Raw genomic sequence first — 144,179 nt, 5'->3', positions numbered from 1 at the left:
CCTGAACCTGATTTGTTCTTGGAACCGTCCGTGTGTAAAATCGATAAATAAGGGTCGGCAATTGTGGAAGGATCGGCCGATCCTTGTTGTGGATTAAGAGGAGGTTCCTCAAACTGCTCTTCCATGGTCGGTATGTCATCGACAGGGAAATCGGCCATAAGTGATGCCATTGTGTGGCCTTTCTCAGATGATCGGGCTTTGTAGATAATTTCGTAGGCACTCAAATATGTTTCTCATTTTGCTAATCGGCTCGAATCAGCATTTCGAAGAACTTTTCTCAAGGGGTATTCAGTGTAGACATTGATGATAATGCCCTTGGAAATAAAACTTCAATCTTAATTGCACTATGGACAAGTGAGAGAGCTATTTTCTCAATCTATGAATTCCTTGCTTTTGGAGCTGTAAGGGTCTTACTTATGAAGAAAATTAGTTGTTCATTTTCATCATCAATGAATAAGACTACACTCACAGCTATTTCTAATGCTGTCAAATAGATGCCAATTGTTTGTCCGGTGGTCGGACTAGCAAGAATTGGCGGCTGTCCTAGGTATTCTTTCATTTTTGAAATGCTACATCACACTCATATGTCCATTGTGGGGATCCCTTAATGGCTTGAAAAAATGGGTGGAGCCGATTTGAATATTTTGAGATAAATCTACCCAAAGCGGCTATCCTACCCCGTAAGTTGTTGGATTTGCTTCTTGGTTTTTGGTGAGGACATTCCGGTAATTGCACAGATTTGATCAGGATTAGCTTCAATTCCTTTTTTGGTCATAAGATATCCAAGAAATTTACCCGATGCTAACCCAAATGCGTATTTTGATGGATTTAGACGCATTTGAATATGCACCTGCCAATCAAAATATTTTTGCAAGTGATGAAGGTGTGAAGACTCTTCATGCGACTTGATGACCATGTCATCAATATAAGCTTCCATAAACTTGCCTAAGAAGTCTGAAAATGATGTATTTATGAATTTCTGATATGTTGCCGGTGCATTTTTTAGACCAAAAGGCATTACCTTATAACAAAATAAGTCTTGGTCTGTTATGAAAGTTATAAGTTCTTGTTCATCTTCGGCTAATGCAATTTGATAAAATCCCATTGAGGCATCCATAAAAGAAATTTGTTTAAACCCCCTGTGGCATCAACCATTTTAGAAATACGAGAAGCAAAGGGATCACGAGGTTGAACATGACATTTTTATTAACATCGATTAAAATCAACCACAGATTCTAAGTGTCCCATTTTTCTTAGGGACTGCTACTACATTGGATATCCATTTTGGATATAGTACATGCCTAATAAAATTAACACTTAGAAGTTTGTTGATCTCTTCTTTCACTTTAAGCTTTCAATTGGGAGCCATTCGGCGAGGCTTCTGACGCATTGGCTTTTGTGTTTTGTCGATATCTTGCCTGTGACATGCAAGTGAAGGATCAAATCCAGGCATTTGTTCAACCGTCCACGCAAATACTGTGCAATTTTTCTTCAAAAGCTCAATGAGTTCATCATGTTCCTTCTTGGAAATTTCCACAGAAATAAAAGTGGTTTCTTCTTCCTTGTTCCCGATCTGTACTTCGATCTTTTGTGAGTTGGTGATCCCTCACAAGGTGGTCGACGTCAAGGTCGGCAGAGGAGTTTGTGGATTCGCTTACGATTACACTGGAAAGTGTTGGCTTTCGGCGTTGCACATTCTGCTTGCGCGAAACCTTTCGTAAGTGACTCGCACGGTTTCTCTTGGTGCAGGAGTTTGTATTTGGAGTCTTTGATAGAGATGCTTCAGTGTTCAAACGATCTCAAACACTTTTTGCCGTGGACCCTGAATCAACTTCGAGAAGTTGACGCAGCTATTTCTTCAGATTGTTATTCTTGCTCTCCAATTGTCGGAGGCGACGGTCGACCTGAGTTGATGGATCAGATACATGAATACCCACTCTCTCGGTCGCGGATGGCGAGAGGACCATCGGACTTGGAAAGTGAATTCCCAACAAAGGGGAGTGTTGAACTTGTGCGGTAAAGGGAAACTTTCACCGTTGTTTGTTTTTCGAAAGCCATTGGCGTAACTTTTGTTTGTGGTTGAGGGTAGAACCATGAGGGCGCCGCCAAATATATTTCAAGCAAAGATTTGCCAAAACACACCGGTTGGTCGGAAGTAATGTTTTTGGAGATGGTGAAGGAGATGGTTGTTGGGGAAAGATAAGACTGGACTTCAATGTGAAGTTGCCCTCGCATACTAAAATGTATTGCTTGGGATCAAGTCTCCGATGGAAGTTACGGAAAAATGGCGAAGGTTGGATTTTATAGGTAGGATTGGTGATAGTTACTTCCTCGTTCTCCAATATTCCAATCGTGGGATGAAGTTGGAGAACTGGCAAATTGTGAGATGAAGTTGGAGAACTAGCGGGAGAACTGTTCAATCGTGGGATGAAGTTGGTGAACTGGCGGGAGAACTGTCCAATCGTGGGATGAAGTTGGAGAACTGGTGGGAGAACTGCCTAATCGTGGGATGAAATTGGAGAATCGGCGGGGAGAAGCTGTCTAATCTTGGGATGAAGTTGGAGAAGCTGGAAGAATTGTCACACGATATGAAGTTGATGGAAGTGAATCTTGAATGTGGGCGGTTGTGGAAGTTGTTTGACTTCATAAAATATGTAATGCGTAATTGATATTGATTTTACGTGTAGGTATGTAGGCTTTGATCATAGGCTTTGAACATGTGCTCTGAGTGTGGACTTTATTGTAGATAAGCTCTGAGCGTGGGCTTTTTTGTAGATAAGCTCTGAGCATGGGCTCTGAGCGTGGGCTTTTTGGTAGATAAGCTCTGAGCATGGGATCTGAGCGTGGGCTTTTTTTGTAGATAAGCTCTGAGCGTGAGCTTTTTGGTAGATAAGCTCTGAGCATGGGCTCTAAGCGTGGGCTTTTTGGTAGATAAGCTCTGAGCATGGGCTCTGAGCGTGGGCTTTTTTATAGATAAACTCTGAGCATGGGCTTTGAGTGTGAGTTTGTATTGAATTGGGCTTTTATTGGGCCATATTTGTGGGGGCCGGAACAGGTTTAGTAATTGAAGTTTGATTGAAATTTTGTGAGAATACCCAATATGGCGAAGATAATATTGAAGCTACTTGAATAGCAAGACATTCCTAATCATAATAAAAGAATTATGATAAACACTACTTAAAATGCAAAATTATATTTGTTGAGACATTCTATTCCCCTACATATAATACAAATATGTTTCAGGGTTATTAGTTCAATGCATTTGCATCAAGTTTCTGATTTTCCATTAATTATTCTTTGAGGATAGTTCAATGTAGTTGCATCCAGTTTTCAATTTCCAATTAATTATTATTTGAGATTAGTTCAGTGCAATTGCATCAACTTTATGATTTCCCGTTAATTAATCTCTGATTTTAGTTTAATGAAGTTGCATCCAGTTTCTGATTTTCCGTTAATTATTCTTTGAGGTTAGTTCAAAGCGAAATTGCATCCAATTTTTGATTTTCACATTAATTGTTCTTTGAGGTTAGTTCAATGCATTTTGCATTGATAAAAGTGAAAATGATAGTTTACCTCCACGAAAAGAACGATGAACTCAAAACGTAAGTAAACTAAAACTATTTATGATGCTATATTTTATCAAAGTTTTCTACTCTCAATTCTATCGAAATAGAGTGGAGTAACAAATTAGTTCCACTCCTAGTGCTCTAGCATGGAGTGTTTTCTAATCTAATTAATCGGTCTTAAGTCAATGAGAGCTTTTAATAAGAGTGTTATGCTTTCTAAAACAATATGAAATTGATTATTTGAATTAAAACTACTTAATGCTATGGAAATATGATTGTTTTTGAATCTAGATAAAGGATTAGAGAATTGAATCCACCTCGAATCCAACTTAATAACCTAAGCGTAGATTCTTGTATCTTGATTCTTTCGTTCTTGCAAGAAATTGAAGTTCTAATCCCTAGTGTTCATGGCATTTCTACCAAATACTAACTAGCATGTGAGGTCGCCCACCCATTCTCATGGCGAATCCGCGACCTTCTAGAGTGGAATAGATTCTACAACGATTTTACACTCTACTACTAAGTTTTCATCAAGGCTTCATCAACCCCTCTTAATGGAGGTTTTAGCCTTTAGTGTCATCCAACCATCATTTTCCATTGAAATATAATTACTCATCATATTAAAATTCTAACTTAATTAATTTAACTAGCAATGTTTCAATCTACTTTAAACTCTTAAAATGATAATATACCCTGGAATTAAAAACTAGATCTATAATTTGAGATGACAAAAAAATCGAAATTGACAAAATAACTATTTTATTTATCTAATCAATCAAGAACAATGATTCAAAGACTTAATCTAAACAGGAATTGAAAATGGAACTAAAACTTAATTAATTTACTGAAACTAGATCTATATGGTTTTAGGTCTAACTAGCTACCATTAACAAAGAGCTAAGCTTTGGTTTTTATATGTTCAGATCCAAAAATCGTGCATGGGCTTGGATCCATGTTTTAGGCGGAAGAATCAGGCCCAAAACCCAATTCTTTCACTCCAAAAAGGCCTCTTCAGCTGCAGTTGGCTTCCACAGACTTTTCGTCCACTTTTGCTCCTCTGATTGGGTCAAGGCTTAGACCATTGGAAAGCTCTTTTCCGAGCGGTCGTTTTGATATAAAGGTAGGCCCAATTCAGGCCCGAGTCCAAAGATACGACTTTAAGTTCTGGCGACTTGTGTCTTTGTTTCGGCCAGCGTCGACTTTTCAGCTTTTGACCGGCTTTAGAAAGGCTTTGTCTTCTTGAATCTTGGCCTTTAATCACTTGAACTCCTTAGTAACCCACCTTAAGCTCCTTTATCTTGCTAAAGTGGCACATTTAGACATAATGGACTTTGAAACACGGAAATGCGTAAAACACGTGTCGGTGTTAACTCTTAATTATTACTCACATAATTGGTCTAAAAGTATGACTATTCACGGAGTTAAAACTACAGTTTTGGGCTCTTATCATGCATCAAGTTTCCATTTCCGTTAATTATTTTTTTATGTTAGTTCAATACAGTTACATCAAATTTATAATTTCCGTTAATTATTCATTTAGGTTAGTTCAAAGGTCTTGAGTTTCATCCATTTTTGATGTTTCATTAATTAGTCTTTGAGATTAGTTTATTGCATTTGCATCCAATTTCCAATTTCCGTTATATTAAATTATTGTAAAAAATATTAGCAACTATGCATAGCTATGAGATATGAAAATTATATTAATTAGTCATTCAAATTTCTTGCACCACTCTCTATAAAAATATAAAAAGGAAGCATCAAACCTTGATAAAACTCAAAAGTAGACTTCTTTTTGTTGTTAAGTTTAATAATAGAAGTTTGATTGAAGTTTTATAGAATGCCCAATGAGACGAAGATAATATTAAAGCTACTTGAATAGCATGATATTTTTAATCATAATAAAAAAAATTATGATAAACACTACTTAAAATGCAAAACTATATTTGTCGAGACATCTATTCCCCCTACATATAATACAAACATATTTTAGGGTTATTAATTCATTGCATTTGCATCAAGTTTCTGATTTTCTATTAATTATTTTTTGAGGTTAGTTCAATGTAGTGCATTGCATTTAGTTTCCAATTTCTCATTAATTATTCTTTGAGGTTAGTTCAATGTAGTTACATCAAGTTTCGATTTCCGTTAATTATTATTTGAGGTTAGTTCAAAGGTAAATTGCATCCACTTTATAATTTTCCGTTACTTATTCGTTAAGGTTAATTTAATACGCTTGCATCCAGTTTTTAGATGTTTAGTTAATTAGTCTTTGATATTAGTTAAATGCATTTGCATCGAGGTCCAATCTCCGTTAATTACTCTTTGAGATTAGTTCAATACATCTGCATCCAACATCCGATTTTCCGTTATTTATATTTTGAGATTAGTTGAATCGGTTGCATCCAATTTCCGATTCCGTTATTTATTTTTTTAGGTTAGTTCAACGCGATTTACTCATCCAGGTTCGATTTCTAATTAATTATTATTTGCGGTTAGTTCAATACATTTGCATCAAATTTTAAATTTCATGTTTAATTGTTCTTTGAGGTCAATTCAATGCATTTACATCCAGTTTTGATTTCGTTAATTATTCGTGAGATTAGTTTAATGTATTTGCATCCGATTTCCGATTTCGTTTATTATTTGATAAGATTGCATTTGCATCTAGTTCCCCGATTTCAGGTTAATTATTATTTGAGGTTAGTTCAATGAATTTGCATCTAGTTTCGATTTTCCGTTAATTATTTCTTAGAGGTTAGTTTAATGCATTTGCATCCAATTCATTATTTATGCTTTGAGGTTAGTTACGTGCAATTCACATCCGGTTTCGATTTCCGTTAACTATTGCATAGAGGAGGTTATTTCAATGCATATTTGCATTTAGTTTCTGATTTCCATACATTATTCTATGAGGTTAGTTCAATCGGTTAATATTCAGTTTTTTGATTTACATTAATTATTTTTTGAGTTTAGTTGATGCATTTTGCATCCAGGTTTACAGTGTCCCATTAATTATTATTTGAGGTTTGTTTGATGTATTTTGTAGGTCTGTTGGTTTGTTTGTAGTAAGCGGGTGTAACTCCGTGTAGAACAAATCAGTGTCGAAGAATCACATCAGTGGAGGACATTATATGTGGTACTTCTGCTGACGAGGTATCTCATCTTTGAGTCTTCTTCAATGAAAGTTCTTCACCACCCACTCTGAAGGATATAATGAGACTTGAATTAGTCCAAAAAGCTTAACTAATTTGTCATATTGTTCAAGGTATATTGGTATGTTATTTCTTATTTTTATTTTCAATTAAAATTCTTCGTGATCAGTGGCGGAGCCGAAAATTCCTCAGGGGTAGCCTAGTGTAAAATGCTAGGGAGGAACCCATTTGAAGTAGTGACCAAATAACCTCCACTACAAACTTCTACGGGCAATGCTTTTTACTTTGTCTCTCTTCGATTCAATTGTGGGTTATACTTTTATTCCAAAAATTCTTTTAATTTCTTTTAGAGCAGGAAGACCTTTGTTTTACTTTGTAAAAATATTGGGAAAACAAACCTTAGTCCACTATTTCTTGGCGAGAAATAAAATTGTGTCACCGGGCAAACCAAACCTTCTCCTCTTGTCTAAGTGGGCCTGAATAGGTTTTTTTTTTTTTTTTTAAAGTACTAGGTGCGTAAACAAATACTATTAATTTAGTTTTTGTGGCAAGGTAAGAGGTAGGGGTGTTCATGGGTCAGTTATTACGGTTTTGGTTTTGGGTCTATTTTTAGGCGGTTCCTATCGGGTTGAGTTCTTTGGTTTTTTTCCTATATTTTGAAAACCCGGACCCATAAATTAAATAAATTAGGTTCGATTCGGTTTTGATTCCTTATCGGATTATACATTTTATTGCTTCAAAATTATTTTTTAGTTATATAACCGATATAAAAAGTTGGTTTTAGGGGACTATAACACTTGTCATCGATATTTTTGTCCTCTCATAAGAAGTAATGGTCCTAAATTCAATAATAATATTTGAAAGTTATCTAAAAATTTTAAATACATTCTCATACATTATATGTATGTGTATATTTTAAATCAAACATATGTATATTATACTATACGTAATGCGTCATATATAGAATAAATATCACATGTACAACAATTGTTAGTTAGCATTACACGTGATTATTATCTAATATATATACATGTAATATATCAAGCACATACACGTTCATGTATTGGTTAATATAGACATTGCATAAGTTAATTCATAGTATCTGACTATCGCATTATAGGCGTAGACAAGTAAATATTATTATTAATATTTATAATACACATATTTAATATAATATTATAAAAGATCGTTTAATAACACACATTCACTATTATCTTAAATGTTATATATATATTTAGTATAATTTTACACCTAACAAATATAGACTATATATAATAATAATGTTTGGGTTTGTTTTATTTAGTGTAATATAATACTAAATTCTATATATCAAAATCAAACTAATTCGTTCGGTTTGGTTAGGGTACCATCGGTTTTCTTGTTAGGTTCCTAACGGGTTGGGGTTTTATGAATTGGTTCTTGAAGACCCACTTTAAATGGAGTATAACATTTTAGAATCCAGACCCGCTATAAATGGTTCGGTTCGGTTCGATTCGGATAATTGGGTACCCATGCACACCCCTAGTCAGAGGGGGGCGGGGGCAGGGGCTACGCCCTACCTGGCCTCCACATGGCTCATACAGTCATAGTCATGATACATCCCTACAGAGTTGAAAACATATGGTCTTTATCATAAACATAATGCAATTTGAAAAAGGGTTTGAAAAATTCAGCTTCTCAAAACTGAAATAGGAATAATGAGGCAGCTGAAAGTCAGCTTCCATCTGCTGTCGGGTTAACTCCTTGTTTTAGTTCTTCAGGTTATTATATAAATTACAGGTGAATCATTGTAAAGTCTTGGAATCTGTATTAGTTGATATTCATGTTCTCACCTATTGCGTCTTTCAACCTATTTCTTTTCAATCTGCGGTCCCAAGAGAAAGACAGCTAAAATATTAGTAAATGGCATACCTCTCAATCTAATATAAGAGTCTAAACTCTGAAGTCCTAGATTCTTTCCTGGCGAGTCATTTTGCCTTGATGAAATCACTTTAAGACCCCCAAAGTGTGCTGCTTGTATTTTGCTAATCACTCAGAAATGAACAAAATGTAATCAACGTAAAAAGGAAAGATCGTAATATGAAGGCATACCAACACTATCTCGAAACCAGCCAATGGTGAAAAGAGTGGCTCCAAGACCTAATATGCAAAAAATATTCCCTCCAGAATAAGAATGCCCGAGACCCAAGAAAAATAGGAGAAAGAAGTGAATGAGAAACCAAAGAGTAATGAAATCACGAAAGAAGGGTCATGACATGTTCAATTTGGTGCGATCCAACTCACAACAACATCTAAGTCCCAACAAAGATGCTATGCTTAATGCTACCAATGCGAAGTGCTCAAAGCTTGGTTATTTGACTTTTTTTTTTTTTTTTTTATTATCAAAACTAATATATATCAATATAATAATATCATGCATTGACATATATAATAATGATAGTTGTTATTGTTAATAGGTGAAGAGAAAAGAATAATGAGGGAGAATCAAATGAAGGAGTAGACAATGAGGGACCAAAACGATGCTAGGCCAAACTGTAAGAGAAATATTACCACATGGCTATGGGGTGTACACATCACCGAGGCGAGGTAGATGAGGGTAAGAGTTTCTAAATAGTTTTAAAATATGACATGTTATGTCTACTACGTAAATTGTTATAATGCATTTTAATTTATCTTTAATTTTTTTTTGTGGGTATATAGCTATCTAGGAAAGGACCAATGAAAGAGGTGGGAGAGATGGGGAGAGGAATAGGTGAAGCAAAAGATCTAAGGTAGTAGTAGCTACACCACTAAAGGTCGAGAGGGGGGAGAGGCAGAGGTAGAGGTAGAGGTGAAGCACCAGTAGAATCAAGAGTCGGGCACCCGGCCAAGTGTTAGAGAGGGGAGAGGTAGAGGGGCAAAGGTAGAGGTGGAAACATCACCGGTGAATCAGTTCAACCTCCGAGTCTGAGATGGGGAAGAGGAAGAGGGGGAGAAATCAATTGAACATTCAGCTGACTTGTCATCACGATAAAGGAAAGAGTGGGAGAAGACAAACACCCACTCAACCGATGACATCCACTCAACCAACAATTGTATCCACTCAAGCTAAAGCACTGTCGCATCGCATTGCCAAGCAACGTAAGCATCCATTGAAGCCACACAGTCCAAAGAACATTCAACCACTCAAAGGAAGGATAAGTAATGCACAAATCCATTTCAAAGATCAGAAGATACATGTGTCTCTTCATTTGGAACAACACATTTATACGACGTGGGATCATACAATGTAATAGTAAGATTTTGTATCCTTTCAACAAGAAGATATTTGTTTCATGACCTTTTTCTACTCCTTTGAACCCAAAGTACACCCAAATCCGACATATTTTTGCCGAGATCAACTCGAATTAAACAATGAAGATATGAATTTAACAATAATTCCACTAAACTAACGGTTTAATGAGTCAAATACTAAACAAACTACACTAAGCTAACCTTATTAAACAAAAGTTCCGCGGAATTATCAATTTCTAAGCTAACGTGTTTCGTGAGTAAAATTAAAAAAAATAATGAAAATCTAATCCAATTCAAAAAGTAAAATCAAATAGTGAAATAATATATACGATTGTAGGAACCGTTATTTTAGAATGCAAATTTCACCGTCGCTTAAAACCCACACCTAAGCGGAATTAATGGGGTTCACGATTTTTGGATAGAAAACATACCTTTGAATCGCTCAGGATAACTCGGAGAATCAAGCTTTATGAATCGAATCAACAATCAACCCCTTGATCTTCTCGTTGTATTCCTTTCAATAGATTGGGCGTTGTGTGAACAACGATCTACCAACCCCTTCTAACTCTCACAAAGCTAGATCCAATTTGGATCTATCTTTTCTTGCCTTCTTTTCAATCCGGATAAATAGTGAATTTTGGCGGGAGAGAAGAGATTATATTTATAGGCTGTGAACAGGGACCATGAGGAGAAATTAGGGTCAGGCCTCTGTGAGGATTGGGCTTTCCATGTTTGCCTGAGAACACACGCCCAAAGTTTGTCAACAAATGGCTTATTCTACTAAAGGTCATTGTTAGACATGACAATCCCAAATCCCAAATTACGTGTCGCTTATGGGTTCCATATTATATGCTCGTTGATCTCCCTATGTTTAAGATATCGAATGTCCGCTGATTAAGTTGATTATCGACAACTACATTAATCAACTTTATGTCCTTGAGTAGTACCACTCAACCTCATTGTCATGGGAATAAACCACCCCAGGGTTTACATAACAATCTTTTTGAGCTCTTCGGGGACATCATCAACCCGACTTCCTGCGGCGAGTCACGGATTCCTTCTATAATCAATAGCACACCTTACATACAATGTCATTACCCAATCCATCGAAGTTTGTTGATTCACAAATGAATCTCACTCATTGATGATTTAAATCAATGTACAATGCACGTAAGTGCCCGTTATTATATCCGATTAAGATGACAAACATCCATAATAACAGAAAGGCGTTTTGTTCTCTTATATAGTCGCGATAAAGAGAAATAACTTCACTTGGTCCTGTTCAATACACACAAAGTGTACTAGTGTAATCCTATAGTCAAGATAGACTAATACCAGATTATACTACAACTGTACCAATAGTTTGTTCAAATCCATCTAGGTTGTGAACGATTACTTATATTTTATAAGGTACTGATGATATGATCTTCTGTGTGTTCACACCATATCATCTACAACATAAAGTATTAGACACATGCATATAACTAATAACATATATAATATGCATAACATTTGCTCATATGATTCTCATTCAAAATATAAATAATTAGAGTTAATACAAAAGTAATGCTTTTAGTATATAACTATATCATACAGTTTTAATAAGCAAGACAATAAATATTGTATTTTTTTTTTGCCAGGCAGTATGGGTGTATTACAAATAAAATGATACCCAACTCCCAACAACAAACAGATTTCAACACCCTTCAATCCGGATAATAATTATCAATTAAATAACAATAGAGTAAGCATAAGAATTCTTACCAAGCATAAGAATTATATTCTTAAGAAGTGTCGCCTGTCAATAGTTTGGAAATGAGTCAACCATTTGTAACCTTTGATTCTTCCTTCCTCAAAGTCCTAGCACCACTTGCTTGTGTCAACTCTCGATCAAGCAAACTCGGCATTTCAAAAATAATTGAGCAAGAAAGAGAGGCTGAGGAATCTCTCAAAGAACTATAATCTAAATCTAGCAAAAATATAGAAGAATTGTTGGTCGTTAAATTGGAAGTGTTGGGGTACTCCTCATTCGGTGGTGGTGTTCACCAATTGTCGAGTGGAGGAAGTGGCTCTTAAAAAGATTTTGGGGTGAAATTGGTTAAGGAAGAAAGTGGGTTCATTTAAGAGAGCACGAGGTTTTGAACTCGCGGTGGTAATAATTAAGAGTTGGTTGGAATGGGTTGAAGAAACGAAGTGGAATTATAATTGACATGCCATTCGGTTCGGTTGAGGATTTTGAGTTGGTTTCTCCGCTTTTCCATCTTCTGTTCGATATATATGGTTTGAAATCATACCTAGTAAATTCGCAGACGGCAAAAATTCGATACGGAAGTTATTCGTCAAAAATTCAAAATTTTGAATAATAATGCGTTTAAAAATTCGGCCAAAAAAACGAAACAAAAGGCCAAACATAAAATTCGTCTTTTATACGTTAATGGAAAAAATCAGATATATTTTGTTGCATTACTAGTTTAGAATGTAATATTTTGTCAGAATTGTTCATTAACTACACATACATAACTCGATTTTTCATATATATTTACTTGCTAACACTTTAGTTATTTGATATTCAATTCTTTAGGTATGGAAGGTTCTAACTTAAGTGGATTTTCAAAACCTTCCATTTTGAAGTTGCATCATACTTTTTATAATACGTTTTTTTTTTAGATTTAAAAACTATGGACCTTATTATTCGGCAATTATAGGCATGGATCATAGAATTCGTGTATTAATCCCTAGGTTTGAAACGTTCGCCTTTGTTGGGATTATTCCACCCCAATTTCTAGGTGTGTCCCGCCTATTTCTCTCTTGAGCCTCCTCCCATATTAATAGAATTGACCTTTCACATAAGTTTGAGCTTATGGAGAAATTGACAATTCAACTATTATTTATATTATACGTAAAAATGTATAAAACGTGTATAAAACAGGTATTAAATGCGAATTTACTATCTATGTTTGAAATATGGAATACTTTCAAGACTCACTTGAGGATGTGTCAGAATGCTAGATAACCTTGGTGGGCAAACGAACCGCAATTTTGTCCGAGTCCTGATCTTAAAAGATTGATCTCTTGGCATTATGGTTCATGCTGCATCTAAACCGTTAGATAGCACGGTGATGTTCACGCACCAGCACGTGCCCTTTAAGTTAGAGAAAAATGTCATGCATGCCCCTTGCTTTCGTCATTTAACTTTTTTTTTCCCAAACAAGGAAAAAAAAGATAAACAAAACAAAAGAAAAAATATATATAGATGTTACGATTAACAGTGAACGTCTGAAGGTCTCTCTCTCTCTCTCTTCAATATGTGTTACTATTATCGTCTTAGAATTGAAACTCTTTTGTGTTGTCGTTGCTATTGAACAAAAATAGAGAAAAAAACCATATATATCAACCATCTTTCGAAGAGACGTTTTCAACAGAGGTGATTTCAAGCTTTAGTTGATAATTTGTTCCTTTTAGCTAGTGACTTCATTTATTTTCTAAACTTGTCATTATTTTATTTCACCACATCAAAAATAGTGACAAAGTCAAAAAAATTTCTTGTGATGTTGTTGAGGACTATTGTAATGGTTATAATGAGGAAGATATGCTCGAATTTGTTACTGAGAATCAGGAAGACCATGGTCTATTTGAAGGACATGAGCATCTTGAATGGGAAAATATCGTCGGAGCCAATGCTAATAATGTTAAAAGCATCGAAAATGGCGATGGAGGCGTTGAAATGGATGAGGACAACGAAGACATGTTAAATAGTATCGACCATGTGTTGGCATGGAATTCGATTCTCCGAAGAAGCCTATGATTTTTATAATTATTTTGCAAGGAGGATGATTCGGCCAGCGTTAGAAAATACGCTACGTAAATCTCAAAGATAACAATGAAATCATAGCTCGGTCATATTGTTGTTCCCTCCAAGGTTTTCGCAATGCTACTAGATCAAAACCAATTTAGCGAGCAAGAGAAAAAGATCTGATACAAGAATTGGGTGCAAAGTTGTCATGTCAATAAGAAGAAACGAAAAGAAAAACTGGGTTGTCACTTGAGTTATTGAGGAGCATAATCGCAACCTTGCAACTCCAAGCAAACGACACAAGCTTTGGTTTTCGAGAAAGGTACCAAAAGAACAAGAACAAATGTTGGGGAACATGCAATTAGCTTGGTAGGTTAAAGTCAATCTTGTGTTGTGTTATATGGGTGTTGAAGCTAAAGGAATTCGTAATATTGGCTACACTGAAAAAGATGCTAGAAACGTTCTCAATAAGGTTCGAAGACATGAGCTTCGACTTTGAGATGCAGAAGTTGTCATTGAATTTTTTGAGCGTCAACAAATGGACAACCCATCATTTTTCTACTCAATCCAAATGCATCCGGAAGGTCAAACCAAGAATTTCTTTTGGGTTGATGCACAGTCAATGATGGATTATCACTATTTTGGAGATGTTGTTTGCTTTGATCCTACTTATGGGACAAACGGTATGGTATGCCTTTCATCCTAATTGTAGGTGTCGGCCCATCATTACCAAACAACAATCTTCGGTGGTGCATTGCTTTATAATGAATGTATGGAGTGTTTTGAATGGGTCATCGGGGCATGGATGAGGGCAATGAACGGTAAGCAACCAAAAGTGATTCTAATGGAAAATAGAGAAAAGAAAATAGTTTAGGGAAAAAGTGTCCGTATTCGCACACACACCACCTACTTATTTATAGAGGTATAGGCACATGTCGTGCACATGCAAACTTAATATATGGGAAATACATAATAGGCAATAGATCGCTTATAATCCCCACAAGCTGGCGTGGATATCAGACATGCCCAGCTTGGTCATTGAAGATGAAAACACATTGTGGCTAACTGCTTTGGTGAACACATCGGCAAGTTGTTCAGAAGTAGGAACAAACGGAGTGCAGATCAGACCTGATAACAATTTCTCACGGATAAATTGTCTATCGACTTCAACATGCTTGGTGTGGTCGTGCTGAACTGGATTGGTAGCAATACTAATAACTGATTTGTTGTCACAATATAGAGAAAGAGGTAAAGAGACAGAGACAGACAAATCAGAGAGCAGCTTCCTCAACCACATAAGCTCACAAACCCCATGAGCCATAGCACTAAATTCACCCTCAGCAGTGGAACGAGAAACCACTAACTGTTTCTTACTCTTCCAAGTGACAAGATTACCACCAACCATCGCACAATATCCAGAAGTGGAGCGACGATCCGGACATAGAACCAAAGATAATCGAGATCGGTCCATGCCTCAATGTGAAGATGACCATTGATTTGAAAAAGAAGAGCCCACGACCTAGACTTCCCTTTAAATACCCGGAAGGATACGAGTAATCCGCAACGGTGGTGAGGTGTATGAGGTGAGTGCATAAACCGACTAACAACACTTACCGCGATAGGCAATACGAGGATGAGTCATAGAGAGATAAATCGGCTTTCCCACAAGATGTTGATACCGGGCCGACATCGTAAGAGCTCCCCAAGAGAATCGCCTAGGTGGTGATTTTGCTCAATAGAGTCTCTCAAGAAGCTTGGCACCTAATTGACCGGTAGTGGTAAGTAGGTCAAGAACATATTTTGTTGAGAGATAAATATACCACTATCGAACGAGCAACTTCTATACCCAAGAAGTATCGAAAAGACCTAAGTCTTTTATGTTGAATTGCTGACTGAGATAATCCTTAAGATTCTGGATACTCGAAGCGTCGTCACTAGTAATAACAATATCATCTACATACACAATTAGAGCAACTGTGCCACCTTGAGTATGGTGAAGAAAGAGAGTATGATCTGCTCGACTCTGAACATAGCCAAAAGCCACCATGGCATTACCAAATCGATCAGACCAAGCATGAGGAGATTTCTTGAGCCCATATAACGACCGTTTAAGGCGACAAACCATACCATCAGAATGAGGGGAGCAGAAACTAGGAGGAGTTCTCATATATACCTCCTCTTTTAAATCTCCATTTAGGAATGCGTTCTTAACATCTAACTGAAACATAGGCCAAGATTTATTAGCAGCAACAGAGATAAGTACACGAATAGTATCAATTTTGGCTACAAGTGCAAAGGTTTTCTGATAATCAACCCCACGTGTTTGAGCATACCCCTTAGCAACCAACCGTGCCTTGTCTTTGTTGATAGAGCCATTAGGATTCCGTTTCACTGTAAAAATCCAGCGGCAATCAACTGCTTTCCTACCTGGAGGTAAAGATACCAACTCCCAAGTCTGATTTTTTTCAAGTGCCTGCAACTCCTCATTCATTGCATCCCTCCATTGAGGGTGAGACAAAGCATCTGAAACACTTGTTGGTACAGTAACAGAGTCTAAAGAGGTAAGAAATGCATGATATGAAGGAGATAAGGCATGATAAGAAACATAGTTGGAGATAGGATATGTACACTTACGACATTCCTTGCGTATAGCAATAGGACGATCATTCAAGTCCAGCATAGGATCAGGCATGGAAGTGACTTGGCAATCAGAAAGGGATGTGGTACACTTACGGCGTTCCTTACGTAGAGCAATAGGACGCTCAATTACGACAGGTGTAGGATCTGGTGTTGGAGTGACTTGGCATTCAGTAGGGGCTGTGGACTTCATTTTTTCTGGATCTAGTGATAAAGTGACTTGGCAGTATGGAGTGGACGTGGTCTTCAATCTGTTCTTGCTGCGAGCATAGACCTTTAGTGATGGGCCATCATTGGAGACGAAAGTGGGGAGCGATTCAAGATCCGGGGAATCCTCACATATAATTGTAGTGGAATAGACGCAACAGGAAAAAGAGGTGGATTAGACACCATGGAGTTAAACCACTCCCCCGGAGACTCAACCGCTCCTTGAAAATAGGCCTCATGCTAAAAAAAAGTGATATCCATAGAGACCAAAAAACGGCGGCTGGGTGGGTGATAACACCTTTATCCTTTTTGAGAGTGGGCATATCCCAAAAACACACATTTCAACGATCGTGGATCAAGTTTGGTACAATCCCGACTCATATTCTAAACAAAACATACACACCCGAAAACCTTGGGTGGAATTAGAAAAAGTGGAGAAGTAGGATATAAAGCAGAGTGTGGCGTTTTGAACTGTAAGAGGTGAGGTGTGTGATTGATCATTTGCACAGCTGTAAAAATAACATCCACCCAAAAAATCTTAGGGACATTCATCCCAATTGATATGGCTCTAGCTAAGTCAAGGATATGACGACTTTTCCTTTCAGATCGCCCATTCTGTTGAGGCGTCTTTACACACGAAAACTGATGCATAATACCCAACTCGTCACACAAGTTTTTAACACCACCATAAGTATATTCACCCCCTTGATCAGATCTGATTGTTTTAATTGTCTTGTCAAACTGCGTCTTAACCATCACTATAAACTTTTGAAAGATGGAATACATCTCATCTTTAGTTTTCATCAAGTACACCCAAGTCACATGAGTGCAATCATCAATAAATAAGACAAAGTAACGAAAGCCCAAAGTCGAGGGGACAGGGGAAGGACCCCAAACATCAGAATGCACAAGGTCAAAAGGAGAATTTGCAATTTTATTAATACTTGGTGGATATACAACCCTAGTATGCTTAGAAAGCCGACACACTTCACAACTCAACTCTGAGAAAGACACTTGCTGAAATAACGACGGAACAAAGGTACTTAAGATAACCGAAGCGAAACATGACCTGGCGGATATGCCATCGCGATCAACAACTTTTTATTCTCACTAGACACGAACTTTGAGAAGAACATGCATGGACAAGAGACTCGGTAAATCCAACAAGTATAAACCTCCTTCAAAGACGTCACGCCAATCACTTTTCGCGGTCACTAGATCCTGAAAAACACAATGAGATTGATAAAAAGTTACACGACAGTTTAATGTTCTCGTAATATTGCTCACTGAAATTAAATTTGTAGTTAATTTAGAAACGTGGAGCACATCAGTAAGTGGTAGGGAATGGCTAAGAGGAATTTGCCCCTTCCCTGCAATAGAGGACTGAGAACCATATGCAAGGCGCACTTTATCTAGGCCAGATAAGACTCCATAAGACCGAAAGAAAGATGTCATATCGATCATTCTGTCAGAAGCACCAGAATCTATAATCCATACTGGAGACCTTGAGATCGTCACACTATTTGCGGATGCAAATGTACCTGTCTGAGCAAATGTCGAAGTTGGAGTAGGAGTTACATTATCCATTTGAGAAAAAAACTTTCGAAACTTCTCAATGTCTTCATGTGTAAGAGCAACGAGAGAAGTGGTGTCATATTGAGAGATAGCATGGGCAGAAGACCGAGTTTGAGAAGAACGTTGCTGATCGACCAGAATGAGGTGGGAGAGCAGGTCGTCCATGAAGAGTCCAACACGTGGCCTTCGTGTGATTCCACTTGTTTCAATGTTCACACCGAAGCCGACCACCTTTTTGTGAGGTACCAGAAGAGTTCCTACGATCTAGAATAGGGAGCAAAGGTGGAGAAGATGCACTAGATGACCCATGTGATAGGCGTCTGATTGATTAGAGACCATGGTGACTTATCGCCAGTAGAAACAAGAGGGGTAGCCGAGATCTCCTACTCTCATTAGAAAGTACAAATGAGTGGGCTTCATTCAGATTCGAAACGGTTCCCGATTAAGGATATGAACCCGAGCATACTCAAACTCTAAATTTAGCCCCATTAAAACGAAACACTCTGCGCTTGTCAATCAACGCCGCGATAAAGTCGTGCATCTTCAATATCTTTCCAAGGAAGAAACGATTCATAATGATTCATTTCTTCCTAAATTGCACATAATTTGGCATAATATTTAGAAAGAGACGGATCACCTTGTTTGTGGTCGAGTGATTTACGTGCCAAGTTGAAAACTTCTAGCATTATTACAGTCGTGGCGTGAATAGGTGTTGTGGATTGAATCCCAAATTTCTTTGGCTGTCGATGAACATATATCCCCACCGCAATATTCTAATCGCATGGAATGAACAAGCCATGACATCACAAGTGAGTTCTCGGATAACCACTTGGGATAGGATTTTTCATAAGAAGTGGGCTCTTTTGGATCTCCTATCAAATACCCATATTTACCCTCGCCACCGATATACATCCCAGCGGCATCGCCTTCATATCGAGAAAATTCTTGCCATCAAGCCTTACTTGTGGTGATTTGGAGACTAGGATTATCGACCGAGATTGGATTGTACACACCAATTTCAGATGTGGGAGGGAGAGGAGTTGGTCGCTCATCGCCTTGACCATATTAAACAGGCAAATAAATCACAAATCACCTAAAAACGAATATTTGATGACAAGAGTGGATGATTGACCCCTATATTAGATCATCATAGGAATCTCTTGATAGAAAAAGAAAAGAAACGAAAGAAAGGAGTGCTGATTGCCTTTTACATGTGGCTAATCAGCCTCCTAGAAAGATTCCAGCAACCAAGGCTGACTGGTGGATTAGGATTAGGGTTAGGGTTAGGGTTAGGGTTATGATTAGGGGGTGGATTAGGGTTAGGGTTGCGGAGGCCCTAATACCAAATGGAAAATAGAGAAAAGAAAATAGTTTAGGGAAAAACGTGTATGTATTTCGTACACACCACCTACTTATTTATAGAGGTATAGGCACATGTCGTGCACATGTAAACTTAATATATGGGAAATACATAATAGGCAATAGACTGCTTATAATTCTAACATATCAAGAATCTGCAATTGGGGGAGCTATATATTGAGAAAGTGTTATCTGGTACGCGCCATCATTTTTGTCTGTGGCATATTACAAAAAATGCAATCGGGAACATACGTCATGTGATTAACTCAAATCCAGGTTTTTGGGATGATTTTGTTAAATGTTTGTATGGATATGAGACTGTCGAAACGTTTGAGCTCAGTTGGAATGGGATGATTGGAAGGTACTAGCTAGGAGAAAATAAGTGGTTAGGTTAGCAAACTTATTTGAAAAGCGAAAGAAATGGGCTTCAGTTTATACGTGTGATATATTTGCGCATCTATGTACATGACCCAAGCCAACGGAGTGAGAGTATTAATGCGTACTTTGATGGCTATTTGAAGAGATCTTTGCCTTTGATAACATTTAATTTATGAAATAGTTTGAAATTGCTGTAGTATGCATGCAGGCGAGATGCTGAAAATGATGAAGACTATGAAAGCAATTATACCAATCGTGCTTTGAAATTTTCTATGGTAATTGAGAAGGAAGTTACTGAAGTTTACACAAAAGAAATTTTTGCAAGGTTTCAGCAACAACTTCGAGAAGGTTTTTCTTATCGCCAAAGGAAGATTGAGGAAACCGGTACAAAGTCCACGTTTCATGTGTGGAGGGATGGACATAATCATATGTTTCGAACCGTGATATATATGATTCTTGTGATAATATTGTCACATGCAGTTGTTTGTTATTTGAATTTGTTGGATACTTGTGCAGGCATATTATGAAGATATTTGTAGTTGTAGATGTTTTGAACCCTCCAGAAAAATATGTGCTTAAAAGATGGACAAAAGATGCAAAGTCTGGATCAGTGACAACCAAATATGGAGAAGAAATGCTAGATGATTATCATGTGTCTGTTACAGTAAGGTTTAGCCAACTCTGTCGTAAAGCCGTTCATATAGCAACTAAAGGTGCTTCATCACTCAAAGCATTCAAGGTTGCAATGAAGGGTTTCTATAATCTTTTAAAGGAAGTTGAAGCGACATTAAAAAATGTGGAAATCAGCCTCATGAAGCAAATTGGAAGTGCACCAAGTGAAAAGTTGAGCCAAACGAAGTCTGGAATATGTATGCGCAAAGTGAAACCATTGAAAGATCCACCCATTGTGAAGCATAAGGGGCGACTAGGAAGGCAAAAATCATGGACCGACAATAATGGCAAGAAACAAACAAGAACCAATCCCGGTCAAGCAAAAGATGTTAAGAAACTTGCTAGGTTTGAGTTATAGATTATAGTCATTGTTTGCTTGTGTTTGTTAACTTGTAATTGTAGTTTGTAGTGATATGCATTGTTAGTTTGTGCAGCAAATCAACAATCTTCGTGTTTAGAAGCTAATGACTTGTCTCATGGTAGCATGAACATCAACCTTAATGATCCTAGAGAGGTGATAATCTTTCTGCCTGTTACAATTATTTATGCATGTTTGAATGTTTGCAAAAAAATTATTTGAATACTCGGCTCAATTTATTCTTAGATTACTCTTATTCTTATATTAATATTTTCATGAAATTCTATAGGTTTGGCATGTCTACAATTGATTCCACATACAAAATTGATACATATCATAACAAAACAATTTAAGTACACCACTACTTATCAACTGTAAAGAAATTCCATGAGAATATCGATATCAAATTTTAGCTTTAGTACTTACTACTCTCATAAACTCTAAGAGTTTTCCCAAACATATGCAAGACAAAGGAAGACAAGTACAAAGCAACAACACTTGTAAATACACCTAAAAACTACTTCTAAGACATTGATTTTATTATTCATTACCAGTAACTACATCAAGTTAATTCATTTGATCTTCACCAGTTCTTGGGAGCACATTACCCTGCTCCTGATCAATTGATTAAAATTGACTTTATCTTCCATTCTCTTATGAGTAACGTTAAGTTAAGTTGAATCGTATAGAAATGGAGTGGGCATAATAAACTCAGAACCACTCAGTCTACGTATTGTGTCAATACAAAATAGCAATATGGTGTGAGCAAGCAATTAGTTCTAAAATTTGAAGACAGGTTCACAACTAGCTCTTCCTATTAAATATACACAATTGTCTAAAGAACAAGCTCCATTCTTCAAACATGACCAGAACTTAACCACCTAATTAGATACAAAAGCACTATACTGAGAATACATAAGCTTAACTTTAAGAATAATCATAAAATTGAGAATACATAAGCTTCATGCATTCTTCAAACCCAATAAGTCACATACTCAATAACACCATGCCATGTCCTGTTCAGTTAAAAAATAGCGATCCATTTCATATGAACAATGAAATTACAGTCCAAGTAAGTTGTTAGTTACAAAAAATGAAAATGCTTACCATCTTAATTACAACCATCTTATACTTAATTTGAACGTGTATTTCCTGCTCTCCTATCTAATATAGTCTCAAGACACACCACCACACAAAAACTTAGAAGTGTTCAGAGACAATTACCTGACAAAACACCTCAAACGATGAACCAATTAGTCAAACACAATAAAGCAGCAACAACACAAAATTTGGAGAGAGATTTAGAGGAAAAAAGGGCGTGAAAAGCCCTTGATGGAGGGAGACAAAGGGAGAGACATTCATTGTTCATTATCTTCCTCGTGACCGCTTTTTTTGTAGTTCTTTCAATCTTCCCCACCCTTTTTTGTTTCGTTTTTTGGTTTTCTCTGTTAATTTTCTTTTTCTTTTGGTTTTGGTTTATTTCGTTTTTAATTTGGAAAAGAAGAAAAGAGTGACTTCAAGCAGGCCGAATGGCGTTTTCTCCAAGCTAAAAGCAAGTGTTGGGTTTGGTATCACTATGCTATCTAACGGTTTAGATGCGGCAGTGCATTACCATTAATGCTTCTGCCGATCGATCTTTTTAGAGCAAATATTTGAACCAAACCAAATACCAAACCAAACCAACACCAAATAACTTCGGGGAGAAACATCAAATATTCGATACCAAAAACCACGCGGCTTTCCCAAAAACCGCGCAAAGAGAGACCAAGCCCAAGTCTACGCGGTTTCGGTAAACCGTGACACATTAAAATTTGGTGTTCAAAATACTACGAGAGACAGGGCCCAAACTAACACCAAAGCCTCGTGGTGTTAAAAGTCGCTGAGAGAGATTTGATACAACACCAGAAAGCAAACACCAAATTTTCTCTGATTTGGTGTTTGCTTTGGTGTTTTCATCAACATGTACGTGTCTCTCCTGAAGATGAAAAAACACAAAATTATTGAAAATTTGGTGTTTGATGCTAAGATAATGTCTCTCCTAAAGATGCTCTTAGTATCGCGACTCTTTCCTGTAAGCAAATCGCAGAGACAAATTATACTGGTGAAATTCTTATTACACAGTTGGCAATTTTTTTTCCTTCGGTGGTAAGATTTTTTTTTTTTTTTTTCAAATTGGTTACCGGGTTAGGCAGACCCAACCTGTATTAACTTTGAAACTTTTGGTACTGATAGTTTGGCATCAATAGGGTGATTGATATACATAAAAACTACATAATTGATATTACATAGTTTTGACAAGTAGTCTGCTGGCTTGTTACATTCTCTGTATGTGTGTTGTATACTGAATTTCTCCAGTCGGCTGATGAGGAGGGTAATGGATGCGTGAGTTGCTCTCTTCGAACTGTGGCAAAATTCTTTTGTATCTTTGGCGGCAAAATTTATACGGAAAACAAAAACGAAACAAACATAAGCAAGAAAATAAGTTGAAATTTGAAAAAGAGAAGTTACTGGGGTGACATCAGCAATCAATTTAGCATTTACGCTGAAATTATACTAATGAAACAAAATATGAGCCAGACAAATTAGACAATGGTCGCAAGAGCTAAAGAACAACCTTTAATTAAACCCCCTAAGTGAATGATGTCAAAGCAAAATTGTTGATTGCGGAGGGGGAAAGAAAGACACGCACCAGTTTGGTAGAAAACTGGTTGAATAAAGCCAATGGTGTTATATCCGAGGTGGATGTGGTGTAGAAGACATTGTATTTAATCAGATGCCATGATGCCATCTCATGTTCTGTTGACCGAGATCACTTGTATATATAACTTACTCTGCACTTTTGTTTATATGCCTTGCCTCGTTGTTAAGAGCTGATTAAGTGAATTTTCTTTTTCTTTCTGTTGTTTTCCCCTTATTGATTAATGAGCCAAAACGTCACTTAGTGGCCATTCAATCCGTAATAATCTGTTTTTTAATGCTTGATCAGGCGCCAAGGATTATCTAGTGAATCCACGACTGACCTCTACAATGCTGCTACACAGGAGAGGGAAACTACTCTGAACCAGCTCCTTATAGAATTGGATGGGTTTGATACTGGTAAAGGTGTTATATTCTTAGGTGCGACCAGTCGTATGGATTGTTAGATCCTGCACTTCTCAACAGACATGGCCGATTTGATCGTAAGGTTTGTCTCTATGACTGATATAAGTGGTATTTGTTTAGATTGTCTACGTGAACTTCATTTGAGAGTAATTTGTCTTTGCTGAAGACTGGAGAAAACACTTGTTAGTCATATATTTAAGTTTCACATTGGTCATAGATTTAATTACGTTGTAGATAAGAATCCATCCTCCTGACGCTAAAGGAAGACTAGCCATCTTAAAAGTCCATGCTCGTAAAGTGAACATGTCACCGACAGTGGACCTGTCCAGTTACGCGCAGAACTTACCAGGTAATTGAAACAGTTTTATCTGGAATTGTCCCCAATTGGTTGCATGTTGCTTCTTATGTAATGTTCATTCTCAGATGAAAGGATTTGTCCTTGATCATTACTAATTGTTAAAGCATGATCTGAACTTGCGTAGTGTGTACAATGTAAAATGCCTAGCTCTAGACAAAGTTATTAGCAAAAATCTAGTTCCACTGAGATTCAATTTAGTTAAAAATAACATTGTCATAGAAGATATTGTGGAATTTCAGTGAAAATTGTATACACTAAATAATTTAGTTATTCTCTATTACAAATACATACATCAATTTATCAGAAGGAATCATTCATGTAACTCGATTTTTGACCTAAATTTCATTAATGATCTGCACATTTCAACGTGAAATTTTGACCCATCTTTGTGATCACAAAGCCCATAATTAAGAAAATAGAAATCCAACTCCAGCTATTTTTTTTTTTTCTGTACTGGTCCTGCATAGTGCCAGCTAAGTGGTTAGTTTTCCCATAAATCAATCAGAAAAGAAAGCTTTGATATCCATGATTTCTACCTTGTGTAGTTGCACGTCTAGCACCCACCTATGACCTATATTATATCCCAATGCTTCCTCTGATATTCATGATCTTAAACTTAAGCTTTGACGAAGAGGGACAATGCCACAAGCCATAGCTCTTTTAACAAGAATACATTAGCTTCAATCACTGTACGTCTGTACTTTAGCAAGCTGTGAAGGTGAATGGATTCTCTATAGGTTTATATCTGTACCGACTGTACGTTGTATTTACATCTCCTTTGATCAGTATAGGTTAGCATACAGTATTTATGCCCTTCAATTTGGTGCATTGTTAAATTCAAGTTTGATAGCTATATATCTCACGCTTTGGTTCAGCACTCTGTCCTTCATAGAAGGTCACAGTTAATGCAGTAATATCCATTTCAGTGGTGAAGTGCCTATTTGAAACAGAAACTAACATTTTGGCTAATCAGGGTGGACAGGAACAAAACTGGCGCAGCTACTCCAAGAGGCTGCATTGGTGGCAGTTCGGAGTCGGAGAGGGCATGGTTCTATCCTTCAGTCAGACGTAGATGATGTTGTTGACTGCTTAACTGTGGGAGCATAGCGTGTAGGGATTGAGTTGGGTCATCAAGGGCAGTGTCGTAGAGCAACTACTGAGGTTGGAACTGCAATGACATCTTATTTACTGAAGCGCTATGAGGACGCTAAGGTGGAATCCTGCGAACGCATCTCAATCATTCCTCGTGGCCAGGTTCTAACACATTGTTTAATTGAAATTCCATCATACTTTTATTTTTTGTTCATAATGGAGGCACTGTCTTACCTCCATCTGGACCTAACTTATTCATACAATGGTGAGTTATGTATAATAATGGTAATAGCTTATGCTAATATAATACAGTACATCCGGGTCCATTAGCCATTTATTTAAGATAATTAGTCAATAATTCACTACAAATAGTACAAAATGTTAAGCTAATTAATTCATCGACTTGTATGTCATGTATTTCGAAGTAGGTCCAACCATTCAGTTACTCTCTCTAACAAAAATGTTTGTTAACTGATGCATGCAGAGTCTCTCGCAAACTGTATTTCATCGTCTTGACGACGAGTCTTATATATTTGAGTGTCGACCTCAGTTGTTGCACCGGCTTCAGGTATAGTCACTTATTCTACTATTTCTGTGAGATTGGTATTCTCTTCCATGCGTTGATAATGATCATCAGTATGTGTATTATGTGTTACTTGGCGGTAGGGCTGCTGAAGAGGTTATTTATGGACGAGACACATCTAGAGCATATGTTAGCTACCATGCGGATGCGTCTTGGCTTGCTCGTAAAATTTTGACAATGTGGGGTTTCTTCTTTGGTACCTTGACCAAGAATGCGGTAACTTTTAGATATTTCATACTTACTGTTTCATTATTTTCTTCTATCAGATGGAATATGGAGAAATCAATGACCATACAAGGAGAACCACCTCCTTGGAGGTAAATGGTTAGCTTTGTGGGACCAAGGCTGGACTTTGAAGGATCACTTTATGATGACTATGATCTTATAGAACCCCCGATCAACTTTAATTTGGATGATGAGGTTGCTCAGAGAACTGAAGAGCTAATCCGTGGCATGTATGAAAGAACAGTTTCTTTGCAGTGGAGACATCACCAGCTCTTCTCAAAACAATTAAGGTGTGTACCCGTGGTCTTTTCATGTTCATATTCAAAGAAGGAACTCTAGGTTTGAGGATGATAAAACATCTTAAATATGTGGGTGAGTATGGCGTATATTTAAAGTAATCATATGCAAGGATGATAAAATTATGTATTATACAAGATTTTAGTCGTCATTTTAGCCTACATCTTCGTCAACAACTTCATCATTTCCGTCATCATAGTTATTGTCACCACCGCTTGGTACAATGTTCTGTAAGGAAAGTAGGAAACCATAGGCCGTACTGCGGTTGCACGAACGAAAATTCATCAATTCCTTGGAAACTCCTTTTTCCCCTCAAATAATTGAACTAAGAATAACAAAAACAAAATAATTGTTGGATGTTGTTGTGAAACTGGAATGTTTGTGCCAACTGTAGCCAACTCCAAAAAAATAAAAGGTATAGCAGGTATATTTAGTATGTGGTACACATTCAGAATTAAACAAATATTCCGATGAATAAAATTCTCAAGTTGAGGCCATTTGTACTAGTCGTAGTAACTAGACAAACTAGCTGAGCTAGGAAAGTAAAGAAAGATGTAGTCCTGGGTCAAATACTTTTGATTGCATGATATGGGTGTAGCCATATAAGTGTAAATTCCCTCCAGTTACTGAATTGGTTTGGTCTATATCTTTTAAAGTTCCAATTTATCTTTTGCGCCTAGACAGACCTGAAGCGTCGATTTCGTTGACATTGTTTTGCACTGGTGTCTGCCAACTTTGAGTTACTGAAAATAATCGCTTTGCAGGTCCTCCTGGGTAAGAAAGAGATCAGTGGAGAACAAATTGAGTACATTCTGGACCAATATCCTGCATAAACACCTGTAAGGCATCTTTTGGAGGAGGAGAGTCCAGGGAGCCTGCCATTTTTTGAAATGTAGCAGAAGTGTGATTTTGAGTTATCCTTGCTAACAGAGTCGAAAGGGGATTTACGGATTTACATTAGTGAGATGAATTTCCATGTAGATCTTGTAACCGCTTGACCACCCCAGAGCAAGGAACTTCTCCAATCTGTCCAAGCGGCTTTAGAAAGAAGTGAAGGGTAAACTAATTAAAACTGAAGCTATCAGTGAAAAGTGGTGCATATATGTGCTATTGATATTGCTTTGCAATTCTCGAGAGGCCTTCTTGATAATATAATTTGATAATCAGCGAAGGTCACGGCTGAGCGACTGAGACCTTCGCTGATTGGATATGAAATGCTTATTGCATATAATTGGGTGCTTCTACATCTCTGTTACAAGGACAAGGCACCCGTGGTGAGAAACTGTCGTTAGTGAGAGGTGAATGTCATTGTTTTGGGTGGTTTTGATTTTGATAAAATGTAAACAAATTTTTGTAATACACAGAATCATGAATACTGTACAGATTAGTCAGTTACCTATTCAGGCTTCAAAGCTTTGATTTTAATTAGCAAGTTATGTTCTCATTCATTTATTTTTTTAAATGATTACACAGTTTACAATTAAACCGATGTTAATTCCGGACCAGACATTGTACAATTTTGAACTGAATGATGAACAAAACCACAAGAATGTATTATTGTATATATTTACACCATTCATAAAGAATTCACCCTGATGACATTTGTAATGAAATTTGCATTTTTTATGTCGGCAAAAACAGAAAATCGGATGATCGAAAATTCAAATGAAGTTACGTACGTATGAAGCAAGTCAACAACATCTTACTATCTTACCGGTCGCAAAGGAAGAAGACTTGAAAGAAAAGTGGAGACCTGATAATACACTAAGATAAGATATTTGTGGTTTGTGGTGGTCTGCTTAGCTTGGTCGATCTTGGACTAGTACTCACCTTAACATCACTCCATCAATTATTATATTATAAGGTCAGTTCATTACAATTTTTTTCTTCCTTGTTTGTTGTTGTTATTATACACTTGATTATTACTCTTTTTTTAATCTCTCAAAAATATTATCCTACGTTCCATTTGTATGTTTATCTACTAATTCTCCACCTTTGTTACTTTTTTTTAAAATCGTCATTCATTGTTAAATGTTCACAACATAACCATGTTTTGCAAACTTATTTGAAATTTGAGCTAACCAATTCTACTGATAAAGTCCAATGATGACTATCTCTTAAAACTGATTTGTATTTTTAGCTAATAATTCTCCACTTTTACATGATTTTAAATGTGCAGATATCCGGTTCGTGCTTGAACGTTTTCCTTTGGTTCTTGTTATTAGAGGTTCAGAGAACAGCCAACTGCCCAAACAAGTGAGATTATACATATTCTCTATTTACTTAATGTTATGTATTTTACATATATCCTACTGGAGTAGCTCTATCATGTCTCATCACTTTAATTGACAACCAATGTGTTGTAATGACAGGTATGGAAGTTGCTGCATCAGTTGTTGGAAGCGTACTGACTTGTGCGCTTAATCAGTTGGGTGTCATATGTCTGAGTGACCAAATTCAGACATTGAGAGACAAAAAAGGAGAACTGATTGCCAGAGTTAATGAGGTGAATGAAATATTGCAAATTGCAGAGGTACAACAAGGAAAGACGCGCACAAGTGAAGCACAAGATTGGTTAAGTGATGCCAACAATGTTATAAATAAGGCGGATGATGTGGGCAAGGAAGCCAACGTGGGAAGGAGATGCCTAAGTGGAGTTTTACCGAATTGTTGTTCGCCTAATTGTCGTTCACGACTGAAGTTGCGTGAACAAATTTCGGAGTTCATTAAAGAGATGGTTGATCTATTAGATAAGGCTAGTCGATTCTCAGAAGAATCTTTAACGTTTTTGGGAATGGAGATGCCGACTACAGGACTGATTGGTAGTACTGCTGATGAGAACCTCAAGATGGTTTGGGAATGTATAGTAGGTGATAAGTTTGAGAAAATTGGTGTCTACGGCATGGGTGGCGTGGGAAAAACCACCATTATGAAGACAATCAGTAACCAACTCGTGCAAGAACGTATTCCTTTTGAAAATGTTTTGTGGGTCATCAGATCCAAAGCTGTTGATGCTCAAACACTTCAAAAGCAGATTGCGAAAGTACTCGGTTTGGATCTTTCTGCCGAACAAGATGAAGATAGTAGATCGTCATCATTGCTCAGAGCATTGCATAGAAAGGGAAAGTTTGTGCTTATCCTAGACGACATATGGAAGCCATTTAATCTACATGAGCTAGGAGTTCCCGAACCCACAAAAAGACAATGGGTGCAAGATAATATTGACTACCGTGTCAAGGGAAGTGTGCGCGAAGGAATGTTGTGCCGAAATATGTCAAAGTTGAGCAGCTTTTCGAGGACGAAGCATGGGAACTGTTCTTCGTAAATGTCCGTGAGGAGCTTGTTCCCGACGTGGAAGAGATTGCAAAAGAAGTTGTTGCGGAGTGTTGTGGTTTGCCCCTTGCAATCATCACAGTTGGGCGAGCTATGAGAAGCAAAGATGTTGGTGAGTGGCGAGTTGCATTATCAGATCTGAAGAAGTCTACAAGTTTGAACATGGACATAGAGGAACATGTCATTCAGCGTTTGAAGTTCAGTTACGATCGATTGAGGGAGGAGAATCACCAGAAGTGTTTCTTATATTGTGCACTATATCCTGAAGATTTTGAAATCAAGACTAGTGAGTTGATTGGGTATTGGGTTATGGAAGGGTTAGTCAAGGGGTCTAGCAAAGAAGAGGAAATGCTTCGTGGCCATGTTATACTGAATACACTAAAGCGTTGTTGCATGCTAGAAGAAGTTTCTTCAAAAGGTCGTGGTTATAAAGATGATAGGGACCTTGTTAAAATGCATGATTTGATTAGGGATATGGCTCTTTACATCACGAAAACAAAACCTAAATTCATGGTCAGAACTGGGCTTTCATCAACAGAAGTACCACATGAAGATGATTGGTCAGAAGATCTTGAGAGGGTTTCATTTATGCATAGTCGTATAGAAGATATTTCGATTATTCCCAAATGCCCTAAACTCTTGACATTCATCCTTTATAAAAGTTATTATAGTTTTTTCAATTGGTCGGAAGATATTTCACGTAGTTTCTTTATGCACATGAAAAGTCTCACGGTTCTCGATTTGTCCTGGACTCAGATTGAGTGGTTACCAGATTCAGTATCTGATTTGGTAAATCTTCATGGGTTACTTTTACTTTATTGTCAGAAATTAGTTAGAGTGCCTTCTCTATCCAAGCTTCGGTCACTGAGAGTGTTGAAGCTCACAAGGTCGGCCATAGAAGAACTGCCTCGAGGCATGGAAATGTTGGTCAACCTCAGAAGCCTTGATCTCAGTTACAATTATATATTGAAAGAAATGATCCCCACGGGATTGATATCAAAGTTTTCTTTACTTCAAGAGTTAACATTGCCGGATATGGAAAATCTCTCAAGCTCGACACAATTGGAAAATCTCTCAAGCTTGACACAATTGGAAAATCTTCATATCGTATTTCACGAGTTGTCAGACTTGGCCTATGGTGAATTTGGAAACTTTGAAAGGTTAAAAAAGTACTATATTCAGGTGGAAAAAATGGACAGAGTTTATGACTATATCAATCACTATATAATTCGAGGAGGCATGGAATCCACTGACCACGAGAGAAGTCTATGTTTGTCCAACTCAAAGGGTATTCCTTGCAATGCCCTCTCACTTCCGAAACGCATTCAATTTCTTTGGGTTAAAGAATTTAACCAAATCACAAGGTTATCAGAGTTGCCCTTAAATGATTCGCATCAGGACCTAAGAGAACTCTGGATTGATTCATGCAATTCAATCAAAATTTTATTGTCATCTAGGTTGCTTCAGCAGCTTCTTAACCTCCAAGTGATCCAAGTTGTGGATTGTACTCTATTGGAGGAGCTAATTGTAGAAGAAGAAGAAGAAGCAGGGCGCATCAACAGCAACCACAGTGGTACTGGAATTGATTATACTGTCGCACTCCCAAGGTTGAAGTCATTGATCTTCCACAATCTACCGAAACTGAAGAGCATTTGGAAGGGCGTGATGGTTTGTGACTCTCTTCAAACAGTTGTAGTATGCAATTGTCCTGAATTGAAAAGGCTCCCTCTATTCAACCGAGAACATCAATCAGCACCACCTTCTCTCAAAGAAATTTATGGAAAACGAGAGTGGTGGGATTCACTCGAGTGGGATTATCCATGTCCTGAACATCTCTTTCAAGAGTTCAATTATTAGGTTAGTTAAGGCTTTTATTCTTTTCAATTTTCCTTTTAAACTTTTTCATAATCTGATCTAATGAAATTTTCCCTACTATTATAAAATCAAGGTCTAGAAGAATTAATAGGTCATGCTGATGTTGTTGTTCAATTGATCCACAGATAAATTCAAACTTATATTGTTTTTTAGTGAAGAATCAGAAATTCAGGTATTGTTTTGGTTTCAATTGATTGAATTTTTGAATTTTATTGTTTTGTTTTTTCCAGTTGAACTGATTTCTACAATTTTTTATTGCGGGAATCGTCACCATTAATATTGGAACTTCTTTTGCTAATAGTAAAACTCAGCGATGGCAGTCTAATGTGTCACCAGTGTCAGCGAAACGACCAAGCATGCTGTTGTCTTTTGTTCCAATTGCACAAAATGTTACTGCCATCCTTGCATCAAGAACTGGTAATTTGAATTTAAAATGCTACTGGCATCTATTAACTATTAACTAGAAATCTATTTTCAATCTAGAGTAATTTGTGATTTTCATAACTGCGGAATGTGTTGTTTTGATGAATTGGTGAAAAATTGTGTTCACGCTACTCTTTACAGTTGTAACTCCCTAAATGTAATTTGTTAGGACTTAGAAGACCAAGAGTTTCGAAATGGGAATTTGCACAGTTCAAAAGTGCATATACTTTTTTTTTCTGAATTTTATATATGGCTAAATGACAATTTTGTGTAGTTTTATATAATGAGCTTATTTGAAAATTTTGGTTTCTCCATGGAGTTTAACAGGTACCCTGTAAAAATGAAGCAAATTGAGAATGCATGTCCTGTGTGGTGTTGAAATTGCAATTGCAAGGCTTGCTTGCGAGCGAATACAGTGGTGGTGTGGACTTTTGCTTTTTGCTTCTGTTACTTTTTACTTTGTGGTAATACTTTTAGAAGAATACCAACATAATATTTGTGTACAGTTCAGATGTAACCCAATCCAAATGTCAAACTTCAGCGGTTCCTCTACTTGCTACACGGAGTTTTGCCTCTCCTCCGATAAGTTGTTTTGGAGCAGGAATCTGAGATAGAAGTGGAAGCGGAATCACAGGGTAATATAATCAAATGTGGCTATTAGAATTGAAATTGGTGCTTTCTCTCATTGCTACTTTTGTTTCAAATAGCTGTCTTTAACTTTTAGGGTTGAGCGGAAGTGAACATCAGAAGGATGAAACTTGATGAAGATGAACGTCAGGATTGGACGATTGGTTTTGTCTAATACCCTCATGTTTGAATTGGCTTCTTCTTTCTTTCTTTTGTAGTTTTTTTTGTTATTTCAAAATATTGTTGTTACTTGCATCTGAAATTGATTTTTGTTTTTTATCTTTACTTTTTGTTTTTTTCGATTTGTCTGTGGTGGTGCCGGTTGTGTGTGTGGCAGTTGGGGGGGGGGGTTCTCATTTTACATGTCAAGTGGACCAGGGTCTTGTTAAAGCTATATGAGATCCATTTTTCTATGCGTGTCAAGTTCTAGAACTGGGGAAAGATTACTTGTATGGTGATATAACTCTGAGTCATTTTACATCTTAGTTGGAAAAGAGATTAGATCTATTTTTGTGGTTTGATCAGTAGCAAGTCCTGTATACATGTGTTTTTGTTGTTCGCTTACCAAAAAAGGAAAAGAGAAAACATAAAGTTTGCCATTTCTTATGATAAGTAGATTCATTTTATTAGACAGATGATCAATACAACAAACTGGGTGGGAAGGACATCTATATAACCTAGTACTCATTAGACCACCAATGCATCTTATGTTCCTCATTAGAATGGCGTGACTTATTCCCATCTCCTTGCCTTCTTCGACAGCAATAATTTCAATACATCCATTTTCAATTGTAATACATCCATTTTCAATTTCCATAGATGCTGGCCCAATCCTGATTGTCCATATGATCTCTGTCTCACATGCAGTCTGGAACTAAGGGAATGCCGCCAGCGTGGGGGTAGTGAAGCGTATTCTTCTCAGAGACAGTATGTTGAACGTGCTCGTAGTCAAGATACGGATGGCAAGGGTGCAACTACGGCATCAAGAAAAAGATCTGGCTGGTAGGGAGCTCAATCAGCAGAAGGTTCATTAACAGATGTGGTTGGTCGGTTTCCTGACTGGAGAACAAACATCGACTGTTCCATTTGTTGTACTCCAAAAAGTGGTGGTTGTGGTTCCAAGATTCTTGAATTGAGACGCATCCTCAAGGCTAATTGGGCAAGTAACTTGCATAATAGTGCTGAGAAACTGACTAGCAACTCTCAGTTCCCAAATGTTGATACCCCTATTGGCTGTTCTTCATGTCTTCCTTTTGTGGGAATGTCTTTAAAAATCCTGGAGTGAGGCGGGCAGCTTTCCGAAGTGATAGTAAAGACAACTACTTGTATTGCCCCAATGTTGTTGACCTGAGAAATGATGAAATCGAGCATTTTTAAATGCATTGGATGAGAGGTGAACCGATTATTGTTAGACATGTACTTGAAAAAACATCTGGTGTTACTTGGGAACCAATGGTCAAGTGGAGGGCTTTCAGAGAGACAGGTTCCAAAGGAAATCTCAAAGAGGAGACCCGTAGTGTTAAGGCTATTGACTGCTTGGATTGGTGTGAGGTATAGATCTCGTATTCCTTAACTTTTGTTACCCTGCAATCTTTTATCTATCAATGGTTGTGGCTACTTTTTTTGTCTAATTTGGTTAAGATTATTAAACTGTGAAACCTTGACCTAACTTCAACTAAGTAGGTACTGCTACTAGTAACTTCAGTCACTAACGTGTTGTATCTTATGAACACAGGTTCTGATAGGATAAATTATGAATGTGTAGTCTTATAGTAAAAGATATCTTATCCTATTTCCTTTTGATTATATGTATACAATATCTAAATCTGTACCAATCAAAAAAAGAAAAAGAAAAACAGTAGTTAAAAAATGTGTATTGCTTTTGTTTATAGCTTCCTCTCTAGTAATAAACTGGATGGGTTCATGCATGTTTTTTGGTTATTCTGTTTTTCCATATTGTTTTAACAAAGTCAACAGAAATTGCTACGTGGGTTACAGTAGAGATATTTTAACTGCAGATAATCTCATAGAAATTTTCTTATATTCTGTTTCCCTAACTTGCAAAGTTACACCTACAGAAAGGGCTTGTCAGTTGTGCGGTTACATTTTGTTTTCTCATTGTGTTGTAGGTTAAAATTAATATTCGTCAATTCTTCACAGGCTACCTAGAAGGTCGTATGCACAGTAATCAGTGGCCAGAAATGTTGAAGCTTAAGAAATGGCCCTCATCCAGTTCATTTGAAGATCGGTTGCATGGCCTGGTGTGGAGTTTATTGCTGCTCTCCCATTCAGTGATTACACCCCATCCGAAGTCTGGTTTTCTGTATCCTGCTACAAAATTTCCTGAAAATTTGTTGAAGCCAGACTTGGGGCCCAAAATGTATATAGCGTATGGATTTCCAGACGAGCTCGGCAGAGGTGATTCAGTTACAAAGCTGCATTGTGACATGTCTGATCCGGTATGTTTTTCTTACTCTAAATTTTTTTCTTGTGTTTAATGCTTTCGTGTTGTATATACTTTCTCTTGTTTTGTGTATCCTAGTGCTTGACATATTTTTCTCCTGGGCTATCTAAACACCTATTTGCTTACAATGGGTTGTCCTTTTTCATAATATGTTATTTGAGGGTATGAAATGCTTTTCTTCACTCTTCTATCTTTTGAAGACGTGTTAAGCTTTCTGCGTCTGTCCTATTTAAATATTGTCTTTGTGTTTCTTCTTTTGTTTTGGTTCAGTCCTAATTAGCCCTTCAGAACAGAAAGAAAATCATATGCATGATATGTTGTAGCTTATGGATCCAACTTAGGTTGCATAAATGCTTTCTGTTTTCCCTCCAGTTGGTGGTAAATGCTTACTCATTTACTTGTTTTAGGATTAAGTTGGGCTTTGAACAAAACTTTAAAAGAGAGTATTGCGCAACAAGTCCATTAACAACTGGTGGGAGTATTGTCATAAACACAGTATGATCCTTTTTGATTCATTGACACTTTAACAGGCATTGTAAATTACTTGTGATCACAATTCATATTTTTAGTTTCCTCTGCCAGTTTAAAGCTTTCATACTCTTTTAGTGTAGTTATATTTCAGATATTATCTCCTGCCATTTTTAGGTTATTTAGCAATTAGCATGCTAAATCGATAATTTTTGTATTGATGTCTAAATAGTAAAATATTTCTTATCATCCTATACCATTCAGTTGCCATAATGCCTTAATTCTTGTATGTTATCACTTGAAGAAATTGTGTGAAAAGAATTTCAAAATGGATTAGAAACTGAGGCATTGAATAGAGAATCAGGATGGTGCAGAAAGCTTTATCCCCCCCCTAGAGGTCAAGCCCACTACAAATTGCGCCGCTAGCCCCTTATTTTAAATTTAATTTTTGTTTTACTGACAATTCTATTTGATTAAATTGTAAGTACCTTCAGAGTGCACGACAAATAAGTTGTTGATAATTTTTTTAAGAAGTTGAGTACACTTTTGTCCATGCAAATAAGTAAATAACTATAAAAAGACCCAGAAAAAGCTCTCTGAAATTGTAACAGGAAGAACTGCTGATCTGCCCACCCTGGACCATAGAACATTGTTCTTTAAAATTTAGAGTGGGCTGAATGATAGGAGGCCGTGGACCGAGATGAGCAAGCTCTTGCCTGGTTGACAAGAATTATTATATTATGTGTTGTTTGATTTCGTCAAGCATCTGGAGTTTTTTTCGGGACGTTGCAAATTGTTTGTGTTTGTCAAGTGTATCGAGTACAAAGTTGGCAATATTGTTAAATCATAATGTCCTTGTTGCAGTGGGACAAAAGGAGAAGAAACGGGTTTACATCATCAGTTTTAGAAATTATTCCTTGTGAGGAGATGGAACATATTATGACGGTGTACAGAGAGAGTTGAGATTACTAGTGATTGAATAAAGTCCATACTGTAAACTTTTAAGACCTTCTATTCTTATAGTATCTTTCAAGTTGTACATAATGAGGTTGCCGAAGAAAAGAATAAGATTGCTGATAATGAATGCGTATGGCTGGAGCCATCCTCAGTATGTACAACCCCATTTTATAGTAAAGTATTTAAATTTCAGATTTCATTGCTTGTTTGCATTTGATTCTATATAAAGAAGAAAAGAAACTTTGGAAGACTTATTGGTGAAATACTTTGAAGATGAAATTAATAATTTGTTTATAATTAAGACAGCAAATGTTTATCTTGTTTATAACTAGGGATTGCCTGTGCCTTCGGCACGAATTCGGTTTGAAGTCGTCCCTCTTCTATAAAACCAAAAACACATTCTAATCTTGAATAGGTTATCTACCATGGTTAGAGAAGTTAAGCAAGGTACTTTACAATTAAGAGATGGCTGCTAGTGAGTAGAATTTAGAAGGTCTATTATCTCAAAATTTAAACTGAGAAAAAACTTGCAATTAACAGATGCACTAATGGTAATCAGTTGCGCTGTTTGTTTCTACGCATCCATGATGAACTGGGAGGTACTTATCTACCATGCCCAATAGATCGCATTCCAACCCAACCTTCAGTATTGAAAAGAAGAAATAACCTTTAATCCCAATCAAATTTTAACAATAGTCTCTCATAATAATAATGTAATACCAAAGAAAGAATGATTTACCATTGGGAATGGGAAATGATCTTTACTGTAAGAGAACCCATAGAAAAAATGTTGTCTAAACTGCCACAACCAAGCTGATCACGACAACAATGCATATGATAAAAGAGACATTTACAACTCTCAAAAACCAATTATCACAATAAATTATTATAGGTACAACGTCCTTCCTTTAATACGATAAAAGAATTACAAAGAATCTTCAAACTTTCAATTACAGCGCTAGCTATAAGAAAACCACTGGTTTCTCTTTAGTACCACCAGCTTGCATAACCAAATTATTATTATTCCATGAAGTCCATGAGCGACTATGCCTACATTTCATGATTTCAACAGCTTGAACAATAACTTACATGCCCTTTTCAAACCTGCAGTAAAAACATATAATGATGTTAGCTTAGACATGGTTTAACCATGCAAATACTGTTGCTTCTAATAAGGACTGCTTAGTTTGAGTAAATCTGGGAGATATACCATCCAAATATGTAAAGTAAAGAGAATCCAATGAAATGAGAGCAAGTAGAGCAAGGCATCTAAGCTCTACTGCTTGCTCTCCTTCATATCGAGGATTAACTTATCTCCCTTCGCTTGTTTTCTACCACCAGAAAATTCAACTATAGAAAGAACTTTGAGGGTTGGATATATATTTAAGTCTAATTAAGCAAAAGTAAGTCCAAACAATATTATTATTGCATCATTCAGGGGTACCACACATCATTTCGTTATTATTTATGTAACCAAAGAATCTACACATTCAATGACTAAAGTTTAAAATCACAACAAAGCATCCGAGTGAGTATCACCAAATGGTAGCCAATACATCAATCTTAGATAGTTATAAGATGTAAATGTATGAAAATGTATATTGAACAGTAAATTAGTATTTAGTGGGTGTTAGTAGTGGGTTATTGGACACTTACTAAAAAAGGTATACAAACATATACCTGGTTAAGAAGCGCGACTACGCAACGACCATTTAAACACAAGATTAAGCAACCTAGAAAATATGATAAAAGTTTCACGCGTCACCCTCCCTGGAAATGCCCCCAAATGGAGTACTAATGATTGCAAGAAATAAAATGACGACCATTACCCAAATCAGTTATCCTCGGATCTCGATTCCTCAAAATGAAAATTTTGCTATCAGCAAAGTTCAAAGTTAAATAAGCATAAAAAATGAGTGGTTAACATAAGATATTAAGATTATCATGTTAAGCATATAAAATCGAAAGAATAAGTTGAGCGCAAAATGAAAATACCGAAATCGTTAACTTCATAACAGTAGGTTCGGAATTCATATAGAAAATCAAGTAAAAAGGCTACACGACTACACCACTTAAAGCAACAAAGAAGTTGTAGTCAAGCCAAATTTTGAGTGGCTAGAGAGAAGCAATGTAATTCTCCTAATTTAATTAACATTATTCAAAAAATATCGGAATATACATTGAACACACTGAATGAGGCCTATTATTGACCAACTATCATTTTGCTACTTCACTTTTGTAGGACTTCGTCATGGTAAACCTAGTGTCACCTTAGTTCGAATTTGTTCTAGCCATGTAGGACTTTTGTAGGACTTCGTCTAATGCTATCCTAGCCTTGCATGCAAGCTTCAGTAACTTATAGATCGAGTATTCAAAAACATGTAAGAGTATTCGAATGTAACTATTTCAATTGGAGAAAATACAGAAGCGAAGGTCAGATTGTCTAACCATTTCCTATTGGTGGGTTTTTCAATTGTTGTTGTCTTAAATTGGAAAACAAAGATCAATATATATATGACTGTAACACATACCTAACTCGCCGAGATTAGCCAGAAGAGGTTCAATAAGTCTTTCTTTATTTTCTTCCTTCCTTTCTAAACACAAAGCAATAAATAAAAACAAAACACCATATTAAATGTTATTCAGCAACAATGCTAAAAACTCTATTCCACCAAATCATCTACTGTTACCCCATTCCCATTACTTAAAAAGATTACAAAAGAGTACCGCCAATTGACAAAATGACTCAATTAGAGTAATCATCGACTCTTCCAGTTTTTGCTATTCTTAATTGGATTTAAGCCAATAAACCAATTAAAGTAGAACGAAAATTAGAGAGTATGAGAGATGAGATAGGGAAATTACCTGAGAGCGGAGGGCTTTACAATTGAAAAATATAACAATGAAGAAAGAGGAAAAAATCAGAAAGAAAAGAGTAGATAAGATGTGAACCTAAAACATTAAGAAGAACCACATACCAGTCAAGCTTCCTTGTTGCATTGCAATAGCTCTAAAGGCACCTATATTAAAGGTTGCATCACCCTAAGATGCACCCAGAGGCTCTTAGCAAATAGATTATATTTTCTTTGAATTCCTGAAAAAAAAGATCAACATCAATTTTTTTTTTTTTTTTTTTTTGGTAACATCCAAACTGAAAACACATCAAAGATCAATTTACATATTGAAATTCCATTATTAAGTTTCCACTGTCTAATACGAATATAGAAATGACACCCTTCAATAAGTTAAATTGATGCACAGAACCCCAAATCGATAAGGTAACAACCTCAAAATCTAACACAAAAAGGAAATTACCAAGAGATGTGCAAAGTACACAAAAATAAAAACTATATAACCCAAACTTGTTTACCATTGAGTTTATGTTGCTACAGATATCCAACTTTCACTTATTAATGTGGAAATCCCCAAATAGAAGAAGCGCAAAACTGCAAATTAAATAGTTATTCCAATTCTGATGTGTAAGTGCAAGGAGCAGGGGAGTCTAATGTGTCACCTCTATTAACTAGAAAGCTATTTTCAATCCAGAGTAATTTGTAATTTTCGTTACTGAGTAATGTGTTGTTTTGATGAATTGATGAAAAATTATGTTCACGCTACTCTTTACAGTTGTGTACCTCCATAAATGTAATTTGTTAGGACTTAGAATACAAGAGTTTTGAAATGGGAATTTGCAGTTGAGTCCGAATTTGTGGACAAGTTTGTCCACAAACAGCAGTTTCTTATTGATTTTTAGTCATAACTTCCATCATAAGCATAAAAAAAATTATCTCTAAGATTTTCAAAATACCTTTAGCTAATACTAGTAATTCTTATTTAGCTATAGACTTTAACCCGGTGAAACCTAATCATATTAGTACCTCTCGCATTATGAAAAATGTGCTCTCTCGTATCAACAATTGGAATAACAAGTTTTTGTCTATGGCGGGGTGTAGTACTCTCATTAAAAGTGTAGTATCTGCTCTCCCTATTTATTCTATGCAAACCACTTTGTTTCCTAAGGCTTTTTGCCATTCTTTAGATATGATAAATGCTAATTTCTAGTGGGGGCATAATGAACATGGTAGTCATAAGCTACATCTGTTAAATTGGGCTGCCTGTTGTCGTAAGAAAAGCTTGGGTGGTGTCGGATTCAAGCATTCCTGGTTTCAAAATAAAGCTCTTATAGCTAAGTTATGTTGGAAGTTCTTGACAGAGCCTGAGTTGTTCTGGGCCAAGCTTATTAAGGCTAAATATTATCGTCGTGTTCATTTCTTGCATGCGAAAAAGATTAGTTCTGCTTCTAAGTGGTGGAAGAACATTATCAAGGTAAGAAATGATATCTCACCTTCATTGTTGGAGAATAACTGATGGTAATAATATTAGCATTTGGGATGATAACTGGATCCCTTCTCTTCATTTTAAGAAGCCTTTTGGACCTCAACCCAACCCTCTGACCTCTATTAGATATGTTTCTGAGGTGATTGATAATGTTTCTCATTCTTGGAATACTAGTTTGTTAGATACGATTTTCACTAAAGCTATTGTGGATGAGATTTTACAAACTAAGTTATTTCCTTTGGATTTAGAACAGAAAATTTTTTGGCCGTTAGAAAAAAATGTGGTATTCACTGTCAAATCTATTTCTGATTGGTTTCGAAAGTCAATCTCAAGAATTGTAGTCTTACCAGTCTATGGTATCTGTTAAAACTATGTGGAGTCATGTTTGGAACACTAAAACTCCTCATCGTATTAAGCTCTTCATGTGGAAGCTGCTTAATGGTATTTTGCCTACTAGGAAGTTGTTATTTGAAAAGCATGTATGTTCTGTTTCCATCTGCCCTCGTTGTCAGTCGGTGTGTGAGAGTTTAGAGCATGCTATTTTTAGCTACCCTAGTCTTGATAAGATTTGGTTCGCTTCCCCCCTTGCCATCGCGTTTTCCAAATTTGGCCTCCAAACTTTTTACGTCTCGATGTGGTTAGAAAAGTTATCTCCAATGGTAACTCAAAAGATAGCATTATTCATAATTTATCTATTCTAGTATCTATCGCATACATGATTTGGTTAGATAGAAATTCTATGGTTTTTGATCCTCATTATAAGGCCATTTCTCATACTCAGATGCTTGAGCAAGCACGTAGGAGTATTATTCCAAACACTCCTCCTATAGTTTTGAAGTATTTGATTCCAGAAGGGCATGTTTCTGAGCTTTTTATGATTGCTTGTGATGGCAGTTTTGACCCCATCTCTTTGCAAGCTGGTGTGGGCTATACAATGAATAGATGGAATTATGATATTTGCTATGCAGGAAGCAAGCCCGTCGCAGCAGGATCAGCCGAAGAGGCAGAGCTGCAAGCAGTAAAAACCGGATTGGAACAAGCCCGTCAGCTAAGTGTTAGCAAAGTGGTCGTCTGTTCCGATAATAAGAGCATCGTCCAAGAGCTGAATGGAGTATCAGCAGATGTTTCTTGGTCTTCTGTTGGAATTTTGCAAGAGATACATCATCTCAAAACTAGTTTCAGTTTCTGTAAAATTGTCTTTTGTCCTAGAGAGCTGATCAAACATGCCCATCTTATGGCAGCATCAGCGTCGTCTAATCTGTCGATAGTATGTAACAGCCAAGTTCCTACGGCAGTGAAACTTGGGTTCTATGATGTCCAGTCATGTCTGTACGAACTTTTTGCTCTTGGTTAATGGAAAGGAAAGTTTGTGCAAAAAAAAAAAGTATTGTATTTTTGGGCAGCACTCCACCAATAACCTGCTGTTTTGTGGACAGCAAACAGTTGCTTGTCCACAAACATATTTCCTTTGCGGTTTTGCACAGATCAAATATGTACGTACTATACCAGGTACCCTGAAAAAATAAAGAGCAAATTGAGAATGCATGTCCAAAAACCCCGTGTGCTGTGTGGAAATTGCAATTGCAAGGCCTGCTTGCGAGCGAATATAGTGGTGGTGTGGACTTTTGCTTTTTCCTTTTGTTACTTTTTACTCTCAATATTTGGTGGACTCACTTCCTAATGTTCCTATGAATGGTATTTCTAACAAGTGGAGAAATGTGAGGATCGCAGCTTGTGAATTGTGATACAAGAAGAGTTGGCTGGTGCAATCGAGGTGGAAAATATGGAGAAAGTAGTGGAAGAGAAAGACGTAGGAGATGAGTTAAGTGAAGATATTCCGAAACATCTCTGATGACTCGGTTCCAGCGAATCTCTAAACACTCTGTTGCAATTGCACTGGCATTTGACATACACTTTCTCTATAGATAAAATGCCTGTATAAGGGTTACAAACCTACAATACAAAGTGATCAAGGGTCTGACTGTTAGGTCTAGGTACAAGGATTGCACAATGTCAAAGCTGTCAACGTAGTTATGGACTTCTGGCACACATTTTGACACAACGCAATATCCATCCACAGCTTTTTATCGGTGTATATTTTCCTGAAAAAAAAATGGTAGCTTGTAATGTCCACTGTATTTTCTCTTTTGGATTTATAGCTCACTAAGCAGTTGAACAAAATGATCCATGGAAAAAATAAATAACAAAGTAATACAAGATATATGAGAATTGGCTGATAAACTTTCTAAAAGACATTGTGTATCCTCACTCCAAATCATCGTATATATCCAAAAAAAAAACCAACATGTATATAAATGTGTCCACCAACTGTCTTTATGAACCTAAAACATTAGTTAATTTCTCCAATGTCTGTCGACAAATGTGAAGAAAAAGCCAATAAGTATGGTGAACCTCAAGATGGTGAAAGCTCCGTTTGATGATTCATTTTATACAAACATATATAACCAAGCATAGTGGAAGAAGTGTTTCTTACAATATTTTGTGAATTTCAGTGAATTGCCAAATTGTATTAAATTTGAGCAAATTTTAACGATTGATTGTACCTGCGACTGTTCAAGCTAACTTGTGGCTCATCAAATTGGATCCGGATTCTTCCCAAATTCAGTGAATGCGGAGGAAGTACCTCGTTCAATACACTGGATTAAAAAGTGAAAACAATATCAAAAAGTGAAACAGGAGAAAGAGAAAATATTAAATCGCATATAAAAGATCTGGGACACAAAATAAGGTAGGATGAAACATGCAAACAATGCCCTGATTTTTATAGTACCCTCCGTGCAACAGAATTCCTCATCCTAAGGGGTTAAAAGAGAATGCACAGCAGAGATAAGGGACATGTAATGAAACAAATATTATTGATACAGGTTTAGCCTGGAATTGCTTTCAGTGCTGTGTTCAGCGAATGCGACTTTCTAGCTTATGAAAACATGCACTTCGACTAAGATGCAATGTGGCCAACAACTTGGGATATAACAATCAATTCCATTCCAATGAGAGATATCTTGAAGTTTCATAAATCATAACAACAAAAGTAAGAAAAACATACCTGAAGAAGATAGCTGTGCAGCCAATCAAGTGTTTGTGGGAATGTTGTTGCTGAAATATTCACAACTGTCAAACCCTGTCCAAAGGAGAAAACCAAAACGTATTACAAAAATTCATTCTTGATGGTTTGCAATTGGAAATAGTTAACGTAATTTGGCTATTATAGTATTATGGCATAACCTAATTTTCGTTTGAAACAGGAGCTAAGGTCCCAGATATATCATTTGCAAGATTAACAAGATGATGTTAGCAATCCTTCTCGTATTCTACAGACTAAAGATAATGAAAATTAACTATAACAAAAAATAGTTTTGAGAACTATTTGTTTCATTATTTCATAGCTTACACTTCTCATTAAATAAACTTTTGAATTATCAACTCAAGTTTTAACAGGTTCTATTGACAAAAATAACACAAACCCACTACCATCCAACAAAGTGAAGCAGGGAAGTAATGTTCATATCCTAACTAAACAAGTGATTTTTCTATTTTTTGACTAACCGTTTGATATCAGACACCAACACTCTGAAAAGAAATTGCTACTAATAAATAAATTATGGCTGGGTCATTACGAAAGGAGAAGCTGCAGGATTTTCGGATTGGTGTATATATCTTCTATTCAACATTAAGGAACTCTTTCAGTTGTTCCAGGGGTGCTGCCAAGCTTAGAGACTATTATTTTGTGGATTTGGTGGCTAGCTAGGATGCCCACTGTTATGTAACCTAAGGTTCTTGATGTAACTATTATTTGTAATTTGTCTCTGGGGACTAATGACTTGTATAGTTGTATCCACCTTAGTGCCTTACTAAGGGAGCTTTCATATTTCCAATTTTACATCAAACATAAACTCTGTTTTGACGATTCAAAAAGTGCCTCTGTTGACTGTAACGAAAATTTCTTAAGCAAGAGCTCTTCATGAGATTTGTTTAACTCCTTCACTGTAACTAAAGAACATGGTCTGTTCCTTGCAAGCTTAAATCCAATCTACTTGTTTCAGCTCGTTGAGAGTTGCCTTTCAAATTTGATGATGTTGACACATCAAAAGCTCTTCTGACTACTCTTATTATATATGTTTACAATGAACCAAGATCTTCTTCGTATTTTTAATTTTTCAAATCTGCTGTTTAACACTTTCCTCCCTTGTAAAGCAATTATTTCACACAAGAACTGATCCCAATACACGAGGAAACCAATGGCAACTATCATAAAATGTTGACGTAAAAGACATGCATAATGATCCGAATCAAAGTATTAAAATAATGAAACCATAAGGCTTTCTTTTCTTTAAGTAACAAGTACACCAATAAGTTTATATTCTATACTATTGTGAAAATTAGTAGTCTTTTTATCAGCAATAAGGAAATAAACATGCAGTTATTTATTTATTTATTTTGCGTGTGTGTGTGTTTTGGGGGGATCTGAATACAAGTACTTAGAATCAGTTAGTTGACTTAGTTCATCTCAGAATAAGATCACACATACTTATTATATCATAAAAGATTGCCTCTAATGGAAAAAGCGCCTAACTGAAAAAACTGATAACCTTCGGTCATTATGTTGATGTAAATAGTTTTTTTAATTTAAACAGATTGTCCTTACATTGATGTGAAACAACAAGGACCTTTTACTACACAATTCAGGCTTTAGAACATCTACCACTAGCTCTCATTTTTCGATTTTTTCTTACATAAAAAGTTATGCGCACACCTGTGATTCAAATGAGCATAGATAATCCTGAATAGTCTTCAAATTGCCAGTAAGCTTACTCTGATCCTGTAATTTAAAATAAATAAATTAAGTTTTAATATCAATGTTCACGTAAGTTACTGAATGGGAAATACATACAAGCACCGGTAAGTGATCAGCAATCAACATACACATGGAATTCAAATTATTAATTGTGTCCATTATTAGGATTTCAAATTATTAGGATTTTAAGTTCAAGAGGTATTTTAATGGAGGCATTTCAAAGAGGGTAACAACGGAACAAATCAAGAAAACACGTACAAAAGCAGTAAAGAACAATCCCAACATCCAAGTACAACAACTAGAAGGCCAGTTTGGTCTAGAGCAGTCCAAACCCAAAGAATATACACTGAAATATCATCCTAAAGCTCAGACACACTCCTGATAGTATATTAATTTTTGTTCTTGTCCAAAATATAACTTTCCGCTACCATCAAAAGTCACTACACATTCTCCCAAGGCCACCCCAAGCTATCACATCTCTTAGCTATCATTTTTTCATTCCCCATGCACTAGATATGCAAAATATGGATAACATGACTGATGAAGTCTTTGAACGTTTTAGCTCCACATTTTCCATTTCCAAAACTCCAACTATGAGATTCACTGACGATGAAAACCAAGAAGATGAAGCTCATTGGAAATATACACTGATTGGCCGTACTTTGGTCCCCACTGGAAAAACATCAACAGAACTCATCAACGCAGTAAGGAATCGATGGAGGTTGTTCAACACACTGATGATAGTCACCATCACTGAAGAAATTTTTCTCTTCAACTTCATCAGGAGAGAGGAATATGAAAGGATTTTACTAGAGGTCCCATGGGCTGTTTTTGGTCAGATTCTTCTTTTGAAACCTTTCCACCATGACTACCCACCTGAGCAAGCTCACTTTGGCTATTTTGATATCTGGTTTACACTCATCGATATGCCATACATTCGTAATCGGAAGGATCGCATCATTCACATACTGCATGACATTGTTCGTGTGATTACCATCCTCCCGAATCAACAGCTACCAACAACAACCGAAGGATTCCGCATACGAGCAAGGTTCGGACTCAACTCAATACTACCAACAGGGGTTAATGTAGCAGACAGTGCGGGAGTCGAACAGTTTGTTCGTTTTGATTATCTAAGGATGCCGGCTATGTTTTGCAACGTCTGCATGGTTATGGGACATGATTTGCTGGGATGTCCTATGCGCATTCAAGAGCAAAATGACAATGTCAACCGACAACAAGCAAACAACGAGGGCACACATGATGGCTCAGATATTGAAGGGGGGGACCTTCCACAGACAAGGGCAAATAGAGCAACAACCGGCAGGGGAGGACAGGTGGCGTTGGTCGGAATCAGGCAAGAATCACAAGTGCTTCCAGAAAATGGGAGGGCCACAGAAAATATTACACGTGGAGTTAGAGAGACTCATACCTCAACAACAGTTCTAGGGAGACGTGGAGGCTATTTCAACCGAGGGGCTGGTGCATATAGAGGACGTGGTCTCTCCCGCACCTCTTGGGCTATGCAACAAGGTCAGCAACAATTACAACATGGGCTCCACAGTGCACCCAACGCCCCACAAACTGGAGGTAGGACTCGGCCCAACTCAACAGCCCTTTTTAGGCCCACTGGACCTCCACTTCTAGAGGTTTTCAATTCACACGACTCTATTTTGCTCCCACCATCCGAAACTCCTTATCAACAGCAACAGCATCAGTTTTCGCTCCTCCAGGTTCATGCTGAGCAGGGAATACCAACCTTGAGTCAGAATTCACATCTGGAAGCTATCAGAAGAGGAAAAAGGGCAATAACCACACAACCAGACTATGGAGGACGCTCAAAGCGCCCATGTGGTATACAAATCAGAGAAGTCGAAGAAAATTCTACACAAGTTATAGAAGTTGCAGAGGAAGTGAATGAAACTCTCATTGCTTGTCCCTTAGGACCGATTATAAATGATAATGGGGGCAGCACTCGGATGAGGTATTCTGAAGATATCATGCTGAATACAAATGATGGAAACAACGTCACTGGCTCTCAAATTCCACTCTATGGGTATGACGTGGAGGTCGGACCTGAGTTCCTAGCACCTACAGTAGGGGGTTCCTCAGCCGCACATCCACCTGTCATGCAAGTTCGAACTCTAAATGATCTATTTGCCCAGGATAACTCGCAAGGACCATTAGCTGAAATTCAGGTTCGAGAAGGTGCCACAGACGACTTCATAACCAATGAAGTGGAGTATGCCCACACTATGCCGGAACAAGAAATTGTCAATCACTCACCTGCTACTTCATCAACTGACCATGTGGTTCCTAGTCTAAGCCATCAATTAATGGAGGGTCATGTCTACAGGGTGTCTCAAAGCAGAAATTATGGAGCCCATTTCGTAAGGAGGACTCGCCCTCAATCACAGACTGGACCAATGGCAACAGTTGGAGCAACCCACTCGGTACAAGCATCTCTTTCATATTCTGCACAACTCACAACATACTAGTGTTAATTATGAAAGTAGATCTGTATATGTTAGATATGTTTATATACATGGACAAAGGGTGGAGGTGGCTGACCCAAATCAGCCCCCAAGGTCATCATGAGTACAATCCTCGCGTGGAACTGTCGGGGTGCCGGAAACCCTCTACAGTTCGCCATCTACTGTCTCTGATTGGAAAAGAAAATCCCGACATCCTTTTTCTCTCTGAGACAAAACTTTCTGGCGCAAGTATGGCTAGTATTAATCTACAATTAGGATTTCCAAATATTTTTTCTGTTTCATCTTGTAATAAAGCAGGAGGTCTAGCCCTCCTGTGGAAAGACAACATAGACTTAAATATTTTTTACTCTTGTAAGCATATTATAAATGCTAGGATAAACACTGGACCTGGAAATAAATCATGGGTTGTGTCGTTCTTTTATGGGAGCCCCTACGCCCCATTAAAGAAAGCCAGTTGGAACAACATTCAGAATACCAGAAGGACGGGAGGAGACCCCTGGCTTATAATCGGAGACCTGAATATCATTTTTGATCAGAACGAGAAGCAAGGTGGTGAGCTCTTCGAGCTACAGCAGTCAGAATTTGCTGCGGATTTTATTCAACAAGAAGGTCTGATTGATCTCGGTTACTCAGGTAACTCGTTCACTTGGACTAATGGAAGGGAAGGTAGAGCAAACGTCAAGCAACGGCTTGATCGTGGGCTAGCCAATACCGACTGGTTTATTTTATTTCCGGAATTTAAGCTCTTCCACCTTCCCCGCATTGAATCTGACCACAGCCCCATTATGCTTCATCTGAACCCCAACACCAATAAGGCCCCTAAACCTTTTCGTTTTCAGGCTATGTGGATTAACCATGAATCCTATCTCCCCCTGATTAATCAGGCATGGGTTAACTCAGAGTCTAGAAACAAAATCTTTGAGGTTAAAGATAAGTTACATAACACTAAGACTGTTTTAAAAGAGTGGAACAAAAACGTGTTTGGCGACGTTAGAAAAAACATCGCTGATACTACCAAAGCCATTGATAATATCCAGGTTAAGAGCCCCAATGCCCAAAATGGTAGGGAGGAATCTTTTTTAAAGGAAAGATTGGATAATCTTTTAAAACATGAAGAGATGTTTTGGAAACAAAAGTCTAGGGACAAGTGGATCCCTGCCGGTACGGGGGATTTTAACACAAAGTTTTTTCATGCGACCACCATTTGCAGGAGAAAAAGAAACAGGATCGATTGGTTAAAACATGAGGGTCGTTGGTTATCCCACAGGAGGGATATAAGTAGGTGTCTTGTCAACCACTTCTCATCCCTCATGGCTGATGACATTCCTGACCAGGTGGGTATCCCTCCGGATCTCATCAACACTATTATCAGTGGTTCAGATAACACTGGCTTGACTGCTATCCCTTCTCAAGACGAGATAAAAAATGCCCTCTTCGCTATTGGTCCGCTTAAAGCCCCTGGCCCTGACGGGTTCCCGAGTCTTTTTTATCATAATGCCTAGGGTACGGTTAGCTCGTCAGTCGTTAGGATGATTTCTCTTTTCTTCGCTGAGGTTCATAGTCTCGAGCATATTAACCACACTAATATTGTGCTCATTCCTAAAGTCCCGAACCCCATCACCCCTCAAGATTTCCGCCCTATTAGCCTTTGCAATGTGTCGTACAAGATCATATCCAAGATTCTGGCCAATAGATTGAAACCTATGCTGGAAAAAATCATCTCGCCTATGCAGAGTGCCTTTGTTCAACAAAGACAAATCACCGACAACATTGTCATAGCTCATGAGATTCTCCACTCTATTCAGACCAAAAAACGTAAGCATGGCTTAATGGCTATCAAGCTTGACATGTCTAAAGCTTTTGATAGAGTGAACTGTGGTACGGTCATTTCTATGCTTGGCCTTGGCTTTAATGACCATTGGTGCACCATGATATACCAGTGTATCTCGTCTGTTAACTTTTCCATCCTCCTAAATGGTTCGCCTGAAGGATTCTTCAAATCCAAACGTGGTCTAAGGCAGGGAGATCCTTTATCACCCATGTTATTTATCATTTGTATGGAGATTTTATCTCGGCTTCTACAACATAAAGAAACAAATGGTAAAATACATGGGGAGAAGATCTCGAGGCAGGGCCCGGTCATCAGCCACCTGCTTTTTGCGGATGATGTTTTCTTGTTCTGTAGAGCCACAATTTCGGATGCCCTAGAGATTGTGGACACTCTAAAGCTTTTTTCTTCCATCACTGGACAGACTATCAACTATGATAAATCTGGAGTTCTGTTCAGTAAACATCTCCCTTACAAGTTCAAAAAGATCATTCGCAACATTCTGAAGATCAAAGGCATTGGGATTAAAGACTCGTACCTAGGAGCACCCCTTTTTCTTGGCCAACCTAAAACTCAGCTGTTCGATCATCTCATTAACCGTTTGACCTCGCGGGTTAACGGTTGGAAGAATAAACTCCTTAGCCAAGCAGGGCGATCGTCCTCATTAAATCACACGCCGGGCGATCCCCGTGATACCAGATGTCTTGTTTCAAACTGCCTAAAAAAATTACCAACAAGATGAATGCAATCCAACGCGATTTCTGGTGGGGGAAAAAAGATAATGGAAAGAAGATCCTTTATCTCAAATCTTGGGATTCTATCTGTTTACCTAAAAGAATGGGAGGGCTAGACATAAGAGATTTTAGTACTGCTAATGAGGCCTGCTCGGGTAAACTAGCTTGGAGACTGTTGAGTAACCCCCATGAGCTGTGGGGACAAGTTCTTAAAAATAAGTATTTTCCTCACTCTAAAGGCTCACAACTACCGTTCTTGAAAAAAGGCTCATCCTGGCTTTGGAAAAGTTGCCATGCTAGTATCTCTTCTATCATGAATAATGCCGTTTGGGATATCGGTGATGGGTCGAACATTAACATTTGGACGGAACCTTGGGTTCCTAAAGATGGAGGGGTAGTACACATTTTTGGCCCTAGGCCTAGGATGGCGCCTGAGAGTGTCTCTGAACTCTTTCTGCCAAACACAAAGTCCTGGAACATCCATCTGCTTGAAACTCTTTTCCCTGCCTTTATCGTCCAGTATATCATGAATGTTTATGTCAAAGACGATGCTACTAATGCATCTTTGTTTTAGGGGGGTACAAAAAATGGGTCTTTTAGTATTAAATCCTTCTACGAGCACCTTAGTCATGCCAAGCTGAGCAAACCCATTGTGGATATGCCAAGTTTTTTTCTCCAAATATGGAAATCAAATGGGAATCCGAGGACTGAGCTTTTCGCTTGGAAAAGCATCCATGATATTGTCCCCACTAGAGCTGCCTCAATCGCATCTTCCCGATCAAAGATCGTACGATGTGTTTTTGTAGAACTCCGGTCAAAACCTTACACCATCTGCTCATAGAATGCCCATTCACTAGGGCAGTCTGGTTTGCGACTAGATGGCGTTTCAGGCTTGATTCTTACAAACGGTTAGCTGTTAAAAAATTTGTTGGCCTCTGGTTTAAACCCCCCCTGGTTGGCCGGTGGAGGTAGAGGAGTGGAAATTAACATGCCTCAGATACCCTCTTGGACCATTTGGAAAGAAAGATGTGCCCACATTTTCACGGGAAAAACTATTTCTTTACCTATTGATATAGCCAAGACAGCAAACCACCTCACTTCTCAACACCTAGGTAAACATCATAAAAAGCCAACACAACCAGCACAACCGTCCACCCATTTACCTATAACCAAAACTTGGCTTGCTCCACCATCATCCTTTGTCAAGATTAATATGGATATAGCTTTTTATTCGGAAATTAAACCTGTTGGTATTGGTTATGTTATGCGAGATGACAATGGAATTTTCTTAGCAGCAGGTACCAGCAGAGCATGTGGAAGAAACGCCGAGGAGGGAGAGAGCCAAGGGCTCAAATGCGCCATCCAATGGGCGTATGTCTTAGGCTACAACAAGATTATCATTGAAACGGATTGCAAAACAGTAGCTGACTTTTGGAATCACCAGGCTACTAACATCGGGAGGATAGCCGCTAATATAATTATAGATGCACAGTACTACATCTCCTCTTTTGATTCCCTAAGTGTAACACATGTAGATAGATCGTGTAATAAGGTCGCCCATCTGTTAGCGACCAGTGCTCATCATCTCAGAGACTGTTTTTGGGAGATGGAAGCACCCACTTGGTTACTAGGACTATTGCAGGAGGAACTTATAACATGTAATATTCAGGTGCCTGACGCACTTTAGTGCATATTTATATATATATAAAGTGGTTTTACCAAAAAAAATTGTGTCCATTGCCCTGACATAAACAAGATCCAAAGACTTTTGTTATGTTGATGAGATTATTCCACCCCGCTACTAGGCATGTCCCACCTATGTTCTATCGCCGATATTTATAGAAATCCGCTGTCTCTAAAGCATGAGATTTTATAGTAACTGGAAACACAGTATTATAGGTTTGGTTATAAGAGGTCGCCATGTTCAAGTCTCTCCAGGAGACGTTGCACAAAGTGTGCCCACCTCTGCTAGTTCTAGCATATTTCTGATGAGGGAGAGTGGTACCCACTTCTAAATATGTCCTACCACTGTTCTGTCCTTGGGACTCCTCTTGATGTTTATAGAATTCCACCCTCTTTACAATCTCAAGCATTTGAGTAGTTGGCAATTTAACAATCTTGAGCATGATTTCCAATGTGAAAATCATCCTTGAGAATTTCAGCAAAAATTCTAAATCTTTTTTACAGTTTTACCTCATCAACTGTGGGATTCAACCGTTCAAGTATATACAGAACAGGGACAGGCCAAAAGAAACATTTTTTAAGTGATAATTCATTACAAACACCAAGAAAAGTACACGAAGGCTATATAGAAGATTGAAATCCATTCACACAGGACAAAGCAAACCATTAGTGACACCTCTCCTCCTGGACAAAGCAAACCATTAGTGACATCTCTCCTCCTGGTGCAAATACCATAATCATGAATAAATTAAGTAAATTCAAAGGATTCACGCGTTAAGATGGATTGTTGGTGCTCAGCAGTCGTAAACATGATGAGTGTACTATGCTGAACTAGAAATTTCACCAAGTCACACTGGCACTGATACTCGTGTCTGTGTCCGACACGTCACGACACAGCTAATTAAACAGAAAACCATTACAATTCCTTAGTTACACAACTAATTCTTGGGCTCAAGACCTTACAAAGCGTCTCCTTATAAATAAATAACTATGAAAGTGGCATATCATGGAGTTGTAACTATGTTAATAGATTATTATTTTAGTCTTTTAGGGTACAGAAGACACCCAAGTTTGAATGCAGAATGTGTCCATGTGTCCAACAGGAGTATCCGTGTGTTTGTGTGTCCGACATGGATTTCTTCACAAATATGAAATGTCCATGTTACTTAGATTTAATTTTCATTAGGATGTTTTAGCAGTGAATAAACAGTACAGGTTGCATGTTACTATTAAAGACAAAGTGTAGTACTTGGTTATTATGAATAACTGAGCCAGACATTTATGTATATACATCCTGGGAGAGATACAAATTAGGTTTCACACGAGACATGGAACTTTATTCCTGCCGAATTTGTACTCTGATTTCTAGTCGTACTTAACTATATGTTTCAGGAAATTTTATCAGTACCACACCAAGACATCAATCTAACACCACTATCAAAAGATTCCAAACTTACTCAAAACATTATTAGATCTTCTAACAGAACATTAAGTAGTTATTTATTATGGATACCTGAGCTGGACATTTATCTCTAAATGTCCTCGTGGAGATCCACTCCTCTAGTAATGCCTGCATTCATGACAGAGAAGAAAGTCAATGAGAGCCACACATATATAATTTACAGATTTTACTAAAGCAAGACAATACTCATTAACAAGATTGACCAAAACACACAGAGGGGGACTAATTTTTTTTTTAAAATTGCTCTTCCAGAGAATGCTAACGAGGAAGCAATTTGTAAAGAGATGGGTACTTACTGTACCTATTAAGAATAACCCTCCTCAGCTCCTGAGGAAAAGAGAGTAAAGGAGAAAAGAGAAAGAGGAGGTGGTGGCGAGTTCCGGTGGTAGTGGAGAGACAGGGACATGAATGGGTAAGCTAAATAAAGTAAAATAAAAATAATAGTTCGGGGTGGGGTGGGGGCCTGGGGTCCCTCGCATAGAGATGTAGGGCGGGGAGAGTATAAACACCAATTATGATAGGATTGAAGCAACTTCACCAGAAAACTTATTCTGGAAAACGACAACAGCAATATCAACCAAAAAGAAAACGACAACAACAACATCAAACCAAATCCCGAGACACTAATGGGGCCACAGAGAGATAGGCCACAAATATGCTTTGCATGAGTCTAAGGTAGGCCATCCTCACAAATGAACATCATAGCTGCAGCATATCTAGACATTGTTTTTAGATATTTAGAGCAATTATTCCCTTTGAAGGTGGGAATTGAACCTAAGACCTTGGGCCCAACCTCTCAAGTCTTAACCAGTAGGCCACTGGATATATGCAGCATATATAGACACATACAAACAAGATGAATAAAGAAAAATATATCATAAACTTGAACCCTACATGTCATAGAGCTTGAAGGAAAGAGAAAGTGACATCAAAAAAGTTTTGACTTTTGACAACGGGCAACATTTCCACCAAAAAGGTGCGGAACTTAACAGTTATACCTAGTCTGTGCCACTACTAGTCGGAAATCTACGTAAGCAACTTCTTGCACATAAAATTTCTGAAAATGTGTCTATGACAACTCTGACAATTTAAGTAGAAAGGTGCACAAGAAAAACCATTTCTTCCTTGCTCTGTCCTTCGGAATTTTATATCCACTAAAATGAGAAGGCTAGAGGCCAATCTATGATATGTCGTATATGAGAAAAGATAAAAGATACAGGCATACAGCTGAAGCAGATGACATAAGAACTATTGAACACACCTTGTGATCAAACTCAGCCATCTTCAGAACTATTGGTACAATAATTGGTTCACCAGAAGATGATTCTTTATTCACCGGAAGACTTGGATTTTCTTTAGGAATGTTAAGAGCATCGCCTGCACGTCCAGAATTATATATTTTAAAAGGAATTCTTCAATGGAAATTTTTTCAGTCATGCACTTTGAATTAAGCCACAAATAACTGATATGCAATGAAGAAACAAAAATGTAGTGGGCAAGATATGTATTCTGGATATCAAGATAAGATAATACCTTGACCATGAGGAACATCCCCAGCTTCATCCATAGATTCCCTACTGTCTGAAGCTCCACTCAGCTGGTCACTAGAGGTCTCTATTGGGCTTCTACTTTCAGGAATGCAGTTCGTAAGCCGAAGATCATCTCTGAGAGTACTTTCTAAACCGCATTCCTTTTCTGTTTCAACATTGTCGTCCGAGGCCACAGGAATAGTTAACTCTTCATTCCTTTGCAGTTGTGATGGTTGGTTCTCTATTCCCATCATCCATTAGATAGATACTTGGATCCAAATGTATTCCCTACCGTAATGTGCAAGGGGAAACAAGAAGTGGATTAGTCAATAAGATTAAATCTCTTCATGTACTCACACACACACAACACAGATGAAGAATGACCAACCCTCATACACATAGCACATGTAAAGATATCCAAGTTAAATCCTCACAGTACAGAAACATATAATTGATTATTAGGATATCAAGCATCAGTATTTCATGGGCGTCAAACAAGTGTGACATCAGAAGAAACATATGGTTTATCCTGTAGAAGGTTATCAACCATCTCATGTAGTTTTTCTACATCACAAAAGTGAATTAATAAGAGAAAGTTCATGACTCTGCAACTACATCACACATTTAGTCAATCATTGAGAAGAAACTGTCTGTGCTAACAGAATTTTGAACATCTACTGTACAAGCTTTAAGCAGAGAAGAAGTAATGACAGGCTTCAAGAACAGACAACTCTGAGAAGAAAAACTAAAACAACAGAATAAAAGATATAGAAAAAGGAAAAGAAAAAGAAAAAGAGATAGTCTGAGAAATAGATAAACAAGAAGAAAAGGAAGGATGCCTTTCCACCAGCAAAAAGAAATCCCCTTTTTGCTCAAATAAAAGCCTAGAACAGTTAACATGAAGGGAATCTTAAAACTTGGAATAAGTTGACATTTAATCTAAAATAAATGGAATACACTTCTCTGAAGGCAAGATGGATAGGGGAGCATCTGCCTAGAGCTATCAGTTGGGTTCTTTGGAATGAAAGAAACCGAAGAATGAAAATATACAAAGTTTAGTTGGAAGTCAAGTAAACGCTTTATGTGGTCTAGGGGCGTGGTGACTTTGAGATAAGGTTCCAAGATTATCCGGGATTCCATTGTGTTGTAAGGTGTTGTATTGTATTGGTGTTGTAGTCCTTGTAGATGTGGAAATCAGAACTTAATAACCTAGTGCCTCACTACATAGATGTATCTTTCTGTATTTTTGTTACTATTAGGCAATGAATGAAATATATCTATTTCCCCTCAAAAACAAAGTCCCATCACCAAATATGTGAGCTAAGTTGACTAACCTCACCTCAATTATGATTGGTTTTCCGTCTTTCATTGCTTTTTTCAAATCACCCGCCAAACCTGTGGAGATACAAACATATTATAAACATACTGCCGAGAAATTAAAAAAAATCCAGAGAGAAAGTAGACCAAACACAATGCTTAACAGCCACTTACTCAACAAGGTCACTTCAAACTTAGAGTAATTTTAGTAACTAGCATCCCACGTTGATCACAAAAGAAAGGATTCACTACTAACCACTAGTGAAACAATTACCTTTACGAACAATTCTGCATTCTCTACAAAATTCTGTTATAAGTTCTTCAGAGGAGTTGAAGTCCCGTGCCCATACTGGAGTAGATACCAACGGTGCTCTGCATATATTAATATAACGAAACAATAAGATCTTGACGGAATCAGAAGGAAAGGATATCCAATCAACAAAATGTTATCAATGAATAGGATGTAGAAGTCAAACAATCAGTCCTATATTATCAATGATATCCTCAGTCTAGAGAAAGAAACAAAAACAATTCCCTCCACATACTCAGTTGATGTGCGGAGCAACTCATAGACCATGTCTGTCTGCACCAAAAACCAAATAAATCATTTTATAAGCATCAGTATGATTTAAAACGTTAAATGTCTAATAGAACGACATTTAAGAATAATTGCCAAGATGAAACATAAAGTATTCACCTGTAGAACATTTGGCAAGTTCAGTCGCTGTGCGAGTTGAGTGGCAATGGTGGACTTTCCTGTACAAGCAGTGCCACAGACAAGAATTACCAGTGGTACTCTTTGGTGGTGAAATCTAAAAGAAGTTTGCAACAAAATATCAGAATTAGAATACTTTTCTAACTATTTTCTCCAATACAATTAGAGTCGAACTACAAAAAGCAAGTGAATACACCAATACCAATGAGATTTAGAATCGATGATTCTTTCTTTCTACCGGTTCATAAATATATACTTTTTAATAAGAGCATGAAGTACAAGATAGGACGAAACATACATGATACATCAACAGAGAACAAAAAACCAAGAAACCAAGAAGTGGTAACATAAACAACATAAATTCCCAAAATGTCAATGAACCCCCTATGATGCCCTCGATTGGGTTTAGTCCCACATCGAATGAGAAGCCGTCTTGGATCCTGGCTACATTGGATCGACAACCACTAACTAGTGTCGAGGCCTTTTGACTTAAAACCCCACACCCATGGAAGGGCATGATTTGGACATAGGCCTTTGGGTGGCAAAGTGGGGACAATATCGACATCTGATAGTGGTGGTAGCGTAGGTACACCACCCCCCCCACCAAAACACATACACAGCCCCCTTAAAGAAACACAACATCAGGAGGGGTCATCTCCATGTCCAGAGCACTCAAGTCACACACAGAACCACACTTATCCTTAATTTCATTGCACTTCAGGATAGGGTTTCCTTTTGAGCCTTAAATAACAAAGCATACAAAGTTTTAACATTGTCCCCTCTCCATAGTATGCGCCTTTTTTTTTTTATCGGAAAATTAGGATATATATATATTGATAAAAGAAAAACCATTACAAAAAGGATAAGATATCCAAACTACAAATAACAAAAAACAAAAAAACGAAAAGATCATTCCCTAGGTTCCACACCTCAAAACCTATTACAAAGAAAGAAAAACATCGGAATCAGAACATGAATGACTCCCATCTACACACAAAGTACTCAAAAGGAATGTCTTGGGTCTCCTCATGCGCCTTAGACCAGAAAAATAGAAAGCCATTAATGACCATAATGACCTCTTCCAAAGATGCCTCAACTCCCTCAAAGTATCTCTTGTTTCGCTCCAACCATGGTCCCCACAAGATGGCAAAAGGAACCATACTCCAAATTCTCCTCCCTTTACGTGAGTGAGCAAATACATTCCAAGAGCCTAGAAGCAACTTCACTGAACCCGGACACACCCATTGAACCGCTGACATATGAATAAAAGCACTCCATAGTATGCTCCTAGCAAAGTGTGATTTAGTAGTAAGGAGTTCAGTAGGGTCCTGAGCCTAGAAAAATGGTTGTTGCATGTGTTTAGTGTGTGTATCCGTCAACAGTACAGTTCCCATATCCATACTGTCTGAAGATGTCCTTTCACGTACACAGACACATGTACTGGTGTAATGTCAATTAGCATTTTGTATAAAAACATTTCAGGAATATCATGTGACTGCTACACAAAATTTCCACTCTAAAGAAGTATGATGAAGCGCCTGATCCATACAAGATAGCCCAAATCAAAGATGCAAGATCCCCGTAAGTGCCTGACAGTATCCTGAATAGTGCCAAAAACCGTCTTAATGCAAAGACAGCTATTATGCAATACATATGATTTCTTAGTCTTACATCCTTAAACTGTTTTGTTTTTGTTTGCTTGTACTCAGATGTATATTTCTTATCTAGCGAACAAGAATTCAAGACTTCGGTCTATAAATGAGGTCAGTCGAGCTTTATGTTCAATTTTGAGAGTAAGACTTTAGCACCATAAAACTATGGACTGAATATAGATAGGACTAGTCAAACGAAATCCAACTGATCATCCTTATCAAAGAACACATTATCTAATGCATAACATGTATTTATTGTCTTAACTTGCACTAGTCAAAATCAGTGCATTCTAAAAGAAGAACCCATCAATTCCTCTGAGCTACAGAATATGGATGCAACAAGAGTGGTGCCCGAAGAGTTGATGTGTCAAAGTGGACGCCGTGCAACCTGAAATCAAGTCCAATCAAGGCAACCTAAGCCAAGCCAGGTATAACTTAAGGCTCGGATTCCCCTAGACTTAGATTTGAATTGTTCAAGTTTACACTGAAGAAAAATTACATAACAAAGTAAAAAACACAACAAAGAGACAAGTCAACCCCGTCATCCTTCTTTTATTTTTTGATTGGTGTAATAATTGTTAAGAACAGTCCCTATAATGTAACAAGTCAAGGAAAAGTAAAATATACTAGACAGAAAACGCGACCCTCCAATGTCTGATACAACATACATATAACTTCAACATTGTATATAACAAAACTCAGGCTCGGGTAGCATCTACCCAACCTACAACATTTATTTAATGAATTCTATCAAGGAACCCTATTATATTCAATGCTGGTGAATAGGTACAAAGATGCAGGGTAGATAAATGGAAGTCAAATCCATGAGCAGACTGACCTGGTCATCATCCTGTAGCGATTAATATATTCTACCCCATATCCCCGCCGCTCCATAAGCTACAAAAAGAATGAATCAGCACACACAGAGCCATTTTTAGTTTTACATGGTGAAGAACTAAATTCACACACACTTTAAACAAAAGCATTCAACAGTATAAAAAAAGAGTATACCTTAAAAAGATTAGCTTCTAAATCAGATTGAGAACTGCAATGAAAAATCAACAAATAAACAACATTAGTCAGCAAACAACAAGTGATAATGACGACACGAGAATGTGAGTAAATGGTAAAACATACACATCAAGAAGACTGTTGTCAATAAGCAACTTCTTGAGTTCCAAAGCAATTTTAATTGCCACGTGGTTAGGAATCTGAGACAAAACAAAATAATCCATATAAAATGTATATCAAACAAAATATATTTATCGATTGATTAATAATTTACATTTACCTTGGTAACAGTTAACATTCTACTAAGTAGAAATCTAGATAAAACATAGTAATGATCCGCATTATCTCCAAGCCACACTTTCACCTAATCATCATTTATCATCATCACATTAAAAGAAACTGAATCAATTACACAAGAGAAAAAGAGAGAGAAAATAAAACCTTGACAAAATCGTATTTAGAAGAAGCGTTTCTAGAAGATCTTTTGATAGGTAAAGAGTCTGATGAATCTTTATTATTTTTATTGTTGTTGTTGTTGGTTTCCACATTTTTAGGGTTTGGAGAAATTAAAACTTCTTTTCCCTTCTTCATTTTCTCTCTCTCTCTCGAATGAAAATATGAAATGAAAACCAACTTCTGAAACGGTCTGCTCTATTTATTTCTTTGTCCTCGTTTTGAAGTGCGTGTGTGACAGTGACAGTAGCTTTTTTTTTTGTATCCTATGGTTCCGGAAGTAGTAATCACTTTCGCTGATCCTTATTGTGTATTAATGGGCCACCAGTCCAAATGTATTGTTAAGAGGCCCGTGGGCCCAAGAACTCAGTAGGTTTGTGGTGAATCAACCACAGTGGTAACTTGTTTGAGACCATCTCCAATGGGGAGTCCAAACCGTACAAAGTGGAAAATTTACATCCCAAGTGTCAAAAAACTCTATCTAATGGGAGTGTTAAACCGTAGGTAATAGACTATTAGTTGATAGAGGGAGTAGGAAATTCTCCATCTCGCTATCAGTTGATAAATTGCCCGGACGATACTTCAACACACGTCTGAACAAAAGAAACGTTCGAACGTCCCTATCTATTTCTAAAGTCACGATTTAAAAATGAACGTCACTTCAAGTGTCATTCGAGTTTAAAATCAAACTTTTTTACATTTCTCTGTTGGGAACAATAAAAGTGGATATTTATAGACTATACAATAATTTGCAATTGAAATTGTAAAATCCTAAGGCACCTAGGTGGAGCCTATGTGGAGGTGTATTTTTACACCCCCTATTGGAGATGCCTTGATACTTTGATTCCTTGCAGAACATGCCATATTTTTCTTTCAAAGGAAAGTGGGTTTTCTAGCAAAATTGTGATAATCTCACATAATTTAGGTTGTTAAACCATACTCAGTTGGTACGTGGTTGGTCGGGGAAAGATAAATAGCCTACAGCCCTACACTGATGGAAAATAAGTACAGAACCAAGTAAGCGATATTTCAGTCCACATGAGAAAATTGCAACTGCAACAAGATATGAGCACAAACCAATAACAAACAGTATAACCAGTTATTGGTATAACCAACTACTAATCGTCCTTCAATTATTACTGAAAAACATATGCTAAAAATTTCACACATTTGGATTCCTTACATACCCTTATTAGATAGCATAGAATGAGAGGAAGCTAAAATGAAGTATATTCGAACATTGGACAGGGATGAACACACAGAAAGGAAAATATGTATACCAGCTAAAAATGATTTTAACTTCTCTCATCCTCCAGACTAAGATATTTTGGCCCTAAGTTACCATCCTAATTTATCTCAACCAGCCTACAAAATTAGCTAGCTAATCCATCAATTCGATGTGCTTTAGTCTGATATTTTCATCTCGACTCCAAGAACATCCTTCACTGTCTCGTACGTCACGAATGCAATTGCAATGGATGGAACCACCTGCAGTGAGCAGCAACGGAAGACTTGGTGAGTTGTAAAAGAGGGATACCTTCACTTATCGAACGCACGGAAACTACTACCATCATATTAGCCCTAACATTTTTTTCCACTAAACTACTGAGGTTTTAAGAGTTCGTGCCAAGTTAGTTACTAAAGTTACCTTCACAGAATTCGGCACCAAGCCCTTGTACAATGCTTTAAACCCCTCGTGGCGAACTGTTTTCCTGAATGCGTCAACCATGCCAGTATATGCAGGTATTGCCTTGGTCGTCCCATCACCAGAAACAACGGATGAAGCATTATTCCATCCAACCATCTGCATTCTACGCCGAATTACATCAAGTGGATAAGCAACTGTTTGGCCAACAGTACCTGCTGCAGCCCCACAGGCAAGCCTCGTTGGCACACTCAACTCGGAATCTTCAACAAGTCCAAATGGTCTCGTCTTCAATAACCAGTCCTTCAGAGATTCATACACAGCGAAATTCAGTCCCACATATGGAACCTGCACACAAAAGAAAACATGTGAGATGTGGAAAGAGCTGAAAACACTGTTCAGGAGAGGCAGAAACAGATGAAATCTAATTGGATAAATATCACAGCTTTTAGACACCAAACAAATTCTAAAACAAATTCTAAAACAAATTACCTGTAAAGGAGAATAGAGACTAGAACCTACAGACTAGAGATACTGAGGGTAATACATAGAGACCATCGTACACTTAATACAATATGTCCCACCTCACTAGGTGATATTTGTTGGCAGCTTTGAAATTGTCCCACATGAAATTCTTGGGAAGGCCTCCAATATGTGTCACACTTAGTTTGAATTGTAAGAAGGATATTGGCAATTAAAGTTTTCCTATGAATCTGAAAAGGACAAAGACTTGGACCTATAGAGTATAGTAATTAGCATCTACAGGCAATGCATATTAGATACATTAATCAACCACCTCACCAACACCATAGTCCCTACTCTCATTGAGTTAAATCCTCTTAAGGCCTGATGACACAGTGAAATGATAGAAAATATCTTCAACATCAGCTGATAGAGCTCAATTAGGTATCATCATAAAATGAAGGTTGCCAACATGGAAGACATGGTTTCCAACACTGAAACCATTGAAACCAAGCAATAGATCTAGTAATCACCACTTGCAGGACTAACTAAAAGGTTAACGTGTTAAGCATAAGACGAGCAAACAGGTCCACTCACTAGCGGTGAAGAACCAAAGGAGACAAAGTAAGTGGTATCCACTAGAATATTTTCAAACTCACTATCTTTTATACAATTATAAAGATATAAAAAGGAAACACAGTACCAATTGGGGAAAAGAAAAAAGGAGAAATAGCAAAGGGTTCCTATAATAAACTAAGGGTGTGTTTGTTATGATGGAAACACTATGGAAAGGAAAGGAAAATAAGAGTGGTCCACCTTTTCCATAGTTTTTAAGGCGTTTGTTTACCCATGGAAAGGAAATGGGCTTTTCCATATGGAAACAAATGGAAAAGGTTTTGTGTCTTTAGCTAACCCCTGAAAATTTTGTGGAAAGGAAAAGAAAGGAAATAGATAAATAGGGACTTACTACTAATACACTCCACTCAACAATACAATTATTCATTTCCATAGCTTTTGCAAACAAACATGATTATTCCTTTCCCCAGTTTTTACTTTCCTTTCCCCAGTTTACCAAACACATACCATTTAAAATTATTTCCTTTCCATTCCATTCCATAGTGGACCACCCATTTTATTTCCTTTCCTTTCCATGAGTTAAAATTTAACAAACACACCCTAAGAGTGTATATTGAAGGATGAGCGTGCAATCACAAAACTTTTTTCAATATAAACATTCAACTTACAACTCCAATGACGGAAGGAAGCCATCCTTTGTACAGAGCGCGAGGACCTTCTTCTCGAAAGACTGTTGTAAGTGCATGAAATATTCCTCTGTACTGATAGGGGGATTTGTCTGTCTGCATAAGCAAGAGGTAGAAAAAATTAAAATAAATTAAATATACAGATACTAAAAAACTACACAAAATAACTCATAGGAAACCCAATAAACAATTCAACCAATACCTGAACAGTGAGCCTTCCCCGTACCATGTCCATGGGGTAAGTTGCAGACATGGCAATGATCCCAGCACATGCTCCAGCACCAAGACGCAAAAGAGGAGTTAGTTGTGCATCCTCTGCAGAAGGTCAAAGAAAATTAGTTAACCAGCACTTGTTGCTTCACTGCAAAGCCTAAATGGAATCTGAAAAAATACTCATGTACTGAGGATTCCGGAGTAAAACAAGGAATTTATCAAAAACAGATACAATGTGAAGTTTAAATTTCACTGTGCTCAATCAGAACCATTATTCTATCTTTATTAAGTAAAACATATAGTTAGAGTTCTATGGAACAATTCCCAAATTTTTAGGATGTTTGTGTTATGTAAACCCTACTATTTTCTTCTAAGTTACACTGATGTCTGACATAGTGAAATATCAAAAATTGAGATATTACATACAATATGTGTCCGTTACGGACATGTGGATATGTATCCGACACGGACTATTTTTGAAATATGGCATGTCCATGTTACATGAATTTTCTTGTATATAGATGAGTGAGAGAGAAGGCCAAAACTAATTTTAGGCCGTATTGTCTTTTCTCTCTTCTTCTTCTTTTAGTCACTAGATATAATGCCAGAAGCTCACTCTTCAGGTGTCGCTTCCAGCACAGGAGGTTTGTTCAGTGTAATCAATTTGCCATGGGGTTGTAGAGCTCGAAGAAGAAGAAAAAGAAGAGAGGCCTCTAACCTCCCCCCTGGGGAAACTGTTGTGTTGCCATGCGGACAGGGTAGCCGTGACAACCGGGTTCCATATAAGAACTTTTTACCCCCCCTGCCGAATTACTTAAGTTGAGATGATCGTCCTCAAACTCCCTGCTGTCCCTCTTAACCCCTTTTCCAGATCCTCCTCATACCTTTGCTTCTCGATTCCTTCCATTAACGCCTTAAGTTTTGCCTTGTTCTCTCTCACCTTGACCCCCAATGTCCCAAAAGTAAAGCTGCTGTTTTTCTTTTCTTTCATACCTTTCACTTGTTCCTGCTTCACTATCATCCACCCCTAACATCCCTATGTTCCACCTACTACCACCATTTCTTTGAATTACTCCCATCCTTGCCTAGACTGCTGCCATCACACACCTTTCTCTTCAACCTGTTATTTTCCTCTATCATCTTAGTTTTTCTTTGATAAACTCCAAGTGACTTGGCCTTTTCCTTCACATCCACACCCCTTGCTTCCTCCTAACAATCTCTCTAGTCTACAGCTCAGGGAACTCTATTCGATATACAGACTAGTTGAGACATACCATAGCATGTGATCGGGCTAGTGTATCTTTCTAGCTTCGGAAGTACTTTAGTTTTTAATTCCTTGTATCCATGAGTTACCACAAGATCCTTTCTAGTCAGATGTGTTCCATCTTTACCAATCAAACAAAAAATTGGGTCTAGGATGATGTGGCCTACAATACACGTGACAGACAAAAGACACATGCAACACTCACAGACAAATGAAACTACCAATCAGAGGAATATGCAGTAAAGTAAGAATGGTGATGGTCATACCATTTCCAGTTTGCTGTCGGTAAAGCCATAGAATACCTCTGCAAATTACAGCAAGAAATGATGAGAAAGACGGTATAGATTTCTAGATAAGTGAGCTCCATATCTGAAGCACAAACAGACAGAAAAACTAACTCTTGGAACTACATATTGACTATTAAAGAAAGGTAAATACCTTGATGCTTGCTCGTAACTGTAGAACTTGACTGCTGAGTTAGGGACTATACGTGCACAGTTCGTTCCGTTGCCTTTAAATAACCCTCTGAAACCCTCAGTTCTCCATATATACTTTAAGCCTTGAATTGTTCCATTATACTTTATGGTATGAGGATTTTGAACCTGAACCATGCAATAGCAAGAAATTCATTAGAACTTGTAAACAAAACTCTGAAAGTGTAAAACAGATGGTGAGAAACGCCAAATCTAAGAAATAAATGATAATTATAAAGCGAGTGAAATTTTAATTTCATTCTCAATCAGCTCAGACGCTCAATAATAAGAATTCTCATCGCAGAGTTTTTGGACATAGTGATCACAATAGTAGATTAGTAGTTAAAGAAACAGCCATACCCTTTGGACTTGAAAAATCTACCAGAGATTACACTCGTAAGGCTGTACATTCTTCCCTTTTTTTTTCCTCAATCATCTTTTTACTCGATTATTAGCCAAGGGAGATATATGGTTATGGAATGTATAATTTTCATTTAGGAAAAGAATGGATAAACCACGGATTTGACTTTGTTAGTTTGTTATATACTCTTTGTGATCCATGACTTTGGGGACAGAGTCAACAGCCATCCATCTCCAGTTTATAGTGACCATACAACAAGTGGTATAAATAATAATGATAATAATAATAATAACCTGAAGCAAGATCTTCAACCGTTCTAAAGGAGCAACAGCAGTGCGTGACCTGGGCAGAAAAGGCATAAGAAGATTTAGTATACAAGTAAGATCTGAAAGTAATAGTTACTGCTGCAGCACAATCAAACAAACAAAAATTTATAGAACATTGATAAGACCATGATAGAGGTATCATACTCAGTGAGAGAAGATGTTAATAATTTATACTAGTATACTGCATGGCAGTGGGGAGTGAGCGGAGCTGCGGGGGGAGAGAGAGTTGGGTGATGCGGGGGAGAGAGAGAGATGGGTGAAGGAGAAAGGGTATTGGGGGCGAAGAAAAAATGAGAGAGAAGGTGAGGACAGACAGACAGAAACCAACCAAGTTGGTTTTTGTCCGCATACCCCCCTTCTGCCAAGATCGTTCCCTCTGCTCACTCGATAATTTATAATATGCTCTAGGACCACCATATTACAGCTTTATTAAGTTCAGAAATATTTAATCGAAACATCTGGCTAGAAACATCAAACTCACAGAAGAGTTCAAATGCAGATGAAGTGAGATTAATGATGATATATCATCCTAAACACATGACACATTTTAAACAAATATCTCCCTTGTTCCCTATGAACTGGAAATCTAGCCCATAAAGATACTTTAGATGCTTAATGTACGAATAGTTCACAAGAGAGGAAACAGGTAGAGCAGCAAGGAATGAGTGTTGAAAACCATTTTCAAATTTAATTACATCAAGACGCAAAGAAGAGCAACTTCACAATTCACAACAAAGAAGCTGATCGTCATCCAGGATCATAATCAGCTCCAAGAAAGGCCACAGTCTTACTTTCAAATAATGAACTTATCTAAATTACAATACCATTTCATAATTGATTCCACACCTAGATAAAGTTAGTGTCAAGTTTGCAGCCAAAAGAAAGCTTTTCGGGATCCTTCCACAAATCACGGAGGATATAAGACTCAAAATAGTATCAATTAAAATGCAAAGACACAAACTTTAACATATTAAGATAACTGCGCGTTGGGGAAACTGCGAGAACTGAAAAAACAGGGGAAAGAAATTGTGACTGGCATACACTCTGACAGTCATACAGTTGTAAAAGGCACCAATGACTTTTTATTTTACATTTTATTTTAAAGGAAATCTACACAAAGAAACGAAATGAATTTACCATATTCAAAAGAATCAATGATGAAAATTTATAATTATCTGCTTAGCCCCCAAATAATTATTGGCAACAAAAGTCAGTCTTTTCCACTAAGAATATCTACATATTCAGTTTCTATTTCAACTCTTACCAAAACACTTCTCATTGGTATCCTTATTAATTATTAAACCGTCTCCACCGTATACAAAGGTATCATCTCAATCAAGCACTATATTTCTCTAATTTGTCTTGACCCACTAGCCCAAGTTGAAACACTATACCGTCTCTCTATTCCTCACTCAATCCCCACATTACATTTTAGACCAACTAAATAAGTATTACATACATATAAGTAAAAATATATTAACAACATTCATATGTCAAAAACCCTAGTTAGGGTTTATCAAGCAATGCCAATCATTTATTCATTGCAAGGCAGATAAATAAATATATAAATGAAATGAAGAAATGAAACTGACACTCCACCAGCAACACCACCAGCAACAAGAGATTTGCAGACAGTGAGAATAGCATGACCAGGTGCTTTGACCCCTTCACTCGTTTTCTCGGCCAGGTTCACTATCGTTGTTACTGCTGACTCACTTGTTGTCTTTACATCCTCAGACGCCATCTCTTTTTCTTCTCTCGGCGTATTTTAATCAATAAAATGTTTTTTTCGAAAGGCTGCTAAAATACGCCGAGAAATGGCGGCGGGGTTTATAATTTGCACTCGTGTGTGTTGTTGGTACGGAGGGTTCAGGGTTGAACCTTTGAACTCAACACTTGTTGTTTCGAGAAACGAGACGGAAACCTAAGATGGGTTGCCAATTATTGGTCAAAACTGAGACTTTTTTTTTTTTTTTTGTAGGACACGTGGGTCTTGATTATAGACAAGTTGGAATTGAAATTTTATCGTAAAGTTTATTCAAAGATAATGGGATAGATTATGTGATTGATTAGAAAGATTTTTATTATCGACAAAAAATAGAAAGATTTTTATTAGGGTCCTGTATTGGGCACTCGTCAAATTGGATTGGCAACCTCCAAAAAAAAATAAAAAAATAAATAAATAAATATATATATATATATATATATATATATATATATATATATACTTTGATAAACAAACTTGTAATATATATATATATATTTTATATATATTCAAGTTTGCTATCAAAGTCCAGGCCCAACAACCAATCCAACCGGTCTCGCCATAACGAATCTCTCGGGTCGTTTGAGTATACACTCAAATGGTCTCGCCATGTCGTTTGAGTATATACTCAAACGGTTTATCAATGTCGTTTGAGTGCACCATGTAGTTTGAGTGTACACTCAAGTGGTCTACACATGTCGTTTGAGACAAAACTCTTGGTTTTTTGCTAGACGATATGACGAAGTCGTTTGGACTTAAAAATTCGGTTTGTGTTGTCACGATGTTCATTTTAAAAACAGTGAGTGACTCTCAAGGACAAAAATGCCGAAAAAGTAACTCTCAAGGACACATTTTTATTTTTGTAACTCTCAAGGACCGGGTAGATGAAAGTTCAAGTATACTCTTGACGTGAAATAAAAAACGGATCGGATAGATGAAATGTCAAGTATACCCATGACACGAAATAATTAACGACCCTGCCCAGACAAAACGACCTGGTGTATTTAGTATGAACATTGAATGTTCATAGTCTTTGGGTATGAACATTGATTGGTTATGAGCATTCAATGTTTATAGTCCTTTGGGTATTAACATTCAATGTTTACAGTCCTTGGGTATGAACATTCGATGTTCATAATCCTTTGATATGAACATTCAATGTTCATAGTGAATATTCAATGTTCATAGTCCTTTGAGTATGAACATTCAATATTCATAGTCCTTGGGTATAAATATTGATTGGGTATGAACATTCAATGTTCATGTTCATACTTCATAGTCCTTGGGTATGAACATTAATTGGGTATGAACATTCAATGTTCATAATCTTTGGGTATGAACATTCGATGTTCATAGTCCTTAGTCTTTGGGTATGAACATTGAATGTTCATAGTCTTTGGGTATGAACATTGATTGAGTATGAACATTGAATGTTTATAGTCTTTTTGGTATAAACATTCAATGTTCATACATCAATATATATTGTATAAGGTACATTCACCTATTTGGATATGAACAATCATTGTTCATACACCAGCAGAAGGTATGAACATTCATTGTTCATAGTAAAATGACAGAAAGGGTAAAATTGGAAAATATTTATTTTAAATCCGGGTCATTTGTCCTTGAGGGTTATTTTCACGAAAGGGTATAACTGGCATTTAAAAAAAGTAAAATGGCCGGGCCAACTTATTTTGTCCTTGAGGGTTACAAAATTTGAAATCGTGGGTTCGTGAGTTATTAATTGGTATAATTTGTTCTTGTGAGTTACTCACCAAAAACCGTGTCTTATAGACTTCATTTTCTCCAAAATTGGGTGTTAGGCCCAATTTATTGTTTTAAAAATCAACTTCCATTTAATCAACCCAAACTCAAACTCAAACTCGAAAACGAATTTATCAAACTTGAGCAAAATCAAACTCAAGTTTAATTAACCCAAACTCCAAAAAAACATCAAGTTTGAAATCATCTAGTTTAATCAACCCAATCTTCCACCCCAATCAAGTTTAATCAACCCAATCTTCCACCCAATTAAATTTAATCAACCTAATCAAGTTTAATCAACCCAACCAAGTTTGAGTATATGGGACATGACTCGAATTGGGTGAAGTCGCCAGCTTCAATTCCTATTGTTGATTCACAGCTCAACACTCGAAGTATGAACACGACAGAAAACTTGGAGTTTTTTTTTTTTTTTTTTTGTTCAGTCAAAGAGCAGAGAGATGATATCGGCTAAAAAGGTTTGAAAAAAAAATAGTAACCGATATGCGTTGAGGTGGAGGAGTGTATTGGGCTATTGTTGTTGGACTTAGTTGTCGGGCTTAGGCCGGAGGATCCCCCGTGCAATTTGATGAGTGTCAAACCAGTGCGAAACTCATGACAAAAAACCGAATTTTTTAAGTGGAAGTTGCATTAAACTCGAAGGCAAACTCCAACTTGCATTGGAATATAATATTGCATTAAACTCGAATGCAAACTCAAACTCGAACTCATCAAATTGCATTCTAGTTTTTAAGTGGAAGTTGCATTAAACTCGTGACAAACAAACTCGAACTCAAACTCGGAACCGGATAAGGGACTAATTGACTAAAGGAGTTGGAGTGTTGGTTCGATGTGCTATGCATACATACTGTGAAACTGATATACGTACTGTTCAATATATCAAAAATCAAGGGATGAATCAATCAACGGACAGCGGTGAATGAATCCAATTGATTGGTATCATTGCCTTCCCAAAAAGTATTAGACGGGCTGTGTTTCGACTTGAGGCTAGGCCTTAAAATATAATATTGAGGCACTCAGGTTTAAGAATACAGTCAGTCAACACAGGCACTGTACTTGGAGAATAATCGAGCACATATATACCCAAATTCAAAGCAAGTTATACTGATATACCACTGATATTCGTTCACGCGTGAACGAATATCAGTGGTATATCAGTATAACTTGCTTTGAATTTGGGTATATATGTGCTCGATATCAGTGGTATATCAGGGTGAACGAATATCAGTGGTATATTGGCTTCTCAACTAACAGGGGATTCCACAAACTCTTTCAACAGTTGATGACTTGATATCACACTGCCATAACTGACCAGGATAATGCTTCTACTACATGCAACCAAGGTCCTAATAGCAGTCACTCAGTCAGTGTTGTTCATAACTAAAACCAAGATTCTGCTGATCAGACAAACAAATACATATTGGCAGGTCCATTGAGCTTCGAGTCTAAACTGAAACCAAGTTTGACAAACCTAACCATCTTCTCTGTTTTCCTCTATTTTTAACCTTCTTTCAGCCACACTATCAAGAATAGCTTGCAAACGTAATATTAGACGCCCAAATCCAACGGGAAGCCGGCAATCTCAGCTAAGCAAATTACCATGACATCAACTGATTCATCTAATAAGTGGAAATTAACACATTCAGTACAACTAAACGTAATCATACACTCATACATCACAACAATTAAGCAGTACAAGATTCTTAAATCCTAATATCAAGTGTTTAAACAAAATATGCTCTCAACAGGTGTACCTTTGTCACATACCAAAGACTCAATTCAAGTACCAGCGCATTCTATTTGGTGACAAAAGTAACTCACACTGGGAGCATGTTACAGTTAAGTTGGTAAAACAACTATCCAAACACAACTAACAGATAATACGCGCCCTAGAAATCAATCTTTTAAATCAGAATATCAACCCCAATTAATGATGTCAAACTAGCCAATAAGAACAATCTAACAGCTAAACCAGAATGGTCAGCAGTTGATCTTAAAGTAAGTAATCAATCTCCACTGGCACAGCCTCCACATCCGCAGTGGACACATTCAATAACTTTCTCCTCCCTTAGGTGCTTGGGAACTCTGCAGACGCACGTGGTGGCAAAGTTGTGATCTCGTGGCTGTATACATCGTAGGCAACAGAGACGCTCATAACCAGACTGCAAATTAATCATAAACAATACATTAAATTAATCGATGCAAGAGACATAGATTCCCAATCAGTTTTGTATTTTTTTTACTAAAATAAATAAATAAAAATGAAGAAGAACAACTTAAGAAACTGATCTACGCTAACCTTTTTCCACTTTGCAATCAGATTGTGATCACCATAGCCTTGTTCTAAGCAGAAGTCATACAACTCCTTTGATATTTCTTTCCTTCGGTAGTAAAGGTCATAAATATAGCGGCTCTTCTGATGAGCTATTCGAAAGATAGGCCACAATCCTTCACATTTCCTCTTACCATCATGTGGATCGTTTTCAGCTGTCAAAAAAACAAGTAACATTCATCTTACCAATGCAGTTCACAGTTGAAAAAATGAAAAAGAAAAAGAGAGTAATATCAACCTTCTCTCATCTTGGCCTCTAGCTCACGAAGGGTTGGCTCAATCAGCTCCCATCCAGTTGGATATTTGACACGGTTTGTCTTAATCTTTGGCATTTTACAAGCTGCAACCTCAACAAGGCAATAACATATAAGAATTACTGAAACTAACAAACATAGATAAAATCACATGAGGGTCATTCAATTGGTCCAATATGAAAGAGTTCACTTACACAGTTTGGATTTACAACCTTTACGGCTTTACAGATTTTCAGTTAGTTAATACTAGTATACTGCATGGCAGTGGGGAGTGAGCGGAGCTGCGGAGAGAGAGAGAGAGAGGAGTTATTGAGGGGTGAAGGAGAGAGAGTTGGGAGATGGAGAAAGGGTATTGGGGGGCGAAAAAAAAACGAGAGAGACGCACGAACACCAAACAATTGACATTCTCTTGTTAATCAAATCATTCAACATAAAGCTTCACAAAACCTTAATTCCAACATTAAAACATATTGAAACTTTGAAACCTCATCAATCTTTGAGTGCAAAGCTGATTCCCTCATCAACGACGATCAATTCTTCAACAAGGTCAAAAGATTGGATTTTCTGCAAGCACAAAACATACCCTTCTTGTTGCTTTGACTTCTGAACTAAAAGAACATTCCATCTACTCCAACTTAATATACTCAAGCTTCATCTACTCCAACTTAATATACTCAAACTTCACAAGATATACTATGGTGAGAAGACATGTCTGTAGAGTGCAACGCTCAAATATATACTGGTACTTGAAGGTAAAAATGGGTGTTTTAAATCAAGGAAAATTCTAATTGCTCTATTGACAAGTTCAAATAAAGTTTGGCATGTAAGAGGTATCGCCAAAATCAAGGTCCAACTACTATGAAGCTTTTAGCCCTGTCGCCACCATAAGAATTGTCTTTGTCTCTTGCTTTTCAACATACTTAACTGCCCTGTCTATGCTAGATAAATTGTCACAGAGAAGTATGTTGGTGTCATCTACTTATGCACAAAGGAGCAACTACCAGATGTGTCTACTCCAAGATTTATTCAGTCTCTGAGTGCATTAATTGGTCAATGTTACTCTAACTCAATATCACAACTGACAAACACAAGCTAAATAATGAATACTCACCAAGTAACCAACACTCCAACGAGACAAAAAAGTGCAACGACAAGAACTACCCAATAACGAATTATTCCGATCATTAGCTCGGATTAAAAAACAACGAAATTATATATTCGGACAAATCAAGCTTCATTTGTCCAATTCAAGTATTGAGAGAAAGAGGGGAGAGTGTTATGACGTAGAAATGTGCGACAGAAACCAACCGAATCACTTGATAAAAGAAAACAAGTATTGAAAAGATTCATCGACAACTTTCTAACTGTGGATAATATCTATACCTAAAACCCGTCAACACAATTAATAATAATCACAGTTGATCATAGGAAAACCGAAAGTAAATGGGTTTTGAAGATTAACATACCTTATTTTGCTCTCGGGATTGAGGATGCTCGTCGATTTGTTCTTCAACAATAGCCGTGATATTACAAAGTTTCGACAAACTGAAATGTCGGATTCACTTTTACACTGCTTTGTCGGCATACAATATTTCGGAAGTTTCTATATTTCAGGAATAATGGTCAATTAGTCGCCTGACGTTGACACCCTTGGAGCATCATTGCATTTTCTTTGTCAATATAATTTTGTAAAAACCGACTCAATGCTGCATTTTCCATCTGTTATCCGTTTTGATCAAGTACTGTGTACAATATTTACTCCAATGTTAGAAGGAGATTCTGGAGAAAAATGTCACAATGATATTGATGGTGTATGCCAAACGTACGCAGTTGAGTTTCAAAATCATGAGGGAACTCCTCAATTTTCAGAAGATGAAACACAATTACAAAATTACACAAAAAGAATATCACATAATAATGGTAAGATATTATGTACGACATACACCTGTCTTATTGGTAATAGCAAGAATCAAATTGAAGAATGGCAAGAGAAAAAACATGCACAATAACCAGAAATATTCTCATCTTGTCCTCTGGCTTCTCTTTGACATCTTGGATATCACCTGCTTGAGATCAATACAGTAACTGTACTGGTAATCTATCCACAAGCACAGCTGCCTAATGGCCTCCCTCTTTTCCTCTTCCCTACCAATAAGTTCCTCTTCTTTCTGTATAACATTCTTCTCCAAATCTTCTACTTTCTTTCCAAGTTCTGTTACATTTACCAGTACCCTCTCTTTCTCTCCTTGCTCCTTGCTTGCTTTTACTTCCAACTTCCTCACCATTTCTTGAAACACCAACTCTTGCTGTTGCTTTTTATTCAGTTCTTCCACTAGATTACGAACCTGCTTCTCCAGTTCTTGTTTCTCGCATTTCTCCCTGGAGACCCAATTTTTGAAAAACTCAAGTTCTTGTGGAAATTGTGATATACGGTTCTCAAAGGACCCCTGATATTGCTCAAACTTCTGGAATGCCAGTTCAAGTTCAGAAAACACTTTGTATGCTTTTTCCGTAGTATCCTTATTAGAACTGATCTGCTTGAACAATCCCACAACTCCATCTTCAAGCACTTTCCGCTCATGCTTTAACTTCTCTTCCATCTGAACATAACGCTCTTCCTTCTCAGCGAGTAATTGTTCCGTGACACGAAGCTTCTGGTTCGACAGGCGGAGCTTCACTTCAATCATGTCCACCTCTTCCTGGAACCTTTCAATTTCTTCTTGGTGCTCTTCTTGTGTTTGTTTCAACAGATCAACTGTCATGTCCTTCGATCGCGACAACTGTTCCTTCTCTTCAGTTGTTACCGTCCTTTCTTTCTCGGTAAGTTGAAGCTTCTCTTGAACTCCTTTGTGACTTTCCTCTAGTTCACTTAATTCAATCTTTAATTTATTGAAGTCTTCTTGTTTGGTTTCCATCTCTTTCTTCTGCTCTTCAGCCGCTTCTTGCAATTTAAGAATCATTTCATCTCTAGAGTTGAGTTCCCTCTGGAGCTCTTCTTCTGTTTCCTTCATCTTCTTTTCAACTGTTTGGAGATTTTCTCTTGATTCTCGTAACCAGCCCTCGAGTTGTTTATGATCCCCGCTTAAACTGTTGAATCTATCTTCCTGCTCCTTCAGCGTTCTCTCTCCTTCCACAATCTTGGCAGTCAACTTAAAGCCTAGCTCTTCCAACTGGGTCTGCTTTTCTGAAATTTCTTGCTTTTGACTCTCAATCTGCAATTCTAAATCATCTTTCAGAGCATGTAAAGAGTCCAACTCCAACTGCAGATCATTTACAGCTGCTGTTAACTCTTTGATTTGAGTGGATGCACTAGTCTCATTGTCCTCAAGTTTCTTGAAGAGGGCAGAGAGTTCATCTTCTTTTTCCATAGACACTCTCTCCAAATCAGAAACCTGACCTCGTAACTCTGTTATCGTTAGTTGCAATCCCAGACTTTCTTCCCTCGCTCGTTCAGCTTCGTGCCTTCCACTTTTGATCTGCTCCTCCAACTCACTTCTCTGGGTGCCTAGGGAGTTTATCTCTACCTGCAGATTCTTTACCTGGGACACCAAGTCCTCTTGCTCTTTCAATATTCCCTGCCGCTCTTCAATCTTCATTTCCAATTCTCGATTCATAGTTTCAATCTGCATCTGGTAATCTGAAGCCTCTTGCTTTGTTTTCTCTATCTCTATCTCTAATTGGTTTTTCTGAGTGTATGCAGAGCCGAGTTCCAGTTTTAGATCATCCACCTGTACTATTATTTCCTGCATCTGAGCTGCTGCTTGACTTTCACTGTCTTCAAGTTTCTTATGGAGAGAAGAGACTTCATCTCCTCTTTCTTGTAAGACTTTCTCTAGATTTAAAATCTGATCAAGTAACTCACTTCTCATAAGATGCAGACCCTCATTTTCTTCTCTCGATTTCTCGGTTTCAAAGCTTCTAGTCTTCACATGCTCTTCCAATTCACCTTTCTCTGAGAGCAGAGCATCCAGATCAAGTTGCAGTTTGTTCATCCATGCAGACATATCCTCTTTTTCTATCAGCATGTTCTGCTCATCTGAAATTTTGCAAGACAACTCACTGTTCAAGACCTCTATCTTCATTTGCAATGCAGAGGCCTCTTGACTTTTTTCATGGATCTGTCCTTCTAGTTCTCTTCCATGGGAGAGTACAGAATCCAGCTCCAATTGTACACTTTCAACCTGTGACACCAAGTCCTCTTGCTCTTTCAATATTCCCTGCCGCTCTTCAATCTTCATTTCCAATGCTCGATTCATAGTTTCAATCTGCATCTGGTAATCTGAAGCCTCTTGCTTTATTTTCTCTATCTCTATCTCTAATTGGTTTTTCTGAGTGTATGCAGAGCCGAGTTCCAGTTTTAGATCATCCACCTGTACTGTTATTTCCTGCATCTGAGCTGCTGCTTGACTTTCACTGTCTTCAAGTTTCTTATGGAGAGAAGAGACTTCATCTCCTCTTTCTTGTAAGACTTTCTCTAGATTTAAAATCTGATCAAGCAACTCACTTCTCATAAGATGCAGACCCTTGTTTTCTTCTCTCGATTTCTCGGTTTCAAAGCTTCTAGTCTTCACATGCTCTTCCAATTCACCTTTCTCTGAGAGCAGAGCATCCAGATCAAGTTGCAGTTTGTTTATCCGTGCAGACATATCCTCTTTTTCTTTCAGCATGTTCTGCTCATCTGAAATTTTGCAAGACAACTCACTGTTCAAGACCTCTATCTTCATTTGCAGTGCAGAGGCCTCTTGACTTTTTTCATGGATCTGTCCTTCTAGTTCTCTTCCATGGGAGAGTACAGAATCCAGCTCCAATTGTACACTTTCAACCTGTGCCATCAGGTCCTTAATTTGAGATGATGCTTGTTTCTCACTGTCGTCAAGTTTCTTCAGGACTTCAGAGAGCTCATCTCGACTTTCCTTCAACATCCTTTCTAGTTCAGTTACCCTAGCATGCAAGTCAGTTATCTCCAGCTGATTCACCAAATTTTCCTCTTTCAGCCGTTTGGCATCCTCAAGTCTACTTTCCACTTGCACTTCCAGTTCAATTTTCTGAGACCTTACTGATTCCAACTCCAATTGCAGATGATTGATTCTTTCAGTCAGGTCCTTAATGTGAGCAGATGCACTACTCTCACTATCCTCACTTTTCTTCACGAATGCAAAAAGTTGATTTTCTCTTTCCTCTGTTAAACTTTCCAATTCCGAAATCTTGTTCTGCAGTTCAGTTTGGAGTTGTTGCAACAAGAAGTTTTGCTCTCCCAGCTGTTGAGCTTCATTCGTTCTGTTCTCAAATTTCTCTTCAAATTCTGTTTTCTGTGTGATTAAAATATCCAGTTCCACTTGCAGGTCTGTTACCCGTTTCTCCAGAACCATGGTGCGAGCTGATGATTCACTTTCAATATCATTTTGTGTCTTTGTGAGAGAAGAAATTTCAGCTTCTCTTTCTTCCAGTATCCCCTTTAACTCCTTTATTTCATCTGTGGCTTCCTGTACTATTTTTTGGGCCCTTTCTATCTCATTAGCCATCACTGAATTTTTCGAAACCATTCCTCCATTCTCTTCCTCTTTAGTTTCCAGAGCCTGGTTCAGATTAGCTACTTGGTTATCAGCAGCAATCAGTTGTTGCGTCAATCCCGAAACTTCCTGTTTCATAGACTCAACTTCTTGCTTTAGAGCACCATTCTCGATCAACAAATGTAATTTCTCATCTTTCAACTGATCAACATTAGCTCTAAGTTCTTCCATGATTTGTTCTCCCTTCCCAATCCTCCCAAAAATTACTGAAATCTCCATCCTCAGAGCTTCCTTTTCTGTGTCTGTATCTTTCAGTCTCTGGCACAGTTCAGATTCCAAATTACTGGCAGCCTCCAATTCAAGCTTTAGATCTCTGTTCTCTATCTGTAGTTGCGACCTCTCACCTTCCAACTGCTCAGCTTTAATCTTGTGAACTTCAGCATTCTTCTCCACCTCATCAAGCTTGCTCAAAGATTCCAGGTATTTCAAGCTTAAATCTTCTTTCTCATTGCTTGTTGCCGTCAACTGCTGATTCGCATCCTCCAGTTCTAGCTTCAGGCTGGCTGTCAGCTTTGAAAGTTCATGCTCCCAATTTCTGGCCTTACTTTTGGACTGTTCAGTTTCTGAGTCTGAGCTGGAACTAGAAGAGGAGTGGCCATTATTCTCCTCTCTAGGATGAGCTTCTTTCTTCAGTTCTTCTGTAAGATGGTCATAAAGTGCATAGAGAGATTGGTACTGTTTCTGGAAATCCTCGACAAGATTAACAAGTTCCAATCCTTTGCTCGAGTTCTCTAATGGATCTCCATCTTCGTATTCATCTTCTTTGACCAGTTTCAACATCTTATTTATCTTTTTTTCAACATCTGCAACCAAATAAATAAAACAAGATTAGATGAATAAATGTTTTTCAATCAACTGCTCAATGATCATAACTGGGTGGGGCATGGATTACGATATACAGAACTATCTTTCAAAGTGCCAATGAAGATGCTGAAAATACAGTTGAGAATTGTAACTCCCGAGATAACTTAAGAAGAATCAACATTTTGCATGTCTGCGTTGAATGCAACTCCAGATCTAAAATACCTTATACTGCATAAGGTACAGTGCTTGGAATGGCTATGTACCTTAAACTTATGCTCTAACATACTTTCAAAAGATAACTTTCAAAGGTAACCATCTAAAATCAAAATAAACAAACAACAGGATCCTACATGTACATACAAGTTATTAAACTATTCAACCAAAAAAATAATTTCTAAAAATTGCTCAAGGAGATGAGACTTAACAATGCTTTATACTTAAGACCTTAGCTGATAAACACTGTACTTTATCTATAATTATCCCTTCACATCTAAAACTTTGTAAATGTTTTTTAATTCTCTTCCTTTTTTTTCTTCTTCTTTTTTCGCTATCTCTCTTTTTTCTTGAGAAACAAGTTATTAGTGGAAGTAGCAAAAGATGTAGCATAACAAATACTAAAGAAAAGTTAAGTAACAACTCACAATATATTATATTCTACATTATAACCTCATTGCTAGTTTTTCTGCTATGTTCCCTTCTGGTATGTACATGATATAGTCCTTTTGAAAAGTTGGGGAGTCCCTATTTTTACAATTACCCTATCAAATTGTGTTGTTGTGTCTCCGTCACAACAGTATTTAAGCTTCAAAAAATCGGTATGGAGAAAAAGGAAGGTTTCGATTTAACTCAGTTGCTTCTTCTTATGGAGTTATGGATCAAAAGTAAAGTGACTCACAGACAGTATATCTCCAAACAATTCAAATTCTGACTTGCTTTGGACATCCATCAGAACAAAAATTCACCTCCTCTTTGTACGGTTCCTTTCTCCATAATAATGTGACGAAAAGCATTCAACTTATGATTTAGATGTTCCTTTCAACTCTGATTTAAGTTGCCTTTCACTACAAAGCTACCTGGCTTATTACAACCATATAGGTCATATTGCTGACCCATCTTTGAAGTCAGGGATGAGTTTACTTTTAACATGCCCGACTTTTCATTAAAGAGCTCATATAAACTTAGAGCTGAAGCTCTGCTGTGGCAGCATATACTTCTGGTTGCAAATTAATATATCCATATCAAAATAATAACAATAAAGCACCTGATGTCTCTTTCTTGCAATACCTAGTTAACCTTTAACCCAGAATCCATCTAGGATATTTCCTTATCAGTGTGGTATTAAATTCCATATAAGAATTACCTTTCCTATTCTGTTCCAGCTCTTCAGAATTTTCCTGATTGACATGATGCCCCAAAAAGGATTTCATCAACTCCCGCCACCGATGTTTTGTCATCGTTTTCGCTTGCGCTTTCTCTTCACACGCCCCTTAACAAGATTGCCTCAGGACGAGGCCATCTCTATCTCAAGAAAATTGCATGAAGATCTGAAGAAACAGAAAAAGGAGTACATTACTATCTTAGAAACAAGGAGCAAGAGGTCTAAAATTCTGGAACGTATACGTTGTATCTTAAGGACAAAACCACACAGATATCCTTGCAAATAATTGCATAACTTTCCATATACAACACTCAAACTAAAGGCATACAGGAAAAGGAAAATAGAGATAAATAGAAGGATTTTCACCAACCAAAGGGAGACAAGACAATTAAGCATCACCACCACTTATCATGCCCGAGGAACAAAAGATGATAAGTACTAGCTAAATTATTCTGCATTTATTATAGAGCAATTCTTACAAGAATTCTCAGCTTATTCAATCAGTTAAGGCAAGCAGTTCAAGTAGGGCCTTTAGTCTTTACATATCAAGAAAAATGAAATGTGGCCCTTTAAAGAGTTGGATCTGAAGTTTGAATGGTTTTTACAGGTACACATAAATGACAGTTTGGACAGCTTAGGCATTTTAAATGTGAAGAATACCAGCATTTGACATAACCAATACCGAATCAAGACCTAGATTCTCTTGGGCCCACACCCCAAAAAAAAGATATGATGATCCTAATCCTACAACAATGAAAGATGAAAAGAAAATATTGAATTTTCAGGTGATATATAGCTATTGCATAAAGGGTCATGACTATCCAACCAATAAGATTTGTTGAACTGGCTCATATTTGTAAAGGTCCCAGTGTCCCACAACATATACCATCAACACCAACAGATGGGTTGGCTGGTCATAGATTGTTAACTTTTTCGATCCCACATATTTTAACTGGAACACACAATTTCCCATCAGAAGGCAATGTTAAGTACATTGATTTTACTCAAACACGATTAAGAATTCAGAAGTTTTTACCACGAAGTAATTCCAACTTTTACTGTACTATTGAAAGAACTTTACCATCCTTCCTCAGCGAATTATTCAAGGTCACCCAGAAAGCTAACATAATAAAAAGCACCCCTCCCCACTTTTTTCAACTCCATGTACTTTGATTTGTGGGACTACATTTTTCACGACGGTCCGAGGATCAGTAAATCCAATCACATCTGTAAAACTACATATATTATATATATACCAGTTGCATCAGTTTTTGATTCAGAATGATAGATGGGGTCAGCTTCTTGATAATATTTCCAAGTTCCAGCTATAGCAGTTAGGAAATCATTATTGATTCCTATTTTTTGCCAAAAGTATGACAACTCTAACTTATTTGTCATCATCTACTTGTCTAAAAAGTTTTAAACATTCATCATCATCCAGTTAACAAACTTTTTACTTTTATTAAACAAACAAATAAATAAAAGATTGAATTACCAGAAAATTTCGCCGTCCTTCTTCAATCAGCAATCAAAGTAGCAAGACCAGCCTGAAAATAATAAATAAATAGATCCAACTAAGCTAGCTTCAAAGAAGTGAATTCAACAGAGTCAACAATAATTGAAGATGATATCAAAACAGAAAGAGAATTAAACTGAACCTTGACTAAGTTGGAGTAAAGTCAATCTTGAATTCTTGAAAACAAAAAAAGATGGAAGAAGAAGGAAATAAAGTTCAGAGAGAATGGAATCTTTGGGTTTTAAGTGACCTTGGGTTAAGTGCTTTATTACTTGAATGCCACTATGATTGCTGTCTTTTTCTGTGAAAAAAGAGATTCTTTTTCATATTAACAAAATTTAATTGGGGTTTGTTATTTAACGCGGTTAATATGGCTGTTTCCCGCGCTGTCTTGTTTGTCGTTTGTTTTGTCTGAAAAAAAGAAAAATATACTTTTTGTAATAAGTCCAGAAAGCAACTATTTGGAATTTTGGTTTTCGAAATAATATACACCATGTCTCAAAGAATTTTGATTTGACGAATCTGCACTTGGTCCTGGACTAGGCTTATCTATGCTCCCAGAGCTTTGTTTTGTCAAAAACTAACTTTAGATGATTAGAACAACTACTTTTCTAGCACGTCTTGATTGATTTTTCAATTAGAAAATGGACGGCAATATATATGGCTCAAAAAGTCGTTGCCAGATCCAATCAAACATTCTACTTTTCAGGTAGTGCGAGTGATTGGACATGAATCACCTTTGATGGAAATCTCAATAGTGAGATCACCAAACTGGAAGCTCTTTTTTCGCTCCGGAATTGTATGCTGTTAATCAGAAATGCACTAGATTTTTCACATAAAAATTGTGGTGATACCTGCTGGATGTTAAAAGCGCAAAACTAAAATTCGTGTTAAAGGCAAAACTTGTCTAAAAGATAAAGCATCAACAATAACAAGTATAAGAATCATTATTATATAACAATATATCTTACTGTAAATATTTGTTTCGTGTTTTTTTTTTTTTTTTTTTTGATAATTGAATTTTATTGATTGAAGAAGAAAGTAGTGGTATGCCGTGGTGACAGAGAGGATCACCAGTAGCATAAACAGGACAGGAACAAAAAACTACAACACCTATGGGAGTAATCCAACCTCAAAGGACCACGCACCACCAATTACAGTGAACTATTTATGATCCCCTGCCAGTTGAGCACCACGTCCCTGAACCTGTAAGCCTTCCTTTCTAAAGTTGCCGAAGACCAATACCATAAGAACGCCTCCACACAAGCTCTTTCGGCAGTAGTGGTCTTATTCCTGAAAACTCTATTGTTTCTTGAATTCCACAAGACCAAAATCACTGCGTATGGCGTCATTCTCCATAAGTTAGCACCAAAGCCAGCTCCTCTCAGTTTGGGCCAGGCCACTAACCACTCGTCCAAAAGCTATTCGAGGAAATGCAGTGCATACCGGCTGCATAATAAGTGTCCACAATTCCAGCCCAAAGGAACAAATGAAGAAAAGGCTGTAAATATTTGTTTCTTTACTTAATTTACAGTGAAAAGTAACTAGTTGTAGGCAATAAACATTGGAAAAAGACGGGTCACATGCAAAACAATATTCCTAAAGACAACATAACAGAAACGTTGTCAGCTGAAACATGAAAAACATACATTCAAAATCACATTGTTTAAGTAGTACAACATCAGATTTTTACAATACATGGACCTGTGTACAGCCTTGACTTTGAAAAAGAAGGAAAAAGTAGAAACTCATTTCAAAGCACTTCACAGATACCATACAGGATGAAAATGAACATATATAACACAAGATGAGAAATCGCCTTGAAAAACAAATAAAATGAGTATCTGCTTTCATGCCGTAATTACCATGTGAACACCCCTCATTCCTCCGTATGCCTAAATTTTTGCTTTTTCCACTTGTAAGCAGCGTCAAGAATCTTGAGATTCTGTGGTGCAGTCTCCTCAGGGAAGATATAGTCGTAGTATTCCTCGTACCTGAAAATTATTATAAGAGGATTAGCGTTACCATCCACAACAAAATACAGAAGTTTACACTAATAACTGGAGCCAACGAAAAATAAATGCACAGTAAGGAGCATACCCAGTAGGTCCATCCTCAGAAATGATCTCTCTCCTCTTTTTGAGCTTCTTCGGTAACTTATTCTGCACTATGCTGACATCTCCAATGTCGCCAAAGCTACTCTCCATAGTCAGCCACTCCTCCAACAGCATAGCTCTTTCTTCCTTGAGCTCAGGCGCAGAAGTTCTCAAGTGGTTAACAGCATTTTCAAACACGCCTGGGAGTAAAATAGGAAATGTGAGACTCAATCTGTACACACTTTTCAAAGAACGGAAAAGCAATTCTAACATACTTCTAGCGCGTTGGAGGCACTGCTTCCTTTGTTCCAGAAGTAAAGCCTGGTCATTCTCTTCTGCCACGTCACTGCCTTCCAAACCAGCAGTCGCCTCAAACTTCGCAAAGCTGATCCACACCTTCAAGTGCTTTGTGCGATCAAGTAACCTCTGATAGAGTTGTCTGGTTCTTTCATATTCCCCTTCTGATATCTCAAAATCAATATATGCCTGTATAAATTAGATAAAATCATGATTAATAAAATTTACTGCCTTTGCTTTGCACTAACTAAACAGGAGAGAATATAGTAAAATCGTGATAAATACGTATACCACTTCTCTGTTTCTGGGATCCAGACTACTGATACCAGAGGGGTTTAATATCATGTATGATAATCATAGGAATTAGATATTCAGCTTATTCAAGATAGACATGCCATTTGTTTATATTGATTCAACATTATGCCACGGAGCCTAATCAGAGTATCAAGTTTTCCTGGATCCTCAGTTTCAACTTCTATTATATTGAAGCCAGGAACCAAACAAACAACATAAACATCAAAACTATTATTTCCTTCACGCAAACTATAAATTCTTCCAATTGAATCCCCAATTAAAGGTGAAGATATAACAAAATTGGATTTTCACTAGTCAGTGCCAAGAGAAAGGCTGATTAGATAAACATTTATTTATCCCCATTCTTCTGAAGCATGCGTGTTTGTGTGTGCATGCGGCCGCGCGTGTGTACTTGATTCAACAAAGATGTCAAATAGAAATATCTTTTTCACTTTATGAAGAATATCATTTTAAGGCTAATACTGGGCAACAAGAATAAAAGTTTGAGCCTTTGATAATTATGTTTTACCGTTCAACTGATAAGCCGGCACTACTGCAACCGTACTTCCAAATTAATGCTTCAAAATCATTATTTGTTGTGTTATTCAAGCAATATATAGGTATCAAATAAGCCGTACTTAATCGAACAAATGTAGTTTCTCTTCCTTTTTTTACTATCAATTCTCTACTCCACCCCAAATCCACCCTTGAAAACATATTCAGGCATCTTGACTTTTGTGCATTACATATGAAGTTATATTTTTCTAAAAAACACAGTTAATTATGTAGACTTTTTATAATTTACTGATGATCTTATTCACTTGCTGGTTATAACAAAGGTGTAAAAAAGAAATTATTGGTCTCACAAAATTCTGTCCCCTGAGGAGAAAGATTACTGTAATATTTTTTTTCAAAAAAAATACTATTGTAATTGACCTCGATTAAAGGGCACAAACAATGGAAAACAAAAAAAGGAGAAAACTCCCCCACTCCCCTCGCTCCCTCTCTCACACTACTACGACGTTGTAAAAGATTTTTTCCTGCGAATACAATGAGCAAACATACTTCTCAATCGCAGATGAAAAATATAACACCACTGAATGCTCTGGAGAGAGAATTGGGAAGAGAGGAATTCTCTAAATGAGTCAGGTGCAGTCTTAACATTTTTTTTATCAGTAAAGTTCACTATATATTTCTTAAAATAATACGGTAAAGATTACATGGTTTCAATGGAAAGTAGTAAGTAGCTACTTGCCCACTCAAGCCCCCCAATTTACAAAAGTGCTGTCATGTCTCACCCTATTTACACAGTCTTCAAATCTCACTCCCTTAAAACGATGGATCAAGACATGCCCAATCAAAGAGAACCTCCTTGACGTCCCCCACCAGATACCTCTAAACATCCTGAACACTCCTTCTCATAGGCACTTGAACAAAAAAACTGGTTCTGAATTTCAACAGAACAACAGTTATCATCTACGAACAAATCCCTTTCCCCCCTTTTGTTATCTTTCTTAGAGAGACATCACCTTTTCTAAACCAGATGGTGCTTACGTTCCGAAAGAACATTCTTAAAATAAACTTCAGTCTATGCGCCAATTTAGTAGGAATGGTTAAAGGGGAAATGAAGTCAAAAGAAGCACACTCAGGGGCATACTCGTTCAAAATACCCCTCCCACCCCATCACCCATTCTACCCTACACCGGACAAAAAACACATTTCCCTTCTAACTACCTCCCTAGCAAACTGTTCAATTACCGTACTCATTTAGTCATTTATTCCGTCCCAAGAGGGAACTAAGCAGGGAAAAGAAGCAAAAATTTCCTACCCAACCGTCAACCGATCCATATAGCCCCAAAAACCCTATATGTAGATGTGTGAGAGAGGAGGCCAAAACTAATTAGGGCCATATATAATTATTTTTCTCTCTTCTTCAGATTTTTGTCTTCTTTTCTTATTCAACAACTAAAATATATTTTGAGAGATTATACATTTTTAAAAAACACAAATACCATTTATGTAATTATGGACTACAATCATTGTTTCATTTTCATATTCCAACCTTACCTAAAACTTGATGAAAGCAGTTTCATAATTTATATGTTTGACAATACAACCATAGCAATATTATTTTTAGTTTCAGTAAAAACCTTTCAATGATATACAGATGCAAGTGAGTTATACAGATAATTTATATGTTTGACAATACAACCATAGCAATATTATCGTTACGCACCTTCCAAAGCAATTCTGGCATATCCAGTGCAGGTTGTGCTATTGCAAGTTCAAATATAGCTCTAGCCCTCTCAGTTTCGCTTAATGACCTCTCCAATTCAGCATACTTGCTCCAGGCATAGCAATTTTCAGGAGCCCATTCCAGGTATTTCTCATAGAGAGTTCTGCATCGACTAATTTTTCCGAGCTGCAGCTCTATCTCGATATATTTCTTAAATATCTGTTGTCAAGGCATGAGAGTCAGTAAAACCTTACTGAAGAGAAACATATACGACTCAAAGTTATATAAAGAAAACATTAATAATACCTTGTCTTTTGGGGATCTTCCAATAGCATTCCCCAAAAGCTTACGTGCACCATCAATATTCTTTTGCCGGATCTCAAATTGGGCAGCAAGTAACCAGATCTTCGCAAATGAGAACTTTGAATGGGGAATCAGCTTCAAACATTCTCTGGTACACAATAATACAGTTACTGAGTTAGACACGACATCCGTTTCTGATACTGTTATTGGCATCACAAATTGGATCCAATTGATAATATATCCTACGTTATCTACTGCAATGGATGGACATTCTCGATCTCCAAGGACATAAATGGATAAATACAGGACATAAGGTAATGAATCTTGCAACATTGTACGCACACGATGCATCAAGTGTAGAGATTTTTCCTACAAGAACTATCTTTACTTTAACCACATCATGGTTAAGAACACACAACAAAAAGACAGCACTGCAGCTATTAAACCAAAATTAATGAGTCTTATGTAGTACCTCTACAAAATTTCAGTTTTGACTTGAATCAAACAGATACTCAGTTATTACCAATCTTTTGTTCCTAACTTCCTATGATGCAGAACTGTGCGCATAGTCACATACTTGACATACACACATTTGTATCACTGCCAGCTAAGAAGAAAGTAAGCATGCAAAAATACATGCGTGTTTGATAAGAGACAGTACTCAGAGGAAACCGTCCTTTCATGCCAATGACTGCCAGTGTTTTAAATGGTTGATTGATCAAGGCTCACAAGGGCACAAGTCAAGAAAGAACTAGAGCACAACTCGAGGAGCTCATAACACAAAGTCAATTAACATACAAACCGAAATTCATAGAAGTGATCAAGCAATGCATAGAAGTTACTTATCATCTTTAAGCTCTCTAACAGATAATACCATTAAAGAAAACAAGTGACAATTAACCCTGGTATTAAAAGTACCAATTAGCAAGTTTATGAACGCATAAATACCTATAGACCTCCCTTGTACGCTCCATGTCTTCAGCATCAAGTTCTTCATACAAAGCATAGTTAATCCTATAACAACAATATAACATATAACATATTTTATCAGTAAAAGAACAACTTACAAGATAAGGTTATAACAAAAGAGAGCACTAAATTATCACAATGTAGACTGCTTTTCAACATTGATAAAACACATACCATAAGTAAATATATCTCTGCCAGTACCGCTTCTCCTCAGCAGGAGGAATGTTAGCAATCGCTCTTTCATACACTTCTCTAATCCTATCTTTCTTCCCACCACTTTCCTCCAATCTAATGTAATCAAACCACGTATCATAATTAAGTGGACTCTTCCTCACTTCTTCCTCATACTGAAACCTTCGTTTCCCGACTATAGCATCCTCAATCCCTTCCTTATCACCAAACTGTTTCTCAAACGCAACATACTTCCTATAAAGATCTTCCGCTCTCCCCTTGGGAATATGATCAAGTGCAAACTTATAAATACACCTAGCACGCTCCGTCTCTTTACACCGTTCTTCAAACTCCGCAAACGCAACAAACAACACTTCCGCTTCCTCATCATCGGCTAGTTTCTCAATAGCACGCTCATAACAATACCTACATCTACCCACTTCCCCATTCTTCATCTCACCCCATGTACCTAATCCACGACCCAACCTTGGGGTGACACTGTACAAAGCGTTGATAAATCCCCCTGGCCCGTTCAATCTCATTATACCTAAGTTCAAACTTTATATAACTCAACCAGCCTTGTTGGTCAGGCATCCAACCCATCCACCTCTCGAAAACCTGCCTAGCACCCGCAACATTCCCAAGTATCTCCTCCATATGTATATACTTATACCATAACTGATCAATCCTAGGTAACAAACTAACCGCTCGGTCCCACACATTCCTAGCATGATTTATAAACTTATTCTTCATCTCCACTTCCGCATACTTCAACCAGAGAGTGTGGTTTCGGTAATCTACTTCCAAAGCACGTTCCCATACAGACCTGGCACGTGCGAAGTCCTTTTGAGACTCTTCCCATTGTGCGTATTTTATCCAGACGCCAATATTCCATCTGACGCGTCGAATTAAATCCTCGTATTCTTTACGTTTGCGTAGACGATAGTCGGATAGTTCAGTGGGGTCGGTGATTTTCTGTTTAGGTGGTCTTATTTCAGCTTCTTGACGTTCTCTGGCTTCGCGGAGAATCTGTTCGGCTGTGATTTGGACAGGAGCAGGGGTTTTGTTTTTGACACGAGTGGGACGGGGGAGTTTTACTTCTGTGTCTTTTCTTGTTAAGTATCCTAGAGTAGGATCTGAGTCTCGAGACGACGCCATTGAGGAAGAAAACGAGCGAGAGCGATGGTGTTTTTTTTTTAATGGTGATATGGTATTTTTTTTAACCTAACTAATGTTTTGAAGAAGACATACGGTTTAGAAAGAGTTCTGTATTGGGCAGCCTCCGAATTAGATTGGGCAGCCTCCAGCCCAAGCCCAAAAACGAAATCCAAAAACGCGCATTACTGGCATTACTGGCAAAACCTTTCTAACCAGTATCATCTCTTTCGCGCACTCACCAAAAAACCCTTCGAGCATTTCTAACGAAAAAAAATTCAAAACTAAACCTTTTCTCACCGTTTTAATTCGAGTTTCTCATTGTTTCAAGGTAAATTAGTCTTTTTCTCACTGCATTTGGATCTAAACTCGAGTTTGGTAAACTAGTGCAATACTGTGGCACTCGCATTTTTCTTGTAAGTCAATGATTGTGTGTGTGTGTGTGTGTTTTTTTAATTTGATCAATCTTGTCTTTTATCACATCGTCGAACTAACCTCTTCAAATCATTGAGGTGTGGACTATACGGCTAAGAATCTTTCTTAATAATAATCATTTTGAATCGTTGATGTGCCCCACATTGAGTAGAAACTAAGTGGTTTTAGGTCATTTTGACGAACACTGAGATCATCTTGTCCTTGGATTCCGGGAATCAAAGAGACAGTTCAGATGAAGAAAGGACTAATTATGTTATTATAGTTTATGAACAAGAGCTGGTAGTTCTGTTTTGATGAATAAATTGGTATTTTCTTATGAGAATAAATGGAAATACAATATAGATCTTTTCATAGAATTTGATACGCTTTAGTTACACTGCTATTCTGATGCATGAGAGCATATATGAACCAAATTGATACATACCCAATATCTTAAACCTGTAGACCATATTGTTTAATCCCTGAATTTTGGGTGATCCATCATGTATCACAGTATGGTAGAATATAGGTTTGAGCGTCATTAGAATTTATAGCTACTGTCATAGAAATTAATTTGTATGAGTGATTTGAAGTATTGCCAGTGTATACCTCATATTGCAGCGAAATATGGAGGAATCGGCCTTGTATGATGGATACGACAGTGTAAGAACCTGATGATGAGTTGGTACTTAATAGATGTAGAAACAACATATTGCATTTAGCACTTATAAACTCAATGCGACTGTATCATATCTAACATAGGGTCTATGCCTATGGATAATGACAACTTAACTAGTAGGAGTAGCAGGCATAGCATACATGGAATGTAGGTTGGACAAGGGTATTAGGGAAGACTATGGAGGTTTTGGAAATGTAATAATAGTAGTGTTAAAAATCATAAGATTTGATTAAACTTATTATACTTGTTTTATTTTTCTTATTATATATTAGTAGATTTGATTAAAAATCAGTTACTAATACTTGTTTTATTTTTCTTTGTAGCAATGGGTCTTCGATCAAAGAATGTCAACAATGTAGCGAAAACTACATTCAAGGCCATGGGTGTAAAGAAGTTGTTTAGTGGCGGCGGTTCCTCTTCGGGTCGCGGTGACGCGCCTGAGCCTGAGAAGAAGAGAGATAGGGGGACGAAAACAACGGCTTCAATCCGTAGAGGCAATAGAAAAGTAGATGATGATCCTACTAATGTAGGTGATGTAGGAGAGAATAATAGAAAAAATAGTCCGGGCACCTCAACCTCAGTGTGTAGAGGGGACCACAATGAGGTTGTTCCGAGTAATGTAGATACTGAGAGTGATAGTGAAACTGAGAGTGAAGGTGATATTAATGTAAATAAAAATTTAGATGATGTAGATAAAGATTTAGATGTAGATGTAAATGTAGCAATGGATCGTGGAAATAGTATAGTTGATGATGATGGGGATGACTCATGTGAGGATGGAAATGATGGGGAAGAGTTTGGTGATTAAGAGGGTGATGAAGAGGATGACAATGATGAGGAAGAGGAAGATTTGGAAGAATTGATGGAAGTTGAAGCACCGGTCGAAGTCGAAGCACCTCCAGTGGTAGACTATGTGAGAAAATCCAAGGATGATTTGGAGTACACACGAGGTGTATATGGTGGTAATCCTACTGAGTCAGAGCTTCTGTATGACTATTTGGTGCATGTGGCTCATGATGTTTAGGAAAATAAGGTATTATCAGACTTAGTATCTTGATTTTCCTTTCCCTTTACAAAACATTTTGCTTCTCCTTATTGAGTCTTTGTTGTTTCAGGCAGAGCGCGGAGTATTGAAGTGTGTTCCGCATCTATCCAAGTTAAGCCAACGGGATCTCAATAATGAGTTCAAAAAATCTCACAGATTTGAAAATAAGCTTAAGAGGGCTAAGGTTTATGATATGGTATTTGGGTGTTACAAACATCAAGATCCGGCGTTGGCCTTTGCGTTTGTGGAGAGGTGACATCTAGAGACCAACACTTTCCATATGCCATTTGGGGAGATGACTGTGGCTTTGGATGATGTCTCCCAAATCCTAGGCGTCGCAATTAGAGGCAGAGTAGTGAGAAGGAACACGGAGTTGACCCGTGAACAATCGAAGAGTCTCCTACACCATACTCTGGGTGTCTTGCTGCCTGTGATTAAACATAGATGGACACGAGCCGGTTTATTTCAAAGGTAAGGCTGGAATTCCGGCGGAGCCACTTTGCTGGGAAGGTCCGCGATAAGGATAAAGATAGGAATGTAAAGGGGAATATGTTGACTTTGGTGGAGGTACAACGGGCTGCAAGAGCTTATTTACTGTTTTTCTTTGGATGTACCGTACCATCTTCACCGACAAGTCTGGGACTGGAGTGTCTGTTTATTATTTGAAGTTATTGCTGAAATTCAGTGAAATCGGCGAGTATGCGTGGGGTGCAACAATTTTGCCCTTTCTGTATAGAGGACTTGGGACTACCACGTGTGCGAATGTGAAAGGTGTTTCGGTCTTCTTGACTCTTCTACAAGTAAAACTTAAATATTTTGCAGATTATTTTTAATGTTAATTACATTATTCTATTAGTATGTTAACTGTGTGTGTATATATCTAGGCGTGAATCTATGAGTACTTCTCGTTATTCAGGCCAATCCCAAACTTAGAGTATAAGTTGGTTGGGTGGCATGTTCTTAGACATGCAATTAACGTTGTGCACTATAAGAACCCATGTCGTGCAATGCAGTATTAGCGAGCGATAATTGATAATATGACGGTGTTCAATGTAAGTATTTCAGTTTGTTTCAATTTTATTTTTAGTAATTGATTATTTGAGTATGTGATTAATGACACATTTTATTTTGTTTAAGGTTGATTGGCGTCCATACGATAATGTCAGAGCTATACGCCCAGTCGATGATATTGCCTTTTTTGAGGGAGTGATCTGTTTTTTTGACGTTGTGGAGATTTACGCCGTTGCAAGGGTTATGCGTCAGTTAGGTCATGTACAGTTTATACCCGCAGCTCCTCCAACACCAAATTACATGACCAGGACTGTAGTCGGACGCGGGTATGAAGTGAAATGGACATTGACAAATGTTGGGCCTGTATATTTGGAGTCGTGGCAGAATCATGTGATCCAACCTAACAGTCGAGGACCCATATGTACTTATCCATGGGAGTGTCATTCAAACTACATGGAGTGGTATGTGAGACATTCTCACATTCGATTGGTAAATCCCGAGCGGCTTAGCTTCCTATCCATTTCTCCCTGGAGACACTTCCATTTTATGCACCGATTGTGAGTATTGTGATTTTCTAATTGTGTTTTGGTTACGGTCTTTTAAAACGGTAATTAATAATTGTTTTGCATTTTATTTCGACAGAACAATGTCATCGATGAAACGAGTCAATTGCTAGAGAGAGGTCTGCAATTGGGTGGGAATAATATTCCAGGAGAAGCAAGGTCCTCATTCGAAGAGGTGTACAACTTGACTAGGTGCAAGTATAGTGGTGGGCGGTACAATTATCATAATTGATTTTTGAGTGTAGTTTCCGATTTTGATGTAAATTATGTATTTTTGAATTTGATGTATTTTGAAGTGGAAATTGATGTATTCGATTTGAATTTGATGTATTGGAATTTAATTTGAAGTGGAATTTAATGTATTCGAATTGAATTTGATGTATATGAATTTGATGGTTTGAAGTGGAATTTGATGTTTTGAAATGAATTTGAAAGTGTATATATGAATTTGATGTTTGGTATATGAATTTGATGTTTCGAAAGTGGAATTTGTTTGTTTTTTGGATATGAAAGTGTTGTAAAAACAAAATGAAATTTAATTTTTTTTTTCCAAACGACCCAGCCGTGTCGTCTCCTTGTATTCTCAAACGACCCAACTACATCGTTTGGTATAAAGGCCAAACGACCATTTTAGATCGTTTCATGAAAAAATAGATATTTTTTCTTAAACAACCAGCTCAAACCGTTTGGCTTAAAGGTCAAACGACCTGTTCAGATCGTTTGGTATAAAGCTCAAACGACTAGCTCAGACCGTTTCATGAAAAACCAGAGAGCTCTGTCTCAAACGACCAACTCAGACCGTTTGGTTTAAAGGCCAAACGACCAACCCACATCGTTTGGTTCAAAAGTAAAACGACTTGATCATGTCGTTTGGGGTAAAATCAAATCAAATCAAATTACACTTATTCCAAATTACATCAAAATATCATATTGACAACATTATTTCCAAATCACTCGATTGCCGTCCGAATCAAGTTAGTCGATCACTCGATTTTCAAATCAAATCAAATAAAAGCCCTAATATTATTTCCAATATAACATAAAAACAAAATAAAACTATACTTGTTTCAAATTACACCAAAATAACATGTCAAAATGAATTTACAAATTATATCAAAATATCATATCGACAACATACGAATAACTTAGTCGATAACATGTACTGTTGGATCTTCAACAGGCTCGTCTTCCCATATTAGATTGGAAATGTTCAATGTCATAAATTGCAATTGTTTTGCTGTGAATGCCAAATGGCAAATTCCAACTTTCAACAATATCATATCGAGTTCTAAGCCATTGGCGTATTACTGGAGGAACCGGACAATCTTCAACAAGTTCAACATTGACAAAATGATTTCCACCAACATGTGTGCTACCCAACATTTTTTTTACTCTCTCACGATTTGCTTGGGTTCTCAGTGGCATGATAAGGAAGCACTGACAAGCTCCTAAATGCAGGACAACATTAAATCTTGAAGTAAATATGTATCCAACAAAAGGCATGCTCATCCACTTATTTAAGGGTGCGTAACCTTCTTCATGTAGGATTTTCTTCATCATATAAACAACCTCATTTTGAGTGTATAAAGTACAATAAAGGGGGAGGTGGTCAATAAGCTCTTGGTACAAGTCCTTTCTCATCTGCGACCAATATTCTTAACTTCTTCCTAATGTAATGCAAAAAACTTTATAACCGCAGTTGCCATCGCCAACAGGGTCATCGACTCTAACAATGTATTTGTGCATTTCTTCAGGAATATCCATCCCGTAATCCTTAGGACCCCTCGTCTTTCCAAAGTCTAACCCATTTTTCACATTTCGTGGTGTGGCTGTTTTTGGAGAAGTCTTATTTCTTGATGTGGTTGTTTTTGGTGTTTTTGGATAAGACTTCTTTTTTGGTGTGGTTGTTTTTGGAGAAGCCTTATTTCTTGGTGTGGTGTGGGTATTTTGGGTTGGTATTTTTAGAGAATGCTTCTTTCTTGGTGTGGTGTGGGTGTTTTGGGTGGGCGTAGTGTTTGGTTGTGATGAGACCCACTATTCATGGTCACGTTGAGAATGTTCAAAATGAGATGGATCTCACTATGAAGAGTTCTCATCTCCAGTTGGAAGTTTTCTGCTGCAGTTACCTTTCGACCGACCTTTGGTTTTTGCATCCTCACGAGGCGGTACTAGCCATGTACTTTATGGTACGACAATCTCCATAAGCTTCCTAGTCATAACCCTCTGCTCTTCTTTATATACCATTGCAGAGCTTTTCATGAACAAGTCAATCGAAGGTGTAACACCGGGACCAACACCCACTGACACATTGGGAGAAGCAGATAATGTTTTCTAAAAGGGGTCGATAGCAGTCAAATGGATGGACCACTCTTGCTCTTCAAACTTAATTAATTCAAGAGCACATGGCAGTCTATGGCTCGTGCGTAAATAGCACCAACACTTGATCTCTCCATCTTTATCACGCTTTACGCGGGTATCTATTTCTTCAAATAGCAAGTCCAAACATTTGTATGAGACAAGGCCTTTGAGTTCATGAAACAAAGGAATCTGGTAGTGGTGTTGAGTTACAATCATACTCCTCTCGAAGGTAGCTCTAATCTCGGACATTTAGATCTCTAGAATAGGGTGGATTAAGCTAAACATACTCAAAAAATCATGACAGTTTGCATTTCCTAGTACTCGCTTCACCTGAGCATGAGACCCTTCAACTCTATTGGTCATTGTACTCGCTCCCAAAGTAAATGTGTTGGTCAGACCAACAACATACGAATCGATCCCTGTGAGAAAACCAAGTCTCTCGCAAATAACTAACAAAATTATAGTACTCAACCCTGTAATATTTTTCCAAAGCATCCCATCTACGCTGGAAAATAACCTCTGTCTTTGATTTGACTATAATGTTCCATGAGAACTGTGCCTTCTCTACAAGTTTTGTGGTTGCAAAAATATCGTAACATTTTGAAAAGATGCACATAGCGATATGTCATTTACATAGATGCTTGTGTGCATTAGGAAAAGCTTTGTCAGCGGGACTCATCAGGGCCAAGTCCTTGTCAGACACGATCATAGATGGGCTTATGTCACCAAGAAAACCACTAAACTGACGCAGGGCACACTCATAGTCGACTGTTGTTTCATACTGAAGTAGCACGACACACACGGTGAAAGACTTCCACGTTGAACTCACCCCAATAAACTATACGAAAGGCCACCGATACCTGTTAGTTTTGTAGGTAGAATCTAACATTAAAACTGTTGGAAAAGTCCGAGCCAACTTAACACCTTATGGATGGGCCCATAACAACCTCGTTATCTTCTCGGTATTCTCATCTTGTCTCAATTCCTCAAAATAATGTTCTTTTGCTAACAACTTACGCAATCTCTGCAATTGTGTGAGACCATTCATATCCAATTTCCTCACCTTCTGCCTTGCAATGTAAACTTGGGATATACTAGATATGTTTTCATGATGTCTATTCTTGATGGAATCCAAAATTTGTTTAGGCTTTCACACTAACTCATCTCTGACAAGTACTCAAACTCTAGAACAGTCAGACGAGTAGCAAATGCATGTCCTTCAAGGGTCTTTTGTGAATACCATTTCTAACTTCTATTTTCCAATCATCGATAGTGCCACATTGGAAAACACCTTTTAACTTAAATGGACATCCCGATTTCTTGGTTCCCGACCTTCTCTTATTAATTAGCTCTCCTTTCACCTTCCTTCTTGTGTGACCGATACACACCCGAGCACTTGCAAGCCAAATTCAATCTTGTTACTCGGTTTCCATTAGCATACTCCAACTTTTCAATGACCACAACCACATTAACTTGTTTTTCTCTAGTGGTTGCCCAACAAATTGCCTCGCTACGTGTATGAAAGACTTAAACACATAAAAAACAACAACTATTATTAATACACTAATAAAATTACATTTAGAAAATTTAAAAAAAAAAAAAAAAAAAAAAAAAAAAATCAATGCCTACTCCATCATACCTCTTCCATAGTAAAAATTTCTGTTGTATCACTTAAAATCGGTTGACAATCTACGTCATTCGAGTTTGCAGAGGATCGCGTCGGTTCTTGGATAGCGGCAAAGGATCCTATATATAGAATAAAACAAGAGTCTCAAACAATTTGGGTAATGAGGGATTTCAAAGTCACTAAAAAAATGAACTTCTCACTAAATTTAGTCAAAACGACCCAGTCATGTAGTTCCATAGAGGGTCCAAACGACCCAGCCATGTAGTTCCATAGTGTCCCCAAACGACCCAGCCATGTAGTTCCATAGTGTCCCCAAACGACCCAGCCATATTGTTTGGGCTCGGGTTTTGCATTTCTTCAAGTGTTTTGCATTCATTCATTCAATCAATCAATCAAGTGATTTGTATTCATTCTAATCAATGCTCTCTTGTAGATTTATTCATTCATTAATTCAATCAATCAAGTGTTTTGTATTTATTCTAATCAAGTGTTACCTCATTATTTAGGTTTGATTGTCTTTGTCGTTGACGATTTCTCAGCATCTCATTTGCTCGACTAGTCGCATCTTCTATTTCTTTAACTTCTTCACCTTCATCTTCAACATTTTGTGCAACTTCTTCACTTTCAACATTTATTCTATTTTCTTCTTCTCTAATTTGTTGTTGCACCTCAAGCATTACCTCAAATGCTCCTTCTTCATCTTCATGTTTCATTTAGGATTTTGATTGGGTATTCTATGTAGAGAAATTTGAGTATTCTATGTAAGGAGTAAGGATTTTGATGAAAAAAGGAGTAAGGAGAAGTAAATGAGAAACTTGAGTATTTTATATAGAGATATTTGAAATTTTGATATATTTCGAATAATTGAGTGAAATATGTTTGTAAACCCTAAACCTTAAACCCCAAACTAGTTTATTATTCACAATTGAAAAAAAAAAAAATGGAAAATAACAAGTTTAGATATAAAACAAATTATTATTTTAGATTTTGATAATTGAGTGAAATATGTTTGAAATTAATTTTTTTTTATGTCGGCACGAAATTTGTAAACCCTGAACCCTAAACCCCAAACCCCAAACCCCCAAACTAGTTTATGATTCACAATTTTTTTTAAAAAAATGATAAATAACAAGTTTAGATATAAAACAAATTATTATTTTAGATTTTGGCATGTTTGATTACATTATTTTAGATTTTGGCATGTTTGATTACATGTTTTGATTTAGTTATATAGATACTATGTCATAACAGATAAAGAGTGCAAAGTACATATAATTGTGTTGGTGCAACTAATTGTGTTGTTCCTAACTCAATTTTTTAAATCAGATTTCAATTTTCCTAATTCAATTGTATTTTAGATTTTGGCATGTTTGATTACATGTTTTGACTTAGTTATATAAATGCTATGTCATAACAGATAAAGAGTGCAGAGTACATATAATTGTGTTGGTGCAACTAATTGTGTTGTTCCTAACTCAATTTTTTAAATCAGATTTCAATTTTCCTAATTCAATTGGGATGTGTTGATAATTGAACATTACTAATTCAATTTTGCAGATAATTGTTTAAATAAATTATTATACAATTATGATCGATTAATGATTTGTATTATAAGAAAAGTGTTCGGTGTTTATGTATAAGAAAAGTGTAATTGGTGTTTATATAATCAATTTTTATTGGCTAATTATTGGTTAATCAAAAAATCTTGGTTTAGAACTTCTCAATTATTTTAGTCCAAACGACTTCACCATATCTCCCCATAGAAGCCCCAAACGACCCAGCCATACCGTTTGTATGTGATAACAAACGGCATACACAGACCGTTCCATGGAAAAAATAGAGAGTTATGTCTTAAACAATATGGCAAAGCCGTTTAAATGCGCACTCAAACGATGTGGTCAAGCCGCTTGAGTGTACACTCAAACGATATAGTGGTACCGTTTAAGTGTACACTCAAACGGCGTGCTCAAACTGTTCCATGGAGATTCCAGAGGGCCGCCAATTCTCAAACAACAGGCTCAAACCGCGTGTGTGTACACTAGAACGACATGGTGGTGTTGTTTGAGTGTATACCCAAACGACCTCGCGGTATCATTTGAGTGTATACTCAAACGACATGGAAAGACCATTTGAGTGTACACTCAAACAATCCGGGGTTTCGTTATGGCGAGACCGAATGAACTAGTTGTTGGGCCTGGGCTTTGATGGCAAACTTGTAAAATATCTTTTTTTTTTGGGTTGCCCAATCCAATTTGATGAGTGCCCAATTAAAGTACCTTTAGAAATTAGAATAGTCAGTCTTTCTAGCCCATTTAGTCCTGGTTAGACACTTGGACCAAGCACTGTTTTGGCCCATTCGGAGTGACCAATCAAAGACCATTAATAATGAGTTGTGGAAAATGCTCCCAGTGACCCACGTCAGCCCCCCTTTTTTCTCTGAGACTGACACATCAGATTTTACAATAATTCGGCATAAAAAAAGGAATTCTACGCCTTTTTTTGCCGATTTCAATTGTTCGTAACCCAAAATAAGATAAAACCTATTCCATGCTCTTTTTTCAATTCTACAAAACACTTCCAACTCTGGAAAAAAAAATCATCTCTTCAAACCCTCTCTCTTATTTTTCTCTTCTTCCAAAATTAAACTAAGAAATTGTTCAAGATGAGTGATGTCAAAATTACAGAAGATGTTGTTCTTCAGAAGAAATTGTTCAAGACGATGAACAATTCTATACTGCAATTTCAAGATGATGAACAAACAACTTATGGCCGGGATCACTCATTATTTGTTTTTTCGACTTTGGTTACAGAAAGAAGGTGTTGCTAGAAATTCTTGATAAACACTGTTTTCGATCAATATAATGAAAAGATTAAGAAGCAAGAGAATGAGCACTCATCAAACTGTTTCTCAAAATATGATTTTCTATATTTACCTATGGATTTCCGGTATGTATACACTATTTTCACTTTATAACCCAATATCTTTTTTTCGTCAGTAAATTAAAACTTTGGAATTGTTCATCTGTAATGGTTGTTTGCAATTCATGTTGCATTTTCAGGTATGGGTATAACCTTGAAGAAGTTTACAAGAATAATGTGAATACACTCTTATTCACTCTTATTTTTGCTTTCCAGTGGTTAAAACCAACATGACTACAAGTCTTGATTTAAATTATTACTCTCTCTCTCTCTCAAATTTGCTATTATAAGCTTTGACATGTAGTCGTGTTGGTTTAATTTTCTTTTATCTTGACAGGAAGATTCTTTTTTTTTTTGTGGTAAAATCATTTGGAACTGAAGGACGAAAGAAGGATGGCCAACAGGTTCCTTCAAGTGACAAGGTGTATGAGTACATACTCTTCCGTGGAAGTGACATCAAGGTACAATATATTTGTTTAGAATTGTTGCTAAAAATTGAATATGTAGTTCTTTCTCATTCAATGGTAGCTTGATGTAAGGTTGTTCAGGCATAGGGTTTTATCTATGAAAGAAAATGTTGGTAGTTTGTTCATTGTTCACTCTCTGTAAAATGGGTAGTCAGAAAATGCTGTGTTGAGTTTGTAGGAACATGTATATAGAGAAAAAACTACAATTAAGATAGGGGCCCCATTAAGATATATGTAGCCTTTTAGATATCCAGAGCTCAAGAACCAGTTCTTCGCTTCTAACTTATGAACTGAACTAAAGGTATCAAAAGCTAGATGCCATGGACCCTTTCCATAAGCAAAGGTCATGGACCAGTTTGTCAGCTTCTCATTTATGAAGTGAACTCATGGTGCAAAATTTGTTATGACATGCAGCTGTCACAATTCTAAGAATTTAATTAGGAAGAGAACTTTTATGATGATTTGTTTTATATTTATTAGACTTGAATGGGATAAGTATAATTTCCTCAAGCCAGTTACATTTATGTCAGTTAAATATCAATTAAGTGCTTGATTGAATGTGTTGGTGACATTCATTGTAGTTGTTGTTAAACAAGTTTTTGATGTAAGTGACACTGCGAATATTTTATCCTTCAATAATCTCATTGAAATGTGAGTGGATTTGAGTAATAGCTTGATAGTAGTGAAAGAAAAGTCTTAGAATTGATATAATTTGATAACAACTTGATTCTTGATTAATTTACAGACTCATGTTACTGCAACGATGACACTTTCATTTGAATGGTTGGGTGTCAATAGCAAAATTGGGAACCAACCGTGCATATGTGTCATGAATTAGTTAATTACGTGACATAGATTTGTATGCAAGTAAAAAAATAATTAGTTTTTGAATGCATAACATTTTCTTAAGTTCTTAGTGTTGACTGTTGACTTAAGTTTGGTTGTGTTGCATTTTTTCTTTACAAAAATTATTAAAAAAGGAATTTCAATAAATTTCAAGATTTTTTTAAATAATCCTATTGCTGGCTATTTTTGGATGTGAGCTCAAGCTTATTCACTGCTATAGCTACTCTAGGATGGTTTTATTATTTAGTTTGTGGATTAGGCATGAAGTACTTACATTTGTATTGATAAGACAATTTCTCATCTTATGCATCTGTTTACTCTAGCAATTTATATTTATGTATTCAGTTTTAAGCAATAATTTTCTAATATTTCGTTGTTTTTCTTAATAATTTCAGCAAGTATAGAGAAGTGTGAAGAGACGAGTACGGAGTATTGAAGCAAGTACGGAGAAAATGGCATTGATAAAGCGAGTTGTAATGCGGGAGCTGTGGGCATCAATTACTTAAACTCTAATCAATAAGTACACTCAATTGACATGTACCCTTCACTATAGTCATAATGGGATAGCAGTAGTGTATCATCTAATTAATTGACCCTTATAGTCAATTTCAATGTCAAAGCTTACTATTCTATTTTTTGGATGTGCAGATCAAATAATGGGAGGAGTTGAATATTCCTAAAACATGTTCTTCAAGATTGTGAAGAACAAAAAATTATCAAGTGAGTGGTCAATTAATTAAGTTTCATTTTTTGAAAACTTTGTTTTATGTGAACAATGATATAGAATTATAGACTTGATATTAACGATTTAACTTTGATTCTAAATTTGCATTATAAAACTTTAATACTAAAATGGCTAGGGTGTTGTTAAGGAATAGTTAAAAAACTTATGCACATTTGAAATCTCTTATGAGCATCCATGTTTTTGGCAAAAATTAGAGTATAAAACTCAGTAGGGTACTGGTCAATCAATTTGTATATGAAAGTTTTATGAGTGGCTAGGGAAGACTATAACATATCCAATCCAAGACATGAGGACATGGGGTTTAGATATATATCTATTATGAGTCCCATGTTACAAACAGACTCCTGAACATAAATTATCGAAGAAGATCCTTTGTTCAAATCCAATACATATGTACCATAGAAAAATCAATTTGCCTATTACATTCTTCTTATTTTAATTTATTAGTCATTTTCACCCTCCTTTTAATAGTCTTGCTTTTTCTTTTTACTAACAATTGTCATTCTTAAAGTTAACATGTGTAGTAGAAATTTTCTTTTAATAGACTTCCTTTTTCTTTTTACTGACAATTTCATGTACGTCACTTGGTTTGGTCATTGAATTTTGATGGTAAGATAAAACCAAAAAAACATCTTTGAAATGTTTTGACAAGGAGAGCAAGGGTTGTGTCAGGAAGGATGCTCTCAAGTTCTCAAAGAAGTTTGTTGTGAGGCATATGTCTGCCTTGGATTGTTGTTCGGCATCTCGGCACGTCTACTTAGGGCTGGTCATCGAGCTACCCGAGTCGAGTATTGCCATGCTCAAGCTCGACTCGCACCTTTAGCAAGCAAGCTCAAGCTCGACTCGAACTCGACTTCGAGCTTAATATGGAGCTCAAGCTCGACTCGTCCAATTGTACTAATAGCTCAAGCTCGACTCGACTCGACTCGTTTTGCACTACGAGCTTGAGTTCGAGCTCGAGCTCGAACTCGAGTTAAGCTCATTTATACTCATCTAAACTCAAACTCGAGCTTAAACTCAAAAAAAATATCAGAGACATCAAACAAGACCCAACATCAAATTTACTTAAGAGTCTACTCTGGAACCCAAAAAAAAAAAAATACCCTGCGAGACTACATATAACATTCCATTGCAATTCAATTTAAGTTCATAGTGTCATATAATATTAATACTATAATCCACAATCCAGTACCTATTACATTCCAAAATCCAAAAGACTTTAATACCAAAAACAAGTCAGACTATGTCAATCTATGACTCTATCATCCAAAGACTTTTATGAACAAAAAAAAAAAGTCAGACTATATCAATCTATGATGCAACTTTGAGTCTTTGACAACTGCAACATCTTGCTTTGAATATGTGCACATTGATCTTTGTCTTTGCCTTCTAAGGCGTCAGCATGCAAGCAAAACTCCAATCACTAGAACACAAAAAAAAAACATGTAATTGTACTATGTACACAAGGCTCCCTCACCTGACACAAAAAAGAACATGCAACAATACACAAAGTGTTAGGTGCATAGGGGTAAATGATATATAGCCTAAAAAGATATGGAAAGTGGTGGCAATACCATATTACCATAGAACCCGACAAAGAAACAACCTCCCATTTTCATCCTTAAGTAGATTATAAAGTCAAAGGGAGGCTCACTTACTATCATTCAAGCGAAAACTTACATTCATTCCCAAACCTTCTTGCAAGAGTTAATCATCATTATTCTCTTCCTCAACCTACAAAGTAAATTAAAGCCTAATTTTTATATCACAATATAAATATTACAAAAGCATTATAACACATCAATTTAAACAAAAAAATCAAGGGTAATTTTGACTTAACCCCCCACAGATGAGTAGCGGTTTGACTAAACCCCCATTTTAAAATCATTTGAGTTTGCCCCCACTCCGTCAATTTTGTGTGTAACAGGGCGTTGGTATTTTAGCTATTGACCATTTTACCCTTATAAAATATTGACTTCACATTAACACGTTAAACCTAGCTTTGCGAAAACCCCCAAACGTTGCCATTATTTAATTCTTGCTCTCTCTCTCTCTCTCATTATTTTTCATAATGGTGAAAGCCACACCGCACGAAAAGGATTTTCATACTTGCCTTAATGCTTATTTTGGGCCAGGAAGTTGCTCGAATTAGAGATGTTGTGGACAGTAGATACAAGTTTACTCTAGAGGATCTTTTGTGTTTTCTAGAGTCTCAGAAATCTGCTTCAAGGTTAAAAGAGCTAGCGCCCGTATTCGCAAGAAAAAATGCTATGAAAGCGTTATCGACCATATTGGGGAACTTGAAGAGGAGCTTGGACACCTTTCTACTTCCCTTGGCAACGGTAAAGAGGACATGAACTCTACATACCTGGTAACAATTGTTGAAAGATCTCTGTTCATTGGGCGATTTTTATTTGCATTGAGAAGCCACTCAAGTCACATACCACTTATACTTGGTTCGCCAAGGTTATGGGTGAATGAGACGATAACTTCGATTTTTTGAAAAAGCCCACACTGTACTTGGGAACTCTCGCTTTGGTCTTGAGTCCCCTTCACGCGATAACTTTAGAAGGAAAAGTTTTGATAGCCCCAAAGACACGAAAAACCTCATTAGCCCTAGAAGGCAAACATCATCGAAAGCAACTTTTGCGTTGTTTGGGGTGGATGACTCGCCAACCCAAAACTAGAATTACTTAGGAGAGAACTGAACTTGTCCTCTGTTAGATAAATTTAATCGTGGGGAAAAAGAATATTATTGCAAAAGTCAACTAAAGGAAATTGGTCAATGGTTTTCGTTGTCCCCATACTCTTAGTTCCCACGTGTCTTTCAATCTAGCGTTTGATCTAGGATCTAGCTACTCTTTCCTGTTTTAAGCGGTTAGGATATCATGCAGAAAAAACACGAAGTTACCTTAGTTACATCAATTCTTCTGCCTTATCATTTGTAAGATTTGTATTAGGCCAAAGGCCATGTATGGTAAATTTTAGAGGGAGCATAGTGATATTAGTCACAAGTTTACTTTTCTGTCGGAACAACGGACATCGCCATTCCAAAGCCGGTTTGTAGATCGTGAATATCGGTATAGTTGAAGCACGAGGGGGTGGCGGTGGTGGTCTAAGTTGAGGAGGGGGTGGTGGTGATCTAAGTTGACGGGGTGGTGGTAAGGCAATTTGGTATATCGTTGCCTTCGTTTGTCATTATTGTTGAACATCTATAGCCATTTCATTAATTCATTGTACAAAAGATTAATTGAGTGTCAGTACGTACTAAGTCATTAAAGATATATATCCTCATTCAGGAATGGATTGGTTTACTCTTGTTTCATAATTATTCATATTATTTGCTATTTCTAGAGAAGATATTTAAATTGTTAACATGCTAGCTTTGGCAATACATGCATGCGATTTGATAAGATTCATGTGTGTGTGCAATGTGACTGAAGATGCCTAATTGCACGATTGGAAACACGGACCAAAGGGTAGATGGAAGTGGCCTGAACTTGCAAGTAGTAACCATCACATACATTTTAGGATAGATCAACTCATACATGCTGGAGCTTCATATATGTGCTGCATTTGGCGGGTCGTGGAAATGATAGTTGGGCACAACCGTTCACCAAAACCAGTATAATGCCGGTGAAGCGGGAAACTCTGATTTTCCATCATTTTAACTTGCATTTAGACAATATAATATTTTGTCCCTGTATTATTATTTTTAGAATTTATTTGTCCGGCCTGGCTGTTAGTTTTTACTCACCAAGTTGATTTGGCTTAACCTAATTAAAACAACAATAAATCCGCATCAAACTGGATCTACTCTATCATGGTCTATGGAGGCATAAGAGGACTAGAGTTTAGACATCAAGTCAATAGATAGGAACATTCCATCATCTTTCATGCGTGTTGGTCCGTCCGATCACGAAGGAATAAATGTAATCTGTTTAAACAAAACTAAATTAAATGTATATAAACGAGAACGAGACTTACCAACAATCTCCACATACAGAGATCGAGAGAATCAAGAGAGAGAGAGAGAGAGAGAGAGAGAGAGAGAGAGAGAGAGAGAGAGTGTTAGATTAGGGCAATATTTGGGTGGTTTTCCCAAATGGGTATTACGTTTTAATGTGGCGGGAAACCCAACATAAAGGCAAAATGACCATTATGTAAAATACGAGAGAGAGAGTGCAAGAATTAAATAATGGCAACGTTTGGGGGGTTTTCGCAAAGCTAGGTTTAACGTGTTAATGTGGGGGGCAATATTTCATAAGGGTAAAATGGTCAATAGCTAAAATACCAACGTCTGTTACACACAAAATTGACGGAGTGGGGGGCAAACTCAAATGATTTTAAAAATTGGGGGTTTAGTCAAACCGCTACTCATCTGTGGGGGGTTAAGTCAAAATTACCCAAAAATCAATTAAGCACTTACATTGAACAACTCTTCAATCCCACTATCACCGCGCAACCAATCTCCGCCGCAAAGCAAAGCTTCAACTGCATCAGCCTTTAATGAGCTACGATATTGATAAAGGACCCTACCACCAGCACTAAAAGCTGATTCCGAAGCAACGGTGGTAACCGAAATAGAGAGTATGTCCCTAGCTAGTTTTGAAAGGTGTCAAAACTTAAGAGTATTTGCTTTCCACCAAGTTAAAGCATCAAAATCAGCATCCTCTTCTCCAGGTAGGTAAATGCTTTCTTCTAGGTATATGTCTAACTCAGATTTGTTTGGCTGAACCATATCCAATTGCCTCGCCCACGTATCAAACTCATTCCTACTCTTAGTTTTCACCTTTGAAGCACTAACTCCACTACCACTAGCTACACTACTAGCATTTCTTTCTGCATCTTTTGAAACATAATCATTAAACAAGTCGTACAAAGCATCTTTAACCTCATCTTTACATTTCTGAAGTTTATCGGGTGCATAAATCTTAGGAAAACAGAAATTAATCAATACCATCTTATACCAAGGATCTAAAACTGCTGCAAGTGCCATTAACAGGTTGCACTCTCCCCAATATTTGTCGAACTTATCCTTCATCTCCTTAGTCATGCTCCTAATATACTCTCTCTCATCAAATATCATGTCATTCAACAATTCCTTTATTTTCCAAATTTCAGGGAGAAACTGATTTGAAGTAGGATAGGAAGTTCCAGAAAAAATAAGTGTGACTTCATCAAAAATCTCTAAGAACTTGCACACCTCTTCAGCTCGCTCCCAATCCTCATCAGATGGTAACCAAACATAGTTGGGCTCTCTATCTTGGTACCTGACAAACACATCTTTGAACTCAATAGCAGTTGCTAACATAGCATAAGTAGAATTCCAGCTAGTAGAAACATCCAAAGGCAAGCTTTTAAAGGTTGCAATTGGCAAATGCAATTGTTTGACAATTTCATTAAACTTGTGAAGTCGTGAAGGAGTCAAAGTCACATACTTGACACTCTCCCGCACATTTACAATCACTCCGGCAATCTCTTTCAACCCATCTTGCACCATGAGGTTCAAAATATGGGCACAACACCGAACATGAAATATCTTACCACCAAAAAACAGGTTCTCATTAGATGCAAAAATAGTTTTCAAACTACTTATAGCTTTGTCATTTGAAGATGCATTGTCTAGGGCGATTGTTGAAATCTTAGTTTCGAGTCCCCACTCAATAAGACACTCATGAATTGCATCTGCAATGGCAACACCAGTATGGGGAGGGGCAAAGCGACAAAAGTTCAAGATACGGCTTTTGTAACTTCCAATCAGAGCCCATGTAGGGTCCGGTGAGAGGCACATGTAATTGTAATCGTTTGATTTGAGGTCCACAAGTCCGAAGTTAGACTAACTCTATCGACACTAGCTAACTTTAACTTTAACTTAGCTTTTTCACAACCATAAACTCTTATGCATTTCCTGCCTAATAGCTTTTATGCGTTTCACTACCTCAAATCGTGGGTTAAGCATTTTACAAAGCAACAAAAAGCACTCATGTTCAACCATTCTAAAAGGGTACTCATGCACCATAATCATCTTAGCAATTACTTCTTTTATCATGTCTTTATCAAACTTGTAAGTACTTAAAGAACTACCATTATCAGCACCAAAATGTAATAGATGTTGCTGCCCTTACCAGAGATGCTAGCCTTTCGAGGTATACAAGTAAGTCGGTGCCTAAGAAGGCTACTCGTAGACCCCCTAGTAACAGCAAGTTCTGTAAAACAGTGGCTACATTTCTCTTTCTTAATCCCACCCACTATTATTTCAGTAAAATCTTTCCAAGCTTTTGACGTCTTCGTTGGTGCCTTCCTCTTTCGTGTCGTCATGGCTTCGTTAGGAGGCTGATCACCTATAGGTGGAACAACGCTATTTTCAGCTTGGGCAGTCACACTACGTTACCATCACTTAACGAAGTTATGGTGGGTTGTTGCGTAGAGTTGGAAGCCATTTGTTGTGACATATCTGTAAAATAGCATTAGAAATTAAGGACATATCTAACATATAAGTGAAATGCAACCATTGAAAATCAGTTTATATAAGTAGCATACTAGCATTTCAACAATCGCCACTATAACCATTATATGATCAGATCCACCAATAAAAACGCACCAAATTCCAAAACTAAAAAAAAATACAATTCCTAAACCAATATAGAAACATTTCATAACAAACCCAAAACATCCAACAGAGAAAAAAAAATACATAGTTTCCATTTCAAATTAAAGTAAAGTTAGTTCTTTTACCTGAAAATACAAGTTCCAAATAATAAAATAAAACCCCATCTTGCAAAATCAATAAGTAGTACTACTGAAATGAAGAAAACACACTCAAACCAAACAGATCTTAAACCAAAAAACAAAGTAAGTAGGAAAGGAAATACCTTGAAGTTAAGATGAATGTGAGCACCAAATAATAAATAAGATGGTTGGTGCAACTGTGCAAAACCACTTCACAAACTTAACTTGGAAAAAAAAAACCATCATTGAAGATGATTGTGAGCAAAAAAATAATAAATGAAGAAGTAGAAATTGAAATAAATCAAATTGCTAACCTTAAATTGTTAGTTGTTTTGAGTTAAATAGATAAGAGTTCAAGAAAAGATGAAAGAGAATAAGATGGAGCCATGGCGGCTGTTAGAGTGTTGGGTGTTAGGGTTTAAAGTGTTTAGTTATGTTGTTTAAATACATTGGGCAAATGGGTACGGGCTAATGGGCCATAACTTCATGGGTTGTGGCCTTGTGGGATACTGGGATAGTGAGATATCTATGTGCTTATAAAACGAGTAGCTCGCGAGCTACTCGAGCTCAAGCTCGACTCGAGTAGTTCATGAGTAGCTCGCGAGCTACTCGAACTCGAACTCGAACTACTCGCTATCTAGAATGAGCTTTAAATTAAGCTCAAACTCGACTCATATCTTTTATGCGGACGAAGTTTGAGTCGAAGCCTTCGACGAGCGAACTTCGAAGTTACTCCACTTAACAATTCGACTCGATGACCATTTCGTCTCATCGACTACCATTATAAGCACATCATGGCTTAGTTTGCCCAAGTGATTTTCTCACTCTTTCAGAAGATATAACATTTCTGTTATAAGTATATCTATAGCATTCATAATTATGGCCGGGGCAGTGTTTTTTTTATGTTACAGAAGTTAGTATTTGTTTTGTGCTTATAATTATGGGCGGGTCAGTGTTTTTTGATGTTACAGAAGTTAGTATTTGTTTAGTATGGTCTTATAAGTCAGCTATTGTGCCCAAAGTTTGGGGACTTTTTGGTTTATGGAACCATAGGAAGCAACCCAATTCCTGGCTTACCAATGTTGGGTACTATTAGGCATGCTTACAAGGTTGAGAATTTTATTTGTGTGTTTGACGTGTGTCAAATATGGCAGCTCTAAATGAGGCATTGACTGCTGAAGTCCGCCCAATTTGGTTACGCTTTTACCGATTGGGTGGAGAAGTACACAATTCCAGCTTTGCTCAACAATTATCCATGAACCCTCGGATGTTCCAAAGAGCGGCATCAACGGACTAACAAGTTTAACATGTTTCAATTGAAGTCGCATCAACAAAAAATGTCACCTCAGCCACAGGAACAACAGCTCAGCCACAAAGCATGAGTCGGAGCAATAGAATTATTGAAAGGGAGTATTTTTTTTTTGTAATACTCATAAGATGGTACCTTGGACGCACCAGTGGTCGCTCGCTGTTTTTCATGCACCCAGTTCACTGTCTCGAAGTTTCCTTTTGGATTCAATATCACATTATTTTAAAGTTCAAACTATTTGTTTCCCTAAAGATGTGTTCTCAGGTGTCATACTCAAATACTTATATACAGGATCATATCATAAACACCCTTTCAGATTTGATGAAATCATAACGCCTTAGAAAGTTTTTTTGTGTGTGCAGGTGTTGCGGTCAATGCGTTATTTCTGCGAAAGGGAACCATTTGTGTTTATCTTCATGAAGTCTATCCACTGCAACCGATTCATTTCTGCTTGATTTCACTTCCCTAGACAGATGAAGCGTTCTTATGAGCAAACTCGGGGGGTTGTGTACAAAGCAAGCAGCAAGTAACATTATTATTACAATTACTGGATTATCGAATACACACACACACACACACACACACACACACACACACATTACAATTACTTTATGGGCACGCATACCATTTGAGGACTATTCTACTACTGTTTAATGAAACTAATTTGGATTGATTTGTTGATATTTACTGGAATACTGGTTATGATGTTTATGCTGCCAAAGCTACCAAGCGGAGTGCATGTATCATATATGTATCTTTCCCCGTTTCTCAATTTGGAAGATACTCACATACTTGCCTGTGACGGATGGTTAAATTTATATAACATGATACAGATATGAAAGAGAGTTATCGCAGTTTACTATTGTCACATTTTAAGCTTAAGGGAATTGTTGTTACTGCCTAAACGCCGAAGTAATAAGGCCAGTAGTTGTTAGTAATAAGTCATAATTCTTCAGCTTATAAATCAAAATTTTCAAGCGATTACATAAACATTGAGGGATTGGAGTCACTAAAAGTAGATCAACTCATCAATGGAAGAAGTATGAGGTAACATAGAGCTGCTTGAACAATGCTTTCGCAATTTGCTAATTGTTTCTATGGGGGAGAGATAAACTTCTATTACTATTTTTAGTCTTACCACTTTAAAACTACGTCCATTATGTTTGCCAAGTTTCATCAACAAGCAGGTAATTGCTAAATTTGAAAGGACGGTCGAGTCCCACCTTTGGCGATAGGCGACAATAATGGTGAAAAGCTTGATTGGCCTATTTATAGAGAATGTGCATTATCACTTCAACTTAATAATATGATGCTAATCAAGAATATCCGACATCGATAATTTTATTAACATATCTTATTTTTGTCCTCCTTGCAGTTTGGTATATGTTTTGAATTGAGAAAATGAGAAGAAGCTTGCAACAAGTATTCTATTCTTCTTTGTGGTCTGTTTTAAGAATGAAATATTGGTTTAAAGAATGATAATCTCTTTCAAGATATTTACATACGGTGAAGGTAATAAAAAAAACTGAAAAAAGTAGCAAAGAAATATCATTTTTAGGAAAAAAAACTTTCATACTTTTATATATTTCTAATTTTTGTTCGCATTTTCTATTGGACTTTTAGAATGTTGTGCATTTTCTGGCGGTGATCTTTAGGGATGGCTTTTCGTAGTGGTAGTGTTGTTGTTGCACACGAGGCTATTAATGCTATAATGGGTCCTCACACCATTCAAACTGAGACTATGACTATGGCTATTGGCACTATTGCACCCACCATGGGAGGTGCTTCTGGATTGACGTTTGCAGCTTGCACTACAGGGCATTCAATGATTATATTAGCGCCAATGGGAGTGACACCCGCAAGTGCCAATTCTACCTGAATATGCTCTCTGAGTGCCGCAAGAACTTTACAATGAGTGTCTAACACTATCTTCTTTAATCCTTCTCTTATTCTTTTAAGTTATGATTTTTCTGCTTCAAACTTTTGAATTGCTTTAATGTATAGTTTTTTGGGGTAATCATTGATTGGAATGCAAAATTGAGAATGCAAAAAATTAGAAATAGGTCTTTGGTATTTTGAACTTCATAGTTTTGAGCATAGACAAAATTTATTAGATAGATCATATTTACGATCAGAGTAGTAAGATTGCTGCTTGAAGAACAGTACGTCATATGGGATCATAATTAATGACATCACTTCTAGCACTATAATATGGGCCTATTATTTAAAGGAGCACTGCAGATTACTACTATAACACAGGAGCTGGCTGTTCGTGTGAAAGAGATACTCCTAATATTTTTGTTATATGAGAATTTGGCTGCACTTGGTCGACACCTTTGTGTAAGGCTGATGAAATTTGTATATTTCCAAAAATATTAATTATATGCTACTCTGGGGGTGTAGAGACGTTAATACATAACTGGCTCCTGGATGCTAGACCAATATCTAGATTACAAGTATTAAGCACTCTTGAGATCTTAAAACCAATAGAACCATATCCCGTACCATTTGCATACCTCATTTCAGCTTCAAAAGGAGATTTCAAATAGTTAAAGCACATTCTATATGCACTATACCACCTTGGAAATTACTACCTTCTTCATACGGACCAAGGTGCACCTGACACTGAACATCTTGATCTAGCTCAATTTGTATATGGCAACCCTGTTTTCGCTGAAGTTGGCAATGTTTGGTTAGCAAAACAAATTTGGTCACACATAGGACCTACAATGCTTGCTACTACACTCCTTGCAATGGCAATAATGCTGCTAAGGAGTTGTAAACGGATTCGATTTATTAATCTTAGTGCTTCTAACTACCCTTTAGTTACTCAAGATGAAAAAAAGGAGCCTACGGTTTTGCTTTTTCTAACATTGGTGCAAATTTAAATGAATTCAAGAGCAATAATCATGCCAAAGAATTGAAGGTTGCTGATTTTATATAGAATATTATAAGCTAATCTCCAACTATAAATTTCCAGGTCAAATATATGAGATGGATCCTGCTGACAAAGACTACTCAAATTGTTTTTATGAAGAGTTGTTGTCTAGCAATTGAGAGTCTGTAACGCTAAGAAATACTTGACATGCCATCAGTAATCACTATATTTTCAAGTTCGCGAACATTAGAATTATATCATATATCAAATCTTTCTAGAATGATATTATTATTATTATCTTATTATTTTGTAATTGAGACCGTTTTAAAACCCCACTATTTAGTGATATATATGAAGTCTTTATAGGAGGAGCACTTGTTATGACATTATTCTATTTTATTGCTTTAAATTGATAAAAACATAAGGAAAAAAAAAAAAAAAAAAAACTGGACAATTAGTATATAAATCATGGCATTATTAGTAGTCGTTGTATTGCATATCATATCCCATAATAACATATGGTTTTGCAGTATTTTTCTAAGTCGCTTCAAGTACATGATACATTGAAACATTCTTTAGATTATTTCGGGCAATAGCAAAATTTAGTGTCTAAACATATGTAGTTATGAACATCATTTACAATGGAATTTCCCAATATGAAATCTATCCCAGTGAATTAGAACGTATAAACCCTTCAAACAAAGTATACATATATTATAAGCAATGAATCATTTGCTATCAATATACATATATTATTTATTCAAGTAGGCTTTAGGCTTTTGAGTCATTAGCTATCTATGTAGCAAGTCCGGCCATAGACTGGGCCAAATAGCTAGTAGTAAGTTAGAAACCAAATATCTCTGAATCTCACCATACCGACATAAATTTCAGATATATACCGGGATATTTGATATTTGATATTTACTAGGCTATTAAAAGTTCCAAAGTACTGAAAGCGCCCAAACTGCACTGAACCAACTACATTTGGTTGGTTTTTTCTTGTTAGTTGGGTTGGTCCGGTTTGAAAAACTTTTTTTTGGTAAATTGCTCGGTTTCGATTTTGTAAAATAAGAATAGTATAAAACCGAACCAAAATACTACTATAAACCACTATGGCGGTGTCGCGGTGTAGACCAACGTTAGATTCGACTTAATAAAGGACGAAAAAAAGAAATTGATAGTAATGATGGTGTACGTTAGAAAAAAAAATAATAATAATATTTTTTTTTATAAAATAAGATAGAAAAGAAGGTGGTGGTGATATGAGAGAGATGGTGGGCGGGTGAAATTGAGATAAAAATTGAAAGAATTTTTTAAGAAAACATTTAAAATGAATAAGAAAAGTGTGACACGAAAGCATTTGTAATTTTGAGTCAGTATACAATATTATTGCTTATATATGTCCTTTAAGTTATGATTTAGTGTGCATTGATTGTAAAATGAGTTGTTTTTTTCTTCTTCTTCTATTGCATATTTTGAATCGGTGGCGACATAAGTCAAATAACTATAGATATACTTATCATATCATTTTTATAAGTTTCAGCGCTATTCTATTTACGTCCGACAAAACTAAACCGAAGTGTCGGATCGGTATAGGATTGGTTTTTCATAGAGGTCAGATCTTCTCCGCCCGGGGTGTAATTGCTCGCTCCTATACCTTAAGTAAATTTATCACCATTTGGAGATTAATAACGGACCAAAACAAGCAGGGTTAAAGAATTTTAGGAAACATAAACATTTTCTAAATAAAAAAAACTTATTGCTAAAATAGAAGTTGCCATAAGCAAAAAGTGTCCAACTAATTCCCTACGTCTCCCCAACTTCTTTCCCAGTTTTTATACTCTCTTTATCATGAATTAGCAATTTTTGTCATCATACTAACAAGCTATTATTATATACTGACATGCAAACTTCGGTAAAACTGTAAAACTTTGACGTACAAGAGAACTCGCGTTTCCCTGTGTTCTCTATTGGAAATGACTGCTTTCAAAATTGAAATTAATCTTTCTTACAATACTAGTGGTCGACATGACCAGAAATTTCAAAACCTAAAACACTATTCAAGTTTCATAAGGTTCTGTAGCTAATTATCATTTCATATTTTAAGTCAATACCAGCATGACTACTCTCATTAGGTGGATACCTTTGATTCAATGTGTATGTTAATCTCCTATCCTAGCATAACGAATTAACAACTAGTCATGGCAGTCTCATGTGCATAATAAAAAAGAACAAACAAACAATAGAACAATAATAATGGAAACTGGAGAAGAGATGGGTCGATGACTCTCACTCATGGGAACTTCTTTTTTACCTTCAAACTTCATTGTTTTTAGGGATTTGTAGTGATTTGCATTTAGTTTAGCTGTTACTAGATTTTGGTCCTGGGCATACGCCTGAGATCTATTAAATATTTTGTGTGCTGAAAAGGCTTTACAAAATGTCTCACACAAATTTTCGAATCAAAATATATTTTTATTGAAAATAAACCGAAATATGTTAATGAGTAGCGATTATGGTGCATAAATACTTGGAAACTAAATGATCAAATTGAGATAGTCTCTTCACTTTGTGGTTTAGGATATTAATCCATAATTTTTAAATAGAATTATCTTAAACTCGATCTAGCTTGTATAATAGTTTTCTTAGATTTATAGTGATTTAGAGGCAAATTTTCGAATCAGAATATATTTTTATTGAAAATAAACCGAAATACGTTAATGAGTAGCGATTATGGTGCATAAATACTTGGAAACTAAGGGATCAAATTGAGATAGCCTATTCACTTTGTGGTTTAGGATATTAATCCATAATTTTCAAATAGATTTATCTTAAACTCGATCTAGTTTGTATAATAGTTTTCTTAGATTTATGGTGATTTAGCGGCAAATTTTCGAATTAGAATATATTTTTATAGAAAATAAACCGATCAAAATACGTTAATGAGCAGCGATTATAGTGCATAAGTACTTGGAAACTAAGGGATCAAATTGAGATAGCCTCTTCACTTTGTGGTTTAGGATATTAATCCGTAATTTTCAAATTGAATTATCTTAGACTCGATCTATCTTGTATAATAGTTTTCTTACATTTATGGTGATTTGGCGGCAAATTTTCGAATCTGAATATATTTTTATTGAAAATAAATCGAAAGACGTTAATGAGTAACGATTATGGTGCATAAGTACTTGGAAACTAAGGGATCAAATTGAGATAGTCTATTCACTTTGTGGTTTAGGATATTAATCCGTAATTTTTAAATGGAATTATCTTAAACTCGATCTAGCTTGTATAATAATTTTATTATATTTAGGGTGATTTAGCGATAAATCATCACTGTTTAGCTTACATACTAATGTGTACAAATCACTAAAACAGATTGATTGTTTTCATATCATCAAAGAATACACTACTCCCACTTGAAAAGATTTATCACATGAATGTGTCCTACGAACGGGTGCCGTTATATTAAATTATTCTAAAAAATATTAGCAACTATGCATAGCTATGAGATATAAAAATTATATTAATTACTCATTTAAATTTCTTGCATCACTCTCTATAAAAATGAAGCATCAAACTTTGATAAAACTCATCGTCTTCTTTTTATTGTTAGGTTTAACAATAGAAGTTTGATTGAAGTTTTGTGAGAATGCTCAATGTGATGAAAATAATATTGAAGCTACTTGAATAGCAAGACATTCCCAATCACAATAAAAGAATTATGATAAACACTACTTAAAATGCAAAACTATATTTGTCGAGACATTTATTCCCCCTCATATAATACAAATATGTTTTAGGGTTATTAGTTCAATGTGTTTGCATCAAGTTTCTGATTTTCCATTAATTATTTTTTTATGTTAATTTAATGTAGTACATTGCATCCAATTTCCAAATTCTCATTAATTATTCTTTGAGGTTAGTTCAATGCAGTTGTATAAAGTTTTCGATTTTTCGTTAATTATTATTTGAGGTTAGTTCAGTGCAATTGCATCCACTTTATGATTTCCTGTTAGTTATTCATTAAAGTTAATTCAGTACAGTTGCATCCAGTTTTTGATGTTTCGTTAATTAGTATTTGAGATTAGTTCATTGCATTTGCATTCAGATTCCAATCTCCTATTAATTACTCTTTGAGGTTAGTTCAATACATCTGCATCCAGTTTTTGATTTCTAGTTAATTGTTTTTATAGGTTAGTTCGATAGTTTACAATTTCTATATAGTTTGCATACATGTAAGAGTCTATTTTTATAAACTCGATCACTTTCGTTTTGGGTTCCTAATTACTTGTAATTCTCATGTGAGAATGCTAAAAAAGCGGATATTTATGCTTTGAGGTCAATGCGATGCAGTTACATCCGACTTCCGATTTCCAGTTAACTATTTTTTCAGGTTATTTCAATGCATTTGAATCCAATTTCTGATTTTCAGTTAGTTAATATATTATTTTAGTTTAATGCAGTTGCATTCAGTTTTTGGTTTTCCGTTAATTATTCTTTGAGGTTAATTCAATGCAGTTGCATTCAATTTCCGATTTTATGTTAATTATTTTTTTTAGGTTAGTTCAATGCATTTGCATCAAGTTTTCGATTTCCTGTTAATTATTTTCTGAGGTTAGTTCAATGCAGTTACATCAAATTTATAATTTTCCGTTAATTATTCATTTAGGTTAGTTCAGTGCAGTTTCATGCATTTTTCAATGTTTCGTTAATTAGTCTTTGAGATTAGTTCATTGCATTTGGATCCAGTTTCCTATATCTCGTTAATAACTCTTTAAGGTTAGTTCAATACTTCAATACAATTGCATCTAATTTCTGATTATTTATGCTTTGAGGTTAGTTCGATGCAATTATTATATCCGATTTCTAATTTCCCGTTAATTATTCTTTGAGATTATTTCAATGCATTTGCATTTAGTTTATGATTTCCCACCAATTATTCTATGAGGTTAGTTCAACGTAGTTGCATTCAGTTTTTTATTTTTTGTTAATTATTTTTTGAGTTTAGTTCAATGCATTTGCATCCAATTTCCAGTTTCCCATTAATTATTATATGAGGTTTGTTTGATGTATTTGCATACCGTTTCCAATTTCATGTTAAATATTTTTCAAGGATTTGCATTCAAATTCTAATTTCTCATTAGTTATTATCTGACATTAGTTTAATGCAATTGCACCCAGTTTTCGATTTATAGTTAATTACTTTTTTGAGTTTAGTTTATTGCATTTACATAAAGTTTCCGATTTTCTGTTAATTACTCTTTGAGCTCAATTATGTATTTGAATCAAGTTTCCAATTTCCTTTTAATTATCCAATGTGGTGTGTAATACCAACTTCTACTGATCCATCTGTAGTGTCCTTGCAAGTATGACATAAAAAGTAAATTATGCTTGATTTACTATGTCGGATCGTCGAAGATTATCTAGTTCTCGATTTCCCATTAATTATTCTTTAAATTATGCATGACTCACTAAGTGGAATCTTCAAAGATTAACTATGAACGGGTGTTGTTATATTAATTATTCTGAAAAAATATTTACAAATATGCATAACTATTATATATTACTATTATATTGATCACTCAACCAAATTTCTTATAACGTGAAAACTTCACTCTCCATTAAAAAAAAAAACTCGCCTTTAATAAAACCCTTTAATTTTATTTTGTTGTTTAATAATAGAAGTTTGATTTAAGTTTTGTGAGATTGCCTAATAAGGTGAAGTTCATATATATTGAAACTACTTGAGTAGTAAGGAGTTCCCAATCATACGGAAAGAGATAAGATAAACACCATTTTAAATTCAAAACTATACTTATCGAGATATTTCCACAACATATAACCCAACTATGTTTTGATGTTAGTTCAATGCATTTGTATCAAGTTTCTGATTTTCCGTTATTTATATTTTGAAGTTAGTTCAATACAGCTGCATCCAATTTCCAATTCCCGTTATTTATTTTTGAAATCAGTTAAATGCAGTTGCATCCAGTTTCTGATTTCTCGTTAATTATTATTTTTGATTAGTTCAATACATTTGCATCTAATTTCTAATTTCATATTAATTGTTCTTTGAGGTCAGTTCATTGCATTTGCATCCAGTTTTTGATTTCACGTTAATTATTATGTGAGATTAGTTTAATGCATTTGCATCCAGTTCTCGATTTCTCGTTTATTATTTGATAAAGTTGCATTTGCATATAGTTTTCGATTTCCTGTTAATTAATGTTTGAGGTTAGTTCAATGAATTTGCATCCAGTTTCTGACTTCCCGTTAATTATTTATTGAGATTAGTTCAATGCTTTTGCATCCAGTTTATTTTTTGAGATTAGTTCAGTGCAGTTGCATCCGGTTTCCGATTTTCCGTTAATTATTTTTTAAGATTAGTTCCACACATTTGCATCATGTTTCCAATTTATAATTAATTTTTCTTTGAGGTTAGTTCAATGCAGTTGCATCCAGTTTCCGATTTCCCGTTAATTTAATCTTTGAGAATTAGCTCAATACGCATCCAGTTTTCAATTTTCCAACAATTATTTTTTTATGTTAGTTTGATGTATTTGCATATAAGTTTTGATTTTTCGTTAATTATTCTTTGAGGTTAGTTTAATATAGTTTTATCCATATTCAAATTTTCTATTAATTACTTTTTAAGATTAGTTTAATGTTTGCATTTGCACCCAGTTTTCGATTTCTCGTTAAATATTATTTGAGGTTAGTTCGATGCATTTGCATCCAATTTTCGGTTCCCCATTAATTGTTTTTTGACATTAGTTTCATTCAGTATTATATATTTTTTAAAATATTTGTCATTATTGTTTTGCCGTTATTTTTTTTTATTTTCTATTATATATTTCGTGATGTTATTTTTTGTATAATTGTTTTTAACTATGTTTTGAGGATGTGTTAAAAATATATTCGAAATAAGTCGGTGTTTTATCATAGGCACTAAAATGGTATGATTTGTAATAGGGAATTAGTTTATACAAATCACCTATTTTTTAACAATTTTTTTATTTGATCAAATATATAAGAATTGAAACACTAAAAGTGTTTAATTCGTAATAGAAAATTACCTTTTACAAATCACCTAATTTTTAGCAATTTTTTTATTTGATCAAATATATAAAAATTAGAAATACACTCAAACTCTCCAAAGAGATTACATATACGTGGAATTATCTTTCATATTAGAGTGCCACATAGGAGAAAAAAAAACTAACTTTCATATTATAGTGCCACATAGGAAAGAGAAAATCCTCCATTAGAAGTCTCTGCTTTAGTATATAAACTAGATTTTGGACCCGGGTATACGCTCGGGATCTATTAAATATTTTGTGTGCTGAAAAGGCTTTACAAAATGTTTCACACAAACTTTTGAATCAGAATATATTTTTATTAAAAATAAACCGAAATATGTTAATGACCAACGATTATGGTGCATAAGTACTTAGAAACTAAGAGATCAAATTGAGATAGCCTATTCACTTTGTGGTTTAGGATATTAATCCATAATTTTCAAATAGAATTATCTTAAACTCAATCTAGTTTGTATAATAGTTTTATTAAATTTATGATGATTTAGCGGCAAATTTTCGAATCAGAATATATTTTTATTTAAAATAAACCGAAATACGTTAATGAGCAGCGATTATGGTACATAAGTACTTAGAAACTAAGGGATCAAACTGAGATAGCCTATTCACTTTGTGGTTTAGGATATTAATCCGTAATTTTTAAATAGAATTATCTTAAATTTGATCTAGCTTGTATAATAATTTTCTTAGATTTATGGTGATTTAGCGGCAAATTTTCGAATCAGAATATATTTTTATTGAAAATAAACCGAAATAAGTTAATGAGCAGCGATTATGGTGCATAAGTTCTTGGAAATTAAGGGATCAAATTAAGATATCATCTTCACATTGCGGTTTAGAATATTAATCCGTAATTTTCAAATGGAATTATCTTAAACTCGATCTAGTTTGTATAATAGTTTTATTAGATTTATGGTGAGTTAGCGGTAAATCATCACCATTCGGCTTACGTACTAATATGTACAAATCATTAAAACAAATTGATTGTTTTCATATTCTCAAAGAATACACTACTACCACTTGAAAAGGTTTATCACATGAATGTGTCCTACGAACGGGTGTCATTATATTAAATTATTCTAAAAAATATTAGCAACTATGCATAGCTATGAGATATGAAAATTATATTAATTACTCATTTAAATTTTTTACACCACTCTCCATAAAAAGGAAGCAGCAAACCTTGATAAAATTCATCGACTTCTTTTTATTGTTAGGTTTAATAATTGAAGTTTGATTGAAGTTTTGTGAGAATGCTCAATGTGACGAAGATAATATTGAAGCTACTTAAATAGCAAGACATTCACAATCACAATAAAAGAATTATAATAAACACTATTTAAAATGCAAAACTATATTTGTTAAGACATTTATTCTCCCTACATATAATATAAATATATTTTAGGGTTATTAGTTCAATGCATTTGCATTAAGTTTCTGATTTTTCATTAATTATTCTTTGAGGTTAGTTTAATGTAGTACGTTGCATCCAGTTTCCAATTTCTCATTAATTATTCTTTGAGGTTAGTTCAATGCAGTTGCATCAAGTTTTCGATTTTCCGTTAATTATTATTTGAGGTTAGTTCAGTGCAATTACATCCACTTTATGATTTCCGTTAGTTATTCATTAAGGTTAATTCAGTACAGTTGCATCCAGTTTTCGATGTTTCGTTAATTAGCCTTTCAGATTAGTTCATTGCATTTGCATCCAGGTTTCAATCTCCCGTTAATTACTCTTTGGGGTTAGTTCAATATATACATCTGCATATAGTTTCTGATTTTCCGTTAATTATTTTTCTAGGTTAGTTCGATACTTTACAATTTCTATACAGTTTGAATACATGTAAGAGTATGTTTCTATAAACTCACTTTCACTTTGGGTTCCTAATTACTTGTAATTACTTATGTGAGAAGGCTAAAAAAGTGGACATTTATGCTTTGAGGTCAGTGGGATGAAGTTACATCCGACTTCTGATTTCTAGTTAACTATTTTTTGAGGTTATTTCAATGCATTTGCATCCAATTTTTGATTTCTCGTTAGTTAATTTATGATTTTAGTTTAATGCATGCAGTTGCATCCATTTTTTGGTTTTCCGTTAATTATTCTTTGAGGTTAGTTCAATGCAGTTGCATCAAATTTCCGATTTTATGTTAATTGTTCTTTGAGGTTAGTTCAATGCATTTGCATCAAGTTTCTGATTTTCCGTTAATTATTTTTTGAGATTAGTTCAATGCAATCACATCAAATTTATAAGTTCCCGTTAATTATTCATTTAGGTTAGTTTAGTACAGTTTCATCAATTTTTCAATATTTCGTTAATTAGTCTTTGAGATTAGTTCATTGCATTTGGATCCAATTTCCGATTAATGCATTTGCATCTAATTTCCGATTTCTCGTTTATTATTTGATAAAGTTGTATTTGCATCTAGTTTCTGATTTCCCGTTAATTATTGTTTGAGGTTAGTTCAATGAGTTTGCACCTACTTTCCGATTTCCCGTTAATTATTTCTAAAGGTTTTGCATACAGTTTATTTTTTGAGATTAGTTCAGTCCAGTTGCATATGGTTTCCGATTTCCCGTTAATTATTTTTTAAGATTAGGTCCACGCATTTGCATTATGTTTCCAATTTATAATTAATTTTTTTTTTAGGTTAGTTCAATGCAGTTGCATCCAGTTTCGATTTCTCGTTAATTTAATCTTTGAGGGTTAGCTTAGTACATTTGCATATCTAGTTTCCGATTTTCTAACAATTATTTTTTTATGTTAGTTTGCTGTATTTGTATCCAAGTTTTGATTTTCTATTAATTATTTTTTGAAGTTAGTTTAATGCAGTTGTATCCATATTCCGATTTTATATTAATTACTTTTTAAGATTAGTTTAATATTTGCATTTGCATCCAGTTTTCGATTTTCCGTTAAATATTATTTGAGATTAGTTTGATGCATTTGCATCCAGTTTTCGGTTCCCCATTAATTATTTTTTGACGTTAGTTTTATTCAGTATTATATATATTTTAAAATATTTGTCATTATTGCTTTGCCGTTATTTTTTTTTTTCATTTTCTATTATATATTTTGTGATGTTATTTTTTGTATAATTGTTTTTAACTATGTTTTGAGGCCGTGTTAAGAATATATTCGAAATAAGTCATTGTTTTATCATAGACACTAAAATTATATGATTTGTAATAGGGAATTAGTTTCTACAAATCACCTATTTTTTAACAATTTTTTTTATTTTATCAAATATATAAGAACTGGAAATACACTCAAACTCTCCAAAGAGGTTCTATGTACATGAGATTGTAGGATATTAGAAAATACTATCTTTCATATTAGAGTGCCACATAGGAGAGAGAAAATGCTAACTCTTATATATGAGCGCCACATAGGAGAGAAAAATCCCCAATAAAGGTATATGCTTTAGTATATAGATATTATATGCAGTTGCATTCGGTTTTTTATTTTATGTTAATTATTTTTTGAGTTAAGTTCAATACATTTGTATCCAGTTTCCGGTTTCCCATTAATTGTTATTTGAGGTTTGTCTGATGTATTTGCATACCGTTTCCGATTTCTAGTTAAATATTTTTCAAGGATTTGTATCCAATTTCTAATTTTCCATTAGTTATTCTATGACATTAGTTTAATGCAATTGCATCCAGTTTTCGATTTACAGTTAATTACTTTTTGAGTTTAGTTTATTGCATTTGCATAAAATTTCTAATTTTCCGTTAATTACTTTTGAGCACAGTTATGTATTTGAATCCAATTTCCGATTTCTTTATAATTATCCAATGTGGTGTGTAATACAAATTTCTACTGATCCATCTGTAGTGTCCTTGCAAACATGACATAAAAAGTAAATTATGTTTAATTTACTATGTTGGATCATTAAAAATTATCCAGTTCCCGATTTCCCGTTAATTATTATTTAAATTATGCATGACTCACTATGTGAAATCTTCAAAGATTATCTACGAATGGGTATTGTTATATTAATTACTTTGAAAAATATTTGCAAATATGCTGAACTATTATATATTAATATTATATTGATCACTCAACCAAATTTCTTATAACGTGAAAACTTCACTCTCCATTAAAAAAAAATAACTCACCTTTGATAAAACCTTTCAATTTCATTTTGTTGTTTAATAATAGAAGTTTGATTGAAATTTTGTAGGTACAATATTTTACCCAACCCAATTTTCGGTTTGGGTCGGTTTTGATTGTAATATGACGTATGGAGTGTGCGTTCGTGCGTGGACTCACAGTTCAAAATACTTAACCCAGTTGCACTCCGTACATTACAGTTGTTGTGATTTGCGGCTCTTACAAAATTGAGACAACTCCTCCCCGCCGTAGTACAGTAATACACAAAAAAAATAAAATAAATGCAAACATCATTTCTCCTTCTAAGTAAGGAAGGCACCACTTTTTATATATGCACTTTTCTTAACTTTACTAATTTCACAGCTTAGGATACAGGGGTAGTTATTGTAATTTGACTATTGTCTATATTTGTTTCTCAGTTCTTGCTGAACATTCGAATAACGGTTTTTGGATTGCATGGGTGAACTAAACGTTGTTTTTGAGTCAGAGCTAGTTTATTCATTGAAAAAGTGTTTTAAGTACAGAGATTTTGAAAAGGTTGTGGAGATTTTGGAAATGAGACAAGAGAAGTTGCAAAGAGAGAAGGAAGAGGCTGAAAAGAACGCGGGGTTTTTAGAAAGAAATTTGGAAGTTTATGAAGCTAAGTGTGCTGAGTTGTCGGATTTACTTGAGGAGAAGAAGAAAGAGATGAGTTTAGTTGAAGGAAAGATTGGGGAGTTGGAGTTTGAAAAGATTAGTATTGAGGATGACATTAGTGGTTACAAAAGAATGTGCTACGATTTTAAAGAAAGGGTTACTCGGTTAGAAGAAGATTGTAAAGTTGTGTGCGAGCGAGAGAGGCGAGCACAAGGAAGAATTACTGGTTTGTTAGAAGAGATTAAGTGCACAAGTAAGGATGATAAACTGAGATGTGTTGAACTGAAGACCGAGAATGGGGATCTAGAGTGCGCGAAAAGAAGAGCTGAGAATGAGGTTGAAGTTTGGAAGAAACGGTTTAATGAGTTAGAAACCCAAGTCTCGGTAGAAGCGCAGCTTTCTAGAAACTCATGTGCGGAAGGAAAGGGCTTGTCAACCGAGGCTTCTTATGAAGAAGAAGGGAAGGGGGATAAAAGTAAACAAAGAAAAGCTCGGCCTTTGTCTCACTTGAATATCAAGGCAGAGGTTTTGGATTGGGATGAAATGGTTTATGCTTATGAAAATGAATCTATTTATCATTCTTCGTTCAAAGGAAGTGAAGCTGCACACGTTTCAGGTATAAATGTGCAAACCTTGTTCCATGTTTGATTACTTTTAAGAGTTCTGTACTAAGTTCTTGGAATTCTTTATTAATTATACATATTATAGCTTAACAAGATTAGTTAGTTCAATTTATATTACATGCCCAAGCAGCTTAAACATAAAATGTAGGCTGAGATCAGGAGATAGTCCTTACTCAACGAAGGGAAACTGTTCAACTCGATGAGTGTACTTTTTGCTCCACTCGACACGAACTTCAGAAGCACAACTGTATTGCTGATTTGATGCTTTGGTTCTGTTTCTCCTAGGAAGTGTTGCTGGGCACTTGGGCCATGCTGATGTTTTTAATTAATTGTTTTGTCGTAGAGCTTTTATTGATTAATTCGGTCAAAGATTGGAGTACAAAAGAGAAAATATATGAGGGAGGTCCTCACTATCTGGTTATAGCATTCAAGCCTGCATAATGCTTAAAAGCTACTTCTAGGCATATAGCAGGTGCTGGTCCTCACTCCTCACTGATATTGTACTTATTGAACCTGTAGGGCTACAAAAAAACGGGGGGAAAAAAAACCTCTCCGACTCCTTTTAGTGCTGAAAACTAACACCCACATCTCTTTTAGCATTTTGCCCCCCAGATGTGAAAAGTATCATTAAAATAGGCTAACTGTTAAAAAAAAACTCAAATTACTCTATTAAATGTGTCACCGTCAGGGACGGAATCAGGACTCAACGTCTCGGAGTGCAAGTATATGCAACTCGTAATTATTCTAGTGGGTGTGGTAATAGAAACTTTTGTGAAAATCTTTGGGGTGCCAATCCTTCTAGTCTGGTCATTTTTCTAGCAAATTACTAATACAATATGTAGTTTTTTTTCCAAATCTACGCACCCCTCTGGCTCCATCTATGGTCATCATTGTTTACTTATCGAGAATCCTGGCACATTGATTGCTTTCTACATTATCACTTTTTGACAATTTGTTATCCATCCTTTGGTCATTTTTCACTCAGATTCTGACATGGAACATGAAAGCAAACATATACAAGCAGATGGGAGTTCATACAAGGCACTATCTACACCTGCGTCGGGTGCTGTAAGACCAGCATTTGAAGGTTTAATCGAAATTTCTGACAGTGAGGATGAGATGGAACCAATACCAACAGAAAGCATATCCAAGAAGGACTTCAACAGTACATGTTCAAAACAGGACTGCGAGGAAAATCAGAGCATCTCTGAGGAGCGATTTTCATTATCTTCAACAGCCAAAAGAAAATGGGCTTCAGAAGTAGTTATCAGTGACAGTGATAGCCAATGTGATCAGAATACAGTTGGCAGATGCAAGACAAAGAAAATGAAAGAATCGACTTGGAGAGTTCAGCGTGAGGAAAAGAGAAGTGGAGCCAAACAAATCCCCTCAGATCAGTTTGAGGTAAGTGGGACTTCATATAGGAATCCAGGAAGCTCAATCGCTGACAAAGAAAATAAGAGAGAGGCTGAAGATTTTGTATCAGATTGTGTAGGTGAAAGTTTGGGTAGAATTACTGTAAGTCGATATAGTGGCTCAGGTAGGGAAGCCAATGTTGTTGGAGCAGAATATGAGGGTGATGGCATCACTAAGTTTTTGTGCAAGTTTCGTAAATCGAAAGGTAATAAGTTGAACTGGAAATATGAAGAAGATATGCTATCTTCATTTGAAGAAGATCCCTTGCTCTGTATGAGAGCTGTTTGTGCTCTTTATCGTCGGCATATCTCTGAGGAGAACTCTAAAAGTGGTTCACTGCATTCAGATAATCGAGGGTTTAACAAAGTTGATGCTATGAGGTATGGGTTAGGAAGTTCATTTTATTCATTAACATATAAATTTTTTTTGAATGATCTAAACGATTAGTTTGCTTCATGTTCTTGTTAAATTGCCAATTTCTCCATAAGCTCGAACTTATGTGAAAGGTCAATTCTATTAATATATTAGAGGAGGCTCGGGGACACTCATATATGTCAACAATTCTTACTCTTTATTTTGATGTTCGGCCTATAAATATCTCATTATGTCACAAATTCAGCATCCAGCTATGCATGTTGAATTTTCAATCTTGCTTCATTATTCTTGTTTCACATTTGTAGGAATAAGTTTTTTGTTCTTACTTGTAGTTATCTATACATTTCAAGGATGATATTTTGCTTGTTACTTGAGTAAAACTTTAATGCAGTCTTGCTCCTTTGAATATCTGCAAAGATTATGTTTTTCTTCCCTTTTACAAATTACAATGAGAATCTATGATGTATTCCATTTGCTAATTTGGTTTTTTGGTTCTTAATTTCCATCTTCTTGATATGTTTTCTGGATTGCATGAACATTGAGTGACTTGGTCATGTATCCTTGGAGAGGATTTGCAAAGCCTGAAAACATAGTTTGCATTACGAAATATTAATAACCTTTTTCACCCAAAAGACAGTGAGTTTTGGAGAAATTAGCCCTAATCATTTAAGTTCATAAACTGCTTCAAATGGAGAATTTCTCTTTCCGCTGGATATTACTTTTTCACACCAATCTCCATGACACCATCTTGCTTAATGCATCGTTGGTGACGATATAAACAAATGTAGATAATCAGTTATTTTGCCTTACACCCAAATCTCTTTAGTTCCTGAAAGAATCCTCTAGGAGTTCTGTTGTTGACATTTGAGAACTGGGTCGTTAGAAGGAACATCGGACTTGACCAAATGTGCTTTTTTTGTTTTCCTTGTTCTCGGTGGTTGTTACAGGGGCACTAATTTAGCGGAGTTTTTGATGGATGGAAATCGGGAAGGTGACATCACAAAGTCTATACAGGAATTGGAGATGTACAGTCCCAAGGGGCTTGAAGAGTGCAAGAGACTGGCTAGGTGGTACTCCAAGCAGCTATTTACTGTTTACAAGAGCAAAGAGGATGCATTCTTCCTTCCTGATTGTACAAATTATCAATCAACCAAGCAGAACAGATGATGCCATATGAAGCTCGGTCAGATTGGGTTTTTTTTGTTTCTCCACTATGTTCAGGTATGTTTTGTATATTCTCTTGTTCAGGATTTTTGATGTAAATTATAGTTTTTGTCAAGTCTTTTATCGGTGTACAGAAATCAATATATATTGTCTTCTATATATGTCTTGCTAAATGTGCAGCATATAAGTAGGCAAGGCATAAAACTATAAGTATAGGCGAGGCATATAATTTGCTTCATACGAGTTATTTATAACAGTCTATTTTGTTTATCATACCTGGATAAATTGCTCCCTTATGTGTGAATAGGAAAATGTTATTATACCGTGATGTAGGCATCAACTTTGAGAGTGGATGGAACTGGAAGTAAAAGTTTATGGATGCTACCACTGACCAGAATATTCACTTTTATAAGCTTATGCTTCAGTCACAATAAGCACTTAAATGAATTTGAACCATTGCATATAGAAATCTTTTTCTTTGGTAGATATTTTTTGACCGGTAGTGAATATGAAAATCAAGTAAAAGACCATTGGGAATGGTAAATTTATTAACAAGACATTGTATTTACTAGGAATTAAGAAGACTTTGCTCTTGACAGAAGTATTTTACATATAAAAAGAAAGAAAGAAAAAATGTTCGACAGTGACTTGTGTAGTTAAATAAAGCTGGATTCCGCAGAAATTATGTTTAAAAACGAGAATTACAGGTGGAATTAAATGAAACCCCAATATACACATAGTTTGAGACAACAAGAAAAAAGAAACTAAATAATGTTTGTAGTTCTTCACTTCTTCCACATATTTGCTACTTCTGAAAGTGCCTTAGTTGAAGATCCGTCTTCATTTAACATCATAAAACCAGCATCCTTGAGTTCATTTATTCTCTCTCTAATCCTATTCCCCTCTTCTTCTCTCATTAAACACTTGACAGTTCTAGCTACCTCTTCTCTGTCCACTATAAATTTCTCATCCACTTTAGGTCTAAGTGCAATTTTCAAACCTGCAGTTATCATTTCTGCATTCATCTTTTGTTCTGCATACAAAGGCCAAGCAATTAAAGGCACCCCATGCATTATACTCTCAAGAATTGAGTTCCAGCCACAATGTGTTACGAACCCACCAGTTGAGACATGGCTAAGGACTTGAATTTGTGGAGCCCACGAAGGCACTACTAGACCCAACCCTTTGGTCCTATCTAAGAATCCATTGGGTAAGAAATCAAATGGGTCTTCAATTTTTTGTTCAAAATATGTAGCATTTGTTGCATCACCTGGGCTTCTTATAACCCACAAAAATCTCTCCCCACTTAACTCTAACCCTAGAGCTAATTCGAGTAACTGGCTATGCGAAAGGGTCCCACCGCTTCCAAACGAGACGAATAGAACTGAGCCACGTGGTTGTTCGTTCAAAAATTTTATGCATTCTGAATCATCCGATGTTATTTTAAGTTGAATTAGAGGTCCAACTGGGAAAATTGGTGGTTTACCCAGTTGGTTCAAAGCCTTCAGAGTTTCATTTTCCAAGCTACCAAATGTATTTATTAGTATACCCTCTGCTGATGAGTATAACGTTGATATGTGTAGAACCATTTTGTAGGCAACATTCGTCTTGTCTTTAGCACCATCCATGACATCAATTCCTTTGAAAGGTACACAACCAGGCAATTTTATGGGTTCAGGAATATCTCTGAACTCGCAATCATAGGTCTCATCAAGCTCTTGTAAATGTAGAAGTAGTGATAAGGACATAGCCGATGCTGGGAAGAACATGTAGGGAGGAACCTGTTGAAAATCTAAAAATCATTATCTATCAACATAAAAAATTTATACGAAAAATAGAGTAATAGACTATTATCATAATTAACGACACAGAAAAGTTACTGGCACCTTGAATTCTCTTGCGACTTCAAATGCTTCACTACCAAATAAATCCACCACTAAGGCAACAACGTGATTTGTACTTGTTATGTTCATGAACGTGTGACGAAGCAAAGGAATTGACCGGTTCATGAGGAGGCAAATACGAGCCTCGGCTCTAGTATCATGAGGTAGATCGTCAAAGTTCACTGAAGGTAAAAAAATGTAATCTATTCCTTCCGGTAGGACTATAAGAAACAGTTTCATGGATTCAGTGGGGAAATTATTTTCGATGGGAATTACAAGTGTGACAGTGAAATCGTGTAGGAGTACCAGGCGCTTGGCGAACTCTGCAAGTGGAATGAGATGACCCATTCCAGGACTAGGATGAATGATTATATGGGGAGTTTGTTGTGTTTGCTCCATTGTGATTCTAGCTACTGAGATCGAATGTTAACATTCACAGATAGGCTTGCTTAAGTAGTTGTTTAATTATTGTCTGTATTACGTTCTACTTGTCTTTCTTGACTTGGGACTATATATTCTTCGGCAGCGCAGCCTTAGGCGAGCAATCCAAGCGAGGCCTTTTTTATTTTAAAAATTTATTGAAAAATTGAAAGTAGTGTATGTGAGAGAGATGTTGAGAAGGAGAGACATTGGTTAATATGTATTTAATATGTCTTTAATTAGTTAAGTTGATAAAGAGTGGAAAAGGCTTCATAGAAAGTGGAGATTGTTGTATATATTGTGGAATTTTATATTTTCTTTGATTCTTTCTAATTAAGATATCTAACTAAATGAGGACACTTCCACAAAAATTAAGACAACTACACACTAGCAACCATTAGATTCATCCTATAACTCCGAGATGCAAATTGTGTAGTGGTCTATTGGATTAAACTTTCTTCAAACCAATTCACTCCTGAGATTTAGTGCGTGGGGAGAAAACAAATAGACTTCTACTATTTTTTTTTATTTATTTTTTTCTTTATAAAAGATGGTAATATCAAATTTATGTAAGGAGAAATAAGGAAATTTGGAAGCTTTCTAAATTTGAGGCCTTAGGCGGCGGCCTAAGTCGCCTTATGGACGAGCCGGCACTGTTGACCCTATATTTTTTGTCAGTTGACACTAACGTTATACCCACCCAATTTTGTTAAAAAGAAAATCTACCTGATAAGATACGCGTCCTTTTCTTGTGTGATTGTTATATCATTTCTCTATATATAGAAATTTGGTCATGGAATCTGATGTCACAGGAGACGATTGGTATAATTAAAAAATAAACTTAACAGAATTTCTTTTCTTCTACACGCAAAACATCGTTGTAACAAGAAGAAGCCAAGTATACTGATTAATTTTAGCAGGCTAATTGCTTGACCTGCAAGATTTTTAAGGGTGGGAAAAAGCTGAGACTAGGAACTTCAGCCTTGTCCATCCCATCAACGCGCGCTTATTCCGTTGAAATTATTAGTGGTCTTTGGACTTTGGAGGCATGTTTGGCCCAATTTGCTTTCTCCTTAATTTCACTCTCGCATTATGCATTCGCTGCCTCCTAAATTACCCTTGACAAATCTCATGAGGAGTGAAAAGTTTCTAGCCAAGTATCCTTTGGGACGTTAACTGGAGATGGAAACATGTAGTCTATTCATTTAGGAAGGACTTTAAGGGGCAGTGAGTTGATTTGAAGACCAATCTAAACATCACAGATTCATGGTGCGCTTCTTTAATTAATTAACGAGAAATGCTAGCGAGCTACCCCTCTCTCTACTCCCTTAAAAAAAAAACAGCACAAAATAGTAGAAAAGGAAAAAAGAAGACTACCCACTACGTTCCGGATAACTTTCCTTCTCCATTTTTCTCTTGTACAAGTCTGCAACATCAACATACTCATTGAACTTCCTCTCCTACTACCATTTCTTCAGGGGCAGCTCAAGGGATTTGGGGCCTAAGTGAAATTCAAAAAGTGGCCTTTTGCCATTGATTACACTCATTTTTATGTTGTTTATATCTCTAATATTTTGTTTATACATCTGCTGTGTGTGACATCCTAATGCAGGGTAAATAATTGCTACAAACAAAGCCATAATAAATAAAGAAATTGTTTCCTTTTCAGTTATTTGGTGAAAAACTATTTATTATTTGAATACTCTTATTCCCTACTTTTATTACTTAGGGAAATTAAAAGTTTTTTTGTTGGAGAAGTGAGAGGAATGAGGAGTTTGTATTGAAAATGTAATTGTACTTTCTTGTGTTTAAGACATTAATGTTTTTTCAATTGTTATTATAAGTTCTTAACTATTCTAAAACTAGTTGATGCCCGTGCCAGTCGGCACTCAAGATACATTGCGTTTAAATAACTCTTCAAAAGACTATCTCCATATAGCAATGGATCAATGGTATAACCATTTATAGTAATTTTATATTTCATAATCATTTCATGCGTCTCACTTGATACTAACTTGATATTGATATGAAAGTCCTAGAACAACTTCATATGATTGCACACAATTGTCCTCCCCTATGGATAAATGCGCCACATAACACATAACAATGACTATACAAACTTTCTAACGTGTTGTTGAAAACTTTTAGCAATTTAACTTGGTACATGAAATCAAACCACATAAATATGATTTTTCCAGACTTAGTACCTTTAGCATTTTGTTTACAAAAGGGCTAGTTCTCAAAAGGAAAATATCTCAATTCTTAATTTTGACAATGGATTTCACACTTGAAGGATTGTCGGGACCCAATTTCAATGAAATAGCAGATCCTATCAAGCTTGGATCCCATGGTTGTTATGGTTTTTTCACTAAATCATATATATATTGAGTAGGGTTTCTTTCGGTTTTAAGCTCCAATAAAACTAATTAATTTTCTCCCTTATGGTCGATTTTAGTATAGGGAGTGCTGTATTCTATTAAGTGGTTAACAGTTCGACACATTTTTGTGCAATTGCATTGTCCAGTAGTTGCATTTGTTGTATGATAAAGTGAGGATATATAGTAAGTACGTGTCAAATAAATGTACAAATATAATTTTTTTACAAAAATGCATTATGAGCATTGTCGTTCGCTTTAAGGCACCTTCCAGTTATAAGGTATTGGCAGCTCAAGATTAAAGCAGGAGCCAAATTGTGGCGCATAGGTCTTGTGAACATACAATCTAGTCCATCAGGTTTCATCAGGTTGATATTAATCATGTCTTTTAGAATGTCATGTAGGCTTAGACCAGTTTCCATCTCATGCAAGCCTACTGATAAATGATAAAATGATAAAGTTTACTTACGAAATGAACGATGAAACTCAAAACGCAAGTAAACTAAATATTTTTACGTGCCTATATTTATCAAAGATTTCTACTCTTAATCCTATGAGATATAGTGGAGTAGAGTGATTCGTTCCACTCTAGTCCTTTCCGCATGCTGTGTTCTCTACGTATAAATAATCGGTCTTAAAATCTAATGAGAGATTTACGAAATGGCAACTAGACTACAATGCAACTACCCACAAGATGCAACTAGTCGACTATTAGAACAACTATGGGCAGTGGCGGAGCCAGAAATTTGTTCCAGGATGAGCCAGTGAGCACTAAACGTTTTCAACTCAAGTCAACTTGTGTGTACACAACTATAGGAGCTTAGTTTGTTTTATTTTAGTTAAACATTATTCATCAATATATATAAATATTTTACATAAACAAACACTTTTTAATTTATTTTGTCAATATTTGAAAATAAAAAAATTATGTTAATATATTTAGGTAAGGGGAGGGATAGACTCACTCCCATTAGAGCCACCAGCTCCCGAGCCACTCCCAAAATGTACAAAGCCATATTCCATCCTACCAGTTAAATTAAAAGCTCATATTTTGTAGATATGATCTTCCCATCATGAATAACATGCCCACTAAATTTTGGCTCATTCAAATATATCTAACTTATCAAATGTTATTATGAAATCGGAAAATTCTAGACTGTTAGATAAACGTTTAAAATTGAACACTAGTTTTCGTAAGGTTAGACATATCCAAATAGGATGAAATTTTGTGGGCATGCTATCCATTGTGAGAATATCATATCCACAAAAAATAGGGTCTTAATTCAATTTGTAAGCCGATAGAGTGGCTCGGGAGTGGTTCTAATGGGAGTGGGTCTATCTCTCCCTTTTAGGTAATGGAGATTTCCTAATTCATAAGTAGTGTTGAATTGGGTTACAACCCACAACTAATAGCAACTAGTTAATCTAGTTTAGCCTGAGTAAATTGGACTAAATAAGATTTTTAGTATTTATATTTATTAATAAGTCATATGCCTTTTGTTTTCCATCAATCATGATTTGTCACTTGTTGTAAATTCTACATGACTTCTAACAATTAAACTTAAAGAACCGTGGAATCAGATATGAGAGGCTTCTATATCATTAACCATCTTTTCAGGTACAGTATTTCTAATGTGAGTACTCTGCTGAGTCCGATGAATCCATCAGCCTAACAGAAGAAATATTACCTTTACCAAATAACCCCTCATAGTTTACTTTTTTACAACTAATTAAAGTTCTTATTCAATTCAATGGCACAAAAAGAAAATTCAAAGTATAATAGGAGCAAATAATGTTATTAGTTTTGCTGACTACCTACTCAAAGTTTTTTTGCCAAATTTCGGAAGTGAGCTGCATGTATCCAGGCCCCCTCGCTCCCGCCGCGCGACTATATGGAATGCTACGCCGATTCTATGATAAGGAGTTAGAGGGGGATTGATTCCATCTTAACTCGACTAAATCCTACTAACGACGAATCGTCATAATCCGAATTGAACTACTTCGCAGAATAATCTGGTCACTCCTAATCCCTAATTACACATGACATTTCTACAAATTCATAACTAGCATGTGAACGATTACACCCATTCTCATGGTGAACTAATCGTTTCTAGAGTGGAAAGGAAATTACGACAACTCTACGATAATCGGAATCAAGCTTTCATCAAGGCTTCTCAACCCCCTCTAATGGAGGTTTAGCCGAGAATCATTACGCAATCATTCCCAACGGAATTCAAACAAGACATGATATAAAGATTGAAACTTTGCTTGTTTAAACTCAATTCAAAAACTACTCATGCAATAATTGAATTTAACTAATAATGACAAACAATTGAATCTAAGAATTGAACTAAATAAGTAAATGGACAATGAACTAGATTACCAAGAACACTACTTTATTAATCTAATGAATAATAAAACAATTATTCAAATACTAAATTAATAATCTACTTGTTCTAAAGTAATTAAATATGAACTAGATCTAAAACAAGATATGAAAAACTAATTAATTAACTAATTGAAATTCTCAAACTAATTAATGGAGGCTAACTAATCTAGGTCTAACTATCTACCATTAACAAAGAGTCAAGCTCTTGTTTTTATACTTTCAGATCCAAAAATCGTGCATGGGCTTGGAGCCATGTTTTGGGCGTAGAATCAGCCCAAAACCCAATTCTTTTCAAATTCAAAAGGCCTCTTCAGCTGCAGTTGGCTTCAACAGACTTTTAGTCTACTTTTGCTCCTCTGATTGGGTCAAGGCTTAGACCATTGGAAAGCTCTTTCCGAGACGGTCGTTTTGACATAAGGTAGGCCTAATTCCGAGGTCTGAGTCCAAAGATATGGCCTTTAGAAGTTCTGCTGACTTTGAGTGTTGTTTCTGCCCGCGTCGACTTTTCAGCTTTTGACCGAGCTTTACAAAGGCTTTGTCTTCTTGAATCTTGACCTTTAATCATGGAACTCCTTAGCAACCGACCTTTGCTCTTTTATCTCGCTAAAGTGGCACATTTATGCACATAATGGACTTTGAAGCCTGAAATGCATAAAACACGTAATCAGTATTAACTCTTAATTATTACTCACATAATTGGTCTAAAAGTATGACTGTTACAGGGTTAAAACTACAGTTTTGGGCTCTTATCACCTACTATATCCAAACCTGACTGGATATCTAATATCTACATTAGACGATAACACTACACTCTTGAGTTGCAATCAGAAGAAACCTGACAACAAAAGGAAACTCTAGTTTTAGACCTCAATTTAGGTTTCACTTGAAACCTGACAACAATAGGAAAAATTATAGTAATATACAAATATGTAATGAGGTTTTCAAATGTAGCTTCCATGAGCATTTCATTTACTTATATTCATTGTACACGATCTCTACTACACCTTCAAACAAAACCTCCAATTAATTACGTACAAATTTCAATCAATCAAACCCTATGAATTAAAACAAACATAACTGAATTCTTATTGAAGTTAAAAAATAATGCGATTCAAAATGGAATTCAAAAGAGTAAACTTACTTGGAAATATTGAGATGGTATGTGTTCCGGCCCCCACAAATGTGGCCCAATATAAGCCCAATTCAATACAAGCCCATGCTCAGAGCCCAACTATAAACAAGCCCACGCCGTGGCCCAACTATAAACAACCCCACCAAGAGCCCAACTATAAACAAGCCCACATCAGAGCCCATGCTCGACTTCCAACTATATACAAGCCACGCCGTGGTCCAACTATAAACAAGCCCACGCCGAGCTCCAACTATAAACAAGCCCACGCCAGAAAGAACTTAACTATAAACAAGCCATATTTGAGAGTCCCAACTATAAACTCCACCCCACTTAGCCCCATGCTCCAGAGCTTATCTATGAAAAGCCCATGCCGAAAGCTTCTACATTCCACGATCCGACCGGCCTGAACTTCAAAAAGTAACCGAGTTCTCGTTTCTAACTTCATCCCATTTCCCAAATTCTTAACTTTTCCTACGATATGATTGAGCCAGTTCCCAACTTCATCCCACGAAGCCGACAGATGTCCCTCTCCAAATTCATTCCACGAAATGAGGATGTCCCGCCAGGTTCTCCAACTTCAATCCCTAAACCCAATTCTCGGCTATTCCTCCAACTCCATCCCACGACAAATGTGATTTATGCCAAAACCAACTTCAATCCATAGCGGATATCCATATTTTCCAACTTCAATCCACGAAATGTATGAAACCAACTTCATTCCACGAGCCGACAGATGTTTAAAAAAGTTCTCCAACTTCATTTCAGATGTCCCGCCAGTTCTAATTTGTCCGGAAGTCAGTTCTCCCGCCAGCCTTACTTCATCCCAAAAAATTATCATCCAACTTCATCCCATGATTGACGGCATCACCAAGCAATTCTCAACTTCAACCCACGATTGGAATATGGAGAACGAGGAAGTAACTATCAAATGCTACCTATAAAATCCAACCTTATATTTTTTTCTAATCGAACTTGATAAAAAAGCAATTTCATTTATTTGAGGGCAACTTCAAAACCAAGTCCGGCCTCATCTTTCCCCAATCACCATCTCCTTCACCATCTCCAAAAAACATTACTCACAACCCTCAACTGGTGTGTTTTGGCAAATCTTGCTGAAACAGTATGGTTATGCAAAACCTTAAGATTAAGAATTAACAGATGGGCTCTACCACCAAAACTATAATTTCGTGTCTTTCCGATTCATAAAGAAAATGAAACCAAATGCAACAAAAACAGGCACCATAGACACATCTTGATCATCCCCTTTACTTCTTCTTGGCAAAGATCCTCAAAATTTGGTAAGCAAAACAGAAAAGACATAAGAATTATGCCAAAGGTGAAATAGGAGTCTTGTACAACCACATATTTGAAATTACAATAACTCCAAAGCTCCTTAGCCCCCTGTTTTTCCTCTCCTTCAATTGTGTTCTTGACTTCTCCACCTATTTCAGATCCAACCCATTTTGTGAATCAAAAGTATACGTGGCCCCAAGTCAAATAACTTTAACAAAATTCTAAATTTTCTGAGATATTACATGTGAGCCTCCCAACTTTATTTAGTTCAACCTCAATCACAAACCAAAAATAAAATGAGGCTTCACATCCTCTTTAACATACCTAACCCAGTACCGTCATTCCTAAACCAAAACTACAACAAATGTGATTTATGCAATAGAAATGTGTGCATAGCATATATCCATAGAACATATATTGGCACAATTCTAGTTCTACACAAAAATTTCACCTTAGAGCAGTTGTCCTTAAAAAAAAAAGCAAAAAAAAATAAAATTGTCTCGAACATATAATTAATGGAACCACATCTCAAACAATTTGTCATAAGTCATAACACACACATGAGCAATTTACTTATGTATAAAAAATTATCTGTTCAAGTACACCAATACTTCTTCAACGTGTTGAGCATCACCAAGCATGCAAACCTTCATCTTACGCCGAGGGATATGGGGAAGCTTATAGAACCACTGAAACGCTTGTCTTTTTGTGGGTTATAGTTCTTCAGTCCAATCTGAAGTTCAACTGTTTCCACAAATTTTCATTTATTTTTCCTTTAAAGCAGTCACGATCTGGGTGATACATTCTCTCAATACATCACTCTCAAGCTTACTGAAAAGATAGAAAAGAAAACATTCAATGACATCAATCACTTGGGATAAAACTCAATATAATCAACACAATATATTCAACACCAATAATATAAATCAACTTATGTTAGCGCTTGGGATAAAATACAATATATTCAACACCAATGATATGAAGAAGACTATAAATCAACTTACACAAATAATAAAAGTGATGTTTCATCATAAATTTTAATGGAAATCTCAGCAAAATAAAATTTGGATTGCAATCTCCCAACCCATGGTTAAATCACATAAAGCTTAAAGCTTATAAGATCAGTGAGTCCTAGGTGTGGTAGGACTCGACTATTTCTTCACTATTAAAGGGTGTGGCAAACAACAATTATTCTCCTAAAATCATGGGGATTCCCATAAGACCAGACTGATGAAACAAATTCAATCTTCGTGCTTTTTGAATGAAACAATCAACTTATTTTTATACTCAAAAACTTTCCAAACTTATTAGTCCATAACCATATCATACATACACAAAGATCCCCAATCTCACTTAAAATTATATAATTTAACCTATAGCTCAATAAAGAAGGAAACCCATTCCAATGAATTAACTTTACCAGTAATGGCAAAATAATGCGTTTTTCGATAGCAAGCACAACACCTTCTTCAAACCAATTGCAATGGAACCCAACTACACAAAAGACACATACAAATCATAATTTGACACAACCCCATTTCTTAAACAATGAAAATAAAGTGCGTTATATATACCTTGATTTCTTCAATTGTATATTCAACTTGAAACAATTTGAATCTGACCAAGGTTAAAATCAAAATTAAAATAATGGTTTCAAGTGCTTTCCTTTTGATTTTCGAGAGAGATGAGATTATATGGTTTAATTTTCAAGAGATAAGATTTGGGGCAGCGTCAATTTGGGAAGAACTGATGGTTTAAAACTATTTCTTTAGAAGTGATGAAGGTTACGGTTGTTAGGAAAGGTAATTGGTTGAGCTGGTAGAGTTAATTCCCAAAAAAAATAAAAAAATAAAAATCACGATACGGTGAGTTGAACCCGCGACCTGACGTGAACAAAAACCCAATAACACCAAGTGGGAGTTGTTCCCGTCATCAATTGATATGGTGAGTCGAACTTCGCGATCTGATGGAAACAAATCCCAGAAAAACCAAGTAGGAGTTGTTCCCCACGTTGTCCCGATTCTAACAATTAAAATTCACATATCATTTTAGATCATGCTAGAAATGATCTCGACCGTCCTTTATTATAATTTTGTCCTATAGCGGAAAAAAAACCCATATCTTATTAGATAGATAATTAAAACAAAATGAAATCCAAATATTGGGCCGAATTGGGGGCCTTTGGACTGCTGGGGCCTAAGCAGCCGCTATAGGGTGGCGCATTTCTTGCTATAATATATGTTTTGAAGTTGCATTATCTCTCTAATATATATTATTGTCCTTTCGCTCTCTCTTTATTCATCTAAATATTTAACATAATTGTTGACTTGTGCTATAGTACTTCAAAATTGAGTTGGTTAGATGTGATTATAAGAATTTGATATATTTTATTGTATTCCGACAACTATTTAGAAATGTTTAATATGATTATACTATTTTATATTTTGAAAGTGTCAAATATATACATCCGACGATATAACCGATTAAATCGCCGATTAAATTTGAGATGTGTAAAAGCCATCTGTAGGCATCATTTGACTTATCTTGAGCAGGATCAAATATGTCAATTCCTTGGAATGGTATGCAACCAGGCAATTTTATTGGTTCAGGTATATCTCTGAACTCACAAGTATAATACTCTTCCATTTCTTGCAAGTGCAACATCAATGATAATGCCATAGCAGTAGATGGAAACATTACGTAAGGTGGAACCTATTTACAAATTACAAGTCACAGACGATAAATTAAACGAAATTGAAGCATAAAATTTTACTGAAATACAAAATTAAAAGATATGTGTCACAGCCCGAATTTCTAAACAATTAAAAAAATGAATAATTGAAATATAAATATCTCAACCATCACTTGATTCAATTGTCTAAAAACCCAGGCTATGACGGGGGATACAACACATGTCCAAACCTAAAACCCACATCATAACAGGATGAACTTAACAACAAAAATCTCCAAATTCCTCAACTATCACTTTATTAAAAACTTTCTTCCATCCCAATAAAATATCAAACAAACTTTACAAAACAGTTTCCAACATCGTATTCTCATGTCATATGCAAATGTAACCTACGTTATTACATCTTTCCAAAAGATCGACCTAATCAACTAAACTCCGGTGATCGCTCCAGACGAGAATCCCAATCACACGCCATGGTTCCATCGCCTTCCACCTATGTTCCCAAGAACACACCCACGTTACAAAACAAAGCAAACATGGGTCGAAAGAATTGAATTTGCTGGTATGAGTAGACTAAATACATATAAACATTTCAAAACTTTTCTTATCCCACTCACACTTTAACTCTATCATAACCTAATCATTCACAGCTTGGAAGACAGGTAGTTCCGTCATTTTAACCGGCATAATTTCTTCCCAAGCAAGACTTCCATTATATAACTCATTATTATAACTCGTTTTAATATACGACTTAATAATTGAATTACAACTTACCGATATCCATCGGCCAGATAAGGGTAGGACAAGGCCTCCAAAAGACAAAATGTTATTAAGTCCTACCCCTCCTCAAAAAAAGAAAGTTAGAACTTCTAACATTTGTTAATATCCTACAGGTATTCAAAAGTAAACCCAAGCACACTCGCCCAATCAACTTAATTTCTCTTATTAATTAATCAATTACTTTTCTTATACACATATTTCACAACCTATGTACCTTAGGTCATTCCGCCACATTCAAGGAATACCCAACCTTACATTCCTCGTGACACTCAAGGAATACAAATAACCCGCTAAGGCTAATACCTTAGTTCCTCTCAGGGTAGTCCAAACAATGGTCATTCATTCATGGCACATTCAATGAATACCGGGTCATTCATGGCACATTCAATGAATACCCATAGATAACGCTAACGGGCCATTTATGGCACATTCAATAAATGCCCACCTAACATATGACATCAACAGTCATAAAACTAAATTCTAAAAATTGAGACGTGGAGAGTTCTAAAAGAGTGCGGTAAATTTTGTTTACGCATTATTGAACTTTATTTTATATATCATTTCAGAGAACGAATGAGTATCTTGATAATCAGTATTTTTGGTTTACGCGTTATTAATTTCATGGATGTCTATGTGTCATAACGTTGCATATCATAAAAATATCCGCGAAAATCACATAATATTTAATACACGCATTACATCGATATATATAAAGGTCTTAGCCTAAAGTCAAGTATGCTAATAGCCCTAGACCTATCTTAATAACCCAAATCATAATCCGAAGTTAAAAGGTCAAATTCAATAACCGGTCAAAGTCAACCCTAGTCAACACCAACTCTGGTCAAAGTCAAAGTCAACATGGTCAAAGTCAAAGTCAAAAGTGCATGGCTCAAAGTCAACACATCATGGTCAAAGTCAAAGTCAACCCATCATGGTCAAAGTCAAAGGTCGATGGTCAAAGTCAACGGTGCATGGCTCATGGGCTCATGGCTAAGGTCATGGTTCGGACCCAACTGGCCAAGCCCAAACCTTAAAACCCGAAAGTCTAAAACCAACTTATTTATTCCACCTGACCCAATTGGGATCTATATTAAGTCCTATGGACTGGCCCCAAGCAATATTAGAAACGGGCCCAAAAACGTTAAGTGGTTCGGTCCAAAAATACAAATGAAACGGGCCCATAGACTAATATTAGAACTGGTCCCAAAACTTAAGTTAAACTGGGCCCGAACTAAACAACCAAAATCGGGCCCAAAACTAAAACAAAAGAAATACAAAATGGCCCAAAGGACTTAAACCAAATTGGTCCAACTTAGTTGAACTGGTCCGGCCCAAGCCCCAGGCCCAAATCGGTGAACAGTGTCATCTCCTTCCTCAAGTTTCTCTCCTCCACCACCAGCACCAAACCGACCACCACAATCGGCCACCACTCCTCACTTCATCAAATCGGTTATGCCACAAATCGAAAACCCACCAACATTAACAAAGCCAAAAATCCCAACTCTTAACTCCACCATCTCCTCCAAATCTAGATCTAAAATAAATTTCGGCCACCATTGATGGAGCTTCGAGCTTCAATCGACAAACTCATCAGTCCACCAATACCCCAACAACCAATCATCCATCCACCACACAAATCAACCCATAAAAACAGTTAACACATCAAAAACATAACGGTTCAATAAAAACAAATCACGCGACGCCATTGATGCCGGATTCCAAATTTCATCACCCCGACCGACAACACAAGCTTAAATCGATATCCCCACCTCCATCAATCCCATAACAACATACCCAACGGTTTAACAAAGATTCAAGCCTTTAACAAAGATTCAAGCCATGGATCGGGCCATCATTTGTTTGGGCTCACGCCCCATTAATCCGCCCCGTTTCGGCAATAAACCGCTTCAACACAACGAGAAAGCAATGGTAAAGAACACACTAAGAAACGATGAATTTGATGTTGGGGAGATGAAATGAACCAAATAATGGCCGCTTCACGCACTCCAAGATCCGTTATTCAGGGATCAAGTTTCCACGTAGTTCCTTATGAAAAATAATGTGGTATTTATATAGGTAGAGTAGAGAGTCCTTGTAGCTCAAGTAATCTTGTTGCTTGAGTAATTGTGATAGAATATAAGCTGTAACCGATAATTATCTCTTTGATAAGAAATGAATCCGGACATAAATCAATGTACATTAGTGGTAAAGCCATGTGGCTAAGGTTCAAATTTTGATTAATGAGTTAATGGGCTTGTACATTGATCCATGATATTGAATCGGGCTTTAGCCCCATTGATTAAATGAATAAAATAGAGACCCTACTAATGGACGTTTGCCCGTAGGTGGGGGTCGAAAACACCGCCCTCTTTGTCGCTTAACAAAGTTCACATGGCAAAGAAGAGAAGATAAATCACGGAAAACGTGAATTAATAAAAGAGTAAGCGGAGTGTGT

At 36.3% G+C, this 144,179-nt stretch overlaps 7 protein-coding genes, 2 long non-coding RNA genes and 1 pseudogene across 40 annotated transcripts; 2 read left to right on the top strand and 8 right to left on the bottom strand.

Annotated features, from left to right (window-relative positions):
* The first annotated feature begins 28,228 nt into the window (after positions 1-28,228).
* On the top strand, positions 28,229-43,260 carry LOC147495531 (lysine-specific demethylase JMJ27-like). Of its 26 annotated transcripts, none has more exons than XM_086564175.1 (11): positions 28,411-28,491; positions 28,807-28,883; positions 29,000-31,817; positions 31,961-32,007; positions 32,137-32,252; positions 32,586-32,679; positions 32,765-32,893; positions 32,983-33,069; positions 33,753-34,436; positions 35,015-35,344; positions 36,682-37,028. In XM_086564175.1, exons 9-11 carry the CDS (start codon positions 34,263-34,265, stop codon positions 36,778-36,780), a joined length of 603 nt encoding a protein of 200 aa, XP_086420301.1. In that variant the 5' UTR covers positions 28,411-28,491; positions 28,807-28,883; positions 29,000-31,817; positions 31,961-32,007; positions 32,137-32,252; positions 32,586-32,679; positions 32,765-32,893; positions 32,983-33,069; positions 33,753-34,262; the 3' UTR covers positions 36,781-37,028. The 26 variants fall into 24 exon arrangements, 4 of the variants coding, with proteins under 4 accessions (XP_086420304.1, XP_086420301.1, XP_086420305.1 ...); XR_015197541.1 differs by lacking the exon at positions 28,411-28,491 and adding an exon at positions 28,549-28,595 and having other exon boundaries at positions 35,046-35,344; XR_015197551.1 differs by lacking the exon at positions 36,682-37,028 and adding an exon at positions 42,844-43,260 and having other exon boundaries at positions 35,046-35,344.
* On the bottom strand, positions 37,347-40,440 carry LOC147495532 (uncharacterized). Of its 2 annotated transcripts, XR_015197564.1 has the most exons (7): positions 40,145-40,440; positions 39,753-39,868; positions 39,640-39,653; positions 39,306-39,368; positions 38,604-38,650; positions 38,455-38,507; positions 37,347-37,878 (listed from the first exon to the last, which is right to left on the bottom strand). It is a non-coding gene; the product is annotated as an uncharacterized LOC147495532 (long non-coding RNA). The 2 variants fall into 2 exon arrangements; XR_015197563.1 differs by lacking the exon at positions 39,640-39,653.
* Positions 42,931-61,006, bottom strand: LOC147495530 (uncharacterized; annotated as a pseudogene). Its single transcript, XR_015197562.1, has 16 exons — positions 60,796-61,006; positions 60,635-60,718; positions 60,481-60,554; positions 60,355-60,388; positions 60,182-60,240; positions 57,674-57,788; positions 57,522-57,559; positions 57,251-57,348; positions 56,999-57,054; positions 55,664-55,947; positions 55,392-55,507; positions 54,182-54,238; positions 45,887-45,952; positions 44,180-44,254; positions 43,677-43,769; positions 42,931-43,214 (listed from the first exon to the last, which is right to left on the bottom strand). The product of XR_015197562.1 is annotated as an uncharacterized LOC147495530 (transcript).
* Positions 61,007-61,906: 900 nt separating this feature from the next.
* On the bottom strand, positions 61,907-68,934 carry LOC147495529 (mitochondrial adenine nucleotide transporter ADNT1-like). The gene is made up of 8 exons (XM_086564174.1): positions 68,406-68,934; positions 66,781-66,829; positions 66,092-66,255; positions 65,920-65,957; positions 64,379-64,491; positions 64,159-64,272; positions 62,456-62,800; positions 61,907-62,295 (listed from the first exon to the last, which is right to left on the bottom strand). Exons 1-8 carry the CDS (start codon positions 68,555-68,557, stop codon positions 62,212-62,214), a joined length of 1,059 nt encoding a protein of 352 aa, XP_086420300.1. The 5' UTR covers positions 68,558-68,934; the 3' UTR covers positions 61,907-62,211.
* A 3,072-nt stretch (positions 68,935-72,006) lies between these two features.
* On the bottom strand, positions 72,007-74,483 carry LOC147495528 (protein BUD31 homolog 2). 4 transcript variants are annotated; one of them, XM_086564171.1, is made up of 5 exons: positions 74,413-74,472; positions 73,141-73,227; positions 72,931-73,032; positions 72,660-72,847; positions 72,007-72,522 (listed from the first exon to the last, which is right to left on the bottom strand). In XM_086564171.1, exons 3-5 carry the CDS (start codon positions 73,022-73,024, stop codon positions 72,367-72,369), a joined length of 438 nt encoding a protein of 145 aa, XP_086420297.1. In that variant the 5' UTR covers positions 73,025-73,032; positions 73,141-73,227; positions 74,413-74,472; the 3' UTR covers positions 72,007-72,366. The 4 variants fall into 4 exon arrangements, with proteins under 4 accessions (XP_086420297.1, XP_086420299.1, XP_086420296.1 ...); XM_086564173.1 differs by having other exon boundaries at positions 73,159-73,227; positions 74,413-74,440; XM_086564170.1 differs by lacking the exon at positions 74,413-74,472 and adding an exon at positions 73,432-73,507.
* A 354-nt stretch (positions 74,484-74,837) lies between these two features.
* Positions 74,838-82,519, bottom strand: LOC147495527 (uncharacterized). The gene is made up of 4 exons (XM_086564169.1): positions 82,357-82,519; positions 82,194-82,245; positions 80,681-80,864; positions 74,838-79,319 (listed from the first exon to the last, which is right to left on the bottom strand). Exons 3-4 carry the CDS (start codon positions 80,772-80,774, stop codon positions 74,968-74,970), a joined length of 4,446 nt encoding a protein of 1,481 aa, XP_086420295.1. The 5' UTR covers positions 80,775-80,864; positions 82,194-82,245; positions 82,357-82,519; the 3' UTR covers positions 74,838-74,967.
* A 1,317-nt stretch (positions 82,520-83,836) lies between these two features.
* On the bottom strand, positions 83,837-89,800 carry LOC147495526 (uncharacterized). Its single transcript, XM_086564168.1, is given in 8 exon segments — positions 83,837-84,208; positions 84,315-84,510; positions 84,586-84,796; positions 87,138-87,356; positions 87,444-87,588; positions 88,389-88,454; positions 88,584-89,039; positions 89,041-89,800. Coding segments are annotated over 8 exon segments (2,106 nt in total). The 5' UTR covers positions 89,739-89,800; the 3' UTR covers positions 83,837-84,093.
* Positions 89,801-103,520: 13,720 nt separating this feature from the next.
* LOC147495525 (uncharacterized) lies at positions 103,521-109,678 on the bottom strand. Its single transcript, XR_015199181.1, has 6 exons — positions 109,456-109,678; positions 109,285-109,360; positions 108,538-108,866; positions 106,839-107,251; positions 104,090-104,143; positions 103,521-103,832 (listed from the first exon to the last, which is right to left on the bottom strand). It is a non-coding gene; the product is annotated as an uncharacterized LOC147495525 (long non-coding RNA).
* Positions 109,679-124,745: 15,067 nt separating this feature from the next.
* LOC147495524 (uncharacterized) lies at positions 124,746-129,035 on the top strand. Of its 2 annotated transcripts, XM_086564166.1 has the most exons (4): positions 124,754-124,852; positions 124,966-125,798; positions 126,791-127,601; positions 128,544-129,035. In XM_086564166.1, exons 2-4 carry the CDS (start codon positions 125,003-125,005, stop codon positions 128,761-128,763), a joined length of 1,827 nt encoding a protein of 608 aa, XP_086420292.1. In that variant the 5' UTR covers positions 124,754-124,852; positions 124,966-125,002; the 3' UTR covers positions 128,764-129,035. The 2 variants fall into 2 exon arrangements, with proteins under 2 accessions (XP_086420290.1, XP_086420292.1); XM_086564164.1 differs by having other exon boundaries at positions 124,746-125,798.
* Positions 129,036-129,413: 378 nt separating this feature from the next.
* On the bottom strand, positions 129,414-131,156 carry LOC147495523 (hydroquinone glucosyltransferase-like). The gene is made up of 2 exons (XM_086564167.1): positions 130,647-131,156; positions 129,414-130,541 (listed from the first exon to the last, which is right to left on the bottom strand). Exons 1-2 carry the CDS (start codon positions 131,040-131,042, stop codon positions 129,546-129,548), a joined length of 1,392 nt encoding a protein of 463 aa, XP_086420293.1. The 5' UTR covers positions 131,043-131,156; the 3' UTR covers positions 129,414-129,545.
* Positions 131,157-144,179: the final 13,023 nt, after the last annotated feature.

This window comes from Coptis chinensis, chromosome 6 (assembly GCF_015680905.1).
Source record: "Coptis chinensis isolate HL-2020 chromosome 6, ASM1568090v1, whole genome shotgun sequence".
Lineage (NCBI taxonomy): Eukaryota > Viridiplantae > Streptophyta > Magnoliopsida > Ranunculales > Ranunculaceae > Coptis > Coptis chinensis.
Note: the sequence above shows the minus strand (reverse complement) of the source record. Positions and strands in the feature narration are given on the sequence as shown.

Excerpts from the sequence above, each read along its gene's own strand:
- LOC147495528 (XM_086564172.1), bottom strand. The coding sequence starts at position 73,024 with ATGCCAAAGATTAAGACAAACCGTGTCAAATATCCAACTGGATGGGAG. Across the intron at positions 72,848-72,930 it reads AGAGGCCAAGATGAGAGAAG|CTGAAAACGATCCACATGAT; the intron begins GTTGATATTACT and ends TTTTTTTGACAG. Across the intron at positions 72,523-72,659 it reads TGATTGCAAAGTGGAAAAAG|TCTGGTTATGAGCGTCTCTG; the intron begins GTTAGCGTAGAT and ends ATTAATTTGCAG.
- LOC147495529 (XM_086564174.1), bottom strand. The coding sequence starts at position 68,557 with ATGGCGTCTGAGGATGTAAAGACAACAAGTGAGTCAGCAGTAACAACG. Across the intron at positions 66,830-68,405 it reads GGTGGTGTTGCTGGTGGAGT|GTCACGCACTGCTGTTGCTC; the intron begins GTCAGTTTCATT and ends TTTTCTGCCCAG. Across the intron at positions 66,256-66,780 it reads GGTTGAAGATCTTGCTTCAG|GTTCAAAATCCTCATACCAT; the intron begins GTTATTATTATT and ends TGCATGGTTCAG.
- LOC147495523 (XM_086564167.1), bottom strand. The coding sequence starts at position 131,042 with ATGGAGCAAACACAACAAACTCCCCATATAATCATTCATCCTAGTCCT. Across the intron at positions 130,542-130,646 it reads AAGTCGCAAGAGAATTCAAG|GTTCCTCCCTACATGTTCTT; the intron begins GTGCCAGTAACT and ends GATTTTCAACAG.
- LOC147495531 (XM_086564175.1), top strand. The coding sequence starts at position 34,263 with ATGCATTGGATGAGAGGTGAACCGATTATTGTTAGACATGTACTTGAA. Across the intron at positions 34,437-35,014 it reads ACTGCTTGGATTGGTGTGAG|GTTAAAATTAATATTCGTCA; the intron begins GTATAGATCTCG and ends ATTGTGTTGTAG. Across the intron at positions 35,345-36,681 it reads ATTGTGACATGTCTGATCCG|TGGGACAAAAGGAGAAGAAA; the intron begins GTATGTTTTTCT and ends TCCTTGTTGCAG.
- LOC147495527 (XM_086564169.1), bottom strand. The coding sequence starts at position 80,774 with ATGACAAAACATCGGTGGCGGGAGTTGATGAAATCCTTTTTGGGGCAT. Across the intron at positions 79,320-80,680 it reads GCTGGAACAGAATAGGAAAG|ATGTTGAAAAAAAGATAAAT; the intron begins GTAATTCTTATA and ends ATTTGGTTGCAG.
- LOC147495524 (XM_086564164.1), top strand. The coding sequence starts at position 125,003 with ATGGGTGAACTAAACGTTGTTTTTGAGTCAGAGCTAGTTTATTCATTG. Across the intron at positions 125,799-126,790 it reads TGAAGCTGCACACGTTTCAG|ATTCTGACATGGAACATGAA; the intron begins GTATAAATGTGC and ends TTTTTCACTCAG. Across the intron at positions 127,602-128,543 it reads AACAAAGTTGATGCTATGAG|GGGCACTAATTTAGCGGAGT; the intron begins GTATGGGTTAGG and ends TGGTTGTTACAG.